The 144,179-nt window shown below is 38.2% G+C and overlaps 1 protein-coding gene and 2 pseudogenes across 3 annotated transcripts; 1 reads left to right on the top strand and 2 right to left on the bottom strand.

Moving 5' to 3' along the window:
* Window positions 1-3,337: 3,337 nt before the first annotated feature.
* LOC308632418 (ganglioside GM2 activator-like) lies at window positions 3,338-17,928 on the bottom strand (annotated as a pseudogene). The gene is made up of 2 exons: window positions 17,893-17,928; window positions 3,338-3,857 (listed from the first exon to the last, which is right to left on the bottom strand). The product of its transcript is annotated as a ganglioside GM2 activator-like (transcript).
* A 17,376-nt stretch (window positions 17,929-35,304) lies between these two features.
* HNRNPLL (heterogeneous nuclear ribonucleoprotein L like) lies at window positions 35,305-74,597 on the bottom strand. Its single transcript, XM_081264355.1, has 13 exons — window positions 74,022-74,597; window positions 64,695-64,813; window positions 59,584-59,821; window positions 57,246-57,326; window positions 55,839-55,940; window positions 55,680-55,752; window positions 51,481-51,552; window positions 47,092-47,309; window positions 44,444-44,565; window positions 43,548-43,749; window positions 42,691-42,748; window positions 42,504-42,602; window positions 35,305-39,202 (listed from the first exon to the last, which is right to left on the bottom strand). Exons 1-13 carry the CDS (start codon window positions 74,208-74,210, stop codon window positions 39,147-39,149), a joined length of 1,629 nt encoding a protein of 542 aa, XP_081120481.1. The 5' UTR covers window positions 74,211-74,597; the 3' UTR covers window positions 35,305-39,146.
* A 39,199-nt stretch (window positions 74,598-113,796) lies between these two features.
* On the top strand, window positions 113,797-114,879 carry LOC308632419 (Fanconi anemia core complex-associated protein 24-like; annotated as a pseudogene). The gene is made up of 2 exons: window positions 113,797-113,808; window positions 114,272-114,879. The product of its transcript is annotated as a Fanconi anemia core complex-associated protein 24-like (transcript).
* The last annotated feature ends 29,300 nt before the right edge of the window (window positions 114,880-144,179 follow it).

Consider the following 144,179-nt stretch of genomic DNA (forward strand, 5'->3'; position numbering starts at 1 on the left):
TACAGAAATTAAATTTAAAAATACTAAACCAGTATATTATAGTTTTAATATCCTATAGAAGTGAATTGAATTTCCTTATACAAATAAAAATGGTAAAAACTATAATCTAGTCACCACTAGATTATAGTTTTGCCGCGGGTCCGCAATGGTTGCAGGGAGGCGCGCGGCGGGCGTTGAGCTGCCAGGACTCGCAGGCTGGCGGAGAATTCTGGAGGAGCTGGGAGCTAGGCACTGCCGGGTCGCGGACGGCTTTTGACGAACAGGTCTTCCAGCCAATTGGAAGCCAGGTCGACTATCTCTCCTGCCAATAAGGAGCGGGACCCGGTTGGGGGGCGCTTCCCGCGGGCTGCGGCTGAATTCGATCCTACGCGACGGCAATGAGGACGAGGCGGAGGCTTGGCTTGAACGGCGGGGAGCGGATTAGGGGAGGGAAGACCGGAAGCCACCGTCGCGTTCCCAGCCTTAGATTCGCTCCCCGGGGCTGGGAGCGGAGACCGAGTAGAGGGGAGAGGCTGAATGTTGGCTCGGTAATAAAGGGGAGCTGAAGAGGCGCTGCCCGCGGCGGGGACTGGCCGGCGGTATCTGAGGCCCGCACCCCAGCGCCACCCCCACCGCTTTTCCGCTGGTCCCTCCGGCCGCCGCCATGTCCTCCTCCTCCTCCTCCCCCAGGGAGACGTACGAGGAGGACCGGGAGTACGAGAGCCAGGCCAAGCGCCTCAAGACCGAGGAGGGGGAGATCGACTACTCGGCCGAGGAAGGAGAGAACCGCCGCGAAGCGACGCCCCGGGGCGGGGGGATGGCGGCCGGAGCTTCTCGCAGCGGGTAACAAAGAGCGGCTCCGCGTACTGCTTGCCCGGCGGCTTCCGAGGAATCAGGGCTGGGCGGTTGGGCGGCTGGGCACCGGCCGGGCCTCGCTCGCGCGGCGTTTTTCTTTTTTGCTGCGCGGACGCGGCGGACCGGCGCCGGGCCCTCTTGGGACTCGTGTTATTGCCTTTACCGGTTTCCCGCATCCCGAGCTCGGGCCCGGCCGGGAGTCACCTGCCCGGCTCTGAACTCCTGGAGGGTCGCGGGGTGGGGGGCGTCGCTTCCGCTGCGGGGGGCTTTGGAGCATGACTTGCTCTTTGTTGGTTAAAACTCTGGCGTGGGCCGCCTCTGGGACCTCTGCTCCCTGGGGCGCCTCTGGCCGCAGCATCTCCGCGCTGGGGGCTCTCATCACATCGGTCCTGAGGAGAGAGCTACTAAATGACAAATTATGCCTTCATGCTTAAAGCTTACTTCCCCTGAAGGTTTCATTAAAACATTTTTTTACCTTTGCAGGCCTGGCGTGCATACTTGACTACCCAGTTTTGTGATGATGGCTCAGTATAGCTCGGTTACAAAAATATGTTGGCAGGTGTTAAGTAATCTTACAATCTTGTTAAGTAATTTTAAGTTTTTCATTAGTAATTTACTCCAAATTTGTCTTTGATGGGGGAAATGTTGGTTAGAAGCAGAAGGAAATGTGCAAACCATTTTATTATCTGTAGCAAGTACTCAGCTTCAATTGAATGGAGACTGTATTAAGGAAACAAAAGCGAAGCAAACGTTTCTGCCTGTTTTTGGTGCACATATAGTGTGTTAATGACTTAGATGTTCTTCGAACATTTAGTATGTTTCAATTGTGACTAACTCCAAACTTTAAATGGAACTTACAAAGTTGTCCATTAAAGTCATTTTAGTACATTAAAGTGATTTTATCCTTATCCTCTGTAAAAGGCAAATTGGAAGTCTTTTAAAGCTTTTTTCCTTGGAGCTTGTGTAAAAAAAAATTCTGGTCAGCAGTCTCCAGTGTTCTCAAACACGGAAATGTGACAGATATGATTGCACCACATTTTATTCATTTTTTTTTTGCAAGTTAAAAAAGATTTATTGCCAATTCAGGCTTCAAATAAGCCTGGCATGAGGGGCTGTCCATGGTTCAGAAAGCTATCACAGCACAACAGGGTAGTGGACAAATCCAGGCAGCCTGACCTAAAATCCACCTTCTCTTCATCAGATCTCTGCTGCACAAGGCAGCTGCTGGAGTGGCCAATTCTTCAGCATCAGTCCCTCATCTGAAGGAGCTCTAATGCTGGAGCAGGTAGCCTCAAGACCCATGCAGGTCACTGCTGAGAGGCCACCTAGACCTCTTCCAGCACTGGCAGATCTCCTTGGGGCCAGCCACTATGGATTTGGCCCTATGGAGGGAGAAATGGTGCTAGTAGAGTTGTCTTGACAGTCTTATCTTAGAGGTTGCAAACTGGCCATCCATGGGCCAGATTTCCCCAGACAAGTACATTTGGCCCCTTTGGCCCCAACAGTGTATAAAAAAGAATAAGTAGTTGTCAATACATAAAAATTGTAAAATTTCATATTTAAAAATCTGCATTTTTGGCCTCTCTAGGGGGAAAATTGTGACTATCTGGCATTTCTAGACCCAGAACATTTTTATATGGCACTCATTGGCTAGAATGCAATTGCTCCTTATGGACTGAAGTACATCCTCCATTATATCATATCTCCAACTGCAGACTGGAGCTCAGCTGCCTTGTATCAGTGCAGTTGTTTATTTATTTATTTATTTATTTAGCATAGTATGAGGAGTGCTTATTGTATCCATGGCATGTATTATCTTTATCCAAAGGTCACACCTGGAAGCAGCATGTTTCTAGTGCTCCTTCTTGCTTACGGATGTTTCTTGCTTGGCCATGAAGCCACCAGAATTGGTGACTGATTGTAAACAACTACAGCATTCCTAAAATAACTCCTGCAAGGAAACCTCAACCACATACACCCTGCCTCTCCAGGATACACTGCCCCAGTGTCAGGCAAACCTATAAAAGAATGCAAAATTAATTACAGAAGTTAATGGAGGAACTGATGGAGATCAACTACTTCAGCCCCTTTACTATAGGAGGGGCTTGGAGTAGGATGAAAAATGTTAATACCCTGAACTCTGCTTTTCAGTTAGTGACAAAAAGAAAGAGAAAGTTAAAAAGGTACTTCTGGAGGCCAAGATTGGGTCAGTCTGAACTTAAAGTCCCCAAACATGTTGATTTCCTTTTGTTGGAAATAAAAGAAGCTCTTAGAAAGTTATCTGGATGGGGAGGAGAATGATGTGGCTAGCCCATAGACATCCTGGGCTCTTGGGAACTGCCACACTCACCCTCCCTTAGTTCAGAGTTGCTTGTCCCAGCTTGAAATGTAAGTGGCACATAAGGATATTCAGTGAGGGCAGCGGAATCATCACAAAAAAGGGCTTTAAGACAGCAGAGAGTCAGAACTGGCCCTTGGCAAACAAGACTAAGGAAGACAAAGACCTTCCTTCTGTCCCTTCATTCTGCTGTGGCTACTGCCACTTTATTTGCCCTTTAGAGATGCAAAGATCTTGACACAGCCCAGACACTTCCCACCACTGCTCAGGATGCTCTCCATGCGGTAGTTCCCGGTGCTGAGCTAGCTGGGAAGCTCCAGGTCAGGCACTGTGAAATCACTCTTGGGCAGCAAGTAGATGCCTTCCTTGAAGGGACAGTGACAGGGAAGTCCATAGGTGTGCAGGGGCTCTGGGCAGGGCTCCCCAGGGGGAATTACAGTGTTAAGCACATCACAGAAGTCTCCATAGGTACACCTGCCAAGCTGCTCCACACATGGAATCTTGACCCAGAAGTCAGCCACTTCCTTCTCCACCGTTAATTCTAAGTGAGGGGGACACTGGTCTTGCCCTGCACACTGACTGTCACATTCCCAGGAACGATAGTGGGGTCAGGTTCCAACATCAGGCTTTTGATCACAGCAGGGTCCTTCCCTTCATCACAGTTATCCCAGGAAAAGCTACCAAGCTGGGGGGGGGGGGGGGGAAGAGCGGTTTAGGACTGTGCACCCCAGGCAGCAGGGCCCACAAGAAGCAAGCCCAAGAAGATCAGGAAGATCAAGGGATGCATTGCAAAGGGTGGATCCCTGCGGAGTTAACTCTGCACCACATTTTAAAAAGGAACATTTTCTTCCTCTGAGAACATTTCCTTACCTTTTTTCTTTTTTTGATTTTGCACCTAGCTATTTGAAATAGAGTATAACTTTGTAGTGTGAAAAAAGGAAATTCTTCTCAGGAAGTTTTCGTTCAAAATTAACTCGTGTGAAAGTTGGAAATAGGAATGTTGTAAGGGATATTTAGGTATATTTAATCAGTATATCTCTTTTGCCAAAAGTCTTGGTTGGGTTCCTGTGCAGCGCCATAAAATGTCTTTAAGTGTCTTGGAATACACTTAAGTCAGTTAATAAAAATTTGTTTTTGAAAACATAAAGCGTTAAGCGAATAATATTAAATTGGGTGGAGTAGTGGAAATAGCACTGAGCTAGGACTTGAGGAAGGGTCAGGAGTCTTAGCATACAATTTATGTGACCTTGAAGATGTTAATTACTGCTCTGGGTTTTCTTAGTCTGAAACTAATGAAAGTTGAACTACATGCCTTCCTCACCTGAAGCCTTAGATAAGTAATGAACTTAATGCAGATTTTAAATTACCCAGGCAGAAACTAACATATGTAGACTGAGTTATAAATTCTAGCTTTTGTTAATCGCACTGCTGTTAAATTTCTTAGGAAAGGTTGAGTTGCTTTCGTTTTACTTTAGAACTAATTCTGTACTGTGGAATATAATGAGGCTTATTTCTCCTGTTTTTAAACATTGTTTTCCCCTGTGAGGTTTTTTTGTTTGTTTGTTTTTTTAACACCATTCTAGCTATGGAAACTTATAAAGTAGGCATTCCTTGGATAGAAGTTCACTAGCTAGTGCTTCATCTTGCAAAAATATGGTAATTCATCTAATTGAAGAGAGTTTGGCCCAACCTTGGTGGTCCCTTCAGCTTATAGAAGAAATACCTTGGTTAAACTGTTAAAATAAATGTATATTAGATATGTTGATGGACAATCTTTTCAACTCTAGTTGGAAGTTTGTAAAATACAAAGACTTGAAAGATTTACATTGTTTGGCCGTTCATAATTCAGTTTCTGTGAGTGTTTAAATAGTATGTTAACAAAATTTAAAGAGGAAAGTAAATATTTAAGAAAGACTTGAAGATGAATTAGTCTTGTAAATTGATATTGGAAGGTGTATAAGAGTAAGTATTTTAAGTACAAGAAATAAAACACCTTTCAAATTTGAATCTTTGGTACTTATTTTTTATACAGCAAAAACTCCCAAGGTTTTAAATTCACAAGCTTGATTATGGAGGTTCATGCCATTTATTGCAGTTATTTTATTCTTGTGGAGTTGCCACAGTCTGGTTGAGCACAAATCACGTGAGCCACTCAAGCAGGAACAAACTTTATTTTCCGAACTCCGCCAACACCACCTACTCGGCCCTCCTAGGCACACCAACACACCAACCGGAACTCCCTCCACTGGAACTTCACCAACCATTACTTCTGGCAAAATGCCAGGGGCCATTCCTACTCGGCTGTGGCTCTCAACATGGAGTAAATAGTGTTCTTAAATTTAGCAGACATGAACTTCAAGATCATATTATTGAATACTCTTTTGGTATCCTCTTAATTTTATAATATTAAAGCATTAATAATATTTGCTTAATGCTTGACCTCCAAATGTTAGGGCTTCCCATGGGAAAGCCAGTTGAATAAATTGGGATGGTGTTAATTTATTTTGGAGACTGTTTTTCAGTCATTCCGTTCTGCTAATTAACCAGCAGAGATTGAGTGATTTGTTTGCTGATGAGGTAAAAATTTAAGTTTCTCAACTTTTAATAAATAGGCTTGTGAGTAAAATGCTAAGATAAAATGATAGCTCCTAGGATTTCTAAATAAAGGATTATACATTACATAAAGAATCCAGTTTGAATTCATGATATACTACAACACTTGCATAATGTATATTACAGAAATGATGGGACTATTATGATGGCTCGCTCATTGGACGAATATGGAATGGAAGACAGGATAAGATCATTTAGTTGGCTTAACTGCCATAGAAGTTTCAAAAATAGCAAACATGGCAAGTTATGTTCTCTTTTGGGGGACTGGGATACTTAAGAATGTGTACCCCCTGAAGGTAAATGCTATAACTTGAAGGTGTGTAGCAATAGTGTCCATTATTTCCTCTAGTTGCTATAGTAGAGTGAGGGTTTTTAGGGCTAGTTTTGGGAAAGAGTTGAAAAGTAGGTTTTACTATCTTTTGGCTTTTTTTTTTTTTTTTAAAGAGAGGAGAGAGAGAATTTTTAATATTTACGTTTAGTTCTCGGCGGACACAACATCTTTTGTGCTTTAACAAATGACTATCTCTTCATGTTAGTATGTCTAATTAAAAGAGCAGAGGGTGGAGTGTGGCTCAGAATGAGAGTGTGAGATTAGCATATTCAAAGCCTTAGGTTCAATCCCCAACATTGGAAAAAAAGAAAAAGTGCTAATAGAGCCAGTTAGCATAACCAAGGTGGGTTATCTTCCCTCTGTTGCCAACAAGCTTTTTAACTTAACCTGAGACTAGGTGGTCTGTATTTTTAATCCATTAAAAACTAGTAATTGAATCAAGAGTTCAAAGCCAGCCTTAGCAACGGGTGAGGTGCTAAGGAACTCAGTGAGACCCTGTCTCTAAGTAAAATATAAAAAAAAAGACTAGGGATGTGGCTCAGTAGCTGAGTGTCCCAGGGTTCCATCCCTGGTACTCCCCCCAAAAAAACTGTGAAGGAGGTGATGTCATGAAATTAGAGGGGAGACCAGTAGAGAAAAGGAATCAGGCGGAGGGAAAAGACAGGTACCAGGGAATGAAATTGATCAAATTATGTTATGTGCATGTACAAGTATGGAATAATGGATCCCATTATTATGTATAATCATAATGTACCAATAAAAAATTGATTTAAAAAATTTAATAAATAAATAAATAAATCCTATTCATACTTCAAGGACTAACTGAAAGACACATTCCCCCTGAAGCCTCTCAGGTCACCAGCTCACCAAGATCTCTCTTTTCTGTTAATTTTCCCCTTCCTAATCTGCCACCACTCTTAACTTTCTCCATAACATCCATGCCCCTCAAGTTTACTTGACTTGACCTTTTAGATGTCTGTCCAGATGACCGTGCTTTTTTTTTTTTTTTTTATTCCAACACATAGCATGATTCAGAGAGCACCACAGATTCTCAAACACTTACTGTTTGAGTTCCTAAGTATGAATGATGGACAGTCTTCTTTAAAACAAAAAACAAAACAAAACCTTCAGTGGGGCTTCATCATATCTGCATTACATGTTCTCAGAAACAAATGTTCCAGCCTTCACAGGGCACATCTGCTTATATGGGGAAAACAACAAAACTGAACATAGAAAAAATTCATAATTTCACCATCTAGAGTCAACCAGTGTTTAAAATTTAGGATAGATCTTTCCAAACTTTTAAATAGAGAGATTATAGATGGATAGACAGATATTTTTATAGGAGCTCCATTGAGAGATAATTCATATGCTTTGCAATTGGACGGCCATATGGAAAATAAAAAATTAGATCCATTCCTCACACTAAACATGCTAATTTAAAATGAATCAAAGATATAAATGTAAAAATAACACCATACAATAATAAGAAAAAGTGAAATATTTTATAACCTAAGAGAAGCAAAATCATTCCTAACTATAACTAATAAAGTAATAAAATACTAATAAATTTGACTCCATGGTAATATAAAAACACCCAAGTAAAATCAAAAGTCAGACAAAATATGGGAGGGATAATTGTAAATTGTATCACAGACAAAGGCTAAAAAGAATTTCTCAGAAGAAAAGCTGCAATAACCCAATAGAAAAATATATGAAGAAGCATTTCACAGAAAAAGAAAAGCAAATGATAATAATTTCACCACTGCTCACATTAAAGGGTCTCAAATTTAAAGTATGCTGAGAAACCATTTCTTATCTTTTGCGTAAGCAAAAATGCAAAAGCTTGACAATATACTCTGTTGGCAAGACTCTGGGAAACAGTCATTCTCCTAAATTGCCAATGAGATTTCAAAATGGTACAATTCCTGTGGAGGAGGATTGTGTAATGTCTAGCAAAACTACATGTGCCTTTTCCCTTTGATCCAACACCCACAGTTCTAGGAGTTTAACCCAAATTTAGCTACCAGAATTGTGAAATGACATGTGCTCAAGGTCGTTCTCTGCCGCACTATCTGTAATAGCAAAGACTGGAAACAAATTTTCACCATAGGGGACTGACTGAATAAATAATAGAAAGTACACACAATGAATTGCTGTGCAGCTATAAAAAGAATAAGAATGGTCCCCAGAGTAGACTGATAGCATGCTGTACTCTTCTGGCATATTTCTCACCTATCTTTATTAGAAAGGAAGGAGGAATATGAGAATGTATACATATAAACAACCAGAGGGTAAAACTAAACTTTTTTTTTTTAATTAGATCTATGATGAGGAAGAGGTTGACAACTGAATGGAGAAGGAGAGAGATATGGAAGTTAAATTTCTCTGCTTATATCTTTTTTATAGCTTTTACTTTCGGCCATGTGAATATTTTAGAGTACTGGAAAATCAAAATCGTATTTACAAAAGGCAGCCCCCTTCAATAAAAATCAAATGGAAACAAACGAAGCTAACACTATATCAAATTGATTTCATAATCACAGTGAGAAGAATAATTTCAAGTGACTTTAAAATATAGTATTTCAACTGAACACCCCTAGTGGGATAGAGCCTAGGGACAAAAAGAAGCACAAAGAACTCTAAAGCCATTTTTATTAGTCTTCCTAGTTATTCAATGGGACAAGTGACCCAGTTTCTTCAACAAATAAAATGTACAAAAATTAAAATGAAGTGATTCTTTTATGGCTTAGAAAAGACCTAAACCAAAGGCAACTGTAAAAAGAGTTTTGAAATAATAATGAAAATTGAATTCCGGTATTAACAGATTATCAAGAAATTATTAATTTTGAGTATGATTTGATTGAGTTATACTATTTAAAGTTTATTTTATATTGTGGTTATGACTTATTATGATGATTTATTTTATTGGTTATTACCGTTACATTTTGTTTTGTTTTAACCTTTTCTCACTTAGAGTCAGGTTTCTCCCTCTATGTTTATTATGTATCTACTGATTGATTTTAAAATTTATTTTTAATTTTTAAGTAAGTCATTAAGCATGGTTCCCTGGCATCTAGCAACAGAAGCTAAGTTGTGACTTTAAGAGCCCCTACAGATATTTATAGGGCCAGGACACTAAGCCTGAGTTTCCCAGAAAGTGCAAGTGAAGAATTGAAGCCTTAGAGATAATGACCTTTGTAACAAATATTCTGCTTGATCAAGTGGGTTGAAATGGAACAACTTTCTTGGCATGTAAAACACCACTGGAGGCCAACAGCGTGGGTTCTAGAGATTTAATTCCAGCTCTAACACTTCTTATCCTAAGGCCCTGGCCAGTTATTAACCTCCCTATGCCTCATTTTCCCTCTTTGCAAAAAAGGATACAAACACCTACCACATAGGACTGCTATGAGCCTAAGTTAAAAACATGCAAAGTGCTTAGAACAGTGACCTGTACATATGAAACACAAAGTTATTAAATACCATAACTCTTGGGTTTTAGCATCTAATTTTAGAATAAATTTGTGAGACATGTATATTGCTTTTTTTAGTTTTCCAAGAGAAATAAAGTTTATTGGGAGTCATTTAGAATTATTTTTGCACCTTCAAACCATTAACATGTTAATAACATGTTAATAACATTAACATGTTAATAACAAAGCGAAAGATCCTGGTTTCCAGTGTTCTTTCTGCAATGATGCGCCCTCTTCTGGGAGACGGTAGATGGTGACCACTGGGATCTGAAAAGGTGAAGAGGGCAGGCTGTCCTAAGGGGAGACCAGGCCAGGTGCCAAATGGCCTCAAGACACCTCCTCCCTTGGGCCAGGCTAGGCACCCTTCTTTGCCTTTTTACTTATGGGAGGTAACCATTTGCCAAGGGCACACTCATCAAATTGAAGTTGCCATCATTTTTACCTCCCCTGCAGGACAGCGCTTGTTGGGAGTGGAGCTAATCCCCAATCACAGTGCCTGGCACCCAGCAGTGTTTGATAACTGAACTAGTGCACCCCATGAAAGGCCCACAGTTCCACTTAGGCGCATATATCCAAAAGAATTGAAAGGAGGATTCTGAACAGATATTTGCACATTCCTCCTCCTCATAGCAGCACTAGTCATAATTAGAGATGGAAGCAACCCTGTTGCCCATCAACAGGTGAATGGATAAGCCAAATGCAATATATCCACACAGTGGACTATTGTTCTGCTTATGGCTTAAGAAGGAAATTCTGACACATTCTACCTCAAGGATGAACTTTGAGGACATTAACATTATGCCAAGTGAAATAAGCCAATCACTAAAGGGCAAATACTACCTAAAACTGAAAGCAAAATGGTGTTTGCTGGGAGGTGAGAGGAAGGAGAAATGAGAAATTGTTTCATGGATCCATCTTCCACACCCCTCAGGAGCCCCATACTGGACCTTCTCTCCTGGTAGTATATCCCTTCCCCCCTGTCTCCCTCCCATCCTCTTCTCCTTGCCCCTCACCCCAAGGGCAGGGCAACAGGTCAGAGGGCTAAGCAAACAACCCTTTTGAACACAGCTCCCTTCTTGCAAACACTTCTCTTTTGTCTTAAATTCCCTGAGATCCCTCACCCCATTCTTTGGATTCAAGAATCTAAATTTCCCCTCTGTGGAAACCAGTCCACCTTTCCTTGTCAATCCTCTATACCAGCTGCTGACTGGAGGGAAAGGCTTGGATTGGTATCCTGGGGCCAGTTCTGACTCCCTCTAAAAGGAGAGAGGCGTCTGGCTGACTCTACCATCTGGGGATTTACTGATGGCTCTCTGAATTGACAGACCATGGGTCCTCACCTTTAAATCCTCACTGAAACTAGTCCTATTGTGACTAGCAGGTGTCAGAGGAGAGATCACTTTCAATTTTCAATAATAGGGAATTGGAAAATTTGGTGGAGGGGCAGCAGGGATATTTGAACTGACCCTCAAAGAGTAGGTCAGATTTGGCCAAGTAAAGATTAATGGTCATGGGAGGGGGAGGGGGAAGTAGAGGCAAAGGTCCAGAGTCAAGAAGTGGCAGGACCTGTAGGTAATGCTATTGAGCTGCATCAGAAGTGCCTGAAGGAGAATCCTAGGGATGAGGTGGGAACGTGCTCAAATATGCCCAGGGTTCTGTTTTGCATTGCATTTGGCTCAGTCTGAGCTCAGTCTGTCCCATGATACTTTGAGGAGATGAAGACAGCTGTGCAGCCATTCTCAAGCCTGGTGTTTGGGTTAGCACAGGCAGATTAAACTGAGAGCCCTAAAGTTCACTGCAGCTGGCAAGGCGCTGTTTGGAATGGCTGTCCATCTAGAAAGTAGAGTGCATTTGTGTAATAAAATTAGTAAAATTCTTCTGCAGCTGACCGCATTATCCCGTGGGCTTTGTGCAGATATGCCAGCTGCTTCTCCAGGCATTCTGAGCAGTCCAGAGGATCAGTCCAGCTTCCCTGGAATTCCCATGACTGCACAGTACAGTCACAGCAAAGGCAGGTCTACTTCAAGAAATAGGAAGCAGTAGTTTACCTCTGGTCATTCACTTTCCATGTGACACTGGACAAGTAACTTAGTCCCTGAACCTCAAATTCATCAGAAAAAAAAAATGGTTGAATACTATCTGCCCCTGATATAGATTCAAATCAGAAAAGTGATGTGCATGAACATGCAATGAAACATCAGGTGGCGCACACACACAAAAGGAATAGTGACAATGATATGTGCCGCAGTCCGGCTGCAGCAAAATTACCGGGGGGTGACCAACAACTTGTGTACATTGATACAGCAGGAGTGGGAGCCCTTTATTGTAGGACAGGAGGGGTATATATACATTCCAAACAGCTTATCTTAATTAACATAAACTAGATACAGCAGTCAACCAATAAGGAATCTCCACACTTAATGGATCGCTGGCACCACCTCACAAACCACTCCCCCTGGCAAAATGCCAGGCGCCATCCCGACTTGTTTACAGACCCTAACAGATATGCACCTGTCTTTGCTGAAGGCAGCATTTCTACTCCTCTCAAGACCCAATAGCAAAAGGAAGCAAAAAGCATTTATGTTCTCAGGAGGACAGAGGCTATGAATGATTTGATAAATAACAGCATTGGCTTAAAATAAATATCAGTGTCACAAAAACACAGCTTCCAGACCCCAGATGTTTTGGGTCTGTCCTTTCTGTTCCACTTCTCTGCTCTTCATTTCTATGGTATCTATCACCATGGTATCTAGGTTCTCAGATCAACTCATTATACTTAAAACAGAGACATGTGGGAAGCCATATTGTTCCTCTCCCAAAGCCTTATCCGGGAGCTGAGCTTGAGCTCAACAAGGTGGAACAGGCTCCTTGGATGATGGAATATTGAGAATTACATGGGAGAAGAAAAGCAAGCACCAAATAACTATCAAATGCCCACAGGGTGAATGTCTTATTAGCTGCCTGGAGATCCTGAGTAATTGTGGGAAGCCATTTCTGACACGTGATTGGGTGGCTCCCGTTAAGGGTCTGAGGTGTTCTGGCTGTGTCGGAACTTTCCCGACCCTTTCCTGATGAGAGAACCCGTCCGTGTGGGGGTGTGACTGACCACTGACCCCGGGGGCCCAATCACTGACCCTGACCTTGGAGTGCGGTCCCCCCTCAATCTTCATTGGATGGAATTCTCCCCTGAATCTCTTGTTCCCCAATAAAAAGCTACTCCCAGGCGTGTTCTCTCTCTCTCTCCTGCTAGCCCTGAGTAATCCTTGCTGCCCTGCTGGGCGGTTAGAGGTGGGAACCAGAGAGGGGAGCCGTCTGGGACCTGGCAATAGAAATAAGGTAACTGAGTCTGTGTGTTTTATTTCGATCTCACTAACTAACTTTTATGCCAAGAACCTCATTAATGAAACCATTGCGCTGGCCGCATGGTGGAAGTAATGAGTCTCTGCTCCTTGCCCTCAAGGACTTACAGCCTCTAAAGCAACAGCCAACTCTTCACACAAAGGACTAGCATAGGGCATTTAATCACACCAGAGTTTGTCCTTGCAAAGGTGATAGCTCGTCTCCAGAATAATAACAGCTCACTTCCATAGCAAATTCAGTCTCATTTCATACTGCACTATGGTCAAACCAAACTAGCAGAGAAAAGTGAGCACTAAGGAGATGTGTTAAGGGGAAGGACTAAGGGAGGCAGACAGAGCTAAACAGATCTAACTCATCACAGAAAGTCAGCCCCATTTGAGCCAGGATTCTCAAAAGTCTCAGATAATGTCCAGAGAGGTCAGATCTTGGTTGGACTGCTCATTCTGCTACCACTTCAATGGATAATCTAATTACCTAATCTCGTCTGATAAATGTGCAGTCTTTGGAGCTGGCTGCATGAGCCACAAATCAGGACACTATTAGACAAACATTTTAATGCTATTTGTACAAAACAAGAGGCCTTCGAAGAGGTGTGGAATGAACATAAGCCTCCTGGAGTTTCTGGGACATATAATTGTTCACAGACTCAGTCACTGACAAAATATTGAGAACAGAACTATCCCAGATAGCCTGGGGCAAGGGATTGTAGAAATGGGCAGCCTTCTACCTAGAATAAGCCTTCCCAGTGCACTGCCACATGTTCAGCAACACCTTCTTAAATATCTCCAGTGAGCTAGTTTTAAAATGAACATATTTTATTTCTTTACAAATCCTTGTGTTGAGGGCTGACTTTCATTAGATCACAGCAAGGGAGCAGCTCTGCTCTGAACAAAACCCTGACCCAGAAGCAGGGTTAGGGCCAGGTTCCCTACAGAGGTGCATTTCGTTGTGGGTGAGAGTACAGCCCTTTTCCGGCCACACCCCGTTTCCCAGGACCAAGGGCTCTGGGCACTGGTGGACATGAGGCAGCCCACTCACCGGGGAGCTACTTTTAATATTGAGGCAAACACCTGCTTCCTAGCAACTTATTTGTCCATCTCAATTTCACTCTTTACTCCCATATAGGGTAAATAGTGTCTCTTCCATAAACATTGTAAATATTTAAAGGGAGATTGGTCCTTGAAAATCTTCATTATTCTAAACCAAATGGTTCCTTCCATTGCTTCTTTGTTTCCAGGCCTGTGATCCAGGATGCCCTTTAACCATATTCTATTTAACCATATGGCACAATGTAGCCACTAAGGGAACCTACAGGCTCCCTTAATCCACCCTAGCTGAGAAGGCAGCAAATGCCTAGCCAAGGGTACAGAATTGGACATTCTCTGGCCTCTTCCACTCTCCTTCTTATCTATGCCTTGCAAGCATACACCTCTGGTCTTGTCAAAATATAACAGAAGCTGCCCCCTGAGTGGAGAAGGCACCTGAAATTTTTAGCAGGACCAAGGTGAGGCCTAGCAAAAGAGATACTTTGTGGTTGGCCTAGAGAGAATGCTATAGGCTATTTACCCAGGCCTTCTCACGGAGGGGGTGGGGAGGGGAGGTCAAAGGAGGCCAGCATGGCTTTTTGCCTGCCTTTGGCTGGACTTACATTTAAGGAGAAAAGAAAAGTTGAAGCTCTTCCAGCAAGGAGGGCTGGCAACATTTAGCCACCTCCATCTCCTTCCAACAAACTAATAGCAACATCCAACAAAGAGTAAGCATAGTACAATGAGATTATTATAGCTCTTGGCCTGAGTGCTGTGCTTCTACTAAACCAAGCAAAACATTGCATTTTCCTTTTGAGCCAGTGTTTCTATTGGCTCCTGGTGAAACTACGGATTACAAGAAAAAAAAAATTCCTAAATTAAACGATACCTAGATCCTGCAAGGTTTAGGATCAGGAGATGTCAAAAAAGGAAGGTCTGATGATTCAAAGAGCCCTGACTTAATCCCTAGCCTTTAGGTTCTCTCACTTCAGTTAGCAAATCCACACCACACCAATACTCAATGTTTTTAGTCAACTCTTCTGCTCTGTGACTAAAAGACCCAACCAGAGCAACTGTAGAGGAGAAACATTTGAGGGCTCACAGTTTCAGAGGTCTTAGTCCATAAAGACCAGCTCCATTCCTTGGGACTCAAGGTGAGGCTGAACATCATGGAGGAAGAGTGTGGTGGAGGGAAGCAGCTCACATGGTGATAAGGAATTAGAAAGAGAGAGACTACAGAATGGGGAAAAAAATCTTTACCACCCATACCTCAGATAGAGCACTAATCTCCAAGATATATAAAGAACTCAAAAAATTTAACACCATCCAAGTGCGGTGGCACACGCCTGTAATCCCAGTGGCTGGGGAGGGTGAGGTACGAAGATCGCAAGTGCAAAGCCAACCTCAGTAAAAGTGAGGCACTAAACAAATATCAGTGAGACTCTGTCTCTAAGTAAAATACAAATTAAGGCTGGGGATGTGGCTCAGTGGGCAAGTTTAATCTCTAGGGCTCACCCCCCTGCAAAAAAAAATCACCCCCCAAAAAAACCCCACAAATAACCCAATCAATATATGGGCTAAGGAACTGAACAGACACTTCACAGAAGAAGAAATACAATCACTCAACAAACATATGAAAAGATGTTCATCATCTCTAGCACTTAGAGAAATGAAAATCAAAACTACTCCAGTCAGAATGGCAATTATCAAGAATACAAGCAATATTAAGTGTTGGTGAGTTGGTGAGGATGTGGGGGAAAAGGTACACTCATTCACTGCTGGTGGGACTGCAAACTGGTGCAACTACTATGCAAAGCAATATGGGATACCTCAGAAAACTTGGAATGGAACCACCTTTGACCCAGCTATCTTACTCCTTAGTTTATACCCAAAGGTCTTAAAATCAGCATACTACAATGATGCAGCCACATCAATGTTTATAACAGTTCAATTCACAATAACTAAACTATGAAACCAACCTAGATGCCCTTCAAGAGATGAATGAATAAAGAAAATGTGGTATATTTACACAATAGAATATTATTCAGCCTTAAAGAAGAATGAAATTATGGGATTTGCAGGTAAATGGATGGAACTCCATTTACCTAATTACTTATTGTGCTAAGTGAAATAAGCAGATCTCTAAAAACCAAAAACCAAATGTTTTCTCTGATAAGCAGATGTTGACCCATAGTGGGAGAGGGGAGGGAAGAATGAAGGAAATTTGGATTGTGCAGAGAGGAATGAGGGGAGGGGCGGGGGCTGTGGGGACAGGAAGGGCGGTAGAATGAGACAGACATTATTACCCTACATATATGTATGATTACACTACCGGAGTGACTCTGCACCATATACAGTCAGAGGAATGAGAAATTATGCTTCATTTGTACACAATGTGTCAAATGTATTCTACTGTCATATAACTAATTAGAACAAATTTAAATAAATAACTAATAAGAACAAATTTAAATAAATATACTTATTTATTTAAAAATAAATTTAAATAAATAAGTATATTTAATATATATATATATATTTCCTATAGCCCTGGCCCCAATGAACCACTTCCTTCAGCCACACCCCACCTTCCTCCAGCTTCCACTCAGTTAATCCCATCAGGGATGAATTCATGATTAGATTAAGGCTATAATCCAATTGTTTTTCCTTGCATTGTCTCACATGGGAGCATCTGGGAGACACCACATCTAAACCACAATACACTACGATAACTATGCTGTTGAAGTTGTACTCATAGTCCATTCAGGTTGCCATAAAAAATCATAGAGAGCATGGCTTATAAACAGCATAAATTTATAATTTTCTCACATTTCTAGAGGATGAGAAGTCCAAGATCAAGTACTGGGAATTTTCCTCATAGGCAGACATCTTCTCATGTAGCCTCACCTGCTGGAAGGAGACAAGCTAGCTCTCTGGAGTCTTTTTACAAGGGCATTGATCCCATTCATGAGGGCTCTATCCTCATGACCAATCACCTCTCAAAGGACCCCTCTCAGTCTGATACCATACCACCATGGACTTGCCAGATCTTATCAACCCCCCCCTCCCACCCCGCCCCTGTAATGCTATCACCTTGAGGTTAGAATTTCAACATAGAATTGGGGGAGGGGACACAAACAGACCTTGGGATAGTCTGGGTGTAAACATTACTCCTTCTTTCACTCATTGGGTTGCTCTAGGCTCTGCTAAGCCTCAGTGGCTTTCCCAGCATGAAGCTTCGCTCCAAAATAACCAATTTGCCCCCAGAGTTCACAGATCCTAACCCAATTCACTGACTACCTGAGAGAGCTACTCCCTTGCCCAAAAGATGTGGCATGAGTTTTCAGTACCCTCCTTGGCTTCCTCATTTCTACCTGGAGCGAAATATCTTCCATCCCAACCCCCAGCAATTCCCTCATTGGCAATCGTATGAGACCACTCATTCTCTGACTGTCCAAGTTTTCTCGCTCAGATCAAAGATGTGAATTTGAGAAATGTTCTTCCTCCTTGGTGGAGTAACAAAACAAATGACTTTACCCCTCAGATAGAACCTGGCTTCCTCGTGGAGAGATGTGCCCTTAAACACAACAACACAATTTTTACAAAGTCAACCAGTTGGCCAGTGCAGTCCCTGGTCCTGGAATCCTCCTTGGACTTGGGTCCTTATTGCAGTATCATAAGACTGGTCTTTCCCTTGGAGGGGTGCCTTCTGTCCGTGACATCCAGGACCTGCCACATATGCCTGGGGGTGCTGGAACAGCATGTGACTTGTCGCCTGCATGCTGAGGAGGGCTCAGAGAAGAGCTTCCTTCAGGATGTGCTTAGTGGGATGGCAATGTAACCCACAGGAAAGGAAGGGAGCATTGCCATAGAGAGCTGCCTCGACCTCAGGCAGCCAATGAAATCCTGCAGGCTCACCTTGCACAAGTGGAGAGTTCCGCAGGCCTTACCCATCTTCTTGGCACCATGGGAGAAGGAAAGTTGGTACCTAGCCCCCTGCTCTGATGGGGGCTGCCCCTTCTGCACCATGAACACTGTGCCCCCTGGCAGAGCCCAGAGATTCTCTTCCACGTCTACGTTTGTGCAGTCTTCCTCCAGCAGCAGAGCAAGGCTTGTCTGCCAGCCTCGGGGTGTCCAGGCTTCGCGGAGAAGGCCTCAGACCCCACCCAGCCTCAACCCCCTCTGGCTGGCCCTGCTCACTGACGACTTCTTAGCGCTGAGGCTCATCACACTTGCGTTCTTCACAGGCCCAGGATGGCTCATTGCAAGGGGGCGTGACATTAAATAAAGTAATTACAGCTTTAATATGGTTTCCGGCAAAAAGGAAGGCTACAAAAAAAAAAAAATACACATCGGCTTATGTACATAAATACACTGATTTTAAGTACTTGGAGATGTAGAAGCGCCCATTTTTGAAGTCCGTAGGCAAAACGCCTCTTGTCAACCGAGTCCCCGCCTCTTGGCAGTTGGAGTTCTGGCTCGGCTACCAAGGAGGCAGGGGCGGGAGCTGGAGACCCGCCAGGCGCGGGCGGAGGGAGTCTCCATCGCGCTCCCGGCAATGCGCCCCCGGAGGCCTGCGACACGCGGAGAAGATGAAGGACGCGTCTGCCTCGGGCTTGTGACTGCGAGGCCTCGGGACAGCCCTGCTTCGTCCCCGGGGAAGACCAGGCCAGTGGGCTCAGCGCCGCAGGAATGCGCAAGAGTCACCTGGGTACCGCGCGGCAGCAACGCCGCCCGCCCGCGATCCTCACAGCCAGGGCGGCGTCCCAGCCGCGGAGGTCTCGGAGCTCCTGTGCGCGATCCGGCCCCCGACCACTAGGTGGCGGCAGAGGCCGCCAGCGCGCGGCTTGTAGGCGATCAGGGTTCTGAGGTTCGGAGGACCCAAGACCAAGAACTGCAGGAGGCTGGGGCACACCAGCTCGGTGCCCAAAATGCCCTGGCCCGGGACCAACGTGCACAGGCGCCTTCAGTAGTATTGCCAGGGAAAGTTGTTGGCCACAATGACACAGAACAGCATGGACACAGGTAGTAACAGAGGGGGTTGTTTAAGGAGGAACATGAGTTCTGGAGTCTAAAGGGCTGAGTTGGAATCCTGCTTGATGACCTTGTGCACATTGTTTAACTTCCAATTAATACCACAGCCTCATCTGCAAATGCTGATAATTTATTTAGAATTTACGTCATGGGATGATTGACAGAAACTAAATGAGTTGATATACCACTTGTGTGTGTATTGATATATATATATATATATATATTATGTGTATAAATAATAGTTACATGTACATATAATTATATAAATATAAAGTATAGCTAACATTGATGTGCTAAGCATGTACATAATTTTATATATAATTATAACTTTCCCTGGCACTCAAAAAATAGAATGGCTGTGGGATGGTAATGTTTTTGGCTGAATTGCTAATTTAAAAAAACATTTCATTCACAAAAGAAATTCGGTCACACTGTTGGGGTTTGGGGGATTAACATTTTATATGGAAATTTTTAATTGTTTATGAAAGTTGAGGGAACAGCATTATAAACTCCCCTAGGCCCATCACCCAGATTCAATCATTATCAACAGCTAGCCAATTCTATCTTGACTTTACCTCAAATCCACCTCCACCAGCCCACTGGATTAATTTAAAGCAAATCCCAGATCTTGAATGATTTCATTTGTGAATATTTGACCATTTTTCAGTATTTTTTAAGCTCAGTGTTTATCTCAAATTGCCTCTATGTACAATCTATTTTATTCATCAGCCCATAAATTTCCCATGACACTGAAAACCTTGTCCACACCAGCTTTTGACACAGAAATTGAAACTGAACATTGAATCAGTTATGAAAAGTTAGAACTGTAGTTTCTTTGCTGGAAAAGTATTTCCATTTCTTGTGGGATCAAGGAAGCGAATTTTGTAATTCATCTCTAGTTCACCCACAGTGAGATTATAGAGGGGTTCTGTATCCATGTTGACATGCTAGACTGAATTACTGCATGCAGGGAATGAGATTTCTGCTAATTTGTCAGATCTCTGTGCTCAGAGCAGGAATGATCCGTTTTAAGAATGAAACTACTTCTCCCGTCTCTTGAAAGTTTTAGGATATACATCCAACACTTCAGGGATAATCCATTGTCTTCCTAAAAAGCTCCTTACACGGTGCCAATGTCACTTTCAGACTGAAAATTCAACCAAATGTTTTTCCTTAAGTAATTTTGGAACCACATTAACATTTTAAATTATTGCACACACACAACCTGCTTCATATTCCTTACATTAAAGAGCCCTTTGGGACAAGAAAAAGATGGAAAACAAATAATAAGATTCTCATTCAACTATATGTTTTTGAAATCCAACACTGCCACTGTGTCCTTACACACTAACTGGTGGACAAGGCCAATGTGACTGGAGGCAGGACTAAGCTGGGGATATTTTTGAGCTTCTTTCCCAGTAAGATAACAGCAGTGTCAGATAATATTGATATTGCTGTAAATAGCACACTTTCACAAAAAAGATGTACAGTATTTAATCCTCACAACTGTGAAGTTGATAGCATACTCATTTTACAAAGTACATGAGAACTAAAATGCAAAGCAGTCTAGAAATACACAAATGCATATACATTTTACTCTAATTTTTACTCTAGTTTTTAAAAATTTGTTATATATGACAGCAGAATGCATTACAATTTATATTACACATATAGGGCACATTTTTCATATCTCTGGTGGTACACAAAGTATCTAATTTGTAGTTTTTAATAGACTGTATTCTCTCACTGGTAGATGAACCTTGGTGCTGTTTTCTTATTATATTTATAACTAGGCATCTATCTTCCTCTTATTCTCAAAACAGGGAAAAAACCTGACAATGTGATATGAAGCAGAGAGACAGTCTAGGTCTATTACTTGATTCCGCATTTCTTCCATTCTCTCTTAGCAGCTTAAGAGTTATCAAGCACAATTATGCTTGTGACACTAGTGACCCCCTGATCAAACCCAGGGACTTGCACTTGCTAGGCAAGTGCTCTGCCACTCAACTATAGCCCCAGCCCATTTTTTAAAATTTTTACTTTGAATCAGGGTCTCACTAAATTTCCCAGGCTGGCCTCAAACATGCTGTCCTAACAACCTGCCTCAGCCTCCTAATTAGATAGGATTAAGGGTGACCCCACCATGCCTGACTGGGTTAAGATTCTGATATTATTGCCACAGTCTTGCTCTCTTCTACAACATCTGCAGTTAACCAACATGTTTGTTTTTTTGCCTTATTTACAAACTACCTAGGGTTTCATTTGCCTGTTTTTTTTCCATATAAATGCTCCAGGTACAAAGGCTTTTTTCTAAGTGAGACTCTGAAGACACAATGGGTACTATTAAATATAGCATTTAGGAACTATCTTAGGTAGAAGTGGTGAAAAAGAGTGGTTGTAAAACAGCTCTTGACAGCAATGTCACCATCGTCTCCTCCTTGGAGTCATTTGCCCACCAACTGACGAGGAATGCCCTGTGCTGCCTAGTAGCCTACAAGTAACATGGAGAAGAGAGCTCAGCATCATCCTTCCCATTTGAAGCCAACCTCCTCTTGTGACTGCAAAGCACTGGCAACAGTCCACAAGTGGAGATGTTAGGACGCCTGGATTCATGGGTTAGAAATGGGTATCCCTTTGCTGACTGCTGCAGTCTAAGGAAGGTCTGTTTCTCTTCTGTCCAAACCAGCCCAAACTGCATATCTAGAAATGTCCAGAACTTTAGCATTTCTTTTTTATTCCTTTATGCGTTAAGATTCATTGCATAGGACATGCTGCAGTAGCAAACCTGTAGCATTTACTCTTTGCCTGTGATCAGCCAGAACGATTGTGTTGCTTATGAAGTTGTAGTAGAACAAGTTCTGTGTCAGTCAGCAAGAACCACAGGAGCTGTGGAGTCCCAGCACCTCCCAGGTCTGCCTAATTTCTTAGGTTCTCTTGCACTGCCATAGGGCTATCTTCCTAAAATGCCCATTCTCCTTGGGCCATTTCTCTCTCAGGAATCTACTATAGTTGTCTATTGCTTACTGGAAAAGAAAGTATCAACTGTCCTATGTACCCGGGGTGCTGGGTGATTTTACACTGTAGTCAAGCCTGTGAGCTAAGTGATATTATCTCCATTGCTCAAATGCAGATTCTGTAGTTCAGAGAGGTTAAGAAACTTGTTTCAAGTCATACTCCTAAGCAGAAGAGTGAAGATAGATCCTGAAGTCCACATTTTTCCTCACACCAAGTGTGAATAGGATGGAGTACAGATTGGTAAATCATCCTGGAATTCAAGCATTTCCTTATTTATCATCACCTCCTCAACATTCTCTGGCCCTCAAACACTTTCCAAAGAAATGCTCTACCACAGTCAGATCATTCCTGTAAGATCCTTGTATACCTTGCTCCCTTGGGCAATGAAGAAATCCATATTTACCATCAAGTTCAAAGGGTACAGATATGTAAATGACTTTTTCACAACAAGTGGGAAGTAAACAGCAGGTGAAGTCTCTTGCCTTCAACCCCACTCCACCCATCCACCTCAGTTCCTGCCTCTTGTCAGTACCCTTCAGCCAGAACCCACCAGGAACACACCTGTAGTCTGACAAAATTTGGTTTATTAATGACCTTTTGCAATGACAGAGATGCAGGCACTCAGTAAAAGTGTGTTGAAAAGGGTTCTCCACACTTGTTAGCTTGTGTTAGCTGACTCTGGGGAAGGTTTAAGGAAGTAGGACTTTGCTCTGGATTGGATATTGTCAAGAAGCAGGTATGATTCTGATGGGTACCTTAATTCTTATCTAGAAGGCAGGAGGAAGGAAGGAAGCTCACTGCTTTTTCAATTATATGGAAAAGTAGTAGTCACTTCTATTACCCAGGAGAGGGAATTTGGGGGGTCATTTTTGTGGTTAGGATAACTTCTTTGTTTTGATCATGGTCCTACATGATCGTAGAGTGGCCTTGTTTCTGTCTTAATTCATGATTTCATGGAGTGGTTCTGTCTGGTGCTGATGTTCTGTGAAAATATATTTAACAAGAGTATATGACAAAAACATAACCATACTCTTGATATTATGGCTTATTTTCATTTGACAATATATCTTCAATACCTTTCCAAGTTAATACATATAAATGTGTTCTATTTTATGGCTGAAAAAATATTCCATAGAATAGAAGTATTTTATGAAATCAATCCATCATTAATCATGAGTTATGGTTTTATCTTATGGGCTTTGTTTTGCTAATTGTTTAATCTGGGCCACTCTTGTTTTTGGTATAATCTCCTAATAACAAAGACCATGTCTTAAATACTAATTTCCCCCTAAAACCTAACACATCACTGCCTATTCATGTCATGCATTTGACATGACATAAAAATTCTTTTAATTTTGGAAATGCTCATCATGTTTTCTGATTTGCTAAAAGGAAGAGAGTTCGTAGGATGAGAGGCTCGTATTTGACACATTTATTGAACAGAAGGAGATAATTTAAAAAAATTTCCTGGGCTGGGGATGTGGCTTAAGCGGTAGCGCGCTCGTCTGGCATGCGTGCGGCCCGGGTTCGATCCTCAGCACCACATGCCAACAAAGATGTTGTGTCCGCCGAGAACTAAAATAAATAAATAAATATTAAAAATTCTCTCTCTCTCTCCTCTCTCACTCTCTCTTTAAAAAAAAAAAAGAAAGAAAAAAAATTTCCTAATCCCATATAGTCCAATTTTCTACTTGTACTCAATTTCCCTCCCAATCCATGCATCTTGTTATCCCACAACAATACCCTTATTGTATTACCACAATTGTATTACTACAACAATCATTTAAATTCTATTTGCAACTTAAAATAATTTTCAAATTAGTTTCAGAGCAAGGCTGCTTAATCCACACCGTCAGTTTAAAGATGACAAAGTGAGGTCTGGAGGGATTAATAACTTGGCCAAAGACACATGGCTACTGAACAGGGGAGCAGGAGGTAGGAGGAGAGCTACTACTTGGCACAGTTCCTCCAGGGACTGGGAATGACTGGGGCACAGCACATTAGCAATGGTAATAGTTTTTTTTTTTTTGGTTTTTTTTTTTTGGTACCAGGGATTGAACTCAGGGGCACTCAACCACTGAGCAATATCACCAGCACTATTTTGTATTTTATTTTGAGAGACAGGGTCTCACTGAGTTGCTTAGCACCTTGCTTTTGCTGAGGCTGGCTTTGAACTTTTGATCCTCCTGCCTCAGCCTCAAAAGTCACTGGGATTACAGGCATGTGCCACCATGCCCAACTTGGAAATGATATTTTTATTTGAGAAGAGTTTAATTTCTTTTCAGTCTTTGATGTATAACTGATTAGTGTCACTTGCTACTTACCAGTCTAAAGAAGATACTCTCTGCCAGACCCCAAGTCTACAACCTGCTTTCCGCCCAAGGTGTGCTCTTGCCCCAGAATGCCATTTGCTGTGTATCCAGCAGCTGATTGAGACATGAATTCTCCTCTTTCCTTTTACTCCCACTCCATTCTTGGCATTCCAGTGTACCCTGGATTGAAGTTGAGGCTGCTGGTTATATGAAGGTTATATATCCATCAGGCTCAGCCAGAGAGGAAACCTTTTGTCAGAAGTTGGCCCAGATTTGTAGGGCCTAAAACCTATAAATTTTTTTGAGACCATCTTTAATGGGAAATAATATCTTTTTTTCCATTTATACAGAAATATACAAACATGTTGCATTGTCCCCCTCTCTGTGTCTTAAAAAGGGCCAGGCCCTGAAAGCTGAGGAGGTCTAAGCTGAATTTTCTTTAGTTTTAGAGTCAAATTGCCCCTGGGCCTTATATAGACTACAGTAGAATATACTTGGCGCACCCTTTCTGATCCCTTTCATGTAGATGGACAGAGCTGCTAAGACCCCTCCATGAGGTCTACAGCAATTAGAAGTCCCAGAAATTCAGGACAGTCTCTATTTGGATATTTTATCATGTATTAAATGATACATAATTTTAAAAATATTATACATATGTGTGTGTACACACACACACACACACACACACACACACACACACACATATATATATATATATATAATTTGTAACTGTGTAGATGGACACAATACCTCTATTTTATTTATTTATTTTTATGTGGTACTGAGGATCAAACCCAGTGCCTCCCACATGCTATGTCAGCGCTCTATCACTGAGCCACAAACCTAACCTTGATGCATTTTGTCTATTCAAAAAATTAGATAATTATGTTAAAAGACTGGAAATGCATAAAAAAGGGGAAAAAAGCAAGCAAAGCAAAATAAATAAAATCAAGCCCCAAATATAAGTATAAATAACAATGGAGCTGTTCCCTCTGTCCCTCTGGATGTTTTGCTTTCTATCTCAGAATGGAAAGAGCAAACTCAGGAAGGATGATAACAGCACCCAGCAGCTTCAGAGCACAGAAGAGTCTATCTGCTAAGAAAACAGCAGGAATCTTTAGAAGGAAGTTATCTTTCTGATTGGGTAGCAATAATTATGCTGCCAAGCAAACCTTATCTTCTAAGACTCACATTAGATAAGAAATAAACTTTACCTGGCAATTCTGTCATAATTTAAAATGTGAATATGTTGTAACTGACAATTTCCAGTTCAGGGAGTATCACGAGCATATAATGGATGTTGAGAAACTATATACAAAAACCCATCAGCATGGGATGAATTAAATAAACTACCACTCCTTCTCATAATGACGCTGTACTGTAATGAAAAACAGTAGTAAAAAGAAGGTAATTTTCCTTTTTGACTGTGTCTTTTGTAATAAGCATGTCTTTTATAATCAGAAAAATCAAGGAAGCCATTTTCATTTTACTCATTTAGATGAAATTTAGAATAGTAGTAAACAATATGACTTTGGGAACCCAATTGGCTGGGTTCAAATCCCAGTACCATCCCCTTGTTCAACCTTCAGAAAGTAGCTTGAAGCCTCTGTTCCTCAGGTTCTTCATCATTAAAAAGAATTTAATAACAATACCTATCTCATAAGGCTGCTGAAAGGATTAAATAAATCTATATAAATAAAATGCTTAGCTGAGCATGATGGCACATGCTTAAGGAAGACTGATGCAGGAGGATCAAAAGTTCAAGACCAGCAATTTAGCAAGGCTCTCAGCAACTTAGAGAGACCGTGTCTCAAAATAAAAAGCAAAAAGAGCTGGGATTGTAGCTCAGTACCCTTAGGTTCAATTTCTAGTGCCTTCATAAATAATGCTTAGAATCTACCTGGCACACAAGAGCTAATTGATATGTATTAGCTATTATTATTTCATTTTGGAAACACAAAAATTATTTAGTGATTTCTGTTTAGACTGTGTCAAAATGTCTCTGATGTCAAAACAACTGATTTAAATGTCAATAGTCAAAGGAAAAAGACTAAAAAAAAGGCAGGTTTAAATATTGGAAAGGAAGAGATAGCATAGAACTATTTGCAGATGATAGAATTGCCTACCTAAGAAACTTTAAGAGTTTCTGAAAAATTACCAGGACTTTGGCTAGGCATGGTGGCATAGGCCTATAATTCCAGTGACTTGGAAGTCTCTGTTTCAAAAAATAAAAAGGACTGGGAATATAGTTCAGTGGTAAAATGTCCCTAGGTTCAATATCTAGTATATACCAGGCCTAATAAGAAATATACACTATACACACACACACACAAAGACTAATAAGAAAATTCAGTAGAATAAAGGAATAAAAAAATTCTGAATTCAATAGTCTTTTAGAATACTAGCAATAAATAGTTAAGAAAATATAATAAAAAACAAAGTTCCAAATATACATCTTATATATGTATTCCAAGAATAATAAATTTCACAAGAAACATAAACTCTACAAAAAGAAAACCACAAAACTATGCTGAAAGACTTAAAAGACTTGACTCTCCCAGATAGAATAATTAAAACTATAAAAGATAAATTTATCTAATATTAAACCTAATACAATTGTAATGAAAGTTCTAATAGGGCTTCTTGTTATATACGTTTGTCAAGTTGATCCTTAAATTATTTAAAATAATAAGTACTCAAGAATATACAAGACAAATGTGAAAAATAAGATGAATGAGAGTAGCTTACTCTGTCAGATATCAAAATAACTGTAGAGATAATCAATAAAATGGGTTAGAGAATACAAACCCAGACCCAAGCAGAGCAGGGTTATTCAGGACACTGGTTAAGATAATTAGTGTGCGTACATAAAAATTTTAACTTAGATTTCAATGTTACACAGTACATAAAAATAAATTCCCAAAGTTGATCAAAAAATCTGATATTTAAAAAAAAGAAACTATTAAATATAGGGAAATATTCATAGAACCTTGGAATAAGTTTTGCCTTTCCAGTCAAGAGTTATAATCTATAATTCTTATGATCTGTTTTTAAAATACTCATATATACATATATCTAGATAGGTGCATATGGGAGTTGGGATTATAGTGGACTTTCATCATCTGTTTGGATTTTGGAGGTTTTAAAATTTTGTATGATTACTTTTGAAATAAAAAACAGGCTAACAAAAACCAGTGCTGTAATTTGTGTCTGTAATGATCACCTAAGTCCTGTGTGTTAAAAGCCTGGTCCCCAGAGTGGTACAGTTGGGAGGTGGAGAAAACTTTAAGTGGTAGGGTGTAGTGAGAAGTCTTCAGGTCATTGTGGGGCATGGTCTTGAAGGGATCCTAGCCCTTTCTTCCTCTCTTTCACTTTGGGCCCATGAGATGAGCAACTTTGCTCTGCCACATACTCTCTCCACCAGTAAGTATATGCCACCTTGCCACAGATCCAAAAGCAATAGGCTGTAGACTGAACCTCCAAAACAGCAGGCCAAAAGAAACATTTTCTCTATACAAGTTGATTATCTCATGTATTTCTTACAGTGATGGAAAGCTGACTAATACAAAAGGCAAACAAAAAGTATATCATGTACCCTGATGAAATATATGAAAACACTCTCAGAAGATACTGGCATAGGCACAGCAAGGTATATAAAATGCATCAAAATTTCTGGAGTATCAAAATTTGTCAGTCTTAAAGTTGTCACTACATGGATATAATTCTTGATGCACTTTAGATTGTGGGTGGTTCTCAAAATAATTCATTTAGAATTGGCCCAACATTCCAGAAAATATTGGACCAATCTACAGAGAAGTAAGATATGATCCAAAATCTAGGGTTTCCCTATCTTTATATTTTACTTTTGTTTTAGTGCCATGACAATGTGCTTTCATATTTAAACTGTGGTCAATAAAAGCCTTCAGTTGTCCAGTGAGGCTTCTGCTAGAAAATGAAGCAATGGTATTATTTTTCTATTCTTGCCACAACAAATTACCAGAAACACAATGGCTTAATTAAATCATTGCCCTATAGTTATCCGAAGTCTGAATTTGTATCTTGGCTAAAATCAAGGTGTCTGGTCCTTCCTGAAAGCTCTAAGGAAGAGTCTATTTCTTTGCTCATTCTGATTATTGGCAGAATTCAGTTCCTTGCAGTTTGGAACTGAGATTCCCATTTCCTTGTTGTCTGTCAGTTGAGGGCTGATACCAGTTTCTAGAAGTCCCTCTATTTCTTGGTTTATGGCCCCCTTCCTCCATCTTCAAAGCCAAGAACTCCAGGACAAATTCTCCTCACACTTCGAATCTCTCCTTCTTTTGTTTGCTCTCTTCTCTCACCAAAGATTATAAAGGTTCTCACTTTTAAGGACTCATATGATTAGATTGGGTCCACCTGGATAACCCAGGACACTCTTTCCATCTAATGGTCTGAAACCTTACACACATCTACAAAATCCTTTTTGCTATGGAAAATAAAATAATTATAGGTTCCAAGTATTAGAATGTGAATATATTTGATTGGAGGGCACATTATTCTAGGGGTTAGTAGTAGAATAAGTGCTTTGAAACCAAACCTCAGGGTTCAGAATTCTGGTTCTATCACTTATTAAACAGGTTTAATTTCCTAATATTTATAATAATGACCTCGACCTCATCTGTGTTAGCTTCCCATTGCTATGACAAAATACCTGAGATAATCAACTCACAAGGAGGAAAGGTTTATTTTGACTCATGATTTTAGAGGTTTCAGTCTACGGTCAGTTGCCTCTACTACCTTTGGGCCTATGGTGAAACGAAGCCACTCCCCTCACAGCAGCCAGGAAGCAAAGAGAAAAATACAGGAAAGACCCATGGTCCCAATATCCCTTCAAAGGCACACCCCCAATGACTAAGCTTCTTTCCATGGGGCCCTACCTCCTAAAGATTCCATGACCTCCCAGACCTCCTAATAGCACCACAGACTAGGGACTAAGCCTTCAATGTCCTTCAATCTTTTGAAGGACATTCAAGATCCAAACTAGGGCTGGGGATGTAACTCAGTGGTACTGTGCTTGCCTAGCATGTGTAAGGCCCTGGTTTCAATCCCCAGCACCCTGACCCCAACACACACAATGCAAACTATAGCATCATCCAACTATCATAATTATATAACAAGCACATTTAGCAGGATACCTAACATGTATTTAAACTTAAATGAGGAAACCTTTTTTTAATATTTACTTTTTTGTAGTTTTACACAATAACTTTTATTTATTTATTTATTTATGGTGCTGAAGATCAAACCCAGGACCTTGCATGTGTGAGGCAAGCGCTCTACCGCTGAGCCATAACCCCAGCACTGCCCCCCCGCCCCGAAACTTTTCTTATCTCAGATTTCATATTGCTATTTGCAATCCAGGGCTGCAGTCTGTTAAGATAGTGTTTAATCTTGATTCTGTGATCTTCAGTATTATAACTTCCTTTAGATTTGTGGTATCTTCCTCCTGATAAACATGCTTGCTCTTTCATCTCAGTCATAAAGTTAGGCAAAGTTAAGCTGTGATTTCAATATCACTGGAAACAGCTCCCATCTGTGAAACCAACTTCATGGAAGAGATCCTGACTTATATGGGTGAGGTGCTGAGAATAAAAAGAAAAAAAATATGAAATTTTCTGCTCCTGTTGAGCTTTTAGGCTAATACCTATTTCACACATGAGAAAAAAAATAGGGTCACTGTGATGATCCCCTACTCTAGGCCACTCATTTTGGGTTCAAATGGATAAACTAGATTAATAAGGGAGATATTAACATCCCTATTTTATGAATGAACAAACAAGTGATGTTCAGACCATTTTAAAGGACTTGCTCAGGTTCATATTTCTAACAAGAACAGAGTAAGGACACAAATCTAGGATTTCTGAGTCTAAGTCATATGCTCCTTCCTCCTCAGTACTCTTTCTTCTAAGGATATGAAAACCAATATGGAAAACAGCTTCCTATGCATATTCTAAAACTGGAGTGGGGTCTGCACTGACAAACAGTTCTGCTCACCACATCTCAGACCCTAAAAAGCACCAGAGGGTAGGTGATTAAATGGTGGAAGACATTCTGGGGCTTTGATGAAAGAGGATCAATTTAATGATAATAAACAAGGAAGAAGAAGAGGAGGAGTAAGAGAAAGAGGAGGAGAAGGGGGTAGAGGTGAGAATGAAGTGAGTAGTGGGAAGGAGGAGGAAGAGATGGAGGGGAGGAGAGGAAAGGAAATTGGGACTCTTCAGCCCAGAAATATTATAGTTGAGGAAAAAAAAATCTAACAAACCCAGACTGACAGACAGAACTAAGATTAACAGGGATTATAACTTTTTAAACTTCTATCAAAGGACTTCTTCATAGAATAGAAAACACATTGATCAAATTCTACTTCCACAAAGTAGTGCTGGCCAAAAATATCCAGGTAGGCAGTGAGTTCCTAGGAGAAAAAAATAATAAATTGATTCATTAGGAATTAAATTGTTTTACCATATGTAGTCTTCGAAAGGGTTATGACCAAGGGGTTATCATGTCAAATAAGCCATAGATGTGGCCTACATAATATTAAAATCCAACATTGTGACTGAAAAACTCTATATTCATTAAAAAATATCTATATAATATATCCTGGTTTTATAAGGGATCTCCATTTACTACTGCCATGACCTTCATGGCAGTTAATTCAGGAAACTGGAAGAAGGGTGATGGGGCATTAGAAAAGACAGATACACAAGGAGAGAAAAAGCTTGGGCTTTTGCACTTTGGTGGAGTGTAATGAACATGAGCCAGCTCAGGACATTTATTATAAGTTTTATGATTAAAAATGTTATCATGAGAAAGTTTCTTCAAAGCCAAGCGGAACCAAGGTCATAAGTGAGCAATGCGATTATGATGATCAGCTTGTGCCCATAACTTTCTACAGTCATCCCCAGCAGTTGGTGTCCAAACCTCAAGGTCAAGAACTAAATAGCTCTGTGCCTAGCACAGAACCTCCTATTGGGTGTCACCATAGCAACTGGGTGGTTTCCACCTGTGCCTTTGCACCAAGAGTTCCCAGGAGAGGCATCAATTGTTACAGGACAGTTCAAGAACCATAAGTCAGTCACAGCTCCTGACATGCTACAAACTATGTATACAATTTTAATAAAAGTTCTATAATAAATTTCCCTTAAACCTACTAGTTAAAATGAGTATTAACTTTGCCTGCCTTTAAAATTTAAGAGAAAAAAGAAAAAGAATTTAGGAGGACTTTTAGTGATTATATGAATGAGGCTTAAAGGCTTAAAAGAAACAAAAAATGGTCCAGGTAGGTTGTTAATAATTTGAATCTTCAATTTGTTTTTTAGTCCCTAAGCTATATTAGTTTTTAATCTATAAAATCCATGTGTATTGCTGAAAAAAAAATCTCATTTGACCATGGGTTTTCAATGGCAATGAATGGGTTCTGGCACCTGACATTTTCTTTCAAAATGTCAACCCCAAGGTAATATGGAGGGTCTCTGGAATGGAAGCTCCCTTAACCCTTCTGGAAATTTGTATTGAGCATCACCAAAAGTACTTTTCTATATAGTTTCACTATGAGATACATTAAGTATTATTATAGTTCTTATTTCATCAAAAGGAATCTAAGGCTTCAAACTTACCTTAACTTTTAAGTTAAGGTAGATGGGGGTAGGATGTAGATTGGGTTGCTTGCAAAGGGAAAGGCAATCATAGTGCTGGCATACTGGGCTAGCACAGTTCATTCATAGCAGAGCAAGCCAGGTCTTACAAGTCCTAATTACACAATGTTCTACTATCCAAGTTACTGGGAATTAATTTTTACTCATTCCAAACAAACTGAATATAATTCTGTCCTTTTTGCACATTATCTTGGGATACATGTAACTGTGCTCTAACCCATTAAGTCCCAAGTTTTCAATTCTGTATTTGAATGAAATGGCACAGGTGCATTAAAATAGGCTAGAAATTATAATATAGTTTATATTAGTATATCAATTAATATTATACTAGGACATTGGGACAAGAGTGTGTCAACTGAAAAAGACCATTCTGTGATATATCTAGTCACCTGTCTAACCAGCACAGAGGTGAGAATCTTCGGAAGCTGGCAAGATATGCACATGACCAAAATAGGAATTTGGGTTGCTATAGTATTATTTCATTATAGATAGTAGATAGTAAGCTATCTACTATTTAATGGAGTCATTTTTTAAATGCCTATGTCACTTATCATCACCTAATGGCCAATGTCGATGAAATTTGCTTGTGACCACTAATGCTCAATTGAGCTTTATCTCAAAGTCACATGACTGGGGGTCGAAGAGAGAATCAAAGTTCTAACTATTGTGGTTAGGGTCTTGAGTTAGAATATGGAATACCTTTGACATTTCTTCAAGCTCTGAATGGCTAGTCCTTAAAGAGCACAGTGTTTAGGAAATCCAAACTCAACACCCCAGTGTGCCAGCACTATGGATGTTTCCCCCTTTGTAGCAACCCAACCTATAATCCTGTCCCCATCCACCTTACCCACAACCTGAATAAGAAGGTTGGTGTCATTTAGGAATTCTATGGGGAAAACCACTGCTGCTTAACAAACCTCAGCATGCTTCCCATATGCTGGTCGAAGTTCCCCTCTAGATTTATACTAGCTTTGGGGATCCTCACATGAGCACTTTTCATGATGCAAGGTACTGGCAGGCAGCCTGATCCTTTATTTAGTGTTACTACAAAAAGAAACTGACTAAATAATTATTAAATTGATCAATTTAAGAAACCTATCTAATTCATTAAGAATAAAAAGTTTACTCTGGAGTTTTTACCTATTTTATCTAAATAATTTCAATAGCCCCTTTCCATATAATAACTGCTGAACCAGATAAATAATATCATCATCAAACAGAATTGAATTCTAGAACCAATCATTCCATCTAAGCTAAACTCTACATCATACAGATGGGGAACTAGACCTAGGAACTGAGCTGCCCGTGACCAAATGGAATTGATGACAGGGATGACACAATCCAAGTATTGTCCCTCACAGTCTCTGCCCTTTCCCCTACATAGTCACATCTTCAATGGGGAAGCGTTGTGACCCATCACACACCTCTGGGTTACAGCTCCATCCAATGTGTCAAAACTGGTGACAAGTTTGAAGATGGAACTCCAAGATGTTTTCCCTATGCATTTTCAGTGTCTTGCTCTACAATTTATAAACCACATGGTATTCATTCACATATAATGGTAGTAATTCTCCAAAGCAGTAATTCTTCCTCAGAAACATAAAAATAACCTGTTTTATTGATTCTGAGACTAGTGTTTGGAGCAGAAACTGTAGAGGACCAAAAGTAGTTATTACACAGGAGGTACAACAGGTATGGAGTTACTTTAGTTTTTTTGGTCAATTGGTAGAAATTTTGGCGCAAATCAATGATCACATTAGGCCTTTGTAAAACAAGCTTGGATGTTTTGATAAAAGTTCTGTAAATGTTATAATAGTCTAGGAAGAAAAGTTCTGCTAAGTTTGAGGCCATAGATATTGGTTATCAATTCTCTCAAATATCTTCTAGTAGGCAGAAACCACCTCAGGCTTTATTGTATATATTATACAGGCACATAAAAACAAAAATGCACTAGCCATCTCATTTTAGATTTTAAAAATACTCCTAAAGGCTTCTGAAGAGTTTGTAATGCATTACACACTTTTTTAAATCCATGGTTATCCATATAAACCAGTCTCTTATTGAATTCTTAAGATTTTTAATGCATGCATGTATATTGGAATATGGCTCAAAGTCTACATGAACTGGGTAGTCTGGATAAAACAGTCCCTGTATTTTTCAAGAAATATCTTGTTCATGAATATGGTCTCCTACAGGCTGAGGCCCAATGCCTGACAGTAGCTCTGAAGTAGTCAGAGGAGTCCCAGCAGAACCTAAACTGAGCAGTCAGAGATTTGTTGTGGTTTAGGAATACAGAGAAACTCTAGTTTCTACTCACAAATCATTCCCTCACCCTCTAATTTCTTTCCTAACTGTTCATTGTGCATAAGACCCTGCTGGTTGGCCCTCTTCCCTGGCTACAATTCTTTTGTTTCAGAGTCTGGGGTGACAGAAAGTAGGAATAGTCAGTCACCACAGCAATACAACCATAAACCAGACTTAGAATCACATCTGTAGGTACAGAAGTGAACTAATACAGATTTACCCTATACACCTTCCTCAATGTTACTCATCAACTACATTAAAGCTCTGAAGCACTGCATGGGTCCATTTAAATTAATGGATTCTTGGTTTAGGTTGTTACTTTAAAAATTATTACTGTAGAAAAATTCACATAAAATTACCATTTTAAAGCATACAATTCAACAGCATTTAGTACACTCAGTGTGTACTAAACAAATACAAAAACAAGGTGAGATTTAGGCAACTAGAATTAAAATATACGGATGATCAAACTCGTTTATGCTTAAGGTAGTTTCTACATGCTAAATCCTAATTCAGGGTCTCTTTAGTTCTACCCCGTGTATGTTCTTCACTGTAAGAGCAGTTCCTCAAGATAGCAAAATGGCTATAGCAATCTCAGGCCTCACCTTACAGATCTCTACCTTAGGGAGAGCATCTTCTCATCCTGGGCTTATCATTTTGTTTGTGTGGTGTGGAGGAAGGAACCCAGGGCAACCTGCATTCATCATGGACACACCCCTAGACTCACCCCAACCACTCTTCAACAAATGTGCTAGGCATCACTATTTGATCAACCTAGGTTACCAGTTCAACACACAGATTATCCTGTTTAAGGCAATGGTTCCCAGCCCAATCTGATATTTTTATGCTCAAATAATATTCCTACAGAATTTAACTACAAACATAAATTTGAAGAAAAAACAAATACCTTAGTTGATAATATCAGGGAGAAATAAACTTGCATGGCTACAATAGAAGACAAAGAGATGCGAGAATTTTCATTTTCAAGTGAAAATTGACCCTGTTTATTGTAATAGCAACTCCAATACCACTTCAATGAAAGTTTTCCAAAATGGTGAACCTTGAAACATGTTCCAAACTAAATAATCCTTTTTCCTTGATTTAAACAGTAGTTGTATTGCTAGAACATTCGATGTACTACATGTTAAAATCATACAAAAGGACTGTGAGTACAGCTGTGGTACAGCACGTCTAGCATGCATGAGGTCTTGGGTTCAATCTTTCAAGCAACAAAAAATCCAGAAGTATTTTGTTTGTATATACAAAATAGGTTCTAGGATCAGATCATTAGGTTCTTTACTTATATGAATATCTGATGGGATATTCGAAAGTCATGAAAGACAAGGGAAAATTTTTCTTCCTGGTCTTTGCCCATCAATGTTGAGTGTCTTCCTAACACTATAAAAGAAAAAAAGAAAGAAAATCCTTACAAACTATCAAAAAGCTTCCTCCACCTCCAGAGGCAGCACATCTATTAAGAGGTACTTGGCCAGAAGCAAGAGTCAATCAGGCTCCCTCAAATCTTGATTTCTTCTACAAAATGGAAGAATAGAATAGCTGCAATAGTTGAAGAACTAACAATATCCACCACAATTAACTTCATTTGTAAATTAAAACAGAATTTCAAGTGTTCTTTCATACCTTTATGTTGAAGCCTATTTTGCTAGTGACGTACATTATATTTATTCAAAACTTAATGTAATTTACACCTTTTTAAGAAGGTCACTTACAAAACATACTGGTTTGGTTTTTGTACTGATTTAACATAGGGGTGCTTTACTAATGAACTACATCCCCATAAACACCCTCCCCCCAACTTTCTGGAGACAGGTTCTTGTGAAATTGCTGAGGCTGGCCTCAAATTTGCGATCCTCCAGCTTTATCCTCCCTGACTGCTGGGATTATAGGTGTGCGCCACCATTCCTGGCAAAATTCATTGTTCTAATCAATATTTGAATCTATTTGGTTTAAAGTTCCAGGAAGAAACAAGGATACTATGGATTCAATATCTACTAGACTTAAAATCCCAAATAACTTCTTTGGCTTAAACAGGAATCATGTTTGTACAATTCACTTACATTTTGGCTGACACAGGAAATGAGAGTAGAAACAAAAGCCCAAGAATGTAATTTTTTTTTCACCTAACAACTTGATTTATAAGGCTTCACTCTATGAATAGATCTGGAGTACTATGAATAATAATTAAAAAAAACTACTTGTCATGTGGACCCTCAATGGACTAAAAGTTTCCTGAGCCAAACAGCCATATGACAAAAACTAATTGTCATCCCCCACCCCGCTTCTTAGTTCTGTTCTGGAAAACAGAACAGGAACAGATAACCAAATCATACTAGGATGCTGGAAAGATTCATGTCAGCTGGAGTTGCAAATATTTTATTTTGTGGGGTACCATCCTCATCAGCAGAGGCTTTTAAAGTGCAGCTCATATTCTAACTCAGTATGGCAGATTTATTATCAGATATGTAATAATATTTGGATATGGAGATGGGATTTTAATATTAAAAAAAAAATTCCAAGCTAGCACTTTTTTAAAACAGCTCTAAAATCTGCTCTTTCACTTTCTTCTAAAAGCAGAAAGATAGCACAAGAAGGAATGCTGTTATCAAGGCCAAAGACAAAGGGTGTGTTCACAAAGCAAATTCCATTCACAGCAGAGATGCCCAAGTAAACTATCTGAAAGACATTAGGGACAGCAGCAGTACAGGGCTTACACACCAGCACACATATCAGAGCAAGGTCCAACCTACCAACTATTTATTTGTAAGGAATTCACTTGTCATTTTGCTGGGAAGATCATATCTAAAAGTCAATGCCACTTAAAGCAAATCTAAATTCAATAAGCCCTGCCAATATCCACAGGTTTATTTCCTAGACTCCTAGGCACAAAAAATCTCTTTAAAACTTATAACCTGTATTATATTTCAGAAGCAGGGAAGAGAAGTCAACTATTACACAGATCTCTACAAGTTTAACCTTTTAAAATTAAGATATTTCAATTTTGCAACAAAAGCCAAAAAAAAAAAAAAAGCATTAGAAAAAACACTTGGTTTACTGTAAACTTAGTTATTAAACTGGCAATGAACAAGAAACACACATTACCTGGTATCATACATGTACAGTTCACACACAAGTACCTTTGGTCTAACTTACTGGTTCCATGATAAAGGCCAAAAATATTTCTAGACTGAATTTAAATTTTTTCTAGATCTTTAAAGGGTTAATTAAAGGGACACTGAAGGATCAATTGTCACCAAAATCCAAGTGAGAAACAAATGATAATGTGTATTTAGTTTCCTAAACTTTCTATTTATCAGCTCTTAAATTTAAAAAAAAAATTCAGTTGTAGATGGACACATTATTTTATTTTTATGTGGTGCTGAGGATTGAACCCAATGCCTAATGCATGAGAGGAAAGCACCCTACCACTGAGCTACAACCCCAGGACTGGCTCTTAAATTTTTAAAAACTCTTGCCTCATTTTAAAAAGACTTAAGATTTTTTATGTTAAAGTTAGAAACAAAAATTTCATATGAAGACCTAAATGGAACTTTTGTTTTCAAACTTGTCTCAAGATGATGACAAAACTGCTATTTCCAACTCTGGACTTCATAGTTGTTATAAATAAGTGAAACATGTTCTCCCTTCTTTAAAGATGAAAACAAAACGACTACATCAAGTTTTCTATTATTAAAAAGCCATGAACTCAATAACAAGTGTGATGTGGTCTTTTAATACCAAGTTTAGTCCTTAAATCTTACTTGCCTACATATGAGATTTGAAAAAAGAGAAAGAAACAGATTCAGTGGGAGAATGTTTAATAAATGGTGTTGAGACAAATAGCTATCTGTTTCAATTAAAAATAAAATTAGATCCTTAAATCTTGCACCATATATAAAAATACATATATTATGATGGATCAAAGAGTAAAAAATAAAAATGCAAATACCCAAAATTCTACACACAATTTTAGGGGGCTATAGTCTCTCTAAAGCCCACCCATGGATCCCAGACTATTATATAGAAGAGGAATTGTTAACTAATTAATTTCTATTAAAATCTCAAACCAAACATTAGATGCATCTTCAAGATCAAATCACATGCAACAAATGAAGATAACACATTAACTCATTGTTATAACTTTATAAAATCTCCAAACGGAACTAGAAACAGAAGCATGTCAATACAAATGAACAATGACTGAAAAAAAAATACACCAATTTAAATAAGTTTGAGTGCAGACTGTACAAGTGTATCCATGTCTATTATCTGTTAGCCTTTTAGAAATATAAAATCAGCTAAATCTGTAGTACTTAAAGGTCAACATGTGCAATGGTATTCTCAAACTTGATTAAAATAATAAATACAAGTCATGTTTAATATGAGTAACTGCAACATACTTAAACATCTAAACATATCATAGGAATTCTATATTAAAATGCAATACTTTCACCTGCATTAGTCTCATACACAATGGAAAAATACTTGCAGATAATTAGCATTAAGAATGCAAATATATTTTTACTGTGGAAGAAAAATTATAGTAATAAGGTTAGAAATCATATATTTGCATAATCTACAATGATGCTGTAGACAGTCTACATTATGATATTCTATCCTGAAATGAAAAACAGTATTTCAGTTTACAACAAATTTACTCAAGGCAAAATATTTTATTACAGAACAAGATTTTAAAGTAAGCAAGGCAACATTAGATCAACCAGTTTTTTTTTTTAATGAAGTGTAGTTTTAAAACTGTAATAAAGATGAACATAAATTCTAACATGCTCTTCTCTTCTTATAAATGGGATGATGTAGAAAAACAAAGCTTCAAAGTATATGGATTGGATCCATCTGTAAAAATTTAAAAACCAAAGTTAATTCAATATCACATCTTGAATTAGCAGAGAAAATAAAGAAGGAAGATTTGTACTTGCTCACATTTACTAAAGCTCCATGAGGGACTGTACTTTGTTCATGGCTACATTCTTACTGTTCCAAGCATTAAGAAGGCACTGAATTCTTTTTTAGTAAATTAAAAGCTAAATATTCACAAGACACTTCAGAGGATAAAAAGATTAATAATTGTTACTGTTTCCAAGGAGTTAACAATCCATACAATATCTTGAATATCTCATGTAACTTTAAAACATTGTTAAAACTTTCTATCAAAAATTAAGCCTGACTTACTATTTAAATAAAAAATGAGAGGAGGTATTTCTCTTATTTTTAACTTATTAAGGAAATTTTCAAATATACATGAAAATATATATCAGTTCCATAAATTTACCACGTAGCTTCAATAACTGACAACATTTGGCAGTATTATTTCATCTACCTACCCCTCACTTGCACTTTTGGGGGCAGGCTATTTTTAAATACTACAAATATATATTTATTATTTATGTTTATAAAATATAAATATATATTTATATTTCAGTTTTTTATAGACCTTTATATAATTTATTTATATGCAGTGCTGTGGATCAAACCCAGTGCTTCACACATGCTAGGCAAGTGCTCTACTGCTAAGCCATAACCCCAGCCCCTTAAAAATATCTTAACATACATTATTCTACCCACAAACCCTTCAGTGTGTATTGTTTTTCATGTGTCTGTTGTTTTGTGGTAGGGTCTCACTATACATATATATAGTCTAGGCTGGTCTCTTAACTCGTAAGTTCAAGTGATGCTCCCATTTCAAGACTCACGATGGAATTACAGATGTGTGCCACCATGCCCAGAAGCATGTAATGTTTTTCCTTAACTACCATTCATTACTATACCTAGTAATTTAATTTTCCCTGTTATTTTATTTTTTGATTTTATTATTTTTTTAAATACACAACTTTTATTTTTAAGAAGTGAAATTTTAATACCCTTTTTAGACCCAGGATCAAAGTAAATTATACAGCACACAGTTTCAAAGTTAAATTTAAATCTTTTTTTTTTTTTTTTTTTTTTTGTGATGCTGGATCCAACCCATGACCCTGTGCATGTGAGGCAAGCACTCTGCCAACTAAGCTACATCCCCAGCCCTTTAAATATTCTTTACATGGCACCATTATGTTGACAATAAACAAAGAGAATGACAGTTTCACATGAAACAAATTAAAATAATGGAATTGGAAGACCATTTTTTTCATCTATCATACTGATAAAATCCAATGGGTATTTTCACAGGCCACAGGTGTTAATGTACACAGGTACAGCCTTTCTAAAGAGCAACCTAGCAACATTTTATCAAAAATATAAACTTTAGGGGCTGGGGATGTAGCTTAGTGGTAGAGTGCTTGCCTAACATGTGCAAGGTCCTAGGCTCCATCCCCAGCACTGCCAAAAAGTAATAATAATATTCCAAACTATCATTCATGGTTTATGTTTCATTATCATTCATATGTTTATGCTCTTATGAGGATTATCAAAATATAAATTTTAATGTCCACATTAAAAAAGTGTTCTATAAATACACATTTAAAAGTGTCACTATAGCCAGGAGTAGTGGTGCACACCTGTAATCCCAGGGCTTGGGAAACTGAGGCAGGAGAATCACGAGTTCAAAGCCAGCCTAAGCAAAAGAGAGGTTCTAAGCAACTCAGTGAGACCCTGTCTCTAAATAAAAATACAAAATAGAGCTGGGGGTGTGGCTCAGTGGTCAAGTGCCCCCGAGTTCAATCCCCAGTGCAAATAAAAAAAAAAAATGTCACTGCAAACACTCTTATTACCAACAGAAATAAATCTGCTTGTTTCACCAGAGTTTTTGTCAGTGAGAGATGGGCAAAATAAAATGTGGTACATGTCTATGAATAGCTATGCTGAAAATGTTTTTAAAAATTTAAAAAGCAGCATTGTATGTGCCAATAAAGAAGTAGCTCTAAGACATATTACATGAAAACAGCAAAGCATAGAAAAGTTATGTATAGAAGAACTATGTAAATTTTTTAAAAGTAAGATGTTATATGCTGAAGAGGTAGAAGAAGGAGACCAAAAAAGGATGGAGGTTTAAAAAGCTTTAACTTTCATTTTGCACCTTTATGTACTGACTTTTCTAACATTACATTACTTTCATTCAAAACGATCAACATGGATATGGAAGGCAGTCTCCCTGATGGTCCCAATGATCCCTACCTCACGGTATTCATACCCTTATATAGTCTCCTCCTAAATTGCACCATGGTCTGTGTGACCCAAAAGAATGCAAAATCAAATGATGGCAGGTCACTTTCAGCATGCAATTATTAAAAACAAAAACAAAAAACATCCAGAAAAACAAAACAAAAAACCCATACGTTTCTCTTATCTCTCTTTAATCACTCACTCTGAGGGAAAGGAGCTACCAAAAATAGGCCAATTATGGCTTCAATGGACCTGCAAACACGAGTGAGCATAGAAGTGAATTTTTCAGCCCTTGTCAAGCCTTGAAATGACTGAAGACACTGACCTCCATTGTTGTCAATGTCACCTCCATTGACAACAATGGAGGTCAAGAGGATAGGAGCTATTCCCATATTTAACCATGAGACAAGTATCCAGGTGAAATAAAGCCAGATTATTAACCTCAGAAAATTAAGATAATATGTCTGCTGTTTTAAGCTGCTAAATTTTATGGTCATTTGTTGTACAGCAAGAAATAAATAAAACAGGGTTTAGTTGTGGGATTCTATGCCCCCGCCCCCTTTTACCTTATTTGTAGTTTCTCTGTTTTTAAGGGGGGAAAAAAAACAAGCAAACAACAACATGGGATGGGGTAGTACGCATACATAATACCATCTACAAGGTCCTGGGTCTACTCCTTAGCACTGGGGAGCCAAAGGGCGCAGCAGATCAAACAACCCATTAAAAACATCTACTAAGTATTACTTTAAAACTACTGGAGGGCTGGGGTTGTAGCTCAATGGTAGAGCACTTGCCTCGCATGCGGGAGGCCCTGGGTTTGGTCCCCAGCACCCCATAAAAATAAAGATTAAAAAAACAAACAAACAAAAAACTGGAGATATACCTCAGTTGGAAGAGTGCTTGCCTTGCATACAAGGCCCTGGGTTCAATCCCCAGCACCACAAAAAAAAATAAACAAAAAAAAACTACTGTCAATGTTTCTGAAGGTAATTCCCAATAAATAATTAGGATACACACACATATAAAGGAACGTACTTACTTGGGACTCTTATCTGGTAGTGATTAAGTGCAGTAAGGGCTTCTACTGCATCAGTTTTGCATTCCCATTCCAACAGCCCAGAAAGTGTTTTGGCAGAAGCTTAAATAAAAAAGGAACACAAATCCAGTTGTTATTTTCTCGTCATCAATTTATCCAGAAAACTTTAAAAGAAGGAATGTTCACTTACGTTTTGCATCAAACACTTTATATTTGATGAATGTAAGAACTTCATGGTCATTACACAACTGCCAAAGAAAGGTAAAATTTCATTAAAAATATGACCAGAATAATAACCCCCCTTTTGTGAGTTACCTAATTGCTCTGTAATTATTCTTTTCTTTTTTTTTTGTCTCTAAAGTCTTTATTCATTAAATCATCAGACTTTTATGACAACAATGGAGGTCAAGAGGATAGGAGCTACTCCCGTATTTAACCAATAAAGCAGCAGTGGAATCCAAGTTTGGGTAGGGAGCCCCTCCCCCCCTTTAAAAAAATAATAAAATTCTATAAACTGTGTAAATAACTTTTTTTTGGGGGGGGGTACTGGGGATTGAATTCAGGGGCACTCAACTACTGAGCCACATCCCCAGCCTTATTTTGTATTTTATTCATGCTATACACTAAAACCACAGATTTGTTAATTGAAATATATATTATCCGAGTTGACTAGGATTTATCTAGTACCTAAGGTAGGGAAGAGAGTTACAGAAAATGTTTCCAAAGTATTTCTACAATAGGGACGAAGTTAAGAATGTATAAAATGTTATGGGTGAGATTTAAGGTCATGATAAAATAACTTTCTGAATGCAGGAGTAAGAGTATCCCCTTTTAATTCTAACTTACAAAAAGACTGAATCACAAATTAATAAAAGACTTAATCACAAATTCCTAATGGATCCCAGAAGAGTATAAAGGCCAAAGAATAAACTATATGCCAAATACCTCCCCAAAAAAGAAAAGAGACTTTAAAGTGAGGCTAAAATATGATATAAATTTAATGCCAGGAAATGGCAACATTCTACACATTTGCATTTCAGTGCCTACCTTTGTGAAGGTCTCTTCTGTGACACACAATGGAACATTATAATAATGCAGCACACATGAGGGTGGTTGGATAATATTCTTAGAAGCTTGGCCAGCACTTGTAAAGCGATTATTTTTGCTCATTGCAAAATCTTTGTAGCTACTTGTACCATCCTCCAGCTCAAATATCTGACTTGGAACAACTGAATGTTGTTTAGATACACTGAAGATTGGAAAGGAAAAAGATACATAATATACCTTGTTAGATAAAAAGCAACAGGCAGTATCAAAATGCTTGTATGTACAGCTATTTAAATATAGTACTATTTAAATATAGTCTTTGCTTGGTAGCCAGAGAATTGGTTCCAGAACCCCTCAAGGATAACAAAACCTGAGCATGCTCAAGTCCCCTATATAAAAGATGGTGTTTGCATATAACCTATGAACATCCATGTATTTTAAATCATCTCTAGATTACTAATACAGCATAAATAGTTGTTAGACTATATTTAGAGAATAATATTTTTTAAAACAATCTGTATACATTCAGTGTAGACACAATTTTTTCCCCAGATATTTTCAATCTGTGATTGGCCAAATTAGTGGATACAAAATTGTATTAAAATCTCTCTTATAGTTTAGGCACCAATTTGGAAAGAAAATCTATTGATATACTTTCATATTAGGTAACTAACAAAAAAACTTGCCTATTTTAACATGTTCTTTCATGATCACAAAACTAAAAATTAGGTATTGTAAACAGAATATGAATTATATAACCCTAAACTTGTCTAAAAGGATGTTACCACTGCTGATAGTTTCATATGTGCTCTCTAAAATATTCTAAAGTTGAAATAAGTGTCTCTAATAAAAGACAAGAATTTTTTAAAAAATTATCACTTAAGATAAATAATTACCAAACATTAAGTCTTTTCCCAAATAATTTGACATTATTAAGGTGTGTGACAGCTCTTTCTACAGCATACTCATCACCCATTTCTACCAGTGCTGTGCCAGGAATAGTCTTCATAAATTTTACCTGTAAATACAAAAATCCAAAAAGTGTCCATTTAATTTCCTTTTACATAAAAGAATTTTAAAAAGATAGTATGATTTAACTGGTTAACCATTCAGCCATGAGACACCCTTAACTTTTATCAAAATCCAATAAAGTTGAAAACTGTAATTCTACTGTATAGCACAGTGAAGAGCACAGTCTTATTTATTAATTCTGTGATTTGGGAACAATTCACTTAACTTGTTTGAACCACAAACTGTCCTGTAAAATTAACATAATGGTAATATCAAGAACTCATTCTACACTCATCAATATTTATTCATTCAACAAATATCAATGTGTTCTTATAAGTACATTGCTAGGTACTGGCAATTTAATGGTGAACACAATCTTCTTGAACCTACAATCTTCTTGAACCTAACAGTCTAGTAGGTAGATCACAAATTTCAAAGCAAATAATAACTACGAACTATACAGAGTTCTGTTAAGGTAATAAACAAGATGCTATAAAATATAAAATGGTCAATAGGAATTGCAACATAAGAGCAGTTTAAAAAACAAATAGTATACTTGATTGAATTTTCATAACATCTTGGGCAGAGATCATACGTATCTCTCGGTATTCCAATTTTAGTATTTAATGTTGTAAAAACTGGGTGAAAGAAAATGTGATAAATATTTCAGCATAATGCCTAGTCCTTAAGAAGTCCCTAAATAATTAAGTACCACTAACATACATGATACCTTGAAAATACTTCTTTCTTACATGTCTACCTCAAGGGAATACTGAGAACCTATTTATAAGACATATCCAATTATCAGATTTATTTCCATTAGTTTATTAATGTTAATGTGACATAGTGTCTTTACACTACATCTGTACTTAGAAAAAATTTAGTAGCAATATTTTTCAGCTTATTTGAAATCATTCTTCTTGTGGACAAAATTCTCCCTTGATTTAATCCAATTATATACAAAAAAATCTAATAGTGACTAAGTGTATATACTTCTTATAGTGGTAAATCTCCCCAAAAGTCAGGAAAAATTAACTATATCTAGGTCTTTAAAGGATTATGATACCTTGAGTATAATGTGTAATAATGTATCATTTTAATTTTAAAAATGTTTGAGGAGATGTGGAGTAAAAGATATTAGAACTGTCCAATAACATGCAGAAAAACTTATTAAAGATGTAGATAAAACTGCTTGAGTATGGTTGTCTACATAGCTGAAAAGCACAAACAGAAAAATAGTACTGTAATAAAATATAAAATACACATTAAGCCCATGGAAACATGCAGTTCCTAAACTTTAAAACAACCTGGTCTAAGATAAATGTCTGTGAAAAAAAAAATCTAATCTATTCTCCCCAATGTTATTAAATCTACCCCGTTATATAAGCAGTTATATAAGCAGAAATATCCCATGTGCTGTCCCTCAGACCAAATGTGGAATTTTCTTTCTCTTCTATTTTTTAATATAATTAAATAATGAAGGAAACTGTTGTTTCAGAATTCAGAAGAGTTCCTTCCAGATCAAGGAGACTTGAGAATTAGTGAACTAAAAATAAAAACTAAAGAGTACCAACTTTTCAAGTCATGCTCTCCTCCCACACACTTGTGACTCACACGCTTGTATTCTCTTTTCATTGTGAAAAGAACATTTAAAAAAAGAACAGACGGAAAACAGCATTACTATAGTATTAAAACATTCTATCAGAGTAGGTCAGTTTCCAATACTGATGGAGCACAATGTTCCCTGGAAGATACTCATACCATTGTTTAGGAAGTACATAAACCTTAGAATTCTCCCAAAATGCAAGACTTCTGCACAAGCTCTTTAGACATATTTATATATACCTAGCTCTGTGAAAGTTAACTGCCCTTTTAAATTCTATAGTTCAACATGGTAAGTGCTAAAATTTCTTTGAAGTGATCAAATATACAGATATAACTTGACTAATAACACACCCACTGTTTGTTATCTACACTGTTTAAATTGTTACTTATATCGTTTAAGCAAACTTAGAAGTCTTATCAACACAGCAGACTAGAGAAAATCAGTTGTCTACCCTCATCATGTAATTGACTTGGAGCTGTAGCTTGCTACCACTTCACAGCATTATAAAAACAATATTATACTACATATCACTACCATGGGAAAAGATCAGAAATCAAAAATTGATGTACTATTTCTATTGAATGCATATCACTTTCACACCATCGTAAAGTTTAAAAGTCCTAAGTCAAGCAGTATTAGTTGAAAACTATCCATAAAGGGTTTATGGCCAGAATGCTCTAGTAGCTGATTAAATTACTGCTTTGAACTTTAATTATTTAAAAAAAAATTTTTTAGTACCGACAACTTATACTTTTAGCAACAAAAAATAATTTCTGAAATTCATACATAATGGATTTTTAGCTTGTGTGAGTCACTCCTGAAAAAGACTTGGATGCTTCTGATACAAGGAAAAGACATATATTGAATGCCTCTTCAGAATGACTACTAAATACTCTAGCAAAGAAACTAACATAAAATGAAACTCACCTTTTCAATATTTCCATATAAGCAGAATAGGTTGAAGACTCTTGAACAATTCATTTTTAGTTGATGTAATCCACTAACCATTACAACTGAACCAGAGGGATTTCCTCCATGCATATAAGAAGAAGAAGCCTGTGGTAATGGATATGCAACAAGCTCAGGTGTATCTCGAGAGCCCATTCTGTAACGACTTGGTAAAGGCAACAGTGGACCATGGGATCCTAAAAAATGACCAAAACAAAAAACAAATAAAACACATACACATAGTTCCATTTGTAAATACTTCAATACATGAACATCAGATAAAACAAAAGGATGTTTTTTTTCCCCCCCGTTTTAGTGCTATAGATTGAACCCAGGCCCTCAGACATGCTAGGCAAGTGCTCTACCACTGAGCTATACTCCCGATCTCCCCCAAATAAACTCTAAATATTACCTAGTTTTACATACATCCAAAAACATAAAGTGTATGAGTAGGAATAAATAAACTGTAGGAAATTAATAAAATCTTCATTTGTATCAGATCCAATATACACTGATCTGTACCTATATACACAGGCTACCATTTTTAAAAATATAAATTTATAGCCTAACAAAAAATTATATGGGATTAGGCTCTGGGGTTGGGGGGAGCCAATGTAAAACTCTGGGCCACTGTATGTAAATTATGCCTCAAATTTTAAAAATTGCCAATGTACTATAAAAAAAGTATACAGTAAAACCTAGGAAGTAATCTCTATACAGATATAACAAAAAGAGCATCTTTAGTTCCCTAAAAAGTTGTCTCCTTGAATACAATGCATAATAATGTACTTTCAGGTTAGTATTTTATTCTAATTTTATTTTAGGAAACTAAAACCTGTTTGGCATCTAATATCAGTGTCTTATCATTCTGCAACCTCCATTTAAAAAAAAAAACACCATCAAGAACCCAGCAGGAATTAATGTCTGAATATCTAAAACTGATGTCACAGAAACAGAAACATACAAACCTACATCCCAAACTAAGAATCCCTCAATAAGACTGAACTTGCTAACTTTGGTTTAAAACAATTATATCTTACTTTCCCATCTACAATTTTTTAAAAAAATTTTCTTGTTACTTGACGTAACAACAACAACAACAAAAAACTAGAGTGTAAAATAGAATGAGTGTGTGTGGCGAAACAGTGATACTAAAAATTGGCATAGAGCACACTTACAGTAACAAGAGGCAGAATAACTCATATAAGTACCAAGTAAGATAAAGACATGTAGCTTAGAAACATAAGCCCTACATATCTTAGGTACTCCTGAGAAGTGATTATAGAAGCACAGTCTGGATGTACGAAAAGATCCTCCTGATATATTTAAAAAAAAAAAAAAAAAACTAATACAAAAACTCAAGTCCTTCCCTTGTTTCTCAAGAAAAGAATGTAATGCCACTGACTTTCATTCTTAGAACTATTTATTGTCTACTAATTGAGTACTATGATCTACAAAATTTGATATCCATAAAATGCTATTAGAGATTATGGTGAAGTTCAATTTTCAGTTATCCTAAATACAACTGCTATTTATAGCAACACAGCAACACTACTGAGCATACATATACAAATACAATGTGAATTTCTGCAACTTTGGAGAATACTTATCAATGCATCATCATCAGTGTTACCTTAAATTGTTCACTTTTTAAAACTGCTCTTACAAGTGGTAGCTTATCAAAACAATTTAATATAGCTTGTGGTGTATAAACTACTAGCTATTATACATATGTTGGCTTCTAACTCAAGATGGTTATACCATGGTTTAAATATCAATCATTCTTCATTTTGCAAAAGTATATATTCCTATTATATTGCCTCCCCATCACTGCCATTTGTTTTACTCCTCACTATAATCACTAAATTTTCTTTTTCATGAAGTAGAAAAGACCTGCAGTCAAAAACTTTACTCTGCTTAAGTTGGCTAAAATCTAAATACTTTGAGATCTACTGTTCTAGGTAACAACCAAAGTGAGTGCAAGAGAATAAATCATGCTTGTAAATTATGACCTTGAGCCATCAGAATTAAAATTATGTTTGTTATCTACACTGTTTAAATTGTTACTTATATCGTTTAAACAAACTTAGAAGTCTTTAAAAAGCTTGCTATACTAAATAGTTGATTCAAAAGGTGTTGTCTTAAAGAACTAACGGATCAGGTATTTTAAAAATCCACTTATGTGAGGAAATGATATATAACAGCATTACTAACATTTTGAAGGCATTTCTCATTTTTCAAAACTTTAAAAGAATCTTCAGTCCAGGAACCACATCAAAAGATGCTAGCAATTAATATATAAACTTTTCTTGGGCTCATAGTAAGTATATCGATATTCACTTTTTCTAATGTTTAAGTATAAACTTCTAATCTATTCATCTCATAGGGCTAGACTTCCCAAATTGAAAAGATTTAAAGAATTGTGACAACATAGATTTTATATTGCTATAATAAACCAATGAATATGCTTAATCTTATGAAACCTATGGGTCTTGACTCAATTTTTTCTACTTCTTCTTTCTTTTAGACTATTACAGGAAAAGCCACTCATGATGTGACCCCAAAATGCAAACAAAGCTCTTCTGCTCTTCTCTTGGCTAAAAGGGATGCAGTTAAGATCCACAAAATTTGTAAAAGTTTTTTATCAGTACCACGCATCCATTTCTTCCTACTTCCTCATCTTACTTCTTCTCTACCACTTTTTATTCAGACTGTTTCCTCTTTTATACTCCTAGGAGATTTAGAACAAATTAACTTCAGAGTTCAATGCCTTAATAGACACAGCTCAGAATGGATGCCCGGACACAACCATTTCCCCTCAGAACTCTCCAGAACCTCAATGATCTCTATTTAACAACTTGTCATTCCAAAGAATTTTGCCCTTCTCTTTATATAAGCCTACATTTTAAAATTTACTCCCACATACAATAAATCAGGACATGAAATTATCAAAGAATTTCACAGTAGGCTGTTTTTTAAAATAAAAGGCTCTTGTAGGGCGTGTAATATATTGTTTATATAATTTTTCAGTAAAACATTTTGTAAAGAAACAAACTTGAAAACCTATACTATGAAAATAATCAGTTTTAACACTCAACAGTAAAGTTCCTTTTCCTTCATTTATTCTTTCAGTTTTTCTAGTCCCCTTTGGCAAAACATTCAGCCAATTTTTAGCTTTCAGCTGACTGCCATTGACATATTTAACTCTACAACTATTCTACAAACTAGTAATTAGCAATTTTTGTAACCTTCCATTATGCAAAGCACAACAGGCTCTCAGCCAAGTGTTTCTTTACTGCAGGACCAGAACCACTCAGACAACCATATTTAATATTAATTCTGTTAGACAACAACTAATAAAAATGATTAAGGAACATACTCACTAAAACTTGTACTAAGACTTTCATTCTGTGACATACTATTTTGACATATCTCAGATCATTTCAACCTTCTGTGCCATATAGACTACTAGGGAACCTTGAACATAAATATATCACACATGATAAGGAATAATAAAGCTCACACCTTCATACCTAAGAATTGTCATTAAATCAAATACATAAGCAATTTGAAAACATTCAGTACAACAGACATCAGGAGATTCTCAATGAAAAATCCTAAGAGTACTATTCAGTAATTTATATTTCCTCCCACTTTGTCTTGTATTTCAGCTGTAATGCACAGAATAGGCAGGGGCAAAATAACTAACACTAAAAACTAAAAAAATACTTGAAAACAATTTATATCAAGTTAAGTCTTATCAATAGCAATCTGCAACATCTACATGGAAGAACAACAGTTTGAAGCCTAATTTAAAAAAAAAATTATTATTCTAGGTTTCATAATCTTAATTATCAACACAGCAAACAAGAGCTGAGAAGTTTTAAAAGGGGAATTTAAACTTAAGCAAACCCAAATACCAACAGTAGAACTAAGAATCTAAACAGAAGCAAGCTTTTGTCTTTGACAAATACCCCATTCTTTCGCCTCTATTACTCAAAATTCCTCTTTGCTCATAACTACTGAAGAAAATAAACCTACTGATCAATACTCCTTTTTGGTCCTCTTTCAGGTCAAAGCCCATTAGAAATCAAAATCAAACCAAACAAAATATAATGGCAAACAGTTTTCAATCCCCAACCAATAGCTCTCAATTTATCTCAATGACTATTTGGCATATTAATATCCTAAGAAAACAAGGGATTTGGGACAACTTCTTGGGAGTACATTTTAAGGAACTGATCCCATATAAATCAAATCAGATGAGCAGGAAAAATTCAGAGACAAGAAATGTGCCATTCTTCATCAGAAATGCAAAGATTCTAATAGTTCATCTGTACTACCCTCCTTCTGCCTTGACAAACTTACCATAGCCATCATGTCTAAACGAAGAAGGGTGTTCTCCCAAAATGGCTTGTCTCTGGCGACCCTTTCCTCTATCTGACACAAAAGTAGAAACATGGTTTTAACAATTTTGATCCAAGTACTTCACAGAGTTCTCACATGGGAAACACCCACTCAAAACATCCATTATACTTCATAAAAGAAATGTGACTCCTGGTTAACTTTAAACATCCATTCATATCCAATTTAAATACAAACACCAAAAGTTTAAGAAAATAATTCTATCTAACAAATTCCACTTAACTTGAAAATATCTTTTTGGCAAATGCCAAATACAATCACACTTCAAATTTAAGGGAAGAATAGATACTTTGCAGAAAATGAATGTACACAATGCTAGAGGTTGACACTGTACAGAAGGTTTTACCAATACATGTCTTTAAAACAAGCTTTAAGTGCAGTACTTTTGAAAGACAGTACCTGAATCATACTATTAGCTTCAACAGCAACACATTTTCAAAGTGGGCTTCTTTCAAGAAGTTTCAGCATAAGCCAACAACAACCTGTATTACATGGTTTCACAATCAGTAAACACAGAGTATTTTATATGTATATACACATATTTACAAACACCTACTGACTTGAGAGCTGAAAATTTTCACGTCACTGACTCATATTATCTCATAGATAGGTCATTGTCTATAGACCTTAACATCAGGCAGAACTATGAGCAACCCCCAAACTTTTAAGTATGCCAAGATAAAACTAACCAAGGGGGCTACATTATTGGATGAGAATACTACAATACTCTAAAGGATAATTTTTATTCTAGCTACATTTTCAGGAAAGGCATGCCAATTTCCCCAAATCTTGAGGCATCAATAAAAAATTACTTGAGATTTCTAAAACAGCACTTCGTATGTTAAATAGAGAATTAAAAAAAAAATCATTGTACAATTCTTTTTAGAAAAGTCTGCTGATCATTCTAATCTTTGAAAATTCAGAGGGAGGCTTTTCATATATCCTTAGTCATCTAAACAAATCAGGTTTATGGGAGATGAGAAATACTTTAATATTCACTTCAGTCTAGTGAAGTATAGTTTTAATTACCTATTCTAAGTTATCACAACACTGAAAGGGACTAAGGAGATCATCCAGTTCAATATAAAAACATCCCTATTATTTGGGACCATTTAGCCTCTGTTTACCCAATATCAGTAAACAAGACAACTTACTACCTTCCCTTATTTTTTCAAATACCCTATATTGTGAGAAAATTAATTTTTATATTGAATAGAAATTGACACTTTACCCACATTCTAAGGTTTGTAACCTCATAGTCTTTGAAAATTCTTCTAAATACTTGAAAAGCTATTGTGACCGTTCCCTCATTTTCCCAAAGTCATTGCTTCTCTAGTCTAAATATTCAGTTCTTTTTTTTTTTTTTTTAAATCAAATGGCATCCACCATCTCTCATCATTTAAGTCTGAATCATCTTGAATCAATTCAGTCTGCCAATTCCTTCTGGTACTGTTCCTTTACTTAAGCATAGCCATCAAACACTAAATACAATTCCTTAAATACTCTAGGAATATTAAAACCAAAACCACCATAATGTCTTCATGGCTCAATTTTATTGATACAGTTAACAGTGCTATAAAGGAAAGAAAACTAGGTTGGGAACCAGAAGATTCCAACTTAATCACTAATTTGATGTGTTGTCACAGAAACAATCTTCATAAAATGAAGGAATTAAGAGTAGATGATTTCCAAGGTATCTTTCAGTCATACTTTCTTTTTAATAATTCATTACTTGAAGTATCTTCTACCTAATACGAAGTCACATAAAATAGAAGCAGAAGAATCCAACACTGAATATATCAGTCTATAATAATTAGGGCTGGATAGGATATTTTTAAATGAAAAAAAAAATTTAAAGAGTTCTCTTTTTTTTATAGAAAAAGATATATAATAAAGGTCTTTATTTGGACAGAACAGATAAACAGGTTCAATGATCTATCCACTTGAGTGCAAGCTAAGATCACTACAGAAAAAAAAAATATATAAAAACTGCCATAGGCTTGCCAGAAAATTACCTGTCTATAAGAAATTAGAAGACAAGAGCTTTTCCCTTGAAAGCATCAAGAAAATTGTTTTCATCCTTTAATTAATTGTATTTCACTATTTGTATTATCTGCCTTACACATTTCTAAACAGATTATCTGACTAAAAATGTGTGAAAAATTATGCTGGTTTTATGTAAACTCCAGACCTTTTAAAGAATACATATAAATGTTGTTAAAATCTAAAAATGTTTTGAGACAATAAGAAAAATGTAACCAAAAACGCACTACACTTCAAATAAGTAAACAAAAATCAAAACTCAGTGTTCAGTAACTGACTATAAACTGACAGAAGTGAGAGATTTCTCATCAACCACTTGCCTTGTTGTTTGAGTACTAAGGCTTTGTTTTCCAATATTGGATTGAACTGAACCAAGCCAAGGCCAAGCAGATTTCCATTAAGTAGTGAAAATCTGGGGGTCTAGCCAAAGCTTCATTAAAAAACAAACCTATTTACAACCCCATGCAGAAGGCAAGATGATTTTCCAGAAATTGTGAGTTAAAGAAGCCAATAATCCCAAAGACCTAAATATTTGAACATGCAAAGGATCATCACATTGTCTTTTTTTTTTTGCTAAACAGTACGTGCACTAAAGCGTACCCACTGCCCGAGATATTTTGGATGCCATGATTTTTTTTTCTAGTTGACTTTTATACATACTCATCTTGAGTTTTTCCAACACATGGTTCAAACACTGATATTGTAGTTGAGATGTAGCCAATACTGCAGCCCCCTTGTTTTTACAAGATCCACATTTTAATTTGTATATTCCAGAATTGCCACACAGTTAGTTGAACAATTTTATGAAATTTATGCTCATGAAATTTAGCATTTATAGGCTATAGATGAATATGCATCTCAAATGAAATGCTCTCATTTTTTCAGATTTATCAAGTTTAAATATATTCTACCTTGAACAGACATGTTACTTTCACCCAATTTGAAATGTCAAAATTTCTAGTTACACAAATTAACATAAGTGATAACCTTAAATTGTTACAAAACTGACAACTTATAACAGTCACTTTACAAAAATCAAACCACACAGAAAAACATCTTTTACATATAATGCACCTCTTCATTATGTTTGAATTCTGTTCAATGACCACAATTGAGGGGGGAAAAAAGTATACTTAAGTGCAGCAAGTATGCACCTCTCTTTCTTTTTGGTATTTTTTGGGTGCTGGGATCAAACACAGGGCCTTGCACATGCTAAGCATGTGCTCTACCATTGAGCTCTACCCCCAGCCAAGTGTGCACCTTTCTAATCCACGTATCTTCAGTATCTGTGTGGATTGGTTGGGCATCATCAATTCCCAAGATCTGTTGATAAATTGGCCCTGCTTATTTGCCAATTAACAACTTGAATCTAAGCTGCAAACAGTTACAGTAATGGGCATCAAGATTTACAACATTGTAGATAAAAGTCTAGTTTCCGTTGGTGAAAAGTCTAAAATTCTACAACTGAAACCTTAAGGGAAATCAGACCAATATATACATACAACTTGAATAAATGGGCACAGTCTATCATGGTGTTCATCCCATGCAAGTCTGAAGTACTGTTAAGTGTCCTTCTTTAAAAACTTGGGGTGATGGTGCATGCAGTATGCAGTCAAGGTGAATTGCAAGTCTGAGTTTTTTCAGAGGGCTTTTTGCTGATGCCGATGTTGTGCATGATGAAGTGTAGAGTCAGCCTGTTGGAGTCCTCTATCCTTCTTAATGCCTCGTCCAGCTTGGGGGAAAAGTCCTTTCCATAGAGAAGCAGTGTGCAAGTTTGCAGTTTGTAAGGAATATTCTGAATCAGTTTCCTCTCCTCCAAAGAGAGAGAGCTGCTTGGAGAAATGCAAGTCCTTGAACTGCGGGCGTGCCTGTATGTGTGGGCTTCTTGTTGAACTAAATATAAATAGCTCAGGTACATACCAGTAGGGGGCACTAATGTTCAAGGTTATTTTCCAGCATTACATGGTCTTTTGCAACAAAAGCATTCACCAACCAAATTTTCATTTAAATTAACTAGCTCATCTCAGGAACAGGAATCTAACTGCATGTAAAATTTGTCAGCAGATGTAAGTATATTCTAAAATGCATAGAATACCTACCTCGTCTTCCCAAATATGGTTTAGTGTAGTCCCAACTGTCATTGTCATTCCTAATAACATTTAGACGAGTTGGCTGTCAAGATTGAAAATAAAGTAAGTTCAAACTGTATTTCCCAAAGCATAAATATTTCTTTGGTAAAGTATTGGAAAAATATTTACCCTTGCATATTCAATTTTTAGTGTGCAACATCCAGCATATATATCTGCTCCATTGAGTGCTGCCTTTGCTTTCTGTGCACAAAGGACTGATTCGAACATAAGCTCTATTAAGGAAATTTGGTTCAAAGTATCTGATATTTAATCATTCTTCACTATCAAAGAAAAGGTAATAAAAATAATCAGAAATAACTCTTTAATTCTAGAAATATTTTGCCAAATAAAATTCCTAGACAAATTTTGATAGAATTTATTTTTAATATCAAGAGTACCAAACAAAACAAAACAAACTATCCACAGTAATCCTGCTAAGTAGACTTTGTAAATTGGGGAATGAGCAGAAAAACATTACAAAGAACCAAAGTAATACAAAAATGAATAACAAAAAAATACATATATGTGTATGTATACACACACACACACACACACACACACACACACACACACACACACGTATATTTTTTGGTACTGGAGATTTAACTCAGCACTTGACCACTGAGCCACATCCCCAGTCTATTTTACTTAGAGACAGGGTCTCACTGAGTTGCGTAGTGCCTCACTTTTGCTGAGGCTGGCTTGAACTCTTGATCCTCCTGCCTCAGCCTCCCGAGCCACTGGGATTACAGGCATGCACCATCGCACCCAGCGCAATTTTATATATTTTTGAGAAGGCAAAGTTTTATAATCACTTGAATAGTTTTATGGGTTTTTAAAAATTATTGAAGTTCACAATTAAAAAAAATCAATTCAATAAAGTATATGAAAAAGACCAAAAGCAAAAACATTTTGCCAGAAGCACACACTGCTAAAGAGTTCACTGTATAGCCCTACCTTTTCTATGCATGCCCATACACAGATGTGGAGGGTTTTTTTTTTTTTTAATGAGCTTGTATTATATATACCATTTTGCAACTTGCTTTTTTCATTCAAAGTATAAAAAATTCAACAAAGTAGATTTTCCACAAAACCATGACTATTTAAAAGGTTCAAAAGAAAGGTAAAAAAGACTCTAATGACTCTAAAGTTTTGCTACTTCCAAACTATTTTAAGGGGAGAGTCAGTGAAGTTCATTAGGGATAAACTTCAAAAGGTTGAAGTATACCAACTGCAAAAAATAAAAATATATTTTTTTAAAAAAAGGTTGAAGTGTACATATATAAACAGTGATACTGCACAATGTGAGATGAAGTATGTAATGTTTTATGGCACCAAGTTATTCTTATCAAAATGGTAAAATTCTCTATGGGCATGCAGTTTCATTTTTAAAATCTAAGCCAAGTAGACTTTTATAGGAAGAAAAAGTAAACACCTTTTGTCTAGAAACACTTAAGTAGAAAACAGTAAGATCTATATGAATTACATAGCAATCATATATATTAATATCAAATTAACAAATAAAGGATATTCAACCATTGCTTGTATTCCATTTCTCTTGAATATAACAATACGTTGTACTTTCCCAACAGGGTTGCATACCGTATACAAAACATCCTATGGGGAAAAAAAAAGATTTCTTCACATTTTACTTTCAGAAAAAAAAAAAATCTAAACCATACTCCATTTTGTTTTATCTAAAAACCAACAATTTTCAAGATGTCATTCTTATTAATGATTTTTTTTTTTTAAAAATGCATGGTGTTGGAGATGGAGCCCAGGGCCTCCTCACAAGTGCTCTACTACTAAGCTATATCCTCAGCTCCTAAACTAATTTTTCAAAATTAGTTTAAAATTTTTTAATAAATTTCAAGTCATTTCCTCACCTACACAATATACCAACATTAGAGGAGTTCCAATGAAATATTTGAGAAGCAGTATGCCTATTTTATCTCATAAAAAATAAATAATGAGGATTCATTTTAACAGTTGACTAAAATAACCTCTGGCCAAAACATAACTAATAAACCAAAACTGTAACTAATTGTTATTTTTCCAAATGCAACTCTGAAGTATTTAATATTATCATCAGTTGAATTATAATAATAAATACTTATTAAGGAAGGATTAGAACTCTGATATTTGTTTTAAGGGACAATAGCTCTAAAGACAAAAGGAAAATCATTCTTATAGTGTTGTATGTTACCAAACAAGATGCCTAAGCCATCTAAGAGAAATCTCAATACACACTGAGGAATATTCAATTTTCAAGAAATTTCTGAGCAGTTGTAATTACACGGCTGTAGTGTTAGGCACTAGGGATTAAAAAAAAAAAAAATCAAAGTACCTAATATCAAATTAGTTTTATTCTTTTTCCTTAAACACCAAATGCTATAAATATATGTATACTATTATTATATTAATATTTTTTAAATACACAAATACACAATGTCTAATTAAATGTAAAGAGTTATCTTATGCTTAGCTTTAGTTCATGTCCCCACATCATATGCCCATGCTAGAAATCATACCAACTAAAGGTTCCCTCACTGTGATATTCTAGTTATTATAAAAATCAAGGGTCACTGTCACTAGTTTACTATGAAACAAACATGATTATTAAGAATTCAACTGGTTCAGCCACCATTTGACCCAGCTATTCCTCTTCTTGGACTACAAAGGACCTAAAAACAGCATACTACAGGGACACAGCCACATCAATGTTTATAGTGGCACAACTCAAAATAGCTAAACTGTGGGGCCAACCTAGATGTCCTTCAGTGGGTGAATGGATAAAAAAAAATGTGGCATTTATACACAATGAAATATTACTCAGCACTAAAAAAGAACAAAATCAGGCATTTGCAGGTAGATGGATGGTGTCAGAGAAGATTATGCTAAGTTAGCCAATCCCCAAAGCAAATGCCAAATGTTTTCTCTGATATAAGGGGAAGACTCAAAGTGGGATAGGGAGGGAGAGCATGGGAGGAAGATTATTTCTAGATAGGGAAGAGGGATGGGAGGAAAAGGGAGGGGGAAGTGGAATAGCAAGGATAGGGGAATGTGATGGTCATCATTATACAAAATGCATGTATGAAGATTTGAATTTGGTGTCAACATGTACAACATATACAAGCAGAGATATGAAAAATTGTGGTATGTGTATTAAGAATTGTAATGCAAAAAAAAGTACATGTATGATGGCATAATTCAGCATGAACATATATATACAGAGTTACGAAAAATTGTGCTGTATATGGGTAATAATGAGTGTAACACATTCAACTGGTTCAGGACATGAATCCTTTTTAAAAATTCTACTAATAATTATACCTTTTAAAAGGATTACAGGGGAGCTAGGGCTGTCGCTCAGTGGTAGAGTACTTGCCTTGCACATGTGAGGCACTGGGTTCAATCCTCAGCACCATATTAAAAAAATGTAATAATAATAAAAGGATTACAGGGAGTTTTGAGTAAATCGAAGTAAGTCAAAGATAGGTTTTTAACAAGCTATCTCAAAATAACTTACAATTATGTGCATCTTACTGTATTATTGTCATTACCTGGTAGATGCTCTTATACATATTCTAGCATATGAGTAAAAGAGATTTCCTGGACCATTTCCAGCAAGTCTATTTATAATCCCTGATACAAAACTGATACATGATAAGTAATAAAAAATTTTAATGTGCCTATTTAATTATGACAACTGTGCTTCTGATCTTTTTGACTTCAGTGCTATTTTTTCTCTGTTCACTAAACTTGATAGTTAAAAAAATTAATATTAATAATTTAAAAAACTATTTTAAAATATCTAGCTGGCTGATAAGAAAAATACAGGTTAATCACTGTAGAGGCAATTTGTCATACATACCACTGTAATTGGATAAAGAGGATTCTGAATTGACAGCAAGAGAACTTTGTTGCCTCCTGATGGATCATCAGTATTTCCTGGCCGAGTGATCCTTTTACTTGTAGAATAGTTGAAAAAAGCCTGTTGGCCAGCAATGTACACAGGTTCATCTGCGGCAAATGTCACACATTCTTTGGCACTATCTATGTTTTCAAATTCCACAAGAGCCTGCCGTTTAAATGGCATCATCATCACATAGCTGAAAAGGAAAGTGAGAAGGAAAAGAAGGGAAAAAAATCCAAATATAACAAGTTCAATTAATATTACTTACTCAATTAAGAGCAGACTTTAACAAAAAATGTGGCAAATCATACCAATTAGTATTCTTTACTGTCTACATCCAATATAAGTTGACCTTTAATCATCCAAATTGTGGTATGCCAAGGAGATGGAATACATTTGAAGCTTGTCTCTCCAGGATAGAAAGCTTATCCATCTCTTGCCTTCCTCAAGCACAATTCCCTGTTACTAGTTACTAATGACACCATACAGTTTATTCTTCAGGCTACTACTCCCTAGCAAATATCAAGATAGAAAATATCAGGTTGACAGGCAGAACCCCTACTTAAATAGCAGAATTTACTACTACCACTCTTGGATTTTCCAAATAAGTGCGCACAATGGTAACAAAGAATTGACTACACTTTTCTTATTAAAACCAGAGAGCCAAAAAAAAAAAAAAAAAAAAAAAAAAGCAACCTTAGACTGACAAAGGTTCATATAAATAATCTCCAGAATACTTTTAAACATCAAAAATCCATGAAAAGATATTCACTAGAATATAATAATCATGGCTGCCTAAGGGCAGGAGCATGAGGCATTTACTTTCATAATATATTCTTTGGAGGGGAATATATTTTAATACATGAAATGAATAATAAAGTGAAGAAAGAAAAATGAGAAATCACAGCACAACAGTGCAAACATGTTCTCTATTCACAGGAACAAGAACCTTAAAAATGTTTTAAAAAATAACTAAAAATCAACCATGCTTTTTAAAACAGCAGAGGCCAGAGAAATCACATCAGGTCATTGACCTCACTGCTTTTAAATCACATATCCAGGACCTAGACCTACGACTTCATTTTAAAAACTGACAAATAATATGATATTAGTAAGAAACAGACCATCTACATTCCAGGAAATTATTCTCATAAATCAGTTTCCTCATTTACAAAATTTGGAGAACTGTTGTTAAGAGCAGAGTTTCTACACAAAAACTGCTTAACTGAGTACCTGTTACACAGTAGGCCCTTAAAAGATAATTACCTTTTTTTTGGTACCAGGGATTGACCCAGGGAGCTTAACCACTGATCCACATCCCCAGCCCAATTACCGTATTTTACACAGACCTTGCCTCATTCATCTTTACATATTCAGAGGCTAAAAAGAAAGCCCAGCACACAACAGGTATTTAATCAATATTTGTTGGTCTAGGAGGCTTGTTAGTTATACCCACCCACACTATTCAAAATTAAAGAAGTATATACTGAAATAGTAACGCCAAGGACTTGGAAGATTTATCAACCATAAATGCAAAATATAAATCCCAAGAGAGAAAACATTACTTTTAGAAAGACGCCTCAGTGAAATTCTAAAGTCTTGCACAAGAAAAACAGAAAACCCTGGAATTAGATCTATGCTAAAGAAATTGTCTCAAGGAGAATGTATGTTCTTTTACAAAAAAAAAAAAAAAAAAAAAAAGAAAAAAAAAGATCAGTTTAATATATAAGTTATATTACCAAGAAAATATGTTAATAATGCCCCTTAAAAGAAAAATTATAAAGGCACAAAAAAATTATTGGCTTAATATAGACTTGATCATAATAAAACTGCTCTCTATAACTAAAAGTAGTAAACTAAGCACAAAAAGTGAAAAAGGTTACCCCAAAAAGTGGCATTATATGAAGATAGAGAAGGGGAAAATTTAAATATTACAGACATTTTAGTATGTGCTTAAATTTGCTGGTGCAAAATTTTAACAAATCTTAGAAAAGCAATATGAGAAAGAATGAATGACCAAAGAGAGATGGAAGAGAAACAAAAAGGTTAAGGGCATAAAAGGTCAATGCTTTCAACTCCATACCTCGAAAACTATTACTAACTTTTAAACAAAAATATAGAAGGCAACAAACTAGGTCCCCAAAATTTTGTCTTAACTAGCATAGGTCATCACTATACAACATCATTTCCTTTTTGACAGAGGAGAAGGGAGGAAAAAAAAGACAAAAAATTTTAAATATCCTTTTGGCTATAACAAACCTGCTATAATAGAAAAAAGACAAAAAGGTAAAAACACAGCAATTTTATTATCCTGACATAAAAAGTCTTAATATATTGTTATTCTGATGTTGCCATTTCTTATTTCCTATGCATCTAGTTTTTAGGTATAAACTTTATATTGAACTTGATAATTTACCCGACATGAGCAGTTTCTACAATCTTTATAATTTCACATTACAACTAAATAAACACATTAACGAATAGAGAAGTATGCCTATAATCCCAGCTGATCCAGAAGCTGAGACAGGAGGATCTCAAGTTTGAGGCCAGCCTCAGCATTTAAAGAGACTCTGTCTCCAAAAAAAAAAAAAAAATCCCCAGTACAGCCCCCTCCACATGCACAAAAGGCTTTATAAATATAGTATTTTTAAAGCAAAACTCCTACTCCTGATTGGAGCTGTTCACAGTTCTTTTCAGCTTTAACAGTCACCTTTTATTCAAGATTATTTCATTCAACTGAAACTCCTCTTATACTTATTTATGTCAATTAAGCTCATAATTATACACTAATTTGTTCTAACTATTTCATAACTTTTCTATCCACATAATACCAATCCTGAGGGTAGAATGATGTACTATACAAATTAAATGAGTGACATGCATATACATTAGACAGTACTAAGGACTCAGTATCAAATAGTCTAGAATCTAAAACGGGCCAGCCACCCAAGAAATGATTCAAGTTACTCAACTAATTAAACAGTTCTAATTCCTTAATCCCCTAAACTCACATCATGGTTCCAACTGACATCAAAATATGTAAATAGTTATTTCCCTACAGTTACCAACAAGTCATCAACCTGCTTTCTGATATCTGCCTGAATTTTTCCTGGCTTTAAGAAAGCTCCCTGTGTTTCTGGTTAGTTTTCTCTTTTTTTTTTTTTTTTTTGTTACTGGGAACTGAACCCAGGGGCCCTTACTGAGGTACATCCCCAGCCCTCCCTTTTTATTTTGAGCCATGGTCTCCCTAAGTCACTGAGGTTGAACTTGTGATCTTCCTGCCTCGGCTTCCTGAGTATTGAGATTACAGGCATGCACTACTAGGCCTACCTAAGAAAGCCCTAACTTAAAAAAAGCTCCAAATATATAAGGAGAGAGGGAAAACAAACCAGAGAGATCTGCATCTTTATACCTCCACAGGATAATATCCCACTTATACAATGATTAGAAGATGCTTAGAAAAGGATTAGTGTAGTGCCAATATATAAAATTGAAGGTCTGAGGAATTGGCTTCAATATGTAATTCTTCAGAGTTAATTTCTAATATCAACTCCAAATAACAAAACTGATAGTCATTTTAGTGATACTTCAACATACAGGCATTACCAGTATTACCAGTATTACCATATGGGTTCTCAATTTATATCTCTAATAATAAACAATCTGTACAGCAGTTTTTGAAGTAAATAAATTGCACATAAAAGGTATGCCAAGGGCTGGGGTTGTGGCTCAGCAGTAGAATGCTTGCCTAGCATGTGTGAGGCACCAGGTGCGATCCTTAGCACCAAATAAAAATAAATAAAGGTATTGTGTCCAACTACAACTTAAAAAAAATTATATATATTTAAGAGAAAAAAAGGTGTGCCAAGTCAGTCACCAAAAAAATCAATAAAATGATGCCTTGATGATGGGCTGGGGATGTGGCTCAAGCGGTAGCACGCTCGCCTGGCATGCATGCGGCCCCGGGTTCAATCCTCAGCACCACATACAAACAAAGATGTTGTGTCCGCCGAAAACTAAAAAATAAATATTAAAAAAAAAATCTCTCTCTCTTTAAAAAAAAAAAAAAAAGATGCCTTGATGGAAGGTGTCACATAATGCTATATATCATTGATCACCCACTTAATCTATTTATGCATTACCCTTCCAATATTCAAAGTTTTCATAAAATATTTCACAAAATAGATTTTATAGCTAGGTGCAGCAGAGCATGCCTATAATTTCTTCTACTTGGGAGGCTGAGGAAGGAGAATCATAAGTTCAAGGCCAGCCTAGGCAGTGTAGACCATACCGTCCCTCAAAATAGAATGTTAAAAGAACTGGGCATGTACTTCAATGGAAGAATGCCTGCCTAGCATTAACAAGGTACTGCATTCAATCCCCAGAACCAGAAAAAAATAAAATTGTTAATAAAATTGAAGCAATCAAGCTGTCTCAGCAAACACAATGAAATTTCTCTATTTACATATTTCAACTTGGTCTGTGCCTTCAATGCCAATAACAAAAACCCCAAACACATTCATCAAGAAAAAAAATAATAAGGCTGAGATGTAGCTCAGTGGTCAAGTGCTTACCTGGAGTACATAAGGACTAGGTTTGATCCCCAGCACAAGAAAAATTTAAAAATAAATCAATTCTAGATTATCTATACTAAGAAGAGAACAACCAGACATATTCCAAAAATAATTTAGAATTTGAGTGTCTACTTTTGGCAGCAGATTCACTTTTCTAATTATGTTTTCACTTAAAATTTTACATGCAACCTTGTTGAGAGATTGAGAAGTGATCATAGATCCACAATAATATACTTAGCATCACACCAGGAAGATTTAAAATAACAAGTCTAAGATTGAAGGATGTAGCTAAGTTGTCAAGCTTTTTCCTAGCATGCAGAACGCCCCGGATTCATCCCCCAGCACTGAGGGGGGTGGGGAGAATTGATAACAAGCTTAAAAGGCTCCAAAGAAATACAGTCATAGGCAAATAATACATACAGTGCAAAACATAAGCAAGCAAAGCTTATTCTACCATACTGTTTCCAACTTAAATGAAGTCCTTATTGTTCTTACCATATTGTCCCAAATTTTTCCAGAGCCTCCACCAGGTCTGCTTCCACCACAGATTCACAGAGCCCTCGAACATGGACAACAGGTGAAACAGAAACTTTATGATGACTTCCACCTGTCTCCTAAACAGAAAAAACACTTTCTAGTTAATAACTTTTCAGTCTAAATTGTATCTTTTATAGTAAACTCAACTCTGTATTAAAAAGTAACATTAAAAATAAAATTCCAAAACCAAACTAAAATTCACAAGTTAGCAAAAGAACTTGAGAATAAAATCATTACCTGAATATTTGGCTTAAAATTTTAATTCCTAAAAAAGAGCATTTTATCTCAATAAAAAGTATAAAAAATATTTAATAACTTATTTCAAGGAAATTGCAGAAAAAATTTCAGCATACACACAGGGCAAACTATGAATAGAAATTAATAGTCATAATTTTCTAAGTTTTACCTCTGTAAAATCAAAATTTTACAGTCCAAATGAAAAGTTATAATTAAAATTTTGTCCTTAATATATTATTACATACTTCATTTTTCCTGTAACATAGTAAATTTGTATAATCTTTTGCTCTTGTTTAATCGGTTACCTAGTTCCACTATATATTAACTTGAAGCTATTCACTTAGCACACATGACAATTTAAATATATAAGGTACCATATGTGCTGATGAACAGGGAATAATCAAAACTGCAGCCCTCCTGGGCGTTTAATGGAGTATTTTGTATATTTGAGTGTGTCTAGTAGGAATTCCCAAAATATATACAATTTTAAAGTTTATAATAAAATGCAGTATCTATAAGCCTTATTTTGAAAATGCAAATAGCTCTCATTCACTGAATCCAAGTTCTATTAAGACAAAGATCTATATTACAAATGACACCAGGCACTTTTTTTCATTACCACTTCATATACAACTTCTGGATTCATACAAAATAATCTATTAACTTTCGTTTCTCCTATGAATAGACCAATCTAAAAGCACTGTTTTAAGAAAATTAACTCCTTTTAAAGCTACTTTAAAATACTTGACAATTTTACTTGTTTTGTACCAGAGACACTTAACCACTGAGCCACATCCATAGCATTTTTAATTTTTTTAGTTTGAGACAGGGTCTCACTAAAGTACTTAGGGCTTCACTAAGTTGCTAAGGCTGGCTTTGAACTTGCAATCCTTCTGCCTTGTGTACCACCACACCCAGCTCCAATTCTACTTTCTACAAAGACTGTTAGGAAATATATAAAAATGGCAAGTGCTGCCAATAAAAAGAATGTCAGAGGATAAAGAAACTGATTTAAATACATAAAATATCACAGGACTACTCTTATGCTATTGTCAAATTCAACAAGTAAATTCAGTCTTTTGCAAACACCAATTCAATCCTTGAAATTTCACTTAAATTTCTATGTTCAGTCTTTTCTATGGTTAAACAAATAGTCATTAAATGTCACTAAATTAGAAATTACTCATTCTGACTGTACCCTAGGTATACTAACACCTTCAAGTAATATTAATAAACAAGACTCTACTAGGTGAAACTCAACATCAGATATACTTTATCATCATTAAATTCTTAAATATATCCAGGAAGAGAGCACTAATAATATTTTCTTAATTTAGAGCATATCTTTAAATAACAAGTCTAACTCTCAAAATAGATAGTAACTACAAATTATAGCTAAGATAGTCATTTCATGCAATTCTTAGAAAACAGCTGGCAAAGATAAAAGGACAATAAAAAAATATTGGCCTGGACTCTTCAAAAAGCTAGTATCAAAATATAGTGAAAAGAAGATTCTAGATTGAGACTAAGGAGACCAACCACCAAATGCAATAGTAAGACTTCATTTTATACTAAGTAAAAACTGCTATAGAAGACGAACAATGAAGAATTCTGAATACAGGTAGGACATTAGATTTATCTAATATAATATGTATGAAAATAGTTATGTGAAACAATATCCTTATTCTTAGGAATGTTGAAGTATTTAGGGATGAAGTAGCATGATGTCTGGAACCAATTTCAAATAGTTTGGGGTAGGAAGTATAAACACAGCTATGCAGATACAGACAGGTAAAAACCCTAAATGGCAAAATGTTCTTAAAAACTGCTGAATAAAGCTGGGGTTGTAGCTCAGTGGTAGAATGCTTGCCTAGCACATGTGAGGTACTGGGTTCAATCCTCAGCACCATATAAAAATAAATAAATAAAGGTATTTTGTCCATCTACAACAAAGTATTCTTTTAAAAAACTGCAGAATAGCTGGGCGCAGTAGTACATTCCTGTAATCCCAGTGACTGAGGCAGGAGGATCCCCTAGTTCAAAGCCAGCCTCAGCAAAAGTGAGGTGCTGGGCGAGGGTTGTGGTTCAGTGGTAAAACGCTTGCCTAGCATGCATGAAGCACTGGGTTTGATTCTCAGCACATTAAAAAAAATAAACAAACAAAAAGTGAGGTGCTAAGCAACTCGGTGTGACCCAGTCTCTAAATAAAATACAAAAAACCAGGACTGGGGATATGGCTCATGGTCAAGTGCCCGAGTTCAACCCCAGTACCCCAAAACAAAAACAAAACTGAATAAAAAGTTTAGGGGTATATGTAATAGAAGATTTTATATAATAAAAAAGTTACCAAATTATGTAATACTTAAGACCTACAAAGAAGGCACTAAGAATATTAAAAAACCCCATGAGCCCATCACCTACTTTAATAAAACAATACTAATTGATCACATCTCCTCCTCTTCCCTTCACATTATGGAGTAATCTCTATCCTGAATAGTGCTAAAAAAAGTGACTACTTTTCAAAGTAGTCTTTCTCACAAAAAAAAAAAAAAAAAGGTTACAGAACCAATTTAAAAATCCCTCAGAAGAATTCATTTTAACATTACCAAAGTCATTTCCTAAAAGCTGGACGACATGGCAATGCTAATTACTCTGATATGGTACACTGCATACATGTACCAAATTATCACATTGTGCCTCATAAATATGTACAATTATTACATGATAATTTTTTTTTTAAAAAGAATTTGCAACAGAAAAAAAACCCGGAAAATATTAAATGTAATCAACATGGTACTTGCGGAAAGATGTGATTTTTCTCAACCTCAAGGCAGAAGACATATCCTCACACCTTGTATTTTACTTATTCCCATTCAACAAATCTTCTATTCATGAGTTTATCTACTTTGATATTTCCCTAACTTGAAATTGTGTCCTCCTTGATTTAACAAAAAGTTTTCTAGTTCTTTCTGTATTAAAAAAAATTAAAACTCTAGGATTGCTTCAAATGTAAAAGATATATTAAAGATGTCTTTTCAAACTATATTTCTACTCCCCCCTCCAGATCCTTTCTTGTGTCCCTCACCCGACCCCCACCCAAAATACTAGCATTCTTTTTAAATCACTATTTTCTCTTCTTGTATTATTTATACACTGGTGACAAGAAATCTAAAAAATCACTGGGAAAGCCTATTTCACCTACCCTAAAATTTACTTGTTATTTATTTTTCATGATGCTTCGGAACCTAAGGCCTCTCTCACATGCTATCTCCAGACCGAAAATAACCTCTTTTAAGAATCATACTATGCCATCTGATTCCTAAACTGGTAGATAACTCGGTATTACATATATACTATATATATAATAGTATTTCAATCATTTTTTCTCCAGCTTATGGAGTCATTTTTAAATCCTTTCTCATACAGAGTCCTTCTACTTCAAATGTTTAGGTATTTGGGTCTCTCCTGGTCTATTATGATCTATTATTTACCAGACTAGAAACAATATTCCAGGTGTACACCCAAAAAATGAAAGCATGCTTGCAATGTACATTTTTTTTCCCCAATTGTATATCCCTTCTTTAAATAAATGAGTCAACTATAATGGAGGCATTATTTGGTTTCCACTACAGGATAGAGACAAAAACATCCAGCCCCTCAAAGGCCATCTCAAAGATAAACCAATAATACCAATCATCAGATCTAATTTTAACTGCTGCAGACTGAAGACCAGTCTCTACTGCAGACAAAAGAAACTCAATAGAGTACAAACTAAGCTTCTATCTGAAAGAAAAGACAAGAATCCATTAACACGTCTTTGTAAGCAAGAACTAAATTCTAAACTCACAAAGGCTAGGCATAATGTCTTTAAAGCTTTTTTGTTTTCCCTATATCTCTGTGCGTAACACATGCTCAAGAACTACTGAACATTTTTTTTCTTCCTCCTGTATAGGATTTTAAAAGACCAACCTAAAATTCAGTACTTCATTCCCTGACATCAAACACCCACAAACACAATGCTAAATGATAATCTAGCCTCAAGACAATCTATCATACTTTAAGAAAATTCTTCATAATCTACAATCCAATCTGTCTTTTGCTATTTCCCATCCAAAATGGCTTTTTTGAGTCAAAGACCAATATTCAAATCTTTGGACAATTACTGACTCAATGATCTTAGGATAGTTATATTACCTTTCTGTACCTCAATTGCTCTGCTAAAAAACAACAAAAACCCACAAATTCTTATGCAAAACAACAATAAATAATTCAAACATAAAAAATGTCAAACAATGCTCGATATGGCTATTGAACACTCAATAAATGATAGTTGGCACCCACTATCTTCACCTACCTTTCCATCTTCTAATCTTCTAATTATTTGCAATTTCTTAAATCACACCCCAGTTTACCCTTAAACTAAATATCCTCCAGATTCTCCTGTTACACTTATGAGGTGATTTTAAGTGCCTTCTCCATTCTAGTTATCTTTCTCTAGACACATTAGATTTTATCAATATAGAACCAAGAAATGAGTATTTCCACATGTGAGATTATTACCTCCCTCACTACAGGCACTTACATAGATCAGGACAAAATTTGCAAAGAATGCTGTAAATATTAATTCATACTACATTTTAAGCTAATCTACATTTTTTTTCTTCCTAAATAATTCTATCTCTTTATTTGGTTGTCTTCTCTTTCTAAAAAACAATGCAACAGACCCAAAATATAGAAAACTATCCAAGCTTTTAGGTACATTTATTCACACAACAAAATTTAAAAAAAAACATGATTTATATATATATATATTTAAAAACCCTTTATTATGATTTGCTTAGATAGTAGAAATCATTTGGTTTTGCATACCTACAACTCCTTGCTCCTCCTGATTAAAAAAAAAAAAAGGGAGGTGGGGTGGTTGAGGATATAGCCTAATAGTAGAGATCACCTAGCATCAGTCGGGCCCCGAGTTCTGAGTTTGATATCCAGCAATACAATGTATACAACAAAAACCTCAACTCAATGTTATCCCACCAAAATTTTTAAACACACAATCATGCCTCTCCAACTTCAAAGGAAGCCCAGCATTAAGGGAAGGAGGGCAGTCAAAAGTGGCATCCCCAAGGCACTGGACCACTGATCCCAAAGAGGATAAATATGGACATTTAGAGGGAGAAAGGGTACTGTTTGCTAGCTTTAAGAATCTAAGTCTAGCTTTACCACCACAGAATAAAAACAGAACTGAATCACAAAAAGAGAATCAAGTCCTTATGACATGCAACCATGCCTGAAACTAATGCCATTATTTGGCTTTTCCAGTTACGTGGGCCAAGAAATTCCCTATTCTCTCGTTTTTTGTTTTGTTTAAGCTCATCTGAGTTGTCACTGTGGTTGTATCTACAAGGCCTGAAAGTTGCATTTCAATTTCATAGAGGTTAAAAAGGCAATAGAGGCAGCAGCATCACAGATTTCTGGATAATGGGATATTATGTCTCATCACTGAGAATGGCACCTGGCTCAGGGCAGGAGCTCAAGGACTACCAAGGCACTGGACCACTGAGCCACATCCCCAGCCCTATTTTGTATTTTATTTAGAGACAGGGTCTCACTGAGTTGCTTAGCGCCTCACCCTTTGCTAAGGCTGGCTTTGAACTCTTGATTCAATTACTAGTTTTTAATGGATTAAAAATCATACACACCACCTAGTCTCAGGTTAAGTTAAAAAGCTTGTTGGCAACAGAGGGAAGATAACCCACCTTGGATATGCTAACTGGCTCTATTAGCACTTTTTCTTTTTTTCCAATGTTGGGGATTGAACCTAAGGCTTTGAATATGCTAATCTCACACTCTCATTCTGAGCCACACTCCACCCTCTGCTCTTTTCACTAGACATACTAACATGAAGAGATAGTCATTTGTTAACGCTAAAAGATAGTAAAACCTACTTTTCAACTCTTTCCCAAAACTAGCCCTAAAAACCCTCACTCTACTATAGCAACTAGAGGAAATAATGGACACTATTGCTACACGCCTTCAAGTTATAGCATTTACCTTCAGGGGGTACACATTCTTAAGTATCCCAGTCCCCCAAAAGAGAACATAACTTGCCATGTTTGCTATTTTCGAAACTTCTATGGCAGTTAAGCCAAACTAAATGATCTTATCCTGTCTTCCATTCCATATTCGTCCAATGAGCCAGCCATCATAATAGTCCCATCATTTCTGTAATATACATTATGCAAGTGTTGTAGTATATCATGAATTCAAACTGGATTCTTTATGTAATGTATAATCCTTTATTTAGAAATCCTAGGAGCTATCATTTTATCTTGGCATTTTACTTGCAAGCCTATTTATTAAAAGTTGAGAAACTTAAATTTTTACCTCATCAGCAAACAAATCACTCAATCTCTGCTGGTTAATTAGCAGAACGGAATGACTGAAAAACAATCTCCAAAATAAATTAACACCATCCCAATTTATTCAATTGGCTTTTCCACGGGAAGCCCTAACATTTGGAGGTCAAGCATTAAGCAAATATTATTAATGCTTTAATTTTATAAAATTAAGAGGATACCAAAAGAGTATTCAATAATATGATCTTGAAGTTCATGTCTGCTAAATTTAAGAACACTATTTACTCCACAAGAATAAAATAACTGCAATAAATGGCACGAACCTCCATAATCAAGCTTGTGAATTTAAAACCTTGGGAGTTTTTGCTGTATAAAAAATAAGTACCAAAGATTCAAATTTGAAAGGTGTTTTATTTCTTGTACTTAAAATACTTACTCTTATACACCTTCAAATATCAATTTACAAAGATGAATTCATCTTCAAGTCTTTCTTAAATATTTACTTTCCTCTTTAAATTTTGTTAACATACTATTTAAACACTCACAGAAACTGAATTATGAACAGCCAAACAATGTAAATCTTTCAAAAGTCTTTGTATTTTACAAACTTCCAACTAGAGTTGAAAAGATTGTCCATCAACATATCTAATCTGCATTTACTTTAACAGTTTGACCAAGGTATTTCTTCCATAGGCTGAAGGACCACCAAGGTTGGGCCAAACTCTCTTCGAGTAGATGAATTACCATATTTTTGTAAGATGAAGCACTAGCTAGTGAACTTCTATCCAAGGAATGCCTACTTTATAAGTTTCCATAGCTAGAATGGTGTTAAAAAAAAAAAAAAAACTCACAGGGGAAAACAATGTTTAAAAACAGGAGAAATAAGCCTCATTATATTCCACAGTACAGAATTAGTTCTAGAGTAAAAGAAAGCAACTCAACCTTTCCTAAGAAATTTAACAGCAGTGCGATTAACAAAAGCTAGAATTTATAACTCAGTCTACATATGTTAGTTTCTGCCTGGGTAATTTAAAACCTACATTAAGTTCATTATTTAACTAAGGCTTCAGGTGAGGAAGGCATGTAGTTCAACTTTTAGTTTCAGACTAAGAAAACCCAGAGCAGTAATTAACATCTTCAAGGTCACATAAATTGTATGCTAAGAGTCCTGACCCTCCTCAAGTCCTAGCTCAGTGCTATTTCCACTACTCCACTCAATTTAATATTATTCGCTTAACGCTTTATGTTTTCAAAAACAAATTTTTATTAACTGACTTAAGTGTATTCCAAGACACTTAAAGACATTTTATGGCGCTGCACAGGAACCCAACCAGGACTTTTGGAAAAGAGATATACTGATTAAATATACCTAAATATCCGTTACAACATTCCTATTTCCAACTTTCACACGAGTTGATTTAGAACGAAAACTTCCTGAGAAGAATTTCCTTTTTTCACACTACAAAGTTATATTCTGAATATTTCAAATAGCTAGGTGCAAAATAAAAAAAAAAAAAAAAGAAGAAAAGAAAAAAAGCTAAGGAAACGTTCTCAGAGGAAGAAAAAGTTCAATTTTAAAATGTGGTGCAATAATATCTGTCACATTTCCGTGTTTGAGAACACTGGAGACTGCTGACCAGAATTTTTTGTACACAAGCTCCAAGGAAAAAAGCTTTAAAAGACTTCCAATTTGCGTCTTACAAAGGGTAAGGATAAAATCACTTTAGTGTACTAAAATCAGTTTAATGGACAACTTTGTAAGTTCCATTTAAAGTTTGGAATTAGTCACAATTGAAACATACTAAATGTTCGAAGAACATCTAAGTCATTAACACACTATAAGTGCACCAAAAAAGGGCAGAAACGTTTGCTTCGCTTTTGTTTCCTTAATAAAGTCTCCATCCAGCTGAAGCTGAGTACTTGCTGTAGATAATAAAATGGTTTGCACACTTCCTTCTGCTTCTAGCCAATATTTCCCCCATCAAAGACAAGACTCTAGGAAAAGTGCTTAATAGACTGGAGTTCAGTTCCTCCTTTTGCGGGGCAAATTTGAAGTAAATTAGTAATGAAAAACTTAAAATTACTTAACAAGATTGGCTTTACTTTAAAGCAAGGTTGGACTAACACCTGCCAACACATTTTTGTAACCGAGCTATACTGAGCCATCATCACAAAACTGGGTAGCCAAGTATGCACGCCAGGCCTGCAAAGGTAAAAAATGTTTTAATGAAACCTTCAGGGGAAGTAAGCTTTGAGCGTGAAGACGTAATTTGTCACTTAGTAGCTCTCTCCTCAGGACCGATGTGATGAGAGCCCCCAGCGCGGAGATGCTGCGGCCAGAGGCGCCCCAGGGAGCAGAGGTCCCAGAGGCGGCCCACGCCAGAGTTTTAACCAACAAAGAGCAAGTCATGCTCCAAAGCCCCCCGCAGCGGAAGCGACGTCCCCCACCCCGCGACCCTCCAGGAGTTCAGAGCCGGGCAGGTGACTCCCGGCCGGGCCCGAGCTCGGGATGCGGGAAACCGGTAAAGGCAATAACACGAGTCCCAAGAGGGCCCGGCGCCGGTCCGCCGCGTCCGCGTAGCAGAAAAGGAAAACGCCGCGCGAGCGAGGCCCGGCCAGTGCCCAGCCGCCCAGCCCTGATTCCTCGGGAGCCGCCGGGCAAGCAGTTCGCGGCGCCGCGCTTTGTTACCGGCTGCGAGAAGCTCCGGCCGCCGCCGCCGCCATCGCTCCCGCCCCGGGGCGTCGCTTCGCGGCGGTTCTCTCCTTCCTCGGCCGAGTAGTCGATCTCCCCCTCCTCGGTCTTGAGGCGCTTGGCCTGGCTCTCGTACTCCCGGTCCTCCTCGTACGTCTCCCTGGGGGAGGAGGAGGAGGAGGACATGGCGGCGGCCGGAGGGACCAGCGGGAAAGCGGTGGGGGTGGCGCTGGGGTACGGGCCTCAGACACCGCCGGCCAGTCCCCGCCGCGGGCAGCGCCTCTTCAGCTGCCGGGCCGTCCGCGGGGGGCGCGCGCCCTAAAGCCCGGTGGCTGAGAGCTCGGGCAGGCGGGCTGAGGGGGGAGCCCCGGGAGGAGGCTCCGGAGCGGCCGCTCCCCTTTATAACCGAGCCAACATTCAGCCTCTCCCCTCTACTCGGTCTCCGCTCCCAGCCCCGGGGAGCGAATCTAAAGCTGGGGACGCGACCGTGGCTTCCGGTCTTCCCTCCTCCCCTAATCCGCTCCCCGCCGTGCAAGCCGAGCCTCTGCCCCGCCCTTACAGCCGCCGCGCAGGATCGAATTCAGCCGCAGCCCGCGGGAAGCGCCCCCCAACCGGGTCCCGCTCCTTATTGGCAGGAGAGATAGTCGACCTGGCTTCCAATTGGCTGGAAGACCTGTTCGTCAAAAGCCGTCCGCGGCCGGGCAGTGCCTAGCTCCCAGCTCCTCCAGAATTCTCCGCCAGCCTGCGAGTCCTGGCAGCTCAACGCCCGCCGCGCGCATCCCTGCAACCGTTGAGGCCCTGCGGCCGTTGGCGTTGTTACACTCTTGCTCCAGGGGAGGCGGGCGACCAGTGAATCCAGAGTGGCGACGAGGCGTGCGGTGGGGCCTGGCTGCGGTTGTTAACCGCCCTCCCGCTAATTTAAATGCTTTTATTCTTTTTTTCAAAGGAGGATGAGGAAAACCTCTAAAATCCTTCACACATACCCTACACAGCAGCCCTAAAACTTAAGGGGATGAGGAGAGAAGAGGGTTTGAAAGCAAGAGTTTAGCCTTACCCTAGGTCGTGTGCAAAAACTGATAAAGTGCGTGGACTCTCAGTGCGGCTAATAGATTATTCGAGAAGAGCTGTAGACATTTACTGAGCGTCAGTCATCAGCGAGGTGCGAGTCTGTGGAAGATGCTCCTCACAGGCGCCTGTCAGTTGGATGGGTTATTTGCAATCTGAACCTTTAATGGCAATGTCTCAGTCCTTGCCCATTTAAATGTTTTCAACTTCCCCTACAAACTGCCATGCTCATCCTGATTCTTTTCTGGATGTTCTATTTATGATTTTCGAAAGATAAGGAAACCCTATCAATTTTTTTCTGTTGGTCCACAGTTCTCTTCCTCTGTGGACGGCCTCAAAATGAAGGCCTAATATATCTTTCAGGAGAGAAACTGGCAAAACTAAAGAAACGTAATTTCTCTTGTGTTCTGTTGTCCCTCATTCCTAAATGTAGCCTTCTTTTCCTATTAGTGTGGATTGTTTCCTTCTCCAGCCTAATTCTTTCAGATACTTCAAAAAAAAAAAAAAAAAAGCTACTTACTGCTGAGAGTACTTTAACACACACTGTTTTGTGCTTTATAATTTACATTGCTGATCATTTAAGAATTCAATTCCAAGCTTTTCCACAGCATTACACAGTTATAATCAAATTTGTGTGAGGCTACTGGTATATATTGACAAAATAGAACTAAAAAACAATTACAAATTTACTGTTTAAGATAAAGTGGGAGTAACAGAAGTATAAAAGAGGGAGCTGCAGAGCTGGCCACAGATAAGGAAATATTGTGGGCAAAAGTGCTGCAATGGTTTGGAAAGTAAATACCAACAAGGGATACAGTTCTATTTAAAATCCGTTTGTTCCGGACCAGCAACTCCAGAGGCTGAGGCAGGAGGATCCCAAGTTCGAAACCAGCCTCCGTAATTTAGCGAGGCCCTAAGCAATTTAGTGAGACTTGTCTAAATAAATAAATAAATAAATAAATAAGGGCTGGTAACGTGGTCTCAGCATCAAAGACCAGTAAAGAAAGATGAGTGCTTATCAAGGAAATTCCCTTGATATGGGGGTAAGGTATCTGTTCAGAAGATATTTTTATTTTGCTCAAAAAAGAAGACTAGGGGTGTAGCTTAGTGGTGGAAGGTGTGCTTAGCATGGTTGAGGCCCTGGATTCAATCCCCAGCACCAAACAATAGCAGCAACCACTTAAAATGGCCTAACCACTGACAAGGTCATGTCTATAAATTCTGACACAAACCTTCTACCAGGAACATTATTGTTACTCTGTCCTTTATACAATTAAAGAAAACAGCCCAGGAAAGGTTAAGAAACCTCTTTAGAGCTGCAGTTAGTAAACTAGAGAACCAGGATTGGAACCTACAGGATCTGATTGCAGAACCAATACTCTTCATGAAAAGAATGATGATTTAATTATTGTGCTTGTTGCTACCATGGGCATATTGTCCTAACTTATAGTCATTTATCCTGATACTAACTCATTCACTAATTTCTACCGACAGTTCTAATTCTGGGAAGTGGTGACTAGATTGTAGTTTTTACCATTTTTATTTGTATAAGGAAATTCAATTCACTTCTATAGAATATTAAAACTATAATATACTGGTTTAGTATTTTTAAATTTAATTTCTGTAGAAAAGACCCAGAAATTAAGTGAAAGTGTCACCATTTTCTGATGGATATATTATTTGAGATGCAAATTGGAGGTTTTCATACCCAAACTCAATTTCTAATATTGCTACTATGGGGGGGGGGGATGCTGGGGATTAAACTCAGGGCTTTAGTGCATACAAGGCAAGCACTCTACCAACTGAGCTATATTCCCAGCCCCAATATTGCTACTATTTTACTGAATGTACAACACTTTTCCTGCCTTAATTTTTGTAAGAGTCAAATAAAACCTTTACACCTTACTGTGAGCCACATTTCTAAAGGATCGGAGCCACAGAGGTGTGTTATGATTAAGACCACATGTTTAACATGAAATTCAGCTATTCAGAAACAAACCAATTATTTCTATGAATTTTTGTGAAATCCAGAGTGCATTATTTCTGATGATACCACTTTCATTGTTCAACAGAAATCACCAAGAAAGAGCACAGTGGTCCATTTCTCAAAGAGTACTGTGGCTCTGTTGCCCCTTCTATTCAACCCACCTTTGGTTAGTTATGGTGAAAAACCACAGTTCCGGGAGGATGCACCCGGCAGGAAGTGCCTTGAGCACTATTAACTCAGCAGTGTAGTCAAGTGTAACCACAACTGCATAACCTTTGAGAGCTGCATATACATCTTGTTTTGGGGCCCCAACCTTCACAACATTTGACCTATTTTTTAAAGTTGTAAAATATCTTAAAAAAATAAAATAGATTGTTCTTAGCAGTACAGATAATAACAGATAACATTTCTTAACAGATAAGATAAATTCTTATCTGTTACCCTTAGTCTTAGTCTTAGAAGTGATATTTAAATAGTTTTCACTTCTCTCCCTGACTCATGTGAATTGATAGTACTTTTGATTTTAAAAAATAAATTGATTTAAAACTTATTCCTCTTTCCTAGTCTTTGATCCTGAGACTACTATAAAATAAAAGACAAAAGATGCTAAATGTAGCACATAACCTAGGTTATGTAGATCTCAGCTTTGGACCCTTTCCTATCTAGGCAATGTCTTTGCATTCTAAATGTCAGGGGACATTTAAATGAAACAGATCATATTTTACAAAATTGTATAATCGTTTCCCTTGTTCCTGTTTATATCCCAAACCAGTGCAAAACTTTCTTCATCCTTACCCCTAAAACCAGAAAATCAATAGGCCATTTTTACTTAAAAACTGGACAAAAGCACATTGCTTGTGCAGCGTCTCTTTACTAGCCACAAGTCAGCTATTGGTTTGACCTTGACCTATGCTGTACAATATAGTGGTCACCAGTCATTTGTGATTATATAAAGCAATGAAATTTAAATAAAATTTCCAGTTCGGTGGCTGGATCACACTAATGATCCAGAGCCACATATATAAGTGGGGGCCACATTGGACAGGGTTAAACTGGACTATAGCACAGGGAATGGTGTAGCTCCTTCATCTTTGTATCTTCAGCACCTGGAACATTGCTTGGTACACACTAGGCACTGACAAGATGTTTGTTGATCTAAATTAACTTTCTTTTTATCTGGCTCCAAAAGAAACACATGAAACAAAGGATGTAAACTTAGCAAATTATGTCTCTGCAGGTGTCTTAGTTGCAAAGAACCACCCCAATTGGTTTAAGCAAGAATTAAAGCACTTAAAGAAGAATTGAAAATGTTGATGGAGTAACTCTCAAAACCATGCCTCAGAACTAGAACCAGAAGAGCTGAACTCTTCCTCATTGAGAAGCCAACAGCTGCAGCACTATAACACCATAGCCATAGCCTGGAAGTCACCATGGTCCAGAAGCTGCCACTTCCAAGGCCAGCTCCAGAATCACATTGTACCAACTGCACAGACAACATGGATGTACCATCCTTGCTTCCTTGTATTCACAAAGCTGGTAAGAACACTGGGATCTCTGATACCAGTGTTACAGAACAAAAACACCCTTTCACATGCCTATCAGAAGAAATAGCCTTCTAGACTATACACAGACCCTTATAGTTGGAACCTAAGTATTTACATAATGGAGAGCTGCAAGAGTCTGGAGGGAATACAATTTTGGCTTATCAGTCTCTATCGTGCAGGAAAGTAGTTGACGAAGAATGAAATGGCTGTTGAGAGAATTCTCCTTATCCTCTGTGTTCACCTAAAGAAACTGAGTGTTTGGTTTAAGTAGATCACATATTCTATTTTTTTTTATTGATTATTTAAAACATTACATAGCTCATGATATATCATCTTTCATACATTTGACTCAAATTGGGTTTTGCACATATTCTATTAACTTGTTTTTCGAGTTGTTTAAGACCAAGCTAGTCCAATTGACCTTGTTCCTATCTACTGTTAAGAGTGAGTTTAATCTCAGCTTGAAAGCAAATTCTCTTAAAATGGCTTCAGCTGTTCTGCCAATGACACCAGAATGACCAAAGGGAGGACAAAGTTAAACTACTTGACTATTTCCATGGTTGCAACTTTTCTGCAGGAAAGAAGGAAATTTTACAAAATGTTTGCAAATGTTTCTGCATGAATACCTTGTACATTTGCAGTTTAGACATAGAACTTTTGTTGTGGGGCTCTGAAAGGTAAAGGCACCGCAAGGCTACTTTCAGAGAAGGAAAAGAAGGAAGCCCTCAGAAGAGGGAAGAAGGAGGAAGAACGCAGAGGTTGCCAAAGACAAATTTCACCTACTTCACAACTCTGTCTGTACCTGGTGTTGTAGCGAAGAGGGAAGCTTGCCTACTGGCTCCAGATTATCCAGCCTCCATCTTAAAGATTCAAATATAAATCAGAACAGAATGAGTTAAAGAAGACAAGAGCTCTAGAAATGAAATGAAGCACCAGGTTTCCATAAATAGCTGTTGACTTTATTTACTTTCTGACATTTTAGAGGGATCTAGTTGTGATATGCCAGGCATCATAGTTCAGTTTGGAGACAGATTCAATGATTGATAATCAAGTTAACATCATTTATACCTTATGAAATAATTGATTCTCATTCTTAGCCTTCTACACCTATAAAATCTGACCCCCCATTCTGCTAAATCATGGAATCTCGGCTAGTCATAAAGCCACCCATCTAGAGACTACATTTCCCTACCTCCCTTGCTGCTATGTGTGGCCAACAGAGTATGAGTAGAAAAGATGGTGCATTTGCTTAAGTTGTTTGAAAAACAATTCACTTGCTCTTCACATTCTCTTTCTCCTTTCAACAAGCTGGAGTACTGATGTGTGCTGAAATAGCTTCTACCATGCACAACACTGTAAGGCATGGCCAGGTACCTGGATGCTTTCTATGGAATGTGACCACACCTCACCTAGACCACACACTCCCAGATGTTACATAATAGAGACAAACTTCTGCTTTGCTTGTACACCTTATTTTGAGATCTCTTGGTTATGACAGTTTCTAGTGTGCAGGTAACATGTCTATGGTAAACCTCCAGGGAGTGGATCTGGATTGCTGGGAAACCAGAGCTTGGCTTCTATATAGTCTCATATTTTCCATTTTTGTATCATATACACATATTCCCTATTATTAAAAGTTCATTGTCTAATTCATTGGTTTATTAATTTCTTTGAATCCCTGTTAAATAAAACAACCAGTGCTTCTAGCTAAAGAAGCTAGAACAAATTTGTTCTTTTTCATTAGAACAAATCCCACCCACTCCTCTCATTGTGCATGTGTATCTGAATATGACATTTTTACACATAACATGCAGAGAATTTAAGCATTAATTAAATAGTCTTAGGGGTAAAAAAAAAAAGAGTAGTTTTTTTCATCCTGAATGAAAGAACCAGACCCTGTGCCCCCAGACTCTTGTTATTTTACCACCCCTAGCAGATATTTCTAGCAGAGTCTGATAGCAAAAGTAAAAGTCTTTAGATCATTAGGTATAATAAAAACTATAAGAATCAATTTCAGTGTAGTGATTTGGGGGGAACACAAAGTTTCTTATGTTGTCATCTGCCCCAGTGAAGTCAATACATTCTGTTAGTCACTGTGTGTTTTTCTACTCCTCCTCCTCTCTTTCCTTTCAACAAACATAATATGCATTTTCAAGCTGACCCTGAGATGGGAACTGACACAAGGTGCTCTTATATTAAAGAAGGCTAAGGCAATTGTTACATCTTCTCCTCAGGGTTACATGACATTTCAAACAGCATGGGTAACATAAATGAGGGGTAAAAATATGTCCTTCCTGTGCCTGAAATCACACTATCTATTCAAAAAGCTAAAACTGGCCAGGTGTGTAATCCCAGCTACTCAGGAGGCTAAGGCAGGAGGATTCCAAATGTGAGGCCAACCTGGGCAACTTAGACCCTATCTCAAAATAAAAAAGATATAGATCAGTGGTACAATGACCCGGGGTTCAATGTCCAGTATAATATCATCATCATCATCATCATCATCATCATCATCATCAATGAAAACAGATAGCTATAATCCTCCTCCAGCACCGTATTTTTCACTTAGAAAATTATAGCATTAGAAATATAATCACAAGCAGACTTTAATTCTGATAAACTGTTTATAATTGGTGTGTTTTGCCAAAGTTAGTGTTTATAAGGCCTGTGCTACACCAACTATAAGAACCATACAAATAATAAAAAACTTTGTCAAAGAAATTTTACTTGGAAGAATTTGTTTATTCCAGACTGTTGTGGAAACCATAAGCATAATATCATCTATGATATGAAAGGTAGAGGAATCATTAAATTATCAACTAGATTAGATGTACTAAGGAATAATTATAAGATCCTTGTAATAAACAATAATTTTTAATAACACAAAAACATTTGTGTGTCTGTGAGTGTGTGTGTGTATGTGTGTGTGTGTGTTTATATAAGGGTTATGGCACCAATGACATTTTGTACCAGATAATCTCTTGCTAAGAGCTGTACAATGTAGAATGTTTAACAACCTTTGAACTCTACCCCCTATTCCAGTAGCACCACCTACACCCAGTAGTATCAGTCAAAAATGTTTCCACACTTCCACTTCATCTATGTAAAATGTATGTGTGTATGGACAAAGCTGGAAGGAAATTAGGAAAAATTTAAAAGAACATTTTAGCTAAGATGATAAAAATTATTGAAACTTTTAAGAAGACTCCTATTTTTTGCAATAATATTAGGTGAGTTAAAATAAAACCTGAGTACTGTTATGATTCATGAACTCTTCTGAGGAGTTTTAATCTTTAAAGATTGCTACATGTCTTCATTATTAAAAATGATTTTTATCTTCCCACTATAATATCATCGAATTTTATTTAGATGATTGTGAAATCATTTTTTAAAAACCATAAAACCAAAAACTGGTATGTGATTCAGAGAGAGAAGAACAGAGTGACTCATTAATATTGGACATGATTCCCATTCTGCTGAATGCTTCTTGGAACCTGCCCAAATTCAGAATTATCAATTCTGAAGGAAATTTTATGCAAGAAAATGAATTCATAATTTATTTCATCACTGATAACCAACACTAGATTTGAGTAAGCTAAATGTATGTTTGGCATCAATGAGAAAGTTACTTAAAACATTTGACAAGTCCCAATTCTATTTTTTAAAAAAAGTATTAAGGATTACAGCATGTAATATTTCCAGAACGCAGTGTTCATTCTCTTCTCTAATGGATGTGAGTACAAGAATCAGAACCTCAATTATGAACATGTGCTGAGTAATAGAAGTATGTAACATAGGAAAAAAAAGAGAATGTAGACTACTCTAACATTGTTGGAATGGGAAAGTATAAAACCATTGTTGACATATAACCTTTATGTTCCTTGCTCCATTCAAAAAGGTGAACTTGTTTTGCAAGTCTGAATAATGTTATTCTGAGAAGCAAGTGACCCAGTGGGGCTGAACCTTGGCAGAGGGGCACGTGTGAATGGTTGACACACACTGTCTTCTGTTCTGGGGCACATATTTGAATCAATAAACAAGGACAGAGCTGTTTGATGTTTGACTTGAAGAGTTATGCCTAGAGGCATTAGGAATTTGTGGACTAAGGAGGAAAGGAAAAGGGAGAAGATTATGAGCAGGAACCTGGAGACAGTGGAGAGGAAGTGTGGGGAGCAGGCTGTGCCCTGCCCAGAGTTACTCCATGATGTAAAGAACAGTAGTTTTCAGACTGCACCTAGCCCTGAGTTGTTCTGTTTTATAAAGCAGTAGTTTTCCATAAGATACTCCATTTGAGTGCAAGTGCTAGGGTAGATTGACTGTACACCTTGTCCAAGTAAAGAACCACCACCTGCCTGGCAAAACCATAAGGCACAAACTGATAAATTAATTGTGCTAATAAAAATGACCACCTGTGAACTTATGGAATTAATCAGAAGCACATGAATGTGTGGCATATCCATCTCATAACAGAAAACCCAGGCCCATGAACTTATCAAACACACCAGACCACCAAATGAAGCCACTCCCTCATTTGAGACCCATAAAAGGAGGAGCACCCTGAGACTAGACACAGAGGTGCACTGATTCTGTTACCTGGTCACTTGTCACAAGCCTGCCCAGGAAAGTCACTGCAACAATGAACCTCTGATTTTCTGTCCTCTGGCTTCATGTTTCTCCACCCATGTCGACCACACACCAGCCCACTCCAATCTGACATCTCAAAGTGACATTCTGAAACTCCTGAGAGTCCAGACCCTGGCCTAGAATAAGTTCTGTGCTTTGACAGCTCTGTACTCTGAACAAGTTCTTCATCTTATCTGACCACCTGCAGTGACCCTGCATTTGGTGTCTATTCTCTGTTTTTGCTCTCAGTTCAGGCTCCTGAGCCCCTGCAGCTACCCTAATCCTTTCTTAGCTTTTCTGTTATCTCTCTCTCCCTTTCTTCCCCAACCACTCCACATATTTGTATAAAATGTGATGTGTGACTTGAGTGTTTAGATATTAGTAGTTAAGATTAAACTGGGCTTTTGGTTATCAAGTGACCCACCTGGTCAGGTTCAGTGAAATGCAACCAATAAAAGAGGTATAGACTGTGAATTTATTGTTATTCAATAAATTATGACATGTGGAAAGACACAAACATGTTTGCTCCATGTTAATGGCATAGCTAGCTCATGGCAGGAAGACCTGGCCTATTACCCTTCCATCTCTATGCTAACCCCTACTAGTTTTGTTCTATGGACGCATTAAGTCTTGGAGAAAAGCAGTTAAAAGTTGAAGAAACTCTTTCATGCTTATATTGTCAAACTCCTTGCAGACAGTGTTCTTTTGAGGCCCAGGTAGTTAAGGATGGAGAGGGCTGGGGGCATTAACTTCATTTCTGTATGGGCAGAGCAAAGCAAGTACAGCAAGAGCTTTGCAATATGGAGAAGCAAAGCAGAAATTACATGGTCAGAAATTACAGGGTCAGTGCCTGCATCAAACATGATTGGAACAGGGGACTCCCACCTGGACACCTGACCACCACAGAACAGTAGCAGACTTATTCTAAGAGCATGCAAAAAAATCTAATCACAATTCCCAGGTGACCAGGTGAAGATTTGGTGAAGGGACGTTATTGAAGTCTCTGAGGTAATGTTAATGTGACCTTTTGGTTCTGATGGGTTGACTAGTTAGGGGAACATTCAGATCACATCTGATTTATAAAAAACACTCCACCAATTCCCAGATTTATCTATCATAGATGTCACTACTTGATCAAATAAATATTTCAGAGAGCTGGAGGGAGATCAGTAAAGTGAGGTAAAGAGACCAGGAATAGGAAGGAGGAAAAGGAAAAGGGAAACACTGGGGAATGACATTGACCTAATTGTATGATTATGTTGCATACATGTATGAATATGTAACAACTAACCCCACCATTATGCCCAACCGTAGTGCACTAATAAAACTATGGAAAAAATATTTCAGAAAAGTTGACTGAAATGTTAAGTAAAATATAAAACAAATCCTTATTTTCTCATGTATTATTTAGGTATAATTACATAATCAGTCACCAGCCAATTCTTTCCTGGTGGATGGAAAGTTCCAATAATCTGTACTAAAATGTTCTGATATTGAAGGGCATTTAAGACGAACGCTAGTACAGAGTAGGCTGGGCACTGCAGCCAACAGGGACATCCTTTACCATTATCCAAGGCCTTTACATCTCCCAGATTTGTTTTCTCTTTTGTGGTTCTGAGGGTCAAACCTAGGGCCTTGCACATGCTAGGCAAGCACTTTGCCACTGAGCTACACCCCAGCCCCACAGCTATCAGATTTTCAAGCTGGTATTCATGAAGCCTAAAGAGTAAGCCTGTGATAACACCACTTCTGCAGGTACCATGATCATTACTCCAAGAAATTTACTTACCACTGCATAGAACAAATGGTTCTGTGTTGATTCTGAAAGTTAAAATTGTTTTGTATTCAATGATGTGTTATTCTCTGTCAGGAACCATGCTGGCCATCCGCGGTAAATGAGCCTACAACAGATAACTCTCATTTTTTTTAACAGTCTGATCCCTACATTGCTTAAGATAGAACTCTTCTCTCCCATGAGGAACCCAATCCCCATGTATCAAATGAGGCTGAAATCTCCACAAGGGACACAAGGCAATCATCACAAGAGTGGGCAAGTGACCCAAGCGAACCGACCAGAGTTCCCCATTTCCCTGGCTTCATTGATTACTTCAGAGATATGTATGTGATCAAGCAGAACATTATCAGAATTACTCCCAGAAGAGTCTTGTTTGTTAGAGCTATTGGGAAAGACTGTACTCTTTATGGGTGTGCCAAGCTAGCAATATGGGACAGAAGTAAGCTGCAAGTGATCAGAGCCAGGGAAAAGGCAAACATACTTAATGCTATTACTTGAGACCTTTGGTCCAGCTATGTCTGAAGTCAGCTCCACACTGATGTCACCTTTTATTTTTATTTTTTTTTTGGCCATTTATGTTTTCCTTCTACCATCCATTCAGAAGCAGGCTTAATTGTTTAAATACATATCAATTTACCCAGCTCATCTAGAATAAAATCCCCCACCATTTTCTGGGTTCCTGAGGTTTCTTCCAGGCAGCATTGAAACAACTGATAAGACAGTAGGAATACGCAAGCACTTGACTTATTACCTTTGTTAACTTTGACCCAAAGTTAGGGAGACAGACAACAGGTAGGAGGTACCTACAATCACTCTCAAACCAGCTGGGTCTAAATTATCTTTTTCACAGAAGAATTTCACAGAAATTCTTTTCCCTATGATATTACTATTTTTCTGTGATCAAAATCACTTCCAGAACTCCTTTCTGGATAGTTCCCTAAGGTTCAGTTACCTTGACTACCAATCATTTTGCCCCTAATTGTTGCTTGCTTCATTTGCATGTAGTCTTGTCATTATCATCAAGAGGGTGTTCCATTGCCAGAACCACTAGAATGGCGCAAACCAACTCAACGTGACTTGAATGAAATTTAAACCACACCAAGTTGATTTCCCACTGTATTCTTGCTCCCTTTGCTCTGTGTTCACATGTCTATGGACGTTTTGTAGTTCCTACCCATTTCTTTCCTTGTGTGTCTCTCTTACCAAAATTTCTGGAAGACATGTTCATTTGGCCCTAAAATTTTTAATTTAACTCAGTTTCTTTCTACAAACTAACCTAGATTGCTTTTCTTCTCTCTAAATAATAGACTCCCTCTCTGAACTTCTTCTGGAAGCTTTTCTTTCCTCTACATTATAGACTCCCTCTCTGAACTTCTGCAGGAAGCAAGAACTGCAAAAGAAGACGTGAAGTATGACTCCAAAATTAATGGGATTGGAGGACTGTGTGGAAAATGGTTGGACCTCCTGTCCCAAGCACTCTCTTAAGCAGCTGATAAGTATTCCCTTCTAGGCTAACTGCTCCACAACAGAAGGGGAATTCATACATATTTTAACTAAACTAGACTCTGACTAGACTCTGGACCTGGATACTAAGCCACAGAGAAAGCAAAGACAAGTCACAGAGATGAAAACCGGAGTCTTATGTAGGAGACTACATGGTGAAACCATAGAGGGTTTTGTTGTTGTTCTTTTTACATATACTGAACCATGGAGGTTTCAGGCATGTTGTTTTCCTGCTCCCAGAATCCCAGTAATCAAGCATACACCTATGCCCTTCCCATCCAATCAATGAGATTCCTCTCTGGAGAAACCAGACATTCTCAGGTAAAAAGACCTTTAGACTATGATATTTTAGGTTCCCCAATTATAAGGCTGGTTAATCTCCCAGTTATTCTACAGAAAAAGAAAAGTCCTTTCAGCAACACTCCTTGCCAAAGCACCTGGAGTTTCCAAGGAGCTTCAGTATGAGTCAGTCTAAAAATTTAATGGCTGGTCAAGCATTCCAGGTATTCGAAGAAAGTCTGCAGCATAGAAATCAGACCCCAAAGCAGAGAAAAATGAAATTCGATCTCATAAGCCAGAAAGTTCTTGACATGAGAAAGAATCAACTTAGTCATAATTCCTGTTCATGAGGCTGTTTGATCAGAAGAGTTAGCCTTACCATGTGCACACTCTCATATCAATTAGAATTCTGTTCAACCACAAGTAACAGAAAATCAGACTATGGTTGAAATTACTAGCAGTTTATTTTTGTCACAGAACTAGAAGTTGGAAGTATCCATTGGAATTTTAGGCATTACATCCTGTTCAAGTCTACAGAGGGAAAGATGGAGACAAGGTTGGTGCCAACATATCTGTCTCCACTGTATCGCCTTACTGGCCTGAACCATGTCACAGGGCCTCACATTGGACTGAGAAATCTATGCCTGGTTAAGCCATTGCTGCCCAAACAGAATTAGGGTCATCCAACCAAAAGAAGAAGAAAACGGTCACCTAATAGTTAACTAGCAGTATTGATCACAGCTTCAAACCGTATTCCATGCTGGGCTGTACACTTTCATGGAACTTGGTACCTAGCATAAAGTCATAGATGATTTTTAGGTGGCAGTGTATCAGAGGAAAAACCTGAAAATCAACAGTGGAGGTTCTATTGTCTTTATCTTCCAAACTATAGAGTTTAGTCTATTTCTGACATCACTTAACTGTTTTTCCTTTAATAATGCCTAGGAAGAATCTGTATAGCACAAAGTATGAGGTGAAGACAATTACACTCATGTAACATTTTCCAGTCTCATTTCCCGCCTCTGACTTTAGCTTTGAATTTCTACACACTTCATTGTATAGGGGGAACATTGACTCACCAATAACATCAAGAATAGCACAACCATGCTTGTCGTAAGAACTTTCAAAGGTGAATATATGCAGTTAATATCTACGTAAATTCCAAATGTAGCTACAAGAAGCATATGTAGGTTCAAATGTGAACATTGTGTATCAATAGCTCCATTCTCTTGTTCAACAAACAGGCTGTGGTGAAATCTCATTCAGCTGTATCCTGCTGGAACTCAATTGCAGAAATCTTTGTTTTATTTCTATTAACAAGGCCTAGAATAGTGCCTGGGAGATAATAGGGCCCAGTAAATATTTATTAGTGAGTGAATCTCTTTACTTCTTTTCTCTTTACCTCCCTATTCCACTTTCTATTTCTTTGCAGAAGAAAACTACAAAGTGTCAGACACATAAGGGATTTTGCCACAAAAAATAGAACTGCTCCCAGTTCCTATTCAATGTTATAGTATTTCCACTTTTTACAATCAGTAAAAATGCCGCAGTCTGGCTGGGCACAATTCAGGAGCCACTTGTCAAAAGAAACTAACTTTATTTTTAAAACTACACACGCCAAACAAAACAGCTCCTCAGGAAAACCCCTCAGTGCCCAACTGCCACCACCGGCTTCCCACAAGCCTCTCTCCCCAACACCAGCCTCTCCACCTCCCACAATCCTCCTGCTCTTGAGGCCGATTGGCTGGGTCGCGTGGGCGGAGCCAAAGAAGTCCCCCAATGAGCAGCTCTGTGGTCTGAAAGGGCAGGGAAACAGCCCAATGAGCATCACCGCAGGGGAGCCAATCAATTAGTCATATGCCACAGTCTGGCTGGGTACAAAATCACGAGCCACTCAAGCAGGAACAAACTTTATTTTTGAAACTGCCACCAATGCCCCCGTATGCTCCGGGAAGATTGCCCACCGACCCACGCGGCGTTCTCCCGGACCCCAACAGGAAGTCCCTCCTCCAGAATTCCTTCCTACCGCACTTTCCCAACCAATGGGAACTCTCCAGGAGTCCCATAGCAGGCCGAAGCGGAGGGCAGGAGTCCAATATCCATATAAATGCAGATCTTAACATAATCATATCTCAATGGCTTGCTGGCGTCACCTTTCAACCAAAAATGCCATGCATCATATTACTTGGCTGTGGCTCTTAGCATCTCCCCCCTTCTGTTTAATTAAGCAACAAGCAATATGGCTATGGACCGTGCCTGTTAGGTTTGTCCAATTCAACATATGGTGCTTACCCGTCATCGGATGAACTGACCTCTAGGCATCAGCCTCCTGTCTTAGGTTGATACCACTGCAATTGGATCATACCCATCACTGACTACCGGTCCAGCATATAGCCATACTTGTGGATAGGCCTATGCACCAATGGGGGGGGGTGAGGTTCTTTGCCTCACCTCTGTTGGCCCCCAAAATTAGACAATCACTAGTAGAAGGGAGGAGGATACAGAAATGCCATGACACCAAGGCAATTGACGGCTCCTTAGGAGAAATTGCATCACTGGTGACACATCAGCAAAGATACGCCAGCACTACCATAATTTGCTGCATTAACAGATAGTTCACAATGCATACAAGTGATATATAGTCCAGGCAAGTTCTGCAAGCGGTTCAAAGCGGAGGAATCTATCAATATGTCCATTTCCTCCCAAAATAAATCGACTCCTTGAATGAGGATTACTTGTTGAGTTATTATTCATTGATGCATCAGTTTATACAGTTTGTTGTGATAACTATTGAAAAACTGTAGTTTGGTTTCATCTTTGTTTTTACCGGCACTGGGATGAAGATAGGAATTCTGACAATGATGCTAAAAAAATATTATGTAACATTTCAACAGGTACTAAGAAAACAATTTTTTGAACAATTTACATTATCCTGAACAGAATTATTTAATATAATGAAAAGGAAAGGTGAAAGTAAACAAACAGATCGGTTAACCTGCTTATTTGTACACATATTAAGACAATCCTCAATAGCTGTAGTTGAATGTGTAGGATTTTAAAAATAAGATATAATGAAAGAAAATACTTTGCAGAGTATTTGTTTGCTCCTCCTGCTTGTAAAAAGTATGTTTGTCATGGATGTTTGTAAACGGACCCTGCCTGACCTCTGCCACAGGTAACTGCTTCTATATTCTTTTGAAGGAAGTTTTAAGGCAGGGAATGAGGTGGTGAGGACAGACTGTGTTTAGAAGACAAAGTGAGACACAGGTTTGAAGCAGGACGTTTTAAAGAGCCTCGCTTTTTCCCATTCTGTTTTCAGTCCCTACCAGCCACCCACTCATCTTGATCAGCTCTATTGGCTCCTCAAGAATTATTTACTAATTGTCCTTCATGTACAACTCACGTACTAGGCATGTCAGAGAATATGAGCAAACCACAGTCCTCATTCGTCCTCTGAGAGATTATAATCTAGAATAAATAAAATATGTACATATTGTGGGGTGGCCAGCACCCCACCACGGTAGTTTCCTGCTCAGAAGGTTGTGAGCAGGAAAGTCTGAAATAATTAGTGAAGAAATAAGAGACAGAGCTAGAAAATAGGTTCAAAAAGGGGAGCTCCTGATAGCTCCTTCAAGTCCACACAGGAGCTGGAACTGAATGATTAGAAAATGGCTCTGTCTGGGCTGGGGTTGTGGCTCAGTGTTAGAGCACTTGCCTTGTACATGTGAGGCACTGGGTTCAATCTTCAGCACCACATAAAAATAAATAAATAAAATAAAGGTATTGTGTTCATCTATAACTAAAACAAAACAAAATTTAAAAAAAAGAAAGAAAATGGTTTGATCCTTTAATTAAGGAAGAGTACCTCAAAGGCAGGGATAAGGTTTCAGCGGGTGGAGTCTTGCTTCATGGTGTCTTGCAGTCAACAGATTGATTGATATCTTGGCAAGCCATATCCATCTCTGGTGCTGTGGGGAACTTGTGGCTGAGCTGAATAGAAAGTCACATGTACTGGGCAGTCTCAAACCAGCAGAGATGCTGCTGGGAGGTCCCAGATACCAGACTTTCCTATCCAGTGGCTTCCATTCCAATTGGGTCCACGCACATTTCACTAGTGGCTTCCAGTATGTACACAATTATTTTTTAAACTTGCTACATTAAAAATGTCACAAGAGTTTTAAGACAGTAACTCCAAGCTTTTATAAGGTCCTATTTCCCAAATACTAAGAAGCATCTCTTATATCCCAAGAGCAACTTGTATTAGGATTAGTGATTTGTTGTTTAAAGGAATATGTCAATAACCATTAAAGAGACAAAGACCAAATATGGGAAAATGAAAATGATTTATTAGTTAGTTGTGGAATTATGGGTAAAATTTCCCTCAATGGTTTTATTTGACACTGCCATTATATAATGGTGTCTTGATTTTTTTTTTCATGTTTAAAAGAAAAAGGTTAAATTGTTGTCGTATACAACTGAGCTCTAGGGACTGATTCCCAAGTTATCCCAGCTGAACTCTGAATTAATCTCTTGAGGATCTAAGAACTGTAGAGTCCCACAGAACATTATCAACTTTACATCATCATAGCAACATAGTTTTAAACACTCTCAGGATTTTTATATATCATATAACATAAAAGACAGTTTTATAATGCTGAGAGTCAAATCTTTAAAAGGGTAGTGCTCATAGAACTGTCTTCTTGGGACTATTCATGAGATTTTTTTTCCCTCCATCCTTTTGCTGTTGATAACAGTCCTGTGTGGGTCCACTGTCAGTTAACTAGATAGGAAGTTGTGTTAGGTAAACAGATGTTGTCAGTAGTATAATCTACTAATTTACCATGATCATTACCTGATTGCTTGCATTTAACACCATCTGAGCCAAGGGTCCTACAATTTTGTGACTATAGTAATACGAGAATACAAGCCTCTTAGCCTTTAGCAGCCAGTAAACCTCTCCTGTTAATATGAACAGAAGTGTTTCTGAGTCTATGTGGCAATCATGTTAAAGTGATGTTCTATGATTCTTGGTGATATCACAGAATGTCCTTGTGTCATTCTTGGAGAAAAGGAGGACAGCAAAACACCATGTCCCTGAAGTGTTCCTCTCTGTTCCTAAGAACATGGCCAGTTAAGGGAACAATAAGAGCCAGTCGGGCCGGAATATCCAGATAAATACTATCTCAAAAGGTATTGGCTTTCCCTTATGTATGCTGGGAATAAGGGCAAGTCAGTGTTATCTGTGGAAAACTGCTGTTTTGCATGCACACCAAGCTCCTAGGGTGCTGGTCATACAACAGGACAAGGTGAACTAATCTAATGTTATCACTGCCTCTGTAATCCAGCTTATAAAACTTCCCTCTATGCAGTAACTGCTATGGAGCAACACACTGCAGAAAGGATAAGTGCTCATCCTGCCAGTTGCCACAGCATCATGAGGGACTGCCGCAGTCTGGCTGGGCACAATTCAGGAGCCACTTGTCAAAAGAAACGAACTTTATTTTTAGAACCACACACGCCAAATCACACAGCTCCTCAGGAAAAACCTTCAGAGCCCAACTGCCACCACAGGCTTCCCACAAGCCTCTCAACCTCCCCCACTCCTCCTGCTCTTGAGGCTGATTGGCTGGGTCGCCCAGGCAGAGCCAAAAAATGAGCAGCTCCGTGGTCTGAAAGGGCGGGGAAACTGCCCAATGAGCATCACCTCAGAGGAGCCAATCAGTTGGCAGCTAGAAGTTTGCTCCGGCTGTGAGCCAATCATCAGCTGGCAGCTGAAGTTTGCTGGCAGCTGGAAGTTCGCTGGGGCCCCTTCCGGCTGTGGCTCTCAACAAGGGACAGAAGTGCTACTTTCTGGCAAAGCACTAGAGGTAATGTGAGAAACAGAGGTGCTACTTGTCCATCCTGTCACCACTAGACCTTCTTGGAAGCGTTTTTCAATAAAGCTTGTGTGTCGCATTTCATCTCCTCATTTCTTCTTTGGTCTCAGCAACCTGTCCCACTGCCATAGCTCAACGGGGCTGTGGATACTATAGTTGTATACTTAGCTTAGTGGCAGCCTGACTGGAAAAAATTAGTAATAATAACAGTAACATTTAAGTTTGAGAACAAACTACATGCCAAGCAATCTATTAAACTGTTTACGTTTGTTAACTCATATAGTTCTTACAGTAACCTTAGCAAGTAGGTTTTCTTGCTGTCCTGTTGTACCAATGAGGGCAGTGAGGCTAGGAGATTAAATAACTTGCCTAAAGTTACATTCTAATAAATTGATTGTTAGAATCAGATTTTCTTACAATGCAAACAACAGAAAACCACTTGAGCTAAATTAAACTCCAACTCTAATGGGAAAAGGGAATTTTAGCACATTACAAGAAACCCATGGGTCAGAAAGGAACACCAAGCATCAAGAAGGATTAGAATCAGGAAATGGAAATCCATGGGTGTCACTGTGAGTACCCACAATTCAAGTGTGTGAGGGTACTTTTGTGGTTAAAAGTTAATTAATCTCTCTCTCTCTCTCTCTCTCTCTCACACACACACACACACACACACACACACACACACACACACTCTGCTTCTCCATAGGTGCATGGCCAAACATAGTTGTGTCATAGCCTTACTTGTTCTAAACCCAAGTAGTCAACATTTCCAAATATTAGGAGACAGAATCTGATTAATGTTGTTTCCTCTTCTAATCTAACCAAACATGTCCAGTCAGGCATACTATACCAGAAACGTGACTGTAGGCACATTCCTGGAGGAAGTTCTCAGTGAAGGAGTCCTGCTGTCTGGGCAGATTCCTATAGGTTGTGTACTCCAGAGCTTAAGATTGATTTAGAATCTGGGTTTTTCTGCAAAGCCAGGGTTCTTAACCACCATATTATTCTTAAAAAATAAAATAAAGAAAGAAAGAAAGAAAGAAAGAAAAGAAAAAGAAGAAAAATAAATTGAACACCTATAGAATTTCCACATTATTAAGATCACGGAAAACAGTGTATTTGTGATGTTTTATTTATTAAGCTGGGTGGAGATTCACTGTGCTATATTCTATACACTATTTATGTATCTTAAATATTAACTAATTTAAACACAATTTAAGACATTGAGATTTTAGGTGAAAATTCAAACACTGACCAAGGACTTTCACTGTTAGCTATACAGTGGCCTAACTGGTAAAGATCCACTTAAAAATACTGGATAATATATTTTTAAAAAACAAGCAAACAAAGTGTTCTTTAAACGCAAGGTTGGTCTGGCTAGAATATAAAGCAAGTCCCCTGGGGAAAGGGAGAGAAGCATCTACAGAGGTAACAGGTAACTGAGTGTTTGCCCTAAGGGCATCTGCTGATCCCTGCTGATCCAGTGCTTAATCTTCAATAAATCTAAATCATGAGAGCAATAGGAGAAAAGCCTGAGTCTTTCCAAAGGTGAAGGATCAAAGCAGAGACCTCTAGGACTTGGGGTATGGCAACTTGCTTGAGACCCTCCACTCAATATCCAATGCAAAAAAGAAAAAAAAAACATGGCAGAGATCCCCACATGAAGTTAGAATGTTCTAAAGATGACCCATTAATGGATGATATAAGGGGAAAAAATCACCCAGCAGAGTCATGTGGAAAGATCTGTATCTTCAGCTCTGAGAAATCTTGAACATCAATGATGTACTGGCACATGGATACTGGACATTCACACTGCTTATATGGCCTGAAACACCTCAATCTGAAAATTTAGCTTATGTGATCCTAGATTGTCAATGCCCCAAAGCACAGGGCAGGTGCAAAGAAATTCCTGTGATAGGGCACACTTTAAAACCAGGCTTAGGGGGCAGGTTGTGGCTCAGTGGTAGAGCGCTTGCCTAGCATGCACTGGGTTTGATACCTGGCACCTCATTAAAGAAATAAAACAAATAAAATAATTATTGTGTCCATCTACAACTAAAAAAATATTTTTAAAAAAAGCTTAAAGAATTCCCACAATGTTCCAAGGAACCCAAACTCACAACCCAAAACCATAAAACACATGAAGAAATGAACTATGTTATGCAAGAGACATCAGAAACAATAATCATCAAAATCAGATTGCAAAAACTTTTGATATTGAAGTTATAAATTATACATTTATAAGTATATAAAAGATATTTACCATTGAAAATGTGAACAGAATATAAAAAGTTACAAAGCAGATTTAACAAATAACTAAAATTTAAGTATTAATGAGTTTATTAAGTATTCTAATGATTGAAATTAAAAACTGTGTAGACTAGTTAACACATTAAAAATAGATCAAAAGAGAAACAGTAAATTAGAAAACCATGGTTCAGATATTGTTCAGAATACAACACAAAGAGAAAAAAGTTATCTTCAAAGAAAATGCTCCTGGGCAGGGGTTTTGGCTCTGTGTAGGTGCTTGACATGCACAAGACCCTGGGTTCAATCTCCAGCACTGCCAAACACACACACACACACACACACACACACACACACACACACACACCATAAACAAAAACCCTCTAGGTGATGTATTAAAATTATCTCTACTAAAATCAGGAATGAAAAATGATACCCTCACTGGTATCATATCTGTCAAATATTGTTCTAGGGGTATATTCAACCCAAGGAGACAAGAAAGAAGAATTGTAAAAATAGAAAGAAAACTGTTATTTCTCAGACATGATAGATGATGGACTACAGATCATTTACTAGAATAAATAAAAATTTGGCAAGTTTGTTGGATACAAAATCAATTCATAGATACCAACAGCATTTCCATAAAGTGTGATAAATATATATTTTATTTTTAAAATACCATTTAAAATAGCAATTAAAACTATAAGGAATCTAGACATAATCTAGTAAAGCATTTTGTAATAACTATATGTAAAACAATATGGTACTGTGTTTCCTATTTCTGCTATAACAAATTACCACAAACTTAATAACTGGTTTATTTGTTGCAGTTCTGGGGATGGGAACCCAGGGCCTTGCACATGCTAGGTAGACAAGCACTCTTTACCACAGGGCATATCCCCAGCCCAAACTTAGTGTTTTCAAACAATACAAGTTTATTATCATACTGTTGTGGAGGTCAGAGTCTGAAATGGTCCTGTGAGTTAAAATGAAGTTGACATAGCTGCATTCCTTCCACAAGCTCAAGAGGAGAATCTTTTCCACTGATTTTTCCAGATTCTTCGGGATGCCTGCATTTCTTGGCTCCTGGCTCCTCCCTCCATCTTTCAAGTGCCTCACTCTAACCCCTACTTCTTTTGTCACAACTCCTCTCTGACTTTGACCATCTTGTCCTCCCTCTTATAAGAACCTTGTGATTATCCCACCTGGATAGTTTAGTTGGAACACAATGTGCCCACAGATGTGGGCAGTAGGACGTGGATGTCTTTAGGGAGTCTTACTGTCTACCACAAATACAAATGGAAAGATATCTTTTCATAAATACAACATCATAGGGATGTCAGTTCTCTCAAGCTTATTTATAGATTCAATGCAATTCTGAATCACTATCCTGTCAGGTTTGTTCATTGAACCTTACAGGTTTCTTCTAGTGTTTATATGGAAAAGCAAAGTGTTAAGTACAGCTAAGAAACATCTGCAGTAACAGTACAGAGATTTACTCTACTAAATACTAAGACTTATTACAAAACTATAATATTTAAGACAATGTACTATTAATGAAACACAAGTTGCAACCAGTCATAGAAGCATACACAGTATGGTTACATTTACACAAAAGTTGAAAATACGAAATATCAAGCAATATATCGTTTAGGGTTACATATGTATATGGTCAAGCTATAAAGAAAAGCAAAAAAATGAAATTTAAGACTTTGGTAATCCCATTGTTGGGAAGGACAAGATTGGAGATATGCACACAGGCATCTTCAAAAGTATCATGATGTGCTATGTCTTAAGCTGAGTGAGGAAAATAGAGCTGTTAAGTTTATTATTGGTCATTAAGCTGTATAATATTCTATATACACAATTTTGTTTGAATAATGTCTTCATACTTTTTCAGAACATGATTGACAAGTCTTATCAAGAAACTTTAGTCAATTTTTAAAATAATATTTTGGTTTTAGAATACTGAAAGATGACAATTCACAATGAGATAATATGCAAAGAAAATTAAACTACTAAATACTCTCTAAAGACTAATTCAAATTGCTAATTCTAATCTAATGCTTGGTGGAAGCAGCTGTAGTTCCTCTTCATGGAATTCACCCACCTTCTCATGATGACTACAAAGCCTCCCCATCAATTCTATTATTTAGTTTGTAGTAATCAATGATCAGTTTTTTTGTACTTAAAATTACATGGAAAGGACAAAATCCTACTTACAGGAATTTTTTTTTTAGATTTCTTCAAAATGTATCAAAAATATCATTTACAGTGCAAGCTACAAATAAGATGTATTCTTGAAGGAAAACTTCTAAATGAAGCATGAGATAGTCAGTGATGCCAAGAGTGGTTATACATCTAACCCAGGAGATCCAGCAGTACTCTGATAACTCTGTTTTAATGTACCAACCTTCTTCTTGGTAGTTGAATTCTTAGATATTACTATACTACCAGCTAAATATGTACTTCATTACTTTGGATATAAGAATTTCATCTTTTTGGATGTTTATCAGAAATTACTAAATGCTGTAGCAAGAGGTTTCATGGTAGAAATCCTAGGGCTACTTCTGGTTGTAGTAGTGTTCCTAAGGTTTTGATGGGTGATACAAAGGCTAGAGACAGAGATGACAAAGCACATCTATCCCTGTTTTCTGTAACACTTTTATTTATTCATCATTTTGTTTCAATCATGACAGATTTTCCAAAGTTTCTCCCATCTTTGCCTAAAGCTTTCTGAACCTGCAGTTTAGATTGGTAACAAATATACATCCAATTTCCTATTCTAGACATCACATGTTTTAAGATAGTCCCATATTATACAAATTGTAATAATATATAGAAAGCAGATACTTGAGGAAACCAAAACACAGTCACCTGAATGTCATCCAGGTCGTCTTCTGATTCAATGCATTGAATCAGAAGACGACCTGGATGACATTCAATGCAGTACTGAAGCTGGTCTAGGGAATTTCTGGAGTATAAATAGAATCCAACTTGGCAGGAGTTAATGTCATCTTTTGTGAATGACCAATATTTGATGGACTAAACATACTTTACCCTGTTTCAGAAGTAGTTTTTGTAACTCCAGCCAGATTAATCTGCATTACTGAAATGTCTGGCTGTCTTCTTGAATTTCAAGGTGTTGGTATGAGCCCTGGGAAGGAAATGTCATCATAGGTACTTCTAACTAGTAGAATTCCACTCTTTATGAGCTGGTACAACTGGTCATGGTGATGAACCACATGTAAGTAAAGGCAATCTCATTTCCATTACTCCTGCTGAAGAGCTACTAATTGATGGAGGTTGTGGAGTCATCAATTAGTAGTAACTGGACATGGCAAATCCCCCGTTACAATTCTAGATAAGAACTGGGAGTCAACTCCTGACTTTGGAGACATTGGTGAACCCAGTACCATTGGTTCAGCTCCATGGAACCTGGGATTCCATGATAAATGCTACCATCATGGCCACTACTAAACATCCTGGGATTTGGAGAGCAGGCTGTGCCCTGCTCAGTTACTTCATGATGTATAGAGCAGCAGTTTTCAGGCTGCGCCTAAACCTGTGTTACTCCAGTGTATAAAGCAGTAATTTGCCATAACCCACTCTATTTTGAGTTTAGGTGCTGAGGTGGAGTGACTCTACAATTTGGTTGTACAAGTAAAAAACCACCATCTGTCTGGTACAAAATAAGGCACAAACTGATAAATTAATCATGCTAATAAAAATGACTACCTGTGAATTTATCAAATTAATCAGAAGCACATGAATACATGGGCGTATCCAACTCAGACTGGAAAAACCAGACCTATGCACTTATCGAACACACTAGACCATTGAATGAAGTAACCCCCTCACTCCAGGTCTATAAAAGGAGAAGCACCCCAAAATGAGACATGGTGGTACCCTAACCTTATCACCTGGTGCTTCCCATGAGCTTTGCCCAGGAAAATCACCACAATGAACTTTCAAATCTCTGTCCTTGAGCTTCAGCAGAGTGCAGTTTCTGCAGCATAAGCCACAAAAAGCTGCCATCCCAAGCAGACACACTTGAGACTGCAATAAGTCCAGATCTTGGCCTAGAGTAAGTTCTTTGATTTTGACAGCTCTGTGCCCTGGACAAGTTTTTCAAATGGTTCCTTATCTTATCTGACCACCTACAGTTACTCTTTGCATTCATAATTGCTCTGCCATTGCTCTCAGGTCAGACTCCTGAATTCCTGTGGTTGCCTCAACTCTTCCTAAGCCTTCCTGCAACTTATATATATCATTGTGTAAAGTATGATTTGTGATGTGTTATAGATATTAGAAATTAAGATTGGAATAAAATAACTTGTAGTTGCCTGGCTTATGACGACCAGGTGACTCACTAATATTTAGTGAACTGCCACTGATGAAAGTGGTGTAGCCCATGAATTTATTGTTATTCAATAAGTTGACATTGTGGAAAGACACAAACCTGTTTGGTCTATGTTAGTGACATAGATTGCACTCATGACAGGGACTTTCCCAATTTTCAAAAATGATGGAAACTCCTATATTTGTAATTAAAAGGTACTCTGAGTTTATTTCTAAACACATGTTCAAAAACAAGTTGGAAATGCATAAATAGTATAGAGTTAAGTTTTAAAAATGAAGCCACCACATCTCAAGCAAGAAGCCCTGTACATTGCCATTCCTTTTCTGAAGACTAAACTGAATGCAGTTTAATCTGCCAACTCCCTGTCTTTCCTCCTACATCTTCACTGCCCAATGCAAGTTTACTTGGGTTTTTGTAACTGATATCTAACTTGTGTAATAAAAAAAAAAAAATTAAAGACTTTTGCCTTGGGAAAATCTGGCCCAATGTTGTGAGCAATAACTCTGAGGAAGGAAATACAATAGAAATTCTACACTTCCAGGAAAGGTGTTCCATTGAAAAGGTGAAGTGTGGGCTGGGGATGTGACTCAAGTGGCAACACACTCTTACGTGGGGCACTGGTTTCATCCTCAGCACCACATAAAAATAAAGATGTTGTGTCCACAGAACACTAAAAAGTAAATATTAAAATTTTCTCTCTCTCTCTCTCTCTCTCTCTCTCTCTCTCTCTCTCTCTCTCTCTCTCTTAAAAAAAGAAACTATAAAAAAATGAAGTGTGGTAAAGGTCAGGAAGTGAGGCAAGGAAACATAGGCTTCTGGAATCTACAAAGGAAGCATAAGTCTGCAAGTTGTAAAAAGAAAAAAATTTTCAAATGTAATCTCAGAATAACCAATAACTTTAAAAAGTAATAAGATTTAGCAACTGGACCAGTAATCCCAGTTAAATCAAAAGGATTTCAAATCCAACAAGACCCTGTTTCATAAAATTAATAAATAAAAGGACTGGGGATGTAGCTTAGTAATAGAGTACTGAAGCTGGTCTAGAAAATCAGGATAGGGTCCTGTTTCCTTAGTGTTGAAGATTTAACACCCAAGAAATGCAGGATCAAGAGCAAAAAGTTTTATTAAAAGAATAGGAGAGAGAGAGAGAGAGAGAGAGAGAGAGAGAGAGAGAGAGAGAGAGAGAGGGAGAGGAAAGGAGAGTGTCCAGAGCTGATGCCACAAGAAAGTGCCCCTTTTTTAGATTTCAGGTTTCCTTTCTTCTCCGTCCCCTCTCCTCTTATTTTGCCTACATGACCAAAAGGGCAGGAAGAGAGCCATACAGGGAAGGAATATCTCTGTATTTTCCATATCTGACTAGAAAGGCAGAAAGGGGGTACTCATTAAAAATTTCTTATTGGGAGGAACAATTCCCTGGAAGCAGGTGACCTTGGCAACAGGTGAGGAGGAGGAGGAAGTGTTCTGGAGGTATTAGGTATCCCCCATTTTCCTGATCCAATTCTTCACTATCTATACTTTTTTGGGGGGTGTACAGGGATTGAACTCAAGGCCACTCGGCCACTGAGCCACATCCCCAGCAAATAATACAAAATAATATTTTGTATTATTTAGAGACAGGGTCTCATCGAGTTGCTTAGCACCTTGATTTTGCTGAGGCTGGCTTTGAACTTTCGATCTTTCTGCCTCAGCCTCCTGAGCCGCTGGGATTACAGGCATGTGCCACTGTGCCCAGCCTCATTATCTACACTGACTGTCTTTTGCCCTGGTCATAATCCCCTCTCTGATTAAGGGAACTCTTACTGCTCTAAGAGGAAATGAGTAATAACCACTTTGGCTGCTTCAGGATGAGAGGGGGCCATGTGGGGCAAGCAGTTTGGGTTTCCCTTTTAGAAATGCTGTGGGTGGGTCAGTTGAGGGGTCCGTGATGAAAGTCTGGTTTGGAAAGAACAGTTGTGAAGTCATCTAAGAGGTGGGTGCTTCTACGAGAGAAACAAAAAGACATGAGTATTGGAATGCATTTAATACAAAATAAATGACAAAGAGTCTGGGACATGTCAATGAATATCATGATGAGGATAGAAACCAGGAATTTTTACCAGGAGGTGAAAGAGCTAAAAAAATTGTTCCCATGACAAGGCTAGTGAGGAAATGAGCTGTTTGGGGATATTAAGGATATTAGTTACATTCTCAGAGTTGTCAGGAATGAAAACACAATACAGTCTTAATAATGTCACAGAAGCTCCATAAGATGTAGGTAAGATATCTAATGTCATCTGATTTTTGTAAAATACATTTTTATTGGCATATCTTCTATGTTTAGTAAAGATCCCTTTATTTACTGTACATTGGGCTAGCAAACAGATCAAGTCTGTCTATATAGGAGGTTAGGAAGATTTGTAGGCCCTAAATTGATTAATAAAAGCTGTTGACTCTGATAGTCTTAATAGTTATTAGGCACTCCTGTCTAGGAATCCCTCTTTCATAGCCTCTAATCTTACTTACTATTGGTGGGGCTGAATCAAGTATATATCTTAAGTTACATTACATTTAGAGTATAGTTTTATACTCTAAAATGACAGTTGTTGTTTAACCAGTCATACAAATCCTAATTCCTTTAAGACTAGTTTCTCTAAGTGATAAATTTAACAGATACAAGTATTTCCTTTTAAATGCCCAGGTATGGCTGTTCTTTGGCTGTAACTTATTTTGCTAGGTGTTTAAGACCAAGCTGGTCAAATTGACCTTGTTCCTATCTATTGTTAAGAGTCAGCTGAGTTTCCTCAGGGGGCACTCTTGGGAACTTGTGAGCAGCAGCCTCTTGGCTCCTCTAGTGCCATCTTCCAAGATAGGTCAGGGTCTTGTTGACTGCCGGGTTTCTGTTCTCGCGACTAAAAGGCTCAGGGGTCACTCTAGTTAAACTGGGCTAACTGGGCTCCACGAAATAACCACACAAGAGACACAAATACCTTTTTCTTTGGGGTTGCTGTGACGGACCCTCTGACCTTAAGGGTCTGCAGAAAGAGAGAGAGAGAGAGAGAGAGAGAGAGCACGTGCTGACCCCTTTTATTGAGGAGAAGCTATTCAAATGAGGCAAGGGGTCAGGTTTTAGGGGGCTGAGTCTATCTTCATGATGTCCACTGTCAGCAGGTTGACTGACACCTGGGTACACCACACCCAAGGGCACAGTAAGGGAAGGGGACACACACAAGGCACTTCCATGGAAGATTCTATCCTAAACAGGGCAAGGGGTTATATTACAAAGGAACAGGTGAGCATAGCTTCACCCATGGGGCTGTAGCAAGACACAACCATTTCTGTGACTGAGCGCCTCAGCACCCAGCTGGGGAGTGTAACTCAGTCACCCATAAGGTTGGCCTCCCACAGTTGACCACATGGCTTCCCTTGGAAGCATTAGGAACATTTCCTTCTCCAATGACCCTCCTCTTTGCAGCATGCGCACTGGTCAGCTTTCTGTTCTCCAGGGTCTCCTTGATTCCCCTGAACCAGGAGATCATGTGACCCAGAGTTACAAAGTACTTAGAGAAGTCCCCTTGTTCCCTGAGTCCAAGCTGACTCAGAGGGCAAGAACCAAATATTGGCTATTTTCTTCTTGGCCCTTTTACTTCCTTTAGTCTCTAAGTTTTGATTTTAAACATCCAGCAATCCAGTTTCATCAGTTTTAAACCAAGAGTACTGGGTTTTACCTTTAATGTCTATAACTTTGTAGTTATTTCCCCTTTCATTTAATTGGGAATCAACATTAGTACTGGAAGTTAACCTTACATCCTGTCTTTCCTATAGGTGATGTCCTATTGTTTCAAAGTAACTCAGATTGTTATATTAGAAGTTATAGCTGGGGCTATAGCTCTGTGGCAGAGCACCTGCCTAGCATGTGTGAGGCACTGGGGTTCAATCCTTAGCACTACATAAAAATAAATAAAATAAAGGCATTCTGTCCATCTACAACAATTTTTAAAAAAGTTATATTTTGCAATATAATAATGGACAATGGTTCTAAAATTTATAAGGAGAATACAAAATAAAATTAAAGAGCAAAAACATTGAGTTTGTATAATAGCTATGAACTAAGAAACATAATTTTTATAACCCCAAATCTTTACTTCAAACTTCAGTTTGAGGAACACCAGCTTGGTAATATATTCTTCTAAATCTTATGTTTTGAAGACTTTTGCATACTTGGAAGACATGAATACATTTAGTAGACAAAGATACATTTAATATACAAAGAAGCCAATTACACTGATGTTCTTATATTAATCAAGTTTAGCTTTTAAAGAAAAAATTAGAATCTATAGTATAGTTTTATACTCTAAAATAACAGTTGTTGTTTAACCAGTCATACAAATCCTAATTCCTTTAAGACTAGTTTCTCTAAATGATAAATTTAACAGATACAAGAAATTATCTTGATAGATAAAAGCAGATTAAACTACTTCAAAACACAGAGGATTAAACTTTGGTTTATATCAGTACCTTAGGAAATATTTGACCTTAGGAAAAAGCTTTAAATAATTTTAATTGGTTGTATTAATTATGTATAACCAACTTAGTTACACACAAACTTTTTGAGATTTACCCTCCACAAACCCTTTGCAACTTAAACATTCTACAACTTTTTGCTTTACCATACAAAGACTTTCTCATCCAGAAACATTTCTTTTTCCTTCTATTTTCCATACTAAAATATATTTCCATATCTAAAACCTTCTTTTATCTCTTTCTTAGCTATTGACCCCTTTTTAAATTTATTTTCAGAAACAATCCTTATGTAAAATTTCTGAATTTAGACAAATTATTCCACCTTAGTAAGATGATATACCTTGTTTTTATGGTACTTTAATTGAAACCCAGTGTTCTTAGTATATAAAATTACATCTGATAGAATCTTAACTCTTAGCCACCTTGTTTTTTTTTGTGAAACACAGAAAAAAAAGTGATATTAAACCTTTTTCAGTTATCCATTTATGAAAACACACATAATGTTTAAATATATTACCTTATGGAATTTAAGAAGTCAAAGTACTTGATTTTATATTTAGCAGTTGTTGTTTTAGCATTTTACTTTGCAAATTAATCAGATGTCTCCTTTAACAAACACATTTATGAAGAATACTCCCATTTGTGTTAAATCTAATTTACCCATTATTAACTGCAAAAACCAAGATATCAGACAAATACAGTTAACAATATTAGTCATCTCTTCCCTGTTGAAGAAAAATCCTAGAAGCAATGGGTATTACAGTCTGGATATTTTATAGAAACCAACACTGTTAATTGTCTGACCACCTAGAAGAACTTGAGTTAGTAATTTTAAAGACATCTTTACTCTCATCTATTTACCTAATTTAAATTGAACCTTTTTTTAAGGCATGTAAACTAAAAGGTATTTGGATTCATTTCTTATAAATGAGCACTCATATATAAAAATTTAAATGTCAATTTTGATACCGTGTTCAATATATATTGACACAAGCACGTATGTGACACAATAATACAATATACAGGTGTACACACATACAAAAAATGGACAGGAAACAAAGATCTTCTAACTTTTTGTAAGTAGATCCCACAGGTAGGAGAAAATTCTACAGATGTTTAATTATTTTAGCCTCTATTAGATATAACCTGTTAGAAATTAAAATAGATAGAGCTTATCAGACTTTTACATTATGACTTAAATATAGGGCAGGCCTGTACGTTGGAAATGCTAGGTGTAAAGTCTGCCATTGTGGTCAGTAAAATCAAAGGCTATGAGATTTATTCCCAACATCACCAAGTTTATGTCCTTAGGACTTTTTTGTTGTTGTGGGGAGGTTTACTGAGGATTAAACTCAGGGGCACTCAGGGCACTCAGCCATATCCCCAGCCCTATTTTTTGTATTTTATTTAGAGACAGGGCCTCATTGAGTTGCTTAGGGCCTCATCGTTGCTGAGATTGGCTTTGACCCCTCGATCCTCCTGCGTCAGCCTCCCAAACTTCTGGGATTACAGGTGTGCACCACCGACAGCTCTTAGGACTTTTTTTTAAAGGAGATTTTCCAATGTATTTGAGAGCTAACCCTTGAAAAGTGGACCTCTGAACAAAGACAGTGTAAAAATCCTCTATAGTTACATAAAATAAGCTGATCAGAAAAATATATTAACTAATATATTATGAATATACCATAAAATTGTGAGTGCAAAAATATAGAATTTTTAAAAACCAGGAGTCCTAAAAAATGATATAAATGTAATTACTCTAGAAAAGGAGCATACATCTCTATTAGATCAGAGTTCACTCGGATTTGAATCAGTTCAGGCATTCAAAGAATGTAAGAGTCCTGAAATCCTCAAGCAAAGATTTTCAAGGTAAAGAAGACTTGTATTATGAGATCATTCCATTTTCCCTCCCTGTGCTGTATTAAGAAAGTAGGTGGTAGAATGGAGAGCAGGTAAGATAGTCAACTATTTAGGTCCCACAGTGACTTTTAAAAGTGACTCCTTTCTTTCCTTTGGCTCAAACTGGTCCTCTGCAAGCTTTGGAAATCTTGCAAGCTTTGTAAGCCTCTGCAATTTACCTTTCAAATGCAAGCCTTGGAGAGAGAGAAATCTGGCAGAAGCTAAGTAAGGGAAGCTGCTTGTTTTGAGCAGAACCTCATGTGTAGGGCATTTTAACCATTATTTTTCCATTTCCCCAGTCGGTAATTAGACCAGGTTTGGATGCATAAAATTATGAGACATAATCTCCCATTAATACTTTTGAGGATGAGGCTCCCCTCTGAACAACAACATGAACTGCACAAAAAAGAACAGAACCCATAAGTGCCTGCACCAAGGAACTGTCTCTTTGGTTGGAGGATGTCTCCCCAGTGCTGGACCCTCTAGTGGCCACCAGTTTCCATCCCTTCTTCCATGGATGAACTCTGGATTTAACTGCTACATCACCAGTGTGTGGTCATAACCCGTGGGCTTTTTCATGGGTGGCCATGAAAATGATGCAAACCTCAGATTATCCATCCATACCATGTGATTTGTAATCCCTGGGAGAACATGGGACCCCTTTTTGTAATGAATCTTGATCTGTCTGTGTTAATGAACTTTTTTGGGGGGTGTAGAATTTGGCCTCACTTAGAATGGGGGCTCATAGTTGAATTTAATTTACATGTTTGGCACAATTTGAGTTTTTTAAACAAGGAAGTCCTTAGGCCTACATATAGAAGCCTCAGATTATTTCCTTCCTTTTTACAGAACAGGCTGAGCATATTAAAATTCATATTTCCTCTGATGGCCATGATTCTCTATCAGAGAGTTTGTATGAAGACCATGTTTGGCAGCAGCAAAACACTAGGGGGAAAAAGCTGGAAAAAGAGAGAAAGAGTTTATGCTCTCTGTGGGCCAAAGGAATGTTCAGAAGGCTGAGGGCTTAAATCTCCCTTTTTGCATTCAAAGAAGCTTGGGGAGCACACAGGAGCACAGAAACAGCTATGGGAATCCCTTCTGTCTTGTAAAGGCTTAATATGCAAACAAAGGGAACCTAGGCATTTCCTTATGTCTCTATGGCTGGAGTCTGATCAGTGAGTGGAGGGGAGAAATGAACATGGGAAAGTGGAGTTTGGCTTCTGCAGAGGTATATGTCACGGGGGCTTTTGCTCAGGGCCACTTGATCGAGCACCCATAAGGGCAGTCGGAGAAGAGGTCCAGGGAGAAATCTTTATGATTCATTGGAGAGTGGCCCCAGCCAGAATCTCGAAGTTGTTCCAACCCTTTGTCCATCTCCTTGCATCCAAATGCAGACCAGCATTAGAGACACTGTGTCAGGACAGATATGCTCCAAGCCTGGATTGGATAGTGAGAAATGGCTTTGGCAAAACTCAACATGCCTGAAGCGCAGGCCAGGGATTGGTAGCCACCTAGGCCATGAACTCTGTCACCCTAGTTTTGTAGAATGGCAGCTTGCATGAACTGCACTTAATTAGCCAACAGATGCCCATTATTGTCCTCCAGAAAGAAAAGAAAGTGGCAGAAAGGTGCACCTCAGAAAGATGCGCGGTATAGGGGAGCTTACCTCCAGGCCTCCAGGACAATCCCAGAGAGCGCCCCCAAGAAATGCAGAGGCAAGAGCAAAAAGTTTTATTTAAAGCACAGAATAGAGAGAACGGGAACTCCTCTGGAGAGGAGGGGGTCCAGAGCTGGTGCCCCGAGAGTGTGGGGAGTGTCCTGCCCCTTTTATAGATGTCAGGTTTCCTTTCTTCTCCTGTCCCCTCCTCCCCTGCCTACATGACCAAAAGTTCAGGGGGTACCACTCCCTATTTTCCATATCTGCCCAGAAAGGCAGGAAGAGGGTACTCTTTAACAACCCTGTCTTGGGAGGAACAATTCCCTGGAGACAGAGGACCTTGACAACAGGTGAAGAGGAGGGGGATGTGCTCTAGAAGTATTAGCTTTCTATTTCCTTGACCCATCTTCTTGACCCAATCATTCATTGTCTACACTGACTGTCTTTTTGCCCGGTCTCAGTACCACTGAGTTCAATCCCCAGTAAGGCAAAAAAAAATTTTTTTTTTTTTTAAATTTAGCATCAACTGATCAGTAACAAAATAATAGAAATAATTGGCCCAAAGGATTAGGTACTTTATGATGAAATTGTGAAATCTCAAGATAAAACAATTTCCCCTTTGACCTCATTACATCCTTTATCAGGTGAAAAGCTTGTAACAGACCAATAAAGAAGCCAGCTGTAGCTTTGCCCTGAGTTTGACCTTTCTCAAAGCAGAATGTGGTTTTGCTAAAATAAGAAAAGGATCTATCAAGGTCTTTCTGTATTTGATTGTTATCTTACAAAATTTGGCAGGAGTTTTGCCCTGAACCTTCAAGCAACGCAGGACAATCCATGGAGAGTTTGTTTAAGCGGGTGCCACTGCTAGTGAGACATAATATCATTTTAGGAAACTTCATTGTTTAGTGAAACCACAGTTTAGTAATGTTTAGTTAGATTTTTTTTTTAAATAGGGTAATTCAACTAGTTTCCAAAGGGCATTTTTTTTTCCTAACATAAAGACTCACTAAAGGAAAATTTTACTGAAAAAATTCTGTTAGGGGAAATTTCCTACGTGGTGTAAGTGACTTTCCCCTCATTTGTCAATTCTTTATTATTTTTTTACGGACCAAAACCTTTTGAGCTTTATACATTAGGAAGAAGGAAAGAAGGAAGAATAGAAAGGAAGGTTTAAAAAATTCTGGGACTGGGAGAGGGAGGGTACATAAAGACTGCCCTTAATTATGGTAGGGGCTCATCTAGGCAAAAGTGCAGCGAAGTTCCTTTCCTTCTGCCATCAGATCTCCCAGTATCCTTTCTAACTTATGTGTGTCATAATTTTTAAAACTCTTGTTGCCTGCCAGATGTCAAACATGGAAAATTATCTAATAAGTCATCATTTTGATGATTTACCTTTCCAAGGAATATTCTGATTTCTGAAAACCAACATGAACATAACTCCTGATATTTTAGAGACTATGAGAAGCTGGTGGGAGCCCCTTATTAGGACCTCTAGCCCACAAAACCCAGGCCAGTCACATGTGCCACATACTCGAGGTCAGTCCCAGAAACTCAAAAGAATTTTGAGGAAAAGAATTTTGAATATTTCTACCTTTGATGATTTCCTTGGGATGGTCTAAAACTAATAATGGAGGAAGAAAGAAATGGAGGGATAAAGAGAGGGCAGGTGGAAGACAAAATTAAGGAGGGAAGAGGAGAGAGGGAAAAAACAAGAAAGAGAGACCAATGGGTGTCCAGGTAATGGGTAGACTGTTGTGCATCCTAGAAAAGAAGGGTGTTCAGAAAACAAACAAACAAACATATAATATCACCTTAGAAAATAACCAGATTTTTGAGGGACAAAAGCAAAGATTATCCTAAAAGAATAGGGCAAATATCTGGCCATGTGATTAAAATATCCCTGAAGATTTTTGGGTTAGATATTGTTTTGACTGTATAATTTTAACAAAAATTCTCCTCCTTGATGTTTCTCAATCCTGTTTGTATCCACTTAAGTTCTTGGTGTTAGTTTGTGTTTGAGTCCTTTTCTTTGGGTGGATACTTCACTATCTTGGGATCCCTGAGTCAATAATAGCATAAGCCCCAGGACAAAGGGCAATCGATGCTGCCACCACAGCTAAAGAACTCACCTATGTTGTAAAACTTTACCTAAATTTTTTCTTTTAGAATTTAAGTCAGCATACTATAGTAATATATGCATATCTAAATTTATAGCTGCACAATTCACAATACCAAATCACGGAACCAGCCTAGGTGTCCTTCAATGGATTAATGGATTAAAAGAAAACATGGCATTATACACAATGACATTTAAAAAAATTGTAATAGTTGCAGATGGACAGACAGCATGCCTTTATTTTATTTATTATTTTTTATGTGGTGCTGAGGATCAAACCTAGTGCCTCACACATGCTAGGCAAGTGCTCTGAGCTACAGCCCCAGCCCCACACAATGACATTTTATTCAGCCATAAAGATAAATAAGATTAGGTCATTTGAAGGAAAATGGGTAGAACTTGAGAACATTACATTAAGTGAAATAAGCCAAATTCAGAAAGTCAAGCGTCATATGTTTTCTCTCATATGTGGAAGTTATTGAGGAAAAAGGAAAATGAAAATTGAGGGCAGGTGAGATCTCATGAAAATCAAAGGGAAATCATTAGAGTAGAGGAAAGGCACAAGGGGGAGGGAGAAGAAGAGAGGAAGGGGAAATACTGGGGAAGGATATTGACTAAATTATATTACTGTATCGTATGCATGTATGAATAGGTAAAAACAAATCCCACCATTATTAATAATTATAATGCACCAATATAAAATACAGAAAAAATAAATTTGTCTTTTAGAGTTTGAGTGATGGATGGTTGCATTATGATGTCATTGAACACATCTATATTATAAGCATTCACAAATACCTCCTCCATGGTAAGCAGTTCAATTGCCCTTTTTTCCTGAACTCTTGAAGATTAAGGTCTGTTGCCTGGTTTAAAAGATGCTAAAATGTGAATCCAGTGTCAGATGTCTTATGTCTTACAGGCCAAAAACAATAGAAAACACATCCAGGATTTTCTTTGGAGGAAATGAATATAATTCCACTATTATCCTTAATGAGGTATGTTTTTTTTTTGTCCCCAAGAAAAGATAAAAAAAAAGGAATTCTGATAAAGATAAAATGTTTAAATGAGAGGGGAAAGTGAAAGCATTCAAATCACTCTGAAACTAAATAATGGTAAATTATAACAGTTTCAAACAATTACTTAGTTCTTAGGAAAAACATTTGCCATGGCAACCACTGCATCAAATTGCTCTTAAACAGGTCCCAAGCCATATACATACACACAAAAAAAAAAAAGAAGAAGAAAAAATTTATCTCCTAGATTCACCAATATCTGTTCAGTCTGTAGGCAAGGAGGTAGTCAACAGCAGCATGGTTACACAAACTTTATTACATGCACCCCACACTTTCCTCCTGACACCACACTTCATTCATACCATTTTATAGATGTGCTCATGATGGTGGGACCAGTTTGATTGTCTTCATCTCCTTTCTGACATTACAATCAGGGCTCGGGGACGATTTGACCATGAGTTAGGTCTTTAGCAAATAGCATGCAGGGATTCTTCCTTCCAGAGGATCACTCAAATAGTGTTACTTTCCTTTTAATCAACCTGTATTGATTGTACATATTAATGGAGTTTAAAGTGATATTTCCATATGTGCATATAGCACACACTGATCAAATCCAACCACCCAGAATTGGGAATGTAGCTTGGTCAGTGGTAGAGCACTTGCCTAACATGAGCAAGGCCCAGGGCTCCATCCCAAATAACACACACACACACACACACACACACACACACACACACACATTAAATAAATAAATAAACTGTCCTCCTACCCTTTTCCACCCCTTTCTCCTCTTCCCAATCATTATTGTACTTTCAGTTCAACTTATTTTAGCTTCCACATCTGAGAGAACATGCAGTACTTGTTCTCCCATGTCTGGCTTATTTCAGTAACATGCTGTCTTAAATCCATCTATTTGCACAAAGCACATAATTTCACTTTAGACTGAATAATACTCCATTGTGTGTATATACCATGTTTTCTTTATTCATTCATCTATTGATAGATCAATAGTGTCAACATTCTTATTTTCCATACTTTGATTTGATATTATAAATGAAAATATGCAAGGATCTTAAGAAAATAATCTTACATGTAGACAAAGATACAAGAATGAAGATAAACAGCAGAGCATATAATAGCCAAAGAACTAGAACATGCTCTGACTCTTTTATTTTTATTAGAACAGCATAAAAATAATCAGAATAATGAGGTAAGACCCTGAACTGGGGAGCCAGGATAACTGGCTTTAAGTTCTGGCTCTGTCACCTTCTAGTTGAGTGACCTCTTTTTCTGTTTCTCAACTGTAAAATGGGGATCATAATACCCATACATAGGTATTATATAAGATGTTTCAGGAATCAAATAATAATTTTTTTATCTCCTTCTTGGACAAGATAAGTGTACAGTGGTAGTGGCATATTCACAGTTTTCCTTCGTAGAATATTTACACAGCAGATCGAGAAAGAAGTCAGATGTGTGGGAGACAGGACAAAACTGGAGTTATGGATTTGGGAGTCATCAGTTGAAAGGCAAACTTTTGAGTTCATAAAAATTGATAAGCACTTGTAGGCAAAGCATAATAAGAAAAAATAGCATTGTTTGAACCAGCATGTCACTTCCACTCCAAGTAGAAATGTTAGAGAAGCACTCACAACATGAAGTACAAATGTATATAGCAACATTATAACTGTAAAATGTTTTAATTGATTTTTTAAAAAAGTAAATGACAGCAGAATGCATTACAATTCTTATTACATATATACAGCACAATTTTCATATCTCTGGTTGTATATGAACTATGTTGACATCAATTCGTGTCTTCATACATGTACTTTGGATAATGATGTCTATCACATTCCACCATCCTTGCTAATCCCCTGCCCCCTCCTTTTCCCTCTCACCCCTCTGCCCTATCTAGAATTCATTTATTCCTCCCATGCTCCCCCTCCCTATCCCACTATGAGTCAGCCTCCTTATATCAGAGAAAGCATTTGTTTTTGGGGGGATTGTGTAACTTCCCTTAGCATTATACTGTAAAATTTTTAAAATCAACCATATTTCCATCAACAGGAAAAGGGATCAATGGATTGTATATAGGATCCATGCTGAACTACACACCACCAGGGAAACTAAACTTAACAACATGAGCCAATCTCACAAATAAAAATTCAAGCAAAGAATTGGGTTGAAGATGACTATTTCAATTATGTAGCACTAATAGAACTGTATCAAATATATATTTTGGCAAAAGATTCAATAAGTTAAAGTCAATATTCAGCTGAGGGAAAGAATGGCTTCTGAGATACAAGAACAAACCTGAAATTATATTTAAAATATTATTGATTGCTAGTTTGTTATTAATTTTAGTGGTATTTATGGCATAATGCATACAAGATTATTTCTTTTTTTATGATTTGCTGATTTGGTTTTAAGAGTGAACCAATTTTTTATTTCTTGGTTGTCAACATTAAGCTATCATATTATCATTCCTTGATTTCAGGAAATACAAGTGTTGAGGAGTACAATGTCATCCTGTCTACTACTCACAAGAGATTCAGGGAGAAAGCATTTAGTTATTTATTTATCTACATTGATATTACTCTGAGAAATGGGGAAGGCAGACAGGATGAAGAAAATATAATAAAATATTCACAACTACAGACAGGTATCCAAGAAATTATGTATGCGATTCCTACAGATTTTCTTCATCCTGAAGTTATTAAAATAAAAGCTTCCAAAGAGAAATATAATTTTCCAGAAATAATAATACAAAATTATTATCCACTAAGTGAAATCAACCACAGATCCATACTAATACGATGAATAAAGAAATGGAAATTTCGATGAGGAAAGCAGATAGCTATATAGTCTCCAATTGTCTCTCCACAAAACACTCAAGAATTTGAAAGCGAAGGATCAACATTTCAAAAGAGAAACCCAGCAGATACCACCTCCACTGATCAATGTTAACATCATCAAAAAGGGGGAAATCAAAATTATAGGTCACATGAAAAGATGCAATGAAAAAAAATTGCTGAATCTCTTCTGGGAGGCTTTTCTCCCCAAACATAATGTCTGATCATGGTGAAACATACCAGAAAAATAACTGAGGGACATTTTACATAAATTCTATCTTAGAAGATTGGAGGTAGTGAAAATTGAAGGTTGTTCCACACTGAGACAGACTAACAAAAGATCAAACTGTTGTCTAAATGTTTAGGTCCAACTGGATGTGCTGGCTCAGGACTGTATTCCCAGCTCTTCAGAAGCTGCGGCAGGAAGATCACAAGTGCAAAGTAATCATGGGTCACACAGTAAGATCCTGTTTCAAATTAATTAATCAAGTAATCAATTCACTAACTTATAATTCAACAGTGGAGCCATTTGTAACAATAAAAATTACAAATACATATAAGACATCACCAAAGTTGTATTTAACTCCACCAAAGAATGAATGGTGACTACGGCGGAAGTTGGGTCCCTGCCAGCTAGGTCCTAGCCCTAGACTGGAGTGAGCAGCTATAGCACAGGTGGAGCTGGGCCACCAGGGGCCAGGCGGTGCTGAAAATGAGGGACACAGCCATGAGGACAAAAATCTCTTGGGTTCTTAAGACTTTTAGAGACCACTCTGCAGACAAGATCCTGCTAAAGAGGCCCTTGGCTTCAAAGTGGAATGTGGGGCCCTGTGCAGAAGAGCCTGCCCAGGTGTCATTTTGCATGTCCTTCTTTAGGTCCAGATCACTGATGGAAAAGGCACAGGGCTCCCTGAAGGCATAGGCCCCTCTGCACATACCTTTTGTGTATGTTGTAGCTAATGAGAAGTGGCACAGATCTCAGCTGGTACAGGGGATGCAAGGGAAAATTAATCTCGTTTTTGAGGATGGCCTGACACCTGTAGATTTTTACCTGTCCAGAAAATCCTGCATTCTTTGTCACTAAAGCTGATTTGGTGGCAGAAAATGGCTACAGAAAAAGACTTGTTCAAGTTAGAAATTCTGGTAAGTTTCAAGGGATTGTAGTAGTTGTAAAAACACAGATAAATGAACAGTACTTCCCAGCTATACAAAAGTTTACTGTGCTGGACCTTGGGATGATGTTTCTTCCAGTGGCCAACCAGATGGAAGCATCCTGCCCCATTGTTCAGTTAGGACAAGAGCAATCCAAAGAACCCTTTCCTCAGGAGGAAACTGGCTCTGCTCCCTGACCCAGATCTCCTTCAAACTGTGCAGCAGATCTCAGAAGTTGGAAAAGTTAGAGCTTCCCGTCTGCTTCAGAAGTTTCCACGTATCCAGCAACTAAGCAATGAGTCTGTTCAAGAGCTTGAGCCAGCAGTAGGTCAAGTGGTAGCACAGCTAATCCACACCTTCTTCACCCAGTCCAGGTGACAGCTGCCCTTACATCTACTATAGTTTTTCCTTTTGACCACAAACTACAGGATCTGGTTTTCATATTTTAGAAGAAGGAGAAGAAGAAAGCGAGGTGCAGTGGCACACATCTCTAAACCCAGTGGCTGGGGAGGCTGAGGCAGGAGGATCACAAGTTCAAAGCCAGTTTCAGCAATGTAGCAAGACGCTGTCTCAAAATTTAAAAAAGGTCTGGGAATGTGGCTTAGTGGTCAAGGTTCCCTGGGTTCAATCCCTGGAGGAAAACAAAACAAAACACCTTCCCCTCCCCCTCCCTCCCCCAAAAAAAATACTTACGAAAATAAAGTATTTTACAACATTTAGTGAAAGCTGAGGTAGGCCGGATGGAGCCTGTGGTTGTGCAGCTTCACTGTTCCGACATTTAAGTGATTCTCAGGTGCCAATGCCCTCATTCTACAAAGATAGCAGTAAAAAGCCAGTTGGGGCATATTTTTATGAGTGACCCTGACCTGTATCTGTCATGGAATAGACTTTCAGGTGGTGGATATATCCATCTAAAGGAAACTGACCCACAATTAAGCACTGTGTATCATAAACCTCTTCTTCTTCTTGGACTCAGATCTGTTGTTTAGGTCTGGTCCCCAAATTCCTTCTCTGCCAGTGTGAATAACCGGGTGCACAAGGACAACAGCAAAGAACCAACGGCTGTACAGTTGTTCAGCGCTTGTTGAACGCTACATTTGGGCAGTCTGAGTACATAGAACACAACAGTACTTTTAGTTATACATGCCAAGAGACAGTTTTAATACATCAAACTGTTGTATGAATTCCATCAAACACTTATGATATAAACATATTTTTCTTCCTAGAGTTTCATATCAGTTTCTCTATCATTAGTGAGAAACAATTAAAATTCCATCTAAAAAGACAAATAAATTATGTTACTATACTACTCAAATCATATATTCTTGTCTCCAAACTTTTGCTGTCTTCTTGAAATGCTTCCAAAAGCACATCTTTACTTTAGGTCCCAGAATAGAAGCTCTAAAGGTTTCTAGATTCAAACTCAGTAGAATCCGCTGTTAGGGTTCTGCTTGCTGCTAGTTAAAGGCAGTGAGTGTGGCTTATGACCCCTGAGATTTTGCTGACCCTTCAACTTCTGCTCAGTACAAAACTGTGCCTACTATTTCCAATAGAAGCGTGGTCTGGGACAGGCCTTGTTTGAACTGCGGTCTTCGTGATGCTCTTTCTCTAGAAAAGTTCATCACTGACCTCTTCTAGCCTCTCCTAGGTCCTTGGAAGGTCCGCGGGATCAGCAGAGACGCGTCTGTCGAGGCGATGGCCAGACGCCCCGCCTAGCAGTGTTGGGGGGCAGCGCCGCTGGCGGGGAAGGCAGGGGCTGGGAGCGTAGCCCGAACTTGCCAAGGAGTGAAATGGGCGGGCCCTGGGTGGAGGCGACAAAGTGGGCAACCGGGTCGCATGGAGAAGATGAGGCCGGAGGTGGTGGGTTGCAGTCTCTCCAGATCACCTGTGTGGCGAGCTGCAGCAGGGCGAGGTCCCTGTCTAGGTGTAGTCAGGGGTGGGGCGCTCCCCCCATCCCGCTAGCTCCTCCTCCAACCACCCTGTCCTGGTCTGGGGGTCCCGTTCCCAAAACCAGGACCATTTCTTGAGCAGTATCAGGTGACTATTTTGCTTTTGCAGTCACCATCTGCCCCCGTATGTTACTAAATTAACATTCACTTGCAACTGACCTCTGCAGAGAAGCAACTTACTCGTGGGTCATCTAGTTTTTCCCTATTTCTTCTTCTTCATATAGCTTTATTATGTTTGAATCAAAAAGTAATTTATTTTGGATAGGTGTATATGATTTTGGAGTTTTTCCTTGTTTAAATTTTAAGAAGGAAGATTGACATTCTACTTTAAATGTAATTATCCTCATAAAAAGAAAAGGATTCCTTCATGTTAGGTCCCATCAATAGATGAATAGATAAGGGAAAGTTGGTATTCATACACAGTGGAGTATTATTCAGTCAAAAAGAAGAATGAAAACATGCCATTTACATGAATATGGACAGAATCCCAAGATCCTTTTGTTAAGCGAAACAAGTCAGAATCAAAAGAGAAAAATATCATGTTTTCTCTCATTTTATGTGAAATCTAGGGAGGAAAAAGTGTAGCAGAGAGACTATTAGAGAAGAAGGGGATGGAGGGGAGGGGAATATGAGAGCAGAAATGGCCAAACTGTGCTGTGCATGTACAACATGCCATAACAAACCCCATTGTTCTGTATAATTGGTCTGCACTTAATAAAATTCCAACAATCAAAAAATTAATTGCTCATTGAAAAAGAAAAAGATTCTCAAGTAATAAACTTCCTTGAATAATTCATGATAGAGGTGGAATATAAAAACTGAAAATTAGAATGAGACTTGAAAGCATATTATGGTTAAGGAAAATAAACCAAACTCAGAAAGTCAAGGATGGTATGTTTTCCCATGCATGTGAAAGCTAACAGAAAAAAAGAGAAAAGAAGAGGAAAAGGGACCTCATCACAATTGAAGGAAGATCAGAAGAGTAGAGGAAAAGGGTCAGAGGAAGGGAGGCAGGGATGGAAAGGGGAAATACTAGGGAACAATATTGACCAAATCATATGGTCATATACATGCATGTGCGAATACATGACACTGAATCCCACTATTATGTATAATTATAATACATCAATAAAAAAGATGGGAAACAGAGCTCTTCAAGATTATTTGCTTTGGATGCAGGTACCCACAATTATACAATGATCTAAAATGTGATATAATCTGACCTCTATTATTCTAAGTTGTATTGTTATTTTATAAGAATTTATTGACTTGATAAAAATCAACTGTTCTCCCTTAAATTGTCTAACTAATGCCCTCTTAATATTTGTATTAACTGTCCATCTATTTACTAATTTAACAATTAAGATTTTTATTAATTATACACATAAAATTCATAGCTTTCACAATAGTAGTTAATAATAACATATTCTTCTTGTATAAGTAAATTTATATTTGCATTTAAACCTAGGGACAGAATTTCAACATACAAAGGCAAAGATTTTTCACTCCAAATCACATCTAGAATGCTTAACTACATTTGAAAATGGCCTACCAAGGTATTAACAATAAGTCCAAACAATGTGCTTTATTTGTGTAACTGACATTGCAGCACTGAATAACTGTGATTTGCCTATACAATCACATGAGCCTTGCTGGCATCTTGATTCCTGAACCAGGTGCCACAGATGACAAGTAGCTGTTCCACTGTTTAACTTCCCAAAGAGGCAAAGCAGTAGTATTTCCCTCATTTTAAAAAGTTAAAAATATGCACACAAACAATTTTGTTTAGGCATTATATGAACTTGTGTCAAAATTACAAAAACATGTCTGAGAACAGGCATGAACCAAAGACATGAATCTGGTTCTTTTGGGGGAAAGGTAGGAACACAGTAGAAGACAGATACACAGAAAGGCCAATTGTGTCTCTGATGTTTGTTTTATTTATTTATGGTACTGAGTATTGAATCCAGGTGTGCTTCACCACTGAACTACACCCGTAACTCTTTTTGTGTGTGTGGTGCTGAGGATTGAACCCAGGGTTTTGTGCATGTGAGGCAAACACTCTACCAACTGAGTTATATCTCCAGCCCCTTATTTTATTTTATTTTTTTTGAGACAGGGACTTACTACGCTGCCAAAGCTGGCCTCCAACTTTCAATCCTCCTGCCTCAGCCTCTGAAGTAGCTGAGGCTATAGGCACCATCAACATACCTGATCATAGATTATTTTTAATGGGAAACAGGTACAATGTGTCTTTCTGTTACAGCAAGAGAAAAAATATAGCTAAATGTAAAGAAAACAGTAGTTTGTGATTGAAACCAAATGAATGACAATCAAAATCTCTAATTCTCAGGGTAAAATCTCCACTTTAAGTAGTATGTTAACTCCATCCCCCAAACCAGCTTGTTTTGATGTTCCCTTACTTCTGTTTAGGCACAGTTTTCTTTTTTGGTATTACCTGGCAGGATTTTTCCCCCTCCACAGCTTCTCAAACCTCTGATGAGGCCTTGGACTGGGAAGCCTTTGGTTCTAGTTGTTTGATGGTACTAAGTAACTGCCTCATTTCCTGCTTTATCTTTTATCTAGATACACTCACAGGTACAAAGCAGAGCAGGATATGACAGTTAGAGGGAATGTTGCAACAATGAAAACAATCACTCTGGGTCTTAGGCCTATTTGCTGAATTTTATTTCAGCAGATTATCTCTTGCAATAACACTCAGAATGAACCTGGGCTGTAGAGACACCAGTTAACACTGTCCCTTAGCAGCTTGTTTGGACCTGCTGAGTTTGTTTTGTTTTACATTAAAGCCTTCCCTCTAATCAGACTTTGGATTTGATTTTGAAGTTTTTGTAACTTTAGACCTACTTTATATCTCTATCAATCTCACTTACCTTACAGGAAGGCTGAAACATGAGACAGCCAAGATTTAGAAAACAGCATGATTATTGAGGACAAAATGAAGAAAGGGATAAGGTGTCTAGAAGTTCTGCTTCGAGGGAATACAAGATGAAATCAGCCCCTTCACAGAAAATTCTACAAGCAGAGATGAATCACCTTTCATGACACATGTAAATCTAAGTACCACTCTGAAGCTCAGTGGTGTCATGTTTTCTATTAGCCTCCCAGCAGAAAGTCAGGCTTTTAAAAACATAGTTCTCCAGCAGAAATAAAATCAATGGTTGTCTAGGCCTGAGGAGGTGGTGTGGGGGTGGGAGTGTTTCTTATGGGTTAAGGGGGTTACTTTGGGGAAGATAAAAATGTTCTACCCTGTGAATACATTAAAACCTTTGAGTTGTACACTTTACATGGGCAGATTTTATGGTATGTAAATTATATCTCAACAAAGATGTTTTTAAAGTCTATTATGAAGGAGAGATTTAAAAGGAGAAGAGTGCCATAAAGAACAGAGGTCTCTTGGATTTGAGCAGTCTGTTAGCTGAAGCATTTAGGCAGGAAACCACAGACAGACTTGAGTTTTTTAATCTAGAATATTCTATCATTCTCTCTCTCTACGTCCCATTAAAGTCCTTCTTTGCTATTTGCCTAATGATTAATCTAACCCAATACTGCCCTGTGATGGACATTGGAGTTTGGCAACCCAAGCCATTTACATTGCCTTGTTTTTTCTCTCTCTCCCCTCTCTCTCTCTCTCTCTCTCTCTCTCTCTCTCTCTCTCTCTCTCTGGAGTTTGGCAACCCAAGCCATTTACATTGCCTTGTTTTTTCTCTCTCTCCTCTCTCTCTCTCTCTCTTTTTCTCCCCCCCCCCCCCACTATAGAGCAAAATACTCAATTTCCTTTCTGACTGTGAGAGGTGGCTATAGGCTTCTGTCCTGGCCCACGTGGTGAAGCAGAACGCTCCTAGGTATCTCTTTGTGGATGAAGAAGATTAGATACATCCACAGGACCCTTCTGTTCCTTTTTCCCCTGTTGCCTCTCCCCCTTCTTCTACTTTTTTTTAAAGTGGAAATTGATTTCTTTTTCTTTTTAGAGAGAGAGAGAGAGAGAGAGAGAGAGAGAGAGAATTTTTAAATATTTTTATTTTTTAGTTTTTGGCGGACATAACATCTTTGTTTGTATGTGGTGCTGAGGATCGAACCCGGGCCACACGCACACCAGGCGAGCCGCTTGAACCAGATCCCCAGCCCTCCCCCTTCTTCTTGCCTAGAAAACCGATGTAAGGCCTAGAAATGCAACAACCAATTGGTGACATGAGGTGACAAGTATGAGGATAAAAGCCATAAAGTTCAGAAGGGCAAAGCAGAAAGACTGAAAGAGCCCTGGTCTTATGAGCATTTCTCAATAATTGCACCAATGCTGGACTTTGGGATTTCCTACTGTGCCAGTGCTGGACTTCTGGATTTCCTATCACATAAAACTTTTTCCCATTATGTAAGAAAATAGAACTCTTTTGTTAACCTACTGCTACTTGCTGTTGTGAACAGGTATCCCAGTTACTTGCAACCAAAAGCACTCCAACAAGCCAATTATAACACTTTCATATGTTAAAATTATTAAAATATGCCAATGCCCATGGGGATTTATTTTAAGGTTCAGGGACTGCTTCTTGTGCAAGAAGAGACCACTTATAGCTAATTGGGTTTTTAATTACAGTTTATTGAAGAAACAGTTTTTTCTTGAATTTTAAATTTACAATATTTTACATTACTTATCAACTGCACCATACCAGAGATTTGTGCATAGAGGGGAAAAAAAAATTGCTTCACAGAAAAGCATTTCACAGAGTTAGGCCTGAAAGAATGCAAAGAGAAGAAATCCAGGCAGATAATATAGCACACAGACTCAGAAGCATCAGAGAGCATTTGTGTTGGATGGGCGTACGTGTAAGGCAGGAGAAACGAAGACGACACTAGAAAGGCAATTGATGACAAGTTATTTAAAGTCGTATATAACCAGACTCAGCAGGTTCCAGTTTATCCTATACAACACAGGAAGCCCTGAGAGGCTTATAATGAAAAGAGTCACATGATTATATAGGTATTTTAGGAAGAGGCTCTGCAACTGTGAGAAATAGAGATTGAAGGAGCTCATAGGTAGAGTGGCTATTTGAAGACTACTGCAGTGTAATAGAGAAGATAAAGTCTAAACAAAGAGAAGATCCTATTACAGATGCTGTGACTGACCACCAGGACAGGGAATCAGTGGAGGCAAAGAGGCTCAGGGTCCACCGTCAGGGCTGACAGGAAGCCAGATATGCAAGGGACATAGAAACATGGCCAAGGATGTTAGGGATCATGTGAGAACCGCTGCTGGCTGCGGGTCAGAAAAGCCAGCAGAGCACACAGTGGAGAAGGGAGCAGAGAAGGCAGAGGACCACACTCTTCCTGCTGTGACAAATACTCACAGGCCACCCTCTCCCTCCTTCCTCCATACATCTGCTCACTATGTTAGGAAAAGGATCAGGAAGAGGGAAGGGGTTATTTGAAAGTTACAGTACTTTTATTCAAAAGAAACTGAAAATCCCTAAAAGAATCATTCCAGTTACCAGATTATCATGATTTAACCCATTATGGACATTTAACCAGCCTCCACTATCTTCATCCCCAACTAACCAAGTGAATAGGGGCTCAAGAGAAAACTGAATTAGTTGAGGACAAAATAATAGGAAAATCCACTTTTTCTGTACTAAAAAAAATTGTAGCAAAGAAAATTTATATATAACTTGATACAGAAGCTTAGAAAAAGCAGAGTTGAAAATACAAACATCAGCTGATTATATCCAGCACTGTCCAGGGGGGGCTCTGAATCCTGTGGGCATTAGCAATCTGGTCATCAGAGAACTCCCACTTGTGAGACACGTCCAATTCCTTGGGCCTGCTTCTTGCCTGCTCTTGGCTCCAACCCATGCTTGTCAAATGTCCCTAGATTGTTAATTCATCTAATTCATGATCATCTGTTTTTTAACATTAGAAAGGGGAGGTAAGATTATTCCAGAACCTGGAAGAGAACAATCCCTTTTAAAGAAATACAAGCAGCCTTCCATAGCACCTGTTCTGCATTGTGGATTCAACCAATTGTGTATCAAAAATATTTGGAAAAAAATTCTGCATTAGAAAGGGGAGGTATTCTGCATCTGTATTGAACATGTATAGACTTTTTTTTTCCCTTTCCTTTATTCCCTAAACAATATAGTATAACAATTGTTTACATAGAATTTATATTGTGTTGGACGTGTTAAGTAATCTAGAAGTGATTTAAAATATAAGGGAACATTGCATAGGTTAAAAGCAAATACTATACCATTTTATATGAGAGACTTGAGTGTGGAGGGGTTTTGACACAGTAAGTCCAGTCCCCCATGGATACTAAAGGAAGGCTAAAGAAAATTTTTATTTTATTTATTAGTTTCTTAAGAAAATAACTGATATTAGTCTCCATAAGCAGTACAAATCCTGGCATAAAGACAAAACTGAGTTTCCTGCTTCAAAGGCGAAAGACGAGGCCATGCATGGACTCAAGGGCACACCATCACCTTAGTAATGGCTTGGCCAGTTTCCTCTGGCAACACCACTACCTTCCTGTGCTGTCCCGTCCAGCAATGTCATGTCACACTGCCAGCTCCACCTGGGATGGACAAAGAACTTATGTGGAAGCGGAACACAGTCCTGCCAAGTGCACGTTTCCCTGAGCTCCGGTACTTGCTTCATGACACACTCCAGGTATGCCGGTCAAGCTGTTCACTCAGTGACTCATCCCTGAACCACTTTCCATCACCTGTTCAACTTCCCTCTGACCGACTCTCAATGTTCTGACTGCTGATTGTTGTATTCCTTCTCCTATTTGTTTTCTCAGTGTTCCCATTGGATCTGATCTTGTCTGACTCAAAAAGTCCTGGCTGACATCTTATTTCAGTCACTCTCCTCCACCCCAACTCTCCCACTAGGGAGACCTGCACTAGACTTGTAAGCAGGACTTAGAAGCATAGATCCATTCATGACACACTCCCCATGTGAGAGTCAAAAAAAAAAACAAAAACAACAAAACAACAAAAACTTCTAAATTCTAGCTGCAGTGACACAGGCCTGTAATTTCAGCTACTTAGGAGGCAGAGGCAGGAGGATGGCAAGTTTAAGGCCAGCCTGGACAATTTAGTGAAACCCTATCTCAAAAAATAAAAAAAGGCTGGGGTATAGCTCACTGGGAGAGCTACCCCTGGGTTCCATCTTCAGCACAGTAAAAAAGAAAAGAAAAATAGAAAGGATCAGCAAGGTAGATGCAGCATAAGATATAAAGAAGCTTTGGCTGGGCTCTACCTCAGGGATCTAAGATCAGCACACTTTGCAATATGGCAAAGGAACATGGGGCAGAATTGGTGATTTCCGGGGGGGGGGGGGGGGTTCTGAGATAGAGCTCAGTGAGTGGGGCTTCTTAGCTGAAGCTTTCCACTTTCAGCCTCACACAGTTACTTGCCAGCATGGCTATTCCGGTGGCAGTGCTTGTGGAAGGATCGACACCACACTGTGGCTGCAGCAACTCAGCTCACAACCAAGTCACTGCAGTTCAATATGTTCCCATTTCATTATGTACTATTTTGAGGTAGGTGTTGAAGCCGGACTGGCCTGACTTTGAGTGCCAGCTGTGTCTCTTTGTCCCTGGACTTTTCTGAGTCTCAATTTTCTCAACTATGAAATGACAAGCATTGTTACCCCCCCAGATAAACCACAAGTGTCAGTCAGCTTTTTGTTGCTGTGGCAGATACCTGAGAAAAACAACTCGGTGGCAATTTATTTCATTTCACATTGTCTGAGGTTTTGGTCCATGGTCAGTTGGCTCCATTGCTTTGGGCTTGAGGCCTAGAAGAAGAACATCATGGCAGAAGAAAGTAGCAAATGAAACCTGCTCAGCTCATGGCAGCCCAGCTGAGAGAGACAAAGGGGTTCAGGACAAGATATATAGTCCCCAATGCTATGTCCCAGTGACCTACTTTCTCCATGCCCCACCTACCTTCAGTTTTCACACATCCCCAGTAGTCCATCAGCTATCAGTGCATAATCTACTGATGAAGTCACAATCCTCATGATCCAATCACTTCCCAAGAGCCCACCTCTGAACATTGCTGCACTGGGGACGAGGTAGGCCTTCAACACATGAGCCTTTGGGGGACATTCCAGATCCAAACCATAAGACCACATAAAAATGAGTAACACGCATGTCACCGGACACACAGTAGACACTGATCCATGTGAATTCTGATTCCTTTTCCTGAGAGTACAACCTGAGGCAGAATCTTCAGGATCCCAAAGAAGATCTGCTTCTCTTATCACTGCTCAGTGATAAAAGTGTCTTTTACTTGCCAATAGGATGATTTATAATGAAGGAGGGCAGCAGTATCTTCAGGATGGAGGCCAATCACCAGAAAAAACAACTTTGTGCTCACAGTGTTAGTATTTTCAGGTAACCTTTGCTGGGAGTATAGTTATAAAACATTTGTTCATATTGTTTTGATTACCTTTATATTATTATCAGATGACAATAAATGCTGTGGGACTTTTTATTTAAAGAGAAAAAAGAAGTATGATCTAAGTGGGGAAACCCAGCAAGGCCTGTCTGTTAGATTCTTAGGCCTCTCTGGAAAGTATTTCTTCCATCTAGGCATGGGGTAGAACCCCTTCTGAAATGTCTGATCTATCATCAGACAACTTTGTCAGAGTTTCTTTCTGACCAGTTCCAAGACAGAAAGGTAAGGGAAGATTGGAGTAATATTTTCAGGCTTTATGGATTACTTTGGGGAAAAGAGGTTCTGGTTTCCATGCCTTACCTTGAGGAAGAGAGAGGAGAGTGGGAGACAGGGCAGAAGTAGGTCAAAGAGAGAGACTTTGCTTTTTTGAGATCTGCTTCTGATATCCAAATGATATTCCATACTTTGGAATATTATTTTCTGAGCCCTAACAAATGACTGGACACACAATTGGTTCGTAGAATTGGTTAGTGTAGCGAGAAATGACACACAATTGATGTCAGAAAAGATAAAGCACTCCACAGAGGCCCTGTCACATTTCCTCTCCTCCTGACCTCACCTGGCCTTTGTAAAAGCATGTTTAACTTTATAGAATGTGGTTAAGCCAAGAAATGGTAATTCCGCTGCAATTCTCTGACCTAAATTCAGTGCAAGCCTTTTGAAGAGGAGTAGAAATGGGGCTTCCATTTCTCTGTTTAAGCTTACCTCAGGGAGGACCAGATTTGCCTGCCTTCTGACCCAGACTTTGAATTATAATCCATACCATGCTTGGTGAAAGGATCTTGACTGTAGAAGAGGGTGCAGCCCCTTTAATAGTCTAATTTTATACACTGACTGACAGCCTTGACTCTGGCTAGACTTTGTCTGAGCTGCCTGTTGGCCTTTGAGCTTGTCTACCAGACCCCACTTATCTAACTAGATTCTTTATCCTAGTTCCTCTTAGCTATTTATCAGTAGTCAAGCCTTTCCTAGAGCCCCCCCCCCCCAACATTGCTACAATAAACTCAGCCATTTTCACTCAAATGTGCCCGAGAAGCCCAGGCCCTAGGAGCCCAGGAAAACAAGCCAAAAAGGCTTGTTATCCTAACCCTTGTGCTTGATGTTGCAGCCATGCTGCTGTCCTGGTGTTTATTGTTAAATTCTATCTCCTCACTCTTTACCATCACTCTCCTTTCTTTCCTTCTAAAGAGGACACACAATCTCACCAATCAATGCTACCTGACTTAGTCCATTAATGCTGCTATATCAAAAATACTGGAGACTGCATAACTCCTAAACAACAGAAATTTACTCCTCACACTTCTGGAAACTGGGAAGTCAAAGATCTAGGTGCCTATAAGTTTTGTGTCTGGTGAGGGCTGGGTCTCTGCTTTACATTACAGAATGTATTCTCACATTACAGAAGAGATCAAAGGGCAAAATGGCCTAAGATATTCTCTTTGGCTCTCTTGTAAGGCACTTATCCTCAATTATCTCTCCAAAGATCCCATCTCTTAATACTACCACAATGGGGGCAAATTTCAACATGAATTGTGGAGTGACACATTAAAACCATCTTGGAGCTGGGCCGGGTGGAGCACACCTATAATCCCAGCTGCTCACGAGGCTGAGGCATGAGAATCAAGAGTTTAAAGTCAACCTCAGCAAAAGTAAGACACTAAGCAACTCAGTGAGACTCTGTCTCTAAATGAGATACAAAATAGGGCTGGGGATGTGGCTCAATGGTTGAGTGCACCTGAGTTCAATCCCCCCCCAAAAAACCATTCTGGGGTCCCTAATGACATAAACGAAACCATTCAAATATGTCTCCTTCCTTTTCTGTTTTTATATGTGGTGTATCTTAGTAGGAACTCCCACTGCTTGGATCCCACTTAGAACAAAGTTAACCTGGTTGTATTAGTCAGCTTCTTACCAGTATAATAAATACTTGAGATAATTAACTTATAAAGAGAAAAGTTTTATTTTGGCTCATAGTTTTGGAGATTTCAAAACTATACTGTTGCTTTTGGGTCTGAGGCAGGGAAGTACACCATGGCTGAAGTGCATGGTGGCGCAAAACTGCTCACTTTATGGCCAGAAAGCAAAACAGAGGAAGAGGAAGGAGCAAGGCCCCCCCATATTCCTTCAAGGGTATACCCTCAGTGACCTGAAGACCTCCCACTAGGCCCCACCTCTTAAAAGTTCCACTGTCTCCCAATAGTACCTCACTGGGGACCAAATCTTTATCACATGAACATTTGGGAGACACGTAAAATCCAGACTATAGAAGTGGATTGAATGATTGTCTCACCTCCCTGCAGGGAGGGAGATGTGGTTAACTTGGTAGAAGATGGCACAAATCAAGGGATATAACTGAGGCCCAATGTGTTTAGAAGTTCAAGTGGGATTAGCCAGTCAAGTGCTTCTACTTTGAGCAAAGTTTATGTTTCACAGGGAAAAGTTTCCCTGGGACTAGAAAGCTATACTACAGAACTCCCATGAACTAGTGGAAAGCACCTGCCAGCTGCAAGTTCATCCCTGAAGACCTGAGCTACATAATACTTGGGTGGTATCCCAGGTTGCTCCCAGTCATTCTGGATAAGGAAATTCCTTACTGTACCTATGCTGGGTGAGAGATGACTCCTTGGAAGCCCTTCCTCCATTTCAGGCTCAGTCTCTCCTTCCAAGACACAGACAGCCAAGTTCTGGGCTGACCACCTTGGGTTTTTCCATGTCCTTCATGGTATCCAATTCTGTGAAGGTTGGGAACAAATCTCATGTGGCTTGGATTTTTCTGTTGACAGGCTCATCACCAAAGTGGTTCCCACACTGTACTACTACCTTCTAGGCATAATGACTCTATCTAGGTTCTTTCAGGCTATCCCTCTTTGATTCTCCAAGTCTCTAGCCCAACATGCAGAAGTGAATCATCATCTGTCACAGGTTCTCATTATGTATGAAGGACAGAAGGAATGTCAATCCTCCAAGTTTCCAAGAAAACATGTATTTAAATACTCTCAATTTTTGATAGAGTGTAGCAGAGTACTGCTTATTCCCCAGTTTTCTCATTCATACTATCTTAATAGAATGCCTAAAATAAAGATTATACATTTTCAACCTTACTCTGCAGTTTAAAATGATTATTTTAACAAGTTCTGGCCAATAAGTATGAGGGGGAATGATGTATGGAACTCTCAGGATATATCCTTAAGGAGGGGTCATGCCCTTTCTCCAACATTCCTTCTCCCAGTGTCCTCTCTTTCCATTCTGCTGCTCTGACTGTAGACATGGAGTTACACTTTGTTAACTAAATGTACTTCAGATTATATTCTATGGATGGTTATACAACAAGTTAGAAGGAACTTAAATGACATCTCAGATGACATTAAGCAGAGCTGCCATACCAGTCTTGGACCACCTGTGGAGAGAGTTGATCTGCCAGGTTCCTGGATATCCCTGAACAACTTTTTGGATATACCAAAAAAATGAAAAGTTTTGACCACTCTTCAGTCAGCCATTTATCAGGGTTATGTTTGCAATGAGCAGCCATGAGGTATGAGGTAACATCTTTTACTAGACAAAGAACTGGCTTTCTTACCACTCACCATAAAAATGGTAGATTACAACTGTAATGCTAACCTATTATGTGTTCCACCTTAGCCCTTCCACATGGTCCTTGGGGGACAAGGGAAGATAGTACCAATATGATGAGTATATTTCTCACTATGCAGAGAGTAATAAAATCCTTTGTTTCAGATTCAGGAGTCTTGTGTCTTCTTCCAGCATCCATGAACCAGTAATTTATGAGCTTGCATGTAGGGTCGGATTCACCAGATCTAACTACCTCTAGATTATTTTTGAGAGAAATCAAATTGCATCTCTCTTTTTTTTTGAGAGAGAGAGAGAGAGAGAGAGTTTTTTAATATTTTTTTTTTAGTTTTTTTCAATGGACACAACATCTTTATTTTATTTTTATGTGGTGCTGAGGATCGAACCTAGCGCCCCGCGTACTCCAGGCGAGTGCGTTATCGCTTGAGCCACATCCCCAGCTCCAGATTGCATCACTCTTTAGCCCCTGTTATTTTGGATTTCTATTACAAGTAGCCAAATCTAATCTAATCAAAGAATAACTTTTCAAAGTTCTTATTTGACAAAAAAATCATGCTTATTACATCTTTTTGAATGTTTATTTTTTATTTATTTTAATTAGGTATATATGACAGCAGAATGCATTTTGATTCATTGTACACAATTACAGGACAACTTTCATTTCTTGGTTGTACACAATGTAGTGTCACATGGTATGTGCAGTCATACATGTACCTAGGTTGATACTCAAATGAAGCCAAATATAATCCATTTATTTTTTTTCCTTTTTTTATTGTTGGTCATTCAAAACATTACATAGTTCTTGATATATCATATTTCACAGTTTGATTCAAGTGGGTTATGAACTCCCATTTTTACCCCATATACAGATTGCTGAATCACATCATTTACACTTCCATTGATTTACACATTGCCATTCTAGTGTCTCTTGTATTCTGCTGCCTTTCCTATCCTCTACTATCCCCCCTCCTCTCCCCTCCCCTCTTCTCTCTCTACCCCCTCTACTGTAAATCATTTCTTCCACTTGTATTATTCTTCCCTTACCCCTCACTTCCTCTTGTATGTAATTTTGTATAACCCTGAGGATCACCTTCCATTTTCATGCAATTTCCCTTCTCTCTCCCTTTCCCTCCCACCTCTCATCCCTGTTAAATGTTAATCTTCTTCTCATGCTCTTAGTCCCTACTCTGTCCTTAGTTACTCCCCTTATATCAAAGAAGACATTTGGCATTTGTTTTTTAGGGATTGGCTAGCTTCACTTAGCATAATCTGCTCTAATGCCATCCATTTCCCTCCAAATTCTATGATTTTGTCATTTTTTAATGCAGAGTAATTCTCCATTGTGTATAAATGCCACATTTTTTTATCCATTCATCTATTGAAGGGCATCTAGGTTGGTTCCACAATCTTGCTATCGTGAATTGTGCTGCTATGAACATCGATGTAGCAGTGTCCCTGTAGCATGCTCTTATTAGGTCTTTAGGGAATAGACCGAGAAGGGGAATAGCTGAGTCAAATGGTGGTTCCATTCCCAGCTTTCCAAGAAATCTCCATACTGCTTTACAAATTGGCTGCACCAATTTGCAGTCCCACCAACAATGAACAAGTGTACCCTTTTCCCCACATCCTTGCCAGCACTTGAGGTTGTTTGACTTCATAATGGCTGCCAATCTTACTGGAGTGAGATGGTATCTTAGGGTGGTTTTGATTAGCATTTCTCTGACTGCTAGCGATGGTGAGCATTTTTTCATGTACTTGTTGATTGATTGTATGTCCTCCTCTGAGAAGTGTCTGTTCAGGTCCTTGGCCCATTTGTTGATTGGGTTATTTGTTATCTTATTGTCTAATTTTTTGAGTTCTCTGTATATTCTGGATATTAGGGCTCTATCTGAAGTGTGAGGAGTAAAGATTTGTTCCCAGGATGTAGGCTCCCTATTTACCTCTCTTATTGTTTCTTTTGCTGAGAAAAAACTTTTTAGTTTAAGTAAGTCCCTTTTGTTGATTCTTGTTATTAACTCTTGCACTATGGGTGTCCTATTGAGGAATTTGGAGCCCGACCCCACAGTATGTAGATCATAGCCAACTTTTTCTTCTATCAGACGCCGTGTCTCTGACTTGATATCAAGCTCCTTGATCCATTTTGAGTTAACTTTTGTGCATGGCGAGAGAAAGGGATTCAGTTTCATTTTGATGCAAATGGATTTCCAGTTTTCCCAGCACCATTTATTGAAGATGCTATCCTTCCTCCATTGCATGCTTTTAGCCCCTTTATCAAATATAAGATAGTTGTAGTTTTGTGGATTGGTTTCTGTGTCCTCTATTCTGTACCATTGGTCCACCCGCCTGTTTTGGTACCAGTACCATGCTGTTTTTGTTACTATTGCTCTGTAGTATAGTTTGAAGTCTGGTATCGCTATACCGCCTGATTCACACTTCCTGCTTAGCATTGTTTTTGCTATTCTGGGTCTTTTATTTTTCCATATGAATTTCATGATTGCTTTATCTATTTCTACAAGAAATGCTGTTGGGATTTTGATTGGCATTGCATTGAACTTATAGAGAACTTTTGGTAATATCGCCATTTTGATGATGTTAGTTCTGCCTATCCATGAACAGGGTATATTTTTCCATCTTCTAAGATCCTTTTCTATATCTCTCTTTAGGGTTCTGTAGTTTTCATTGTATAAGTCTTTCACCTCTTTTGTTAGGTTGATTCCCAAGTATTTTATTATTTTTGAGGATATTGTGAATGGAGTGGTTGTCCTCATTTCCATTTCAGAGGGTTTGTCGCTGATATACAGGAATGCCTTTGATTTATGCGTGTTGGTTTTATATCCTGCCACTTTGCTGAATTCATTTATTAGCTCTAATAGTTTCTTTGTAGACCCTTTTGGGTCTGCTAGGTATAGAATCATGTCATCTGCAAATAGTGATAATTTAAGTTCTTCTTTTCCTATTTTTATGCCTTTAATTTCTTTCGTCTGTCTAATTGCTCTGGCCAGTGTTTCGAGAACTATGTTGAACAGAAGTGGTGAGAGAGGGCATCCCTGTCTTGTTCCAGATTTTAGAGGGAATGCCTTCAATTTTTCTCCATTCAGAATGATGCTAGCCTGGGGCTTAGCGTAGATTGCTTTTACAATGTTGAGGTATGTTCCTGTTATCCCTATTTTTTCGAGAGTTTTGAACAAAAAGGGATGCTCTACTTTGTCGAATGCTTTTTCCGCATCTATCGAGATGATCATATGGTTCTTATTTTTAAGTCTATTGATGTGGTGAATAACATTTATTGATTTCCGTATATTGAACCAGCCTTGCATCCCAGGGATGAATCCCACTTGATCATGGTGTACAATTTTTTTGATATGATTTTGTATCCGATTCACCAGAATTTTATTGAGGATTTTTGCGTCTAGGTTCATTAGAGATATAGGTCTGTAGTTTTCTTTCTTTGAAGTGTCTTTGTCTGGTTTAGGAATCAGGGTGATGTTGGCCTCGTAGAATGAATTTGGAAGTTCTCCCTCTTTTTCTATTTCCTTGAAATAGAAATAGCTTGAAAAGTATTGGTATTAGTTCCTCTTTAAAGGTTTTGTAAAACTCTGCTTTATACCCATCCGGTCCCGGGCTTTTCTTAGTTGGTAATCTTTTGATGGTTTCTTCTATTTCCTCAATTGATATTGGTCTGTTTAGGTTGTCTATATCCTCCTGTCTCAATCTGGGCAGATCATATGACTTAAGAAATTTATCGATGCCTTCACTATCTTCTATTTTATTGGAGTATAAGGATTCAAAATAATTTCTGATTATCTTCTGTATTTCTGAAGTGTCTGTTGTGATATTGCCTTTTTCATCCCGTATGCTAGTAATTTGAGTTCTCTCTCTTCTTCTCTTCGTTAGCATGGCTAAGGGTCTGTCGATCTTATTTATTTTTTCAAAGAACCAACTTTTAGTTTTATCAATTTTTTCAATTGTTTCTTTTGTTTCGATTTCATTAATTTCAGCTCTGATTTTAATTATTTCTTGCCTTCTACTTCTTTTGCTGTTGTTTTGCTCTTCTTTTTCTAGGATTTTGAGATGAAGTATGAGATCATTTATTTGTTGGTTTTTTCTTTTTTTAAGGAATGAACTCCAAGCAATGAATTTTCCTCTTAGAACTGCTTTCAATGTGTCCCATAGATTCCGATATGTTGTGTCTGTGTTTTCATTTAACTCTAAGAATTTTTTAATTTCCTCCTTGATGTCTTCTAAAACCCATTGATCATTCAGTAACCTATTGTTCATTCTCCAAGTGATGCATGATTTTTCCTTCCTTCTTTTATCGTTGATTTTCAGTTTCATTCCATTATGATCAGATAAGATGCATGGTATTATCTCTACTCCTTTATATTGTCTAAGAGTTGCCCTGTGACATAATATATGATCTATTTTTGAGAAGGATCCATGTGCTGCTGAGAAAAAAGTGTAACTGCTTGATGTTGGGTGGTATATTCTATATATGTCAATTAAGTCTAGGTTGTTAATTGTGTTATTGAGTTCTATAGTTTCCTTATTCAACTTTTGTTTGGAAGATCTGTCCAGTGGTGAGAGAGGTGTGTTGAAGTCTCCCATGATTATTGTATGGTGGTCTATTAGACTCTTGAACTTGAGAAGAGTTTGCTTGATGAATATAGCTGTTCCATTGTTTGGGGCATATATATTTATGATTGTTATGTCTTGTTGGTGTATGGTTCCCTTGAGCAGTATGTAGTGTCCCTCTTTATCCCTTTTGATTAACTTTGGCTTGAAATCTATTTTATTTGATATGAGTATGGACACTCCTGCTTGTTTCCGCAGTCCATATGAGTGATATGATTTTCCCAACCTTTCACCTTCAGTCTATGTATATCTTTTCCTATCAAATGTGTCTCCTGTAGGCAGCATATTGTTGGGTCTTGTTTTGTGATCCATTCAACTAGCCTGTGTCTCTTAATTGGTGAGTTTAAGCCATTAACATTTAGGGTTATTATTGAGATATGGTTTGTTCTTCCAGCCATATTTGTTTATTAATGTTACTAAACCTGATTTATTTTCTTCTTTGATTATTTTCCCCCCTTTACTGTCCTACCTCCCACTGTTGGTTTTCATTGTTATTTTCCATTTCCTCTTCCTGTAATGTTTTGCCAAGAATTTTTTGAAGAGATGGTTTTCTAGCTGTGAATTCTTTTAACTTTTGTTTATCGTGGAAGGTTTTAATTTCATCTTCCATCCTGAAGCTTAATTTCGCCGGATACACAATTCTTGGTTGGAACCCATTTTCTTTCAGTGTTTGAAATATGTTATTCCAGGATCTTCTAGCTTTCAGAGTCTGTGTTGAAAGATCAGCTGTTATGCTGATTGGTTTACCCCTAAATGTAATCTGTTTCCTTTCTCTTGTAGCTTTTAAAATTCTCTCCTTATTCTGTATGTTGGGCATCTTCATTATAATGTGTCTAGGTGTGGATCTCTTATGATTTTGTACATTCGGCGTCCTGTAGGCTTCTAGGATTTGGGATTCTGTCTCATTCTTCAAGTCTGGGAAGTTTTCTCGTATTATTTCATTGAATAGATTGTTTATTCCTTTGGTTTGGAGCTCTGTGCCTTCCTGTATCCCAATGACTCTTAAGTTTGGTCTTTTAATGTTATCCCATAATTCTTGAATGTTCTGTTCATGGTTTCTTAGCAGTCTTGCTGAGCTGTCTATGTTCTTTTCAAGTTGAAATACTTTGTCTTCATTGTCTGATGTTCTATCTTCTAAGTGTTCTACTCTGCTGGTAGTATTCTCAATTGAGTTTTTAAGTTGGTTTATTGCTTCCTGCATTTCTAGGATTTCTATTTGTTTGTTTTTTATTACCTCTATCTCCCTGTATAATTGATCCTTTGCTTCTTGGATTTGTTTATGTAATTCCTTGTCAAAGTGATCTTTCATTGTCTGATTTTGCTGTCTCATGTCTTCCTTGAGACTCCAGATCATCTGAAGCATGTATATCCTGAATTCTTTATCTGACATTCCATCTGTTGCAGCTATTACCTCTTCTAAAGTTGAGTTGACCTGCATTGCTTGTGGTCCTTTCTTGCCTTGTCTTTTCATACTGCTCGCGTTTCTTTCTGCTTGGTAAAACTGTTGTGTTTTTGAAGTTTTCCCCCTATTTATTTACATTGCTCTTGTATAGTTGAAAAATCTCCCTTGCAGGGCGGGTAGTGGCTGTGCTCCTCCTCCAATTGGGGTGACCTGTCTACTATGCTGACGGGCCGCTAGGCCTGCTCTGCTGGTCGGTCGCAGGTCTGCCCACCCTGTGGGCGCGGGTGGCGGCTCTGCTCTGCCCCCACTCCAATTGTGGTGACGTGACTACCACGCCCTCGGGTCATTGGACCTGATCCGGATGCGGGCAGCAGCTCTGCTTGGCCCCTACTCCAATTGGTGTGACGTGTCTACCACAGTGGCAGGCCTCTGGGCCTGTTCTGCCGGTGGGTCGCAGTTCTGCCTACCTTGTGGGCTCGGGTGGCAGCTCTGCTCGGCCCCCACTCCAAAAGGGGGTACCTGACTGCCACTCCGGCAGGTCGCTGGGCCTTTTCCGGACACGGGCGGCGGCTCTGCTCCGCCCCCACTCCAACCAATGTGACGTGTCTGTCTCGCCGGCCCGCCGCTGGGCCCGTTCCACCAGTGGGCCGCTGGTCTGCCTACCTTGCGAGCTCGGGCGGCGGCTCTGCTCGGCCCCCACTCCAAATGGGGTGACTTGACTGCCATGCCGGTGGGTCGCTGGGCCTTTTCCGGGCACAGGCAGCGGCCCCGCTCAGCCCCCACTCCAATCGGTGTGACGTGTCCACCACGCTGGCAGGCCACCAGGCCTGTCCCACCGGTGGGTCGCAGGTCTGCTTACCTTGCAGGCTCGGGCGGCGGCTCTGCTCGGCCCCTACTCCAAATGGGGTGACTTGACTACCACGCCATCGGGTCGCTGGACCTGATCCAGGCGTGGGCGGCTGCTCTCTTCGGCCCCAGCTGCAGTTGGGGTGACGTGATACCACGCTGGCGGGTCGCTTGGCCTGTTCTGGGCACGGGTGGCAGCTCCACTCTGCCCCTCTGGCCCCCACAGCACCCAGCAGGACCCGGACCGAGAAGCAGTTTCCACGGGTTCCCCAGCCCTGGGCCAAAGCAGCTCCGGGAGCCTGAACTTGGCCGCTCCAAGCTCGGTGCATGCTCTGCTAGGAGCAGGCTCCAAGAAGCAGTCTCCGCGGGTTCCCCAGCCCTGGGCCAAAGCAGCTCCGGGAGCCAGAACCCGGCCGCTCCGAGCTCGGTGCACGCTCTGCTGGGAGCAGGCTCCAAGAAGCAGTCTCCGCGGGTTCCCCAGCCCTGGGCCAAAACAGTTCCGGGAGTCAGCACCCGGCCGCTCTGAGCTCAGAGCATGGTCCACTAGGAGCAGGCTCCAAGAAGCAGTCTCCGTGGGTTCCCCAGCCCTGGGCCAAAGCAGCTCCGGGAGCCAGAACCCGGCCGCTCAGAGTTCGGTGCACGCTCTGCTAGGAGCAAGCTCCAAGAAGCAGTCTCCGCGAGTTCTCTAGCCCTGAGCCTGAGCTATCTGTCTGCGAGACGCAGGCAAATAACAGCCTGAAATCACCTGTGCCGTAGCTGAATGAGCTGAGATCAGTAGAAAACAGGGATGATTACATCAGCTCTCCAAGATGGCGGCCACTGGCCTCCTCCGTGGTCCGACCGGTGTGGAGAACCGAACTGGACCGCTTCCCTCCTCCGTCTCAAACCCATAACTAAGCACTGAGCACAGCCATTGCACCGCTGGCAGGAGCCCACAGAATCCGCAGCGCTGCACCTCCTCGCCGCCACCTCGCCGCTTCCCAGCGCGCTCCGCAGACTCCAGCCACGGGGCGATCCGCCGAACAAGCAGTGCGTCCCTCCGTGCGGAGAAATCGCCCGCGACCGAGCCCCCGCAGCCAATCCTCGCGTGATGAAAATCCCTCCACTAGATTCTGGAGCACCTCAATTTTGCTGGAAATTCCCAACAAGACAGCCTTCAGCTGTTTTAACTCGTCATTCTCCCGCACAGTGACGCGGCACACGGGGGTGATGCACTCCCTTCGCCGCCATCTTCCTATCCCCCTATAATCCATTTAAAACCAGGAAATTAAACAATGATAAATGTATGCTACTTGGGACCTCTTGGGAAAGTGTCATATGAGAATTAAGAGGACCATATCATTCATGGTTCCTGTGGTTAGCAAATATCAAAGGCATTGTTAACTTGAATCAAGCTGTTAAAATTATGCAAGTGACTTCTCCACATTTGAATGACCCAGTTTTTTTTAGTTGCTTAAACATTATTTTCTTCCAAATATTATATTCACCAATACCTCAATATAAAATTCTATATTATAAAAAATAGAATCCAAATGTACTTGGAGAACAGATTATTTGACCTACCGGTTCTGAGAGTTCTTCTTTATGTGTTTGGCAGCTCATATCCTTTGTAAAACAGCAGAATAACTGAAAATATTGAGAAAGGCTCAAACAAGTTTGCATCACTACCACGTTAATCAGGAGATCAAAGATGAAACAAGAATAAATGTGAGGATGTGTCAATAACCTGCAAATGAACCACTGACAAAATGTTGAAAGCTCTTCCATGAGATATGGATGTGTCAAAATATTTTTAATGCTTAATTTCTCTACAATAATTTCTTGTGATTTTTTTTCTTACTTCCAACATGTTCACAATTCTTAGCCCCATCATTCTTTTTTTTTTTTTTTTGGAAATTAAGCAGTGATAAATGTATGCAACTTGGGACCTCTCAGGCAAGGGTTATATGAGAATTAAAAAAGACCATATCATTTGTGGTTAACAAATATCAAAGGCATTGTTAACTTGTTTCTGCATTCTCAGCACCTATTCTCACTTTGGAAATAGCAATTCACACTTTGCCTTAGGGAATCACTCCCCCCCCCCACTCCCAATCCATATTGTTGGATGAAGCTGATTCTATCCTATGAAACACCAGGTAATTGGTTTAGAAAAGCATCTAATCCAAGTCTGCCCAAAGATGTTCAATTTGGGGATTTCTGTTGCTACTATTAGAAGTGGAAGGCTTGTTTTATACTGAGATTGCAAACATAGGATAATATAAACCTAGGGATGCTGAAGTCATTAGGTAAAAAGAGCAATTATGAAATTAAGGCCAATGTATCAGAGAACAAAACCAAGAGGGCAAGAAAAAACAAGTCCTACTGATACAGTTTTAGCCTAGATCCATCCATGCCTAACGACAGGACTTTTCACTTTGTTAGCCAATAAGTTTCCCTTCTTGCCTAAATCAAGTTGGAGTTGGTTTATAACTTTTGGAACTAAAAGAATACTGACTCTTGAAAGTATTGTTGTCAAAAAGGACACCTACAAGTGACTATCCCATCTGTATAAAAGCAAAGAATATGTTTAGGCTAGTTGTTGCTCCAGAATTTCTATAAATAGGAGGAGTTAGATGCTATAATCAAACCAGAGAGGACTGAATGAGGGACTTGTTTAGAAGCCACTTATAAAATTGGTTAAATATCTATTATCATGACAAACAATAGGAGTAAAAAAAGCCCAAAAGCAACATCACTGACTCAAACTAAGAAAAAGTCGATCAACATTGTTTCCAAAGCACTAACACGGTCCAGTATGTATGTATGTATGTATGTGTATATATATATATATATATATATATATATATATATATATATATATATATATATATATATCTCAATGCCTACCATAGAGGCAGGATGATATAGTGCTATGGGTTCAATTCACAGCTCTATAACTTACAGAACTAAATAACCCTGGAATAGTGATTTAAATTCAGGAGGATTCATTTTCACTTAGATAATGGAGATCATTTTTACAGCTATTGTAAGAATTAGATCCAAAATAAGTAAATCACATAGCACATACATGTGCATACATATATGATATTCTTTGAATATATTAACAGCTTATCTTCTGCCATAGAGTAACAGATTCATTAATTTTTAATAGATGCTAAAATGATTGGTTAAGGTTTATGAGGTAGCAGAAAATGATATGACGTACTGAGCACCTAGGAGCTGTTCTAGAGTTAAAGGAGATCAAAACATCAATTCAGTAAAGTGTAATGCACAAACCTGGATTGGATCCTTAGCTACATAAAAAAGTCACTATAAAAGACATTATTGAGGAGAATGACCAAACTTGAATATACTACGAATTAGATAATTATATATTTAATATTAGATTTCTAAAATTTTATAATCATACTGTGATTAGGCAAGAGAATACCCTTGTTCTTAGACAATAGATGCTTATTATATTTTAGGGGTGAAGGGCTATGACTTCTTTTACTTACTCTAAATGGCGAAGAATAAGGAGGATGAGGAGAAGAATAGTAATATAATTAGAGAGCAAGAGGAAAGAATTCAAGTTAATCTTAAAAATTGGCAAATATATGTATAGAGTATGTTTCTCATTCTTATAATTTTCTGTAGGTTTGAAATTCTTCAAAAGAAAAAAAGATGAAACAGAAACAAATTTTAACTTAAAATTAATAAATTCCAGATTCTCCCTTTGATCCAGCAATTCTAGTAGAAATCTATTTTACCTCTATTCCTGTCTAACTACATAAAACAATATATATTTGGGCATCCATGATCAAATTTCTTATAATCCCAAATTCTGGTAACAACCTGAATGTCTATTAATAGAAGATGAATAGTGGTACAACTACTGAGTGGAATACTCTGCAGTTATTATAAGGATCAAGTTAGTCTACAAAAAATGGTACAAAAAAAAAATCCAAACTCAGGCTGGGCTTGTGGCTCAGTGGTAGAATACTTCCCTAGCATGTGTGAGGCACTGGATTCAATTCTCAGCAGCACATAAAAATAAATAAATAAAACAAAAAGGTCTATCATAATTTAAAAATAAAGAAAGAAAGAAAAAAGAAAAAAATCCAAACTCTGTAGTGGAGTAACAAAAGACAGTTAACAGAAGAGTTAAGTATAATATAATTTTGTTTTATCAGCAATCATATGTTATATTCAAATTTGGTTATTTTCCAAATTATTTTTATGTCAAAATTAATGCACACACATAATTGAAAAACAAGTACTATTAAAATAATTATACAATAGTCTCTTTTTCTACCTTTACCCAGATATTACTCTCGCTTGTCTCAGATAGTTATTTTTAATTCTTTCAGCTACTTATGTTTTCAAAGAGGCTATACATGGCCATGACATTCAAAATATTTGACAACTAGGAAAGTGTGGGCCTCTGTAAATCATAACCCAATATGACTGGCTGTAGAGTACTTCATGTTGCTGTGTGTCCTGGAGGGGTGTGTGTGTGTACATACATATGTGTATTTTATGTGTGTGCTGAACACATCTCTTTGTATAGGCATGATAATTTTCTGGGAATACATGCAAGAATCCATTAATAATGATTGTAGGATAAACTGAGACCTTAAGAAATACACATAAGGGATCATATGATTACATTTGAACTAAGGACAGAACTGCTGTGTTACTGCATGGCAAATGCAAAGCAAGGTTCTGAAATGATTTTTAGAAGGGATATTTATTAATATCCTGTGCAAAAGAGCAGGGGACTTATGAGGCAATTGGTTGGGGAGAGGAACTCTGGGAGAAAAGAAGATCCTTTCAAAATATTTTCAAGTTCCTGAGTGCTGTGTGATTTTACTTCTTTCCTGCTTTCCCACAAATCTTAAGCAAACTCTTTCTTATTCGTTGTGGCATAGGATCTATTTTCTAGGAGCAGATGACTGGATATTTGTGACCTCAAGCAGTGGCTTTCAGGGGGGAATCATTTTCCATTCTCTTTGAGCTTCCATTTTTTTGGCAGGAGATGCGTCTTAGTACATTTTGTGAAGAGATAACAAAACACCATACACTGAATACTTTTTAAGCAATAGAAATTAACTTCTCATGTTTTGGAGACTGGGGAGTCCTAGAACAAGGGGCTGGCATCTGGTGAGGAACTTTTTGCTGCATCATCCCATGGTGGAAAGTGGAAGGGCTAGAGAAGGCAAGATGAGAGACAAAGATTAAACCCATAACCTCAGGCCTTTTTAGAATCAGCATGAATCTATTTGCAAAGGTGGAGCCCTTGGGACCTAAATACCTCCCATTAGGCCCTACCTCCCAACACTGTTGTACCAGTATTAATCTTCCAACACAGCTTTTTGGGAGGCACATTCAAACCACAGTAACCTATGATAATAAATAAATTAATATGAAGTAGGTCCAGAGGTGATGAGTGCCTTGTTTCTAGGACTTGTGGGTGCTAAGGACTAACTTTCTCCTTGGACCCTTCTTTTCTTAAGTAAGTAAATGTAATAACCTCGTGAGCCCAACATGAACTAATTCAAGAAACCATGCTTGGTGCAGTAGCATAAGCTACTTGTAATTCTAGCAACTTAGAAGGATCATAAGTTGGAGGCCAGCCTGGCCAACTTAGAATCTATCTCAAAATATAAAATAAAAATGACTGGAAATGTAGCTCAATGGTAAAGCCCTCTTTGTTTTACTGTGTGTTTTGTTTGTTTGTTTTAAATTATTTTCAGTGCTGAGAACTGAACCCAGGGGTGTTTTACCACTGAGCTATATCCCCAGAGCTTTTTATTTTTTTATTTTGAGATACCCTCCCTCCAAATTGTAGTAGTTGATCTTGATCTTGTCAACTTCCTGCCTTAAGTAGCTGGGATTACAGATATGTGCCACTGCACCAGGTAAGAAACCAATTTTTTAAAATTTACAATTACCTTACAATTAGAAGATGAACATATTACATTACTATAAAGTACTAGAATAAACAAAGTGCTTTGGAATCCATGTTCTCACCTGATCACAATACCAGACAGCAGATAAGGAAGTGGGTTAATGCTCCTATCTCTGCAGTCAAGCTACCTAGGATCAAATCTGGGTTTCCTGACTTACTAATCATGTGACCTTGAACAAGTTTCTTTACCTAAGTGTCAGTTTCTGTATCAGATAATAGTGCCTGAGTCAGGGGTGCTTAACACAGTGCCCAGTAAATTTTTAGCACTTTAGTTTACTACTATTCAATTAGAAATAATTGGATGGATTGATCATGTGATATTATTCCCATTTTATAGATGAGACCTAAGATTCAGAGTGGTTGAGCTAATTACCAAGCCAGTAAGTGCTGGTGTCTCTTGAACTCAGGTCTTCTGATACAACAGCCAATCCTTCACAACATTATTTGTACAGATTAATGTATTGTATATTCATTCAATAGTTTTGTAGTGCTGAGGATCAAAACCAGAGCCTTATGCATGCTAAACAAGTACTCTAACCATTGAGCTATACCCCTCATCTTAATAATTATTTATTGAGCATCTAATATGTAACAGTCACTGTGCTTGGTGCTAGGAAAATTCTAAAATAATCCCAATATGACTTGCCATCTTTGAGCCATCCTGAAATTACAAAACCTGAAGCGAGGCCCAGAGCTACTTTGTTTCATCCAGCATTAGTTAATAGTGAAATCTGAAGATTTTTACTGAAGTATTTGTGGGGATAAAGATGAGGATTATATCACATTAAATTAAATTAATTTAATATATTATATCACATTAAATTATAAGTTACTTGAATGCAAAAATCATGTTTTTACTTATAAAGGTATAACTAGCACTTAGCACAATGTCCATCACATACTCATAGAATAGTTGACAAATGAACAACATGCCATATAGCCAAACTGAGTCCATCTTCCTAAAACACTTCTCATGTGTCCCCCACAATACATTCCCTGGCAGCTGCTCCAAAATTGATAAATTGAATTGAATTCTATCTCCCATGAACTTGATTCTTCTAGGCATTCCTGGCTTCCTGCTACAAGTGATTTTCATCTAAAACCAAATACAATGAGTTTGGGTTACAAAAAAATATGTAAGTAAAAATATCAAGTCAAGAAGCCAATAGTTGAGTAAACAATGACAACAAAACATAAGAAATGATAACAAAAGATAAGAAATGGGTTCAGATGGTGAATACAAAGTGCCCAATGAAGAGAACTGAAATATCATGGAGTTTAGAGGAATGAGAAAGAGAACAGATGCACAGTAACCTATTCCAGGTCTCTTACAGACAAACTGTATATTGGTTTTTGTTATCGAATCTTAGAGAATTTCCTCTGTGTAGCAGCCTGTCAATGGCTTAAGGCTTCAGCAACATCTCTATGAATGAGCGGGGGGCTAAGAGGTCCCAGAAACAGCAGACCCTGCAGTTTCTGTGTAGAATGAGGAGGTGGGGGTGGGGTCCAAGCCTTGGTTCACTTCAAAGTGAAACAAAAATGAAGTTAAGAAATCCTGATGTTTCCTTTTCTACCAAGTCAAGCAACAAGACCTCCCCTGGCGACACTCAGAGCTGGCCACTCAAACAAATTTCTTTCATTCTGTGACAGCATGAGCTTGCAGAACATTGAGAACAGGAGGCCAAGAAAAAAATGCCGTCTTCCTGCTCACAGAAGAGATTGTAAGACATACTTGCTCACACAGCATTACCAAAAGGGCTTGTGTATGAGTCAGGCACAAATGGTAAGTGGGCTGATGAGACTTGCAGAGTTTATGAGAATTTCTGATGAAGCAGCATGCAAGAGCGCCCATCGGTTATTGTATAAGTGTGGTGCGGTCTGTAATTTGAGTTGTTTGGGTCTTCTTGTTATTATAGGTTGTGCTTGACTGAAGCCTGTTGAAAAGTCTTTTTTCTTTTTTTTCCCTTTGCTATTAGAATTCTTGTTTAGTGATGAAGAATTGAGACTTTGCAGCAAGAATGCTAAATATTCCTTCAAGCTACACAGGCAGAAAAGGATGTGAGACAGTTATTATGTTTTATTAGCATCTGATTACAGGAACATGATCCCAGTTCCCCTGATTTCCTGATCACAGATGATTTCTGCACTCACCACAGTGTAGTTGGACACTGTCTGAAGCACCCAGGAACCAGGTCAAATGCAGGGCGAAGCACAAGGCTAGATATGCAGAGGGATTGAACAAAACATGTCTCTAGGCTCCTAGTATCCACCTCCTTTCCAGGGCCAACACTCTTGTGGAGTTGCTACATTTAGCAAAGAAATACAGACATGCCTGTATTTCATCTCATAGTCCTTTAGGGTTTAGTCCTCTGCCATCAGAGCCTAATTTGGCAGAAAATACCTGAGTTAGTTATCAGACCTTAAAGCAATATTTCAAGTCTGGACCCAAATAATCTGCATTAGCATTACTGGAGGGTTGGGAAAAAGAATTCCTGAATCTTGTCCTAGGTCCCCAGAATCAGAAATTGCAGGAGTGGGCCTAGGAATCTGCCTTTAATTATGAGGCCCACTAAAGCAAGAAAAGAATTCAATGACCTCAGTGTCTTTCCTCTCCCATCTGTATATACTTAAGGACTTCATCCTACTTGTAAAGGAGACAACAAAGGTTCAGTACTTGACCTTTATAGGGACTACAATAATGACATGTTTCCTTAATCCTTTCCTAAAGGAACTTTGGACTTCAGAAACAAAATGGGTATCTACCCATGGCTCCTCCTTGAAGAAAGTCTGAAGCTATCTCTGATCACCTCCAAAGAAGGGCCTAACCC

Source organism: Spermophilus citellus (assembly GCF_964194105.1).
Source record: "Spermophilus citellus genome assembly, chromosome: 13".
In the NCBI taxonomy this organism is placed as follows: domain Eukaryota; kingdom Metazoa; phylum Chordata; class Mammalia; order Rodentia; family Sciuridae; genus Spermophilus; species Spermophilus citellus.

Bases quoted from the DNA above. Each gene is read 5' to 3' on its own strand.
- HNRNPLL (XM_081264355.1), bottom strand. From the start codon at position 74,210: ATGTCCTCCTCCTCCTCCTCCCCCAGGGAGACGTACGAGGAGGACCGG. The intron at 44,566-47,091 runs GTGAGTTTCATT...TTGTATTTACAG, and splicing joins TATATGGAAATATTGAAAAG to GTAAAATTTATGAAGACTAT. The intron at 42,603-42,690 runs GTAAGTGAACAT...TTTTTATTTAAG, and splicing joins TAAAGTGTTTGATGCAAAAC to CTTCTGCCAAAACACTTTCT.